General features: G+C 33.4%; 15 protein-coding genes, 2 long non-coding RNA genes and 2 pseudogenes across 25 annotated transcripts; 8 read left to right on the forward strand and 11 right to left on the reverse strand.

The window, feature by feature from the left end:
• The first annotated feature begins 10407 nt into the window (after positions 1-10407).
• LOC129291124 (short-chain dehydrogenase TIC 32 B, chloroplastic-like) lies at positions 10408-14946 on the forward strand. The gene is made up of 8 exons (XM_054928310.1): positions 10408-10971; positions 11838-12069; positions 12156-12235; positions 12310-12463; positions 13389-13467; positions 14118-14202; positions 14278-14324; positions 14435-14946. The coding sequence occupies exons 1-8, from the start codon at positions 10851-10853 to the stop codon at positions 14606-14608; spliced, it is 972 nt and encodes a 323-aa protein (XP_054784285.1). The 5' UTR covers positions 10408-10850; the 3' UTR covers positions 14609-14946.
• A 275-nt stretch (positions 14947-15221) lies between these two features.
• Positions 15222-15969, reverse strand: LOC129291129 (uncharacterized). Its single transcript, XM_054928323.1, has one exon. The coding sequence runs from the start codon at positions 15850-15852 to the stop codon at positions 15490-15492; it is 363 nt and encodes a 120-aa protein (XP_054784298.1). The 5' UTR covers positions 15853-15969; the 3' UTR covers positions 15222-15489.
• Positions 15970-17657: 1688 nt separating this feature from the next.
• On the reverse strand, positions 17658-21646 carry LOC129306431 (UNC93-like protein 3). Its single transcript, XM_054947046.1, is given in 11 exon segments — positions 17658-18015; positions 18107-18230; positions 18356-18468; positions 18738-18828; positions 18912-19168; positions 19923-19967; positions 20080-20193; positions 20287-20350; positions 20913-21076; positions 21211-21314; positions 21317-21646. Coding segments are annotated over 11 exon segments (1359 nt in total). The 5' UTR covers positions 21417-21646; the 3' UTR covers positions 17658-17832.
• A 105-nt stretch (positions 21647-21751) lies between these two features.
• Positions 21752-22673, forward strand: LOC129306440 (uncharacterized). Its single transcript, XM_054947057.1, has 2 exons — positions 21752-22237; positions 22397-22673. Exons 1-2 carry the CDS (start codon positions 21931-21933, stop codon positions 22621-22623), a joined length of 534 nt encoding a protein of 177 aa, XP_054803032.1. The 5' UTR covers positions 21752-21930; the 3' UTR covers positions 22624-22673.
• Positions 22674-26879: 4206 nt separating this feature from the next.
• Positions 26880-29342, reverse strand: LOC129290761 (actin-depolymerizing factor 2-like). Its single transcript, XM_054927720.1, has 3 exons — positions 29197-29342; positions 28032-28297; positions 26880-27390 (listed from the first exon to the last, which is right to left on the reverse strand). The coding sequence occupies exons 1-3, from the start codon at positions 29197-29199 to the stop codon at positions 27240-27242; spliced, it is 420 nt and encodes a 139-aa protein (XP_054783695.1). The 5' UTR covers positions 29200-29342; the 3' UTR covers positions 26880-27239.
• Positions 29343-35277: 5935 nt separating this feature from the next.
• Positions 35278-38301, forward strand: LOC129290767 (organelle RRM domain-containing protein 2, mitochondrial). Its single transcript, XM_054927735.1, has 3 exons — positions 35278-35554; positions 37700-37768; positions 37906-38301. Exons 1-3 carry the CDS (start codon positions 35428-35430, stop codon positions 38136-38138), a joined length of 429 nt encoding a protein of 142 aa, XP_054783710.1. The 5' UTR covers positions 35278-35427; the 3' UTR covers positions 38139-38301.
• A 1896-nt stretch (positions 38302-40197) lies between these two features.
• Positions 40198-42543, reverse strand: LOC129290774 (actin-depolymerizing factor 2). Its single transcript, XM_054927749.1, has 3 exons — positions 42390-42543; positions 41259-41524; positions 40198-40686 (listed from the first exon to the last, which is right to left on the reverse strand). Exons 1-3 carry the CDS (start codon positions 42390-42392, stop codon positions 40536-40538), a joined length of 420 nt encoding a protein of 139 aa, XP_054783724.1. The 5' UTR covers positions 42393-42543; the 3' UTR covers positions 40198-40535.
• Positions 42544-50386: 7843 nt separating this feature from the next.
• On the forward strand, positions 50387-59950 carry LOC129288163 (arginine biosynthesis bifunctional protein ArgJ, chloroplastic). Its single transcript, XM_054924589.1, has 18 exons — positions 50387-51054; positions 51221-51346; positions 51870-51993; positions 52173-52246; positions 52446-52490; positions 52664-52714; positions 52804-52872; positions 53076-53134; positions 53374-53443; positions 53942-54022; positions 54101-54187; positions 56148-56270; positions 56744-56806; positions 57107-57184; positions 57260-57405; positions 58779-58849; positions 59422-59530; positions 59675-59950. The coding sequence occupies exons 1-17, from the start codon at positions 51001-51003 to the stop codon at positions 59502-59504; spliced, it is 1404 nt and encodes a 467-aa protein (XP_054780564.1). The 5' UTR covers positions 50387-51000; the 3' UTR covers positions 59505-59530; positions 59675-59950.
• A 308-nt stretch (positions 59951-60258) lies between these two features.
• LOC129307754 (uncharacterized) lies at positions 60259-62995 on the reverse strand. Of its 2 annotated transcripts, XM_054948633.1 has the most exons (3): positions 62387-62995; positions 61349-61654; positions 60259-61233 (listed from the first exon to the last, which is right to left on the reverse strand). In XM_054948633.1, the coding sequence occupies exons 2-3, from the start codon at positions 61631-61633 to the stop codon at positions 60820-60822; spliced, it is 699 nt and encodes a 232-aa protein (XP_054804608.1). In that variant the 5' UTR covers positions 61634-61654; positions 62387-62995; the 3' UTR covers positions 60259-60819. The 2 variants fall into 2 exon arrangements, with proteins under 2 accessions (XP_054804608.1, XP_054804616.1); XM_054948641.1 differs by having other exon boundaries at positions 61349-62995.
• A 3585-nt stretch (positions 62996-66580) lies between these two features.
• Positions 66581-67475, forward strand: LOC129312104 (histone H2A-like). The gene is made up of 2 exons (XM_054954690.1): positions 66581-66861; positions 67065-67475. The coding sequence occupies exons 1-2, from the start codon at positions 66652-66654 to the stop codon at positions 67302-67304; spliced, it is 450 nt and encodes a 149-aa protein (XP_054810665.1). The 5' UTR covers positions 66581-66651; the 3' UTR covers positions 67305-67475.
• A 4961-nt stretch (positions 67476-72436) lies between these two features.
• LOC129312110 (probable histone H2B.3) lies at positions 72437-73143 on the reverse strand. Its single transcript, XM_054954704.1, has one exon. It carries the CDS (start codon positions 73040-73042, stop codon positions 72629-72631), a length of 414 nt encoding a protein of 137 aa, XP_054810679.1. The 5' UTR covers positions 73043-73143; the 3' UTR covers positions 72437-72628.
• Positions 73144-81952: 8809 nt separating this feature from the next.
• Positions 81953-83462, reverse strand: LOC129307986 (uncharacterized). Its single transcript, XR_008592521.1, has 3 exons — positions 83343-83462; positions 82615-82680; positions 81953-82064 (listed from the first exon to the last, which is right to left on the reverse strand). It is a non-coding gene; the product is annotated as an uncharacterized LOC129307986 (long non-coding RNA).
• A 1057-nt stretch (positions 83463-84519) lies between these two features.
• Positions 84520-86714, forward strand: LOC129316406 (40S ribosomal protein S15a-like). Its single transcript, XM_054960816.1, has 4 exons — positions 84520-84596; positions 85994-86141; positions 86216-86376; positions 86468-86714. The coding sequence occupies exons 2-4, from the start codon at positions 86009-86011 to the stop codon at positions 86564-86566; spliced, it is 393 nt and encodes a 130-aa protein (XP_054816791.1). The 5' UTR covers positions 84520-84596; positions 85994-86008; the 3' UTR covers positions 86567-86714.
• A 1025-nt stretch (positions 86715-87739) lies between these two features.
• Positions 87740-91312, reverse strand: LOC129316373 (soluble inorganic pyrophosphatase 4). Of its 6 annotated transcripts, none has more exons than XM_054960784.1 (11): positions 91094-91312; positions 90593-90725; positions 90425-90478; positions 89993-90137; positions 89860-89888; positions 89347-89412; positions 89163-89270; positions 88753-88818; positions 88540-88660; positions 88323-88404; positions 87740-88017 (listed from the first exon to the last, which is right to left on the reverse strand). In XM_054960784.1, exons 2-11 carry the CDS (start codon positions 90665-90667, stop codon positions 87975-87977), a joined length of 789 nt encoding a protein of 262 aa, XP_054816759.1. In that variant the 5' UTR covers positions 90668-90725; positions 91094-91312; the 3' UTR covers positions 87740-87974. The 6 variants fall into 6 exon arrangements, with proteins under 6 accessions (XP_054816759.1, XP_054816751.1, XP_054816743.1 ...); XM_054960776.1 differs by having other exon boundaries at positions 90425-90481; XM_054960768.1 differs by having other exon boundaries at positions 90425-90481; positions 90587-90725.
• Positions 91313-101608: 10296 nt separating this feature from the next.
• Positions 101609-105064, forward strand: LOC129306422 (ras-related protein RABE1a-like; annotated as a pseudogene).
• Positions 105065-108550: 3486 nt separating this feature from the next.
• On the reverse strand, positions 108551-117504 carry LOC129309857 (uncharacterized). 3 transcript variants are annotated; one of them, XR_008592967.1, is made up of 7 exons: positions 117233-117503; positions 116697-116857; positions 114218-115494; positions 114070-114135; positions 113788-113986; positions 112322-113655; positions 108551-108857 (listed from the first exon to the last, which is right to left on the reverse strand). XR_008592967.1 is itself a non-coding variant. In XM_054951618.1 (7 exons), the coding sequence occupies exons 3-6, from the start codon at positions 115277-115279 to the stop codon at positions 113585-113587; spliced, it is 1398 nt and encodes a 465-aa protein (XP_054807593.1). In that variant the 5' UTR covers positions 115280-115494; positions 116697-116857; positions 117233-117504; the 3' UTR covers positions 108551-108857; positions 113583-113584. The 3 variants fall into 3 exon arrangements, 2 of the variants coding, with proteins under 2 accessions (XP_054807593.1, XP_054807586.1); XM_054951618.1 differs by having other exon boundaries at positions 113583-113655; positions 117233-117504; XM_054951611.1 differs by lacking the exons at positions 108551-108857; positions 117233-117503 and adding an exon at positions 117054-117225 and having other exon boundaries at positions 113151-113655.
• LOC129309884 (WAT1-related protein At2g37460-like) lies at positions 110367-112888 on the forward strand (annotated as a pseudogene).
• Positions 117505-118637: 1133 nt separating the features above from the next.
• Positions 118638-121939, reverse strand: LOC129309873 (type I inositol polyphosphate 5-phosphatase 8). The gene is given in 9 exon segments (XM_054951626.1): positions 118638-119359; positions 119361-119498; positions 120013-120161; positions 120249-120357; positions 120463-120538; positions 120541-120658; positions 120741-121243; positions 121647-121751; positions 121855-121939. Coding segments are annotated over 7 exon segments (1155 nt in total). The 5' UTR covers positions 121221-121243; positions 121647-121751; positions 121855-121939; the 3' UTR covers positions 118638-119274.
• Positions 121940-136261: 14322 nt separating this feature from the next.
• LOC129305173 (uncharacterized) lies at positions 136262-140189 on the reverse strand. Its single transcript, XR_008591910.1, has 3 exons — positions 140022-140189; positions 139292-139357; positions 136262-136500 (listed from the first exon to the last, which is right to left on the reverse strand). It is a non-coding gene; the product is annotated as an uncharacterized LOC129305173 (long non-coding RNA).
• Between the last annotated feature and the right edge of the window lie 3990 nt (positions 140190-144179).

The following is a 144179-nucleotide window of genomic DNA, read 5'->3' on the forward strand; positions in this document are numbered from 1 at the left end:
ATTAACACAGGTTTGGATAAAATATTTTTCTTAAAGATTGGCTAATGTGATCATGGCTGTGACAAATTTTATATGTATATATGTTGTAGAAGGGATGGGTGAAATTTGGTTTAATTTTATATGGGCATGTATTAAATAAATGTTTGTTTTGACTTGGTACTTAATGCATGTTTAAATTCATTTAAGAAGATGGATTAGCAATCTAGTTCTTCAAAATTCTGATTTCATAATCTTACTGCTTGCATTATGAGAGCTATCCAAATTTAAGTGTTTGATGATATATTAGTAAATATGATAGTATGTTCTCAAATTTTAAAGCATCAGTTAAAAGTTATAGGTTTGAATCACATTCTTTATTTCAAGTTTTCATGGATCATTGTCCAACTAAAATGATTCTATATCGTGAAGATCAATAAGATTTTGTAAGTATGAGGATCAATTTTATATATAATAATATGGATTCTAAAGACTCATCAGTAAAATTAATTCTGTTTTTATAATTAATAAAATATTTAAATCTCATAAGAGATTTTAAGAATCTTCATAGAGAATTAAATTAAGTGTATTATCGTGTGGGATAATAAATCCTCGTAGAATTGCGCAATTATTAATTTATATAGTAAATAAATGATTTTTTGTAAATAAAATTATAAATGTTTTTAATAAAATTAATTAATCAAATTAATGTATTAAATCTTTTGGTCATGTGAGATTTTTGAATATTTATAAACCTCTAAAATAATCATCTTACCGTGAAAGTCAATAAGACTTCACAGGTATAGCGATTAAAATTTCTATATTTAAAATGAAAATTATATAATTATGTATTAAAATGTATTTAAAATATATATTATTTAATCCTTTATTGTGTGAGAATTTTGAATCTTCGCAAATATTTAAAATAATTGTATTATCATAAAAGTTAATAAGGCTCTGCAAGTATGATGATTAAGAGTCTTTTCAAAAAAGGTATATATGTAGAACGTACTAAAAAATAATGATATTATTAATATTTAAATATTTAAGCAAATAAACTAAGTTAGTAAACTCTTTTATCGTGTGAGAGTTTGAATCTCTGCAGATATATAGAATAATTATACTACTGTATGAGCCAATAAGGCTCTGCAGGTATAGCAATTAAATTTTTAATCATAAAATATAAAAAAATAATTTAAACCCTTTACCTTTTTTTATTCCAAAAATTTAAAAATAGAGAAAATAATTGAAATTAAATCACTTTTTACAATTTAAAACACACACATCAAAATTTTAAAAAATTATTTTATTTACAAAATGGTGAATTATTTCTTATTAATTTCTCTTCAAAAAAAAATTTCACCAGTAAACTTATAAGCCCGAACTATGTGGACTTTGATCCCCATCACAGGATACATAGGCCTCAGAGTCAGATTCTGAGTCAAGTCCTCCCTCATGAATAAATAAATATTTCTCACTTAATTCTTATCATTTTTAAATACATGAATAAGAAAGGGATAATTAAAATAACTTTAAAACCATATTAATTTAGCACAATAAAGTTTAGGTAACTGTTTTTATGAACGGGTGTTGTAGGGTGCCTAACACCTTCCTCACACTCAATCGACTCTTAATTTATTTTTTGATTTCATAGACCATGCTCATTCTCCTTTAATCAGTTTCCCAAGATGTACCTCAAAATCTTGGTGACGACTTCTCGTTCCATCCGGTTCCCGCTGCGAAGGTCCGAACCTCTGCTCATGCTCTATCCACGTCGCATTTTCGGGTACGACAATGACTTTCAGGTAAAAATATATGAACATTGTATTATGCATAGTGGATATTGTGTTGTGCATTATTTGCCTAACTTGAGCATTTTGTTAAGTATAGCCTACTGATAAAGTAGAATCGCATGAATTTTAAGTTGAGAATGTATGAATATTGTGTTGTGTATAATGGATGTTATTATATATTGTTTGTCTACTTGTGTATTTTGTTAAGCTTAACCTACTGATGTAAACTAAAGGTTGCTAAACCATTTAGTTGACCGTGAAAGTTTTAGAGTGGATTAATTATTGTACAATAATGATGATTGACTTGTTCATATTAGACTTTGACATGTGAATTGAATAAAAATATATCTCCTAATGTAAAGAAAATCTGATTTCAAAGATGTTGGAATATCTATTATACAAAAATAAACTTTGAGTTGTTTATGTTTAACTTTGAGTTGTGTAAAATAAAAGTTGGGCTTCTATATGTGGACATTTATCTAGATTAATTTGTTCATTGTAGATTAAAATAAAAGAAGATTTATCATTGTTCAAGATATAGAGAGGCTGGACACAATGACAAGACATGCAAAAATCTTAATCTAGTATGAGAAGTAGTCACATTGTTCATTTTTTATGTACATAGGCAACTATAATTATGTATATAAAAGCATTTTCAAGTAATATTTTTTATGTAATTGAGAATCACAGATTTTTTTGTTTTCATATAAAGAAGCAATTGTTAGATATTTTGGATATAGTGACTAGCTTTTTGTACATATCAGACTTGAAATATCATGTGGGTACTTGTTTTAATGCCTAGGCTAATACCAACATGAAATTTTACATATCTTCTATAATTTTTCTTCTTAATATTGAAAATGTATAGACTTTTTATTGAGCATGCATGGACATTGTCTTGTACATAGTGAATATTGTGTCATGCATGCTTTGCCTAATTTATCATTTCTATTGAGTCTTGGCTTGTGAAATACTAAAAATGTATGGAATTTTTGTTGAATATACGTGGACATCGTCTTGTGTATAGTGGATGTTGTGTCGTGCATGGTCTGCCAAAGTAGTCATTTTGTTGAGCTTAGGCTAGTAAAATATTCAAAATGCATGGACTTTCTGTTGAGCATGCATGGACATAGTCTGGTACATAATAGATATTGTGTTATGCGTGGTCTGCCTAATATTTTTGTTAAAGCCCAGGCTAATGAAATACTAAAAATGCATAAACTTTCTGTTGAATATGTGTAAATATCGTCTTGTGCATAATGAATATTATGTCGTGCATGATCTATTTTGTTGCTTCGAGGATTTGTGTAGGTTTTAAATTCAAATCAAACTAAGGACAAAATTATATTTTTGATGTGAAAAGAATATGGCAATTGGGGCTCCAAGGTCTGCAGAGTAATTTTAAATTGATTTAAACCCTAGATATAATAAACTTTGTTTTTAAAATCCTTAACATCATTTCCCCTTCTTTTTATCGACTTCAGCTAGAGCAGTTATTGTTATTAATGTGATGTGAAGGATGTTTGGACTTAGGAGCAGTTAGAGATTAGTTATTCAAGTGTAATTGCTAAGAACCATGTACAGGGACAGTAGCAATCTCCAAAATTTAACGAACAAACACTGCACGCACCTCATGTCATCAATAGCTCCCAATTCGGACATGAGTGCTGCGACGGTGGTGTCATTAGAGGTTGAGACGATTGATTGAGCGCGGATGGTGGCTGGAAAGAGAGTGCCACTGTCATGAGGATGCCAATTAGATGAGACTAAAATTGCCGATAGATAAGAATCCGTGGTATTAGTGAAGAAAGGTGAGATGATTTTATTTAGCCATTGATAAGATGGACAAGTGAATTCGTTTCTTCATGCCAAGTGGGTATTCTACTATTCTTTGGTCAAAACATTTTTGACTCTGACCTTCATTAACAGGGAATAGCTGGCAAGATACCCAATGCTAACTTTCAAAAAATTAATAATTTATTTTACATCAATGCATAATATAAAATACTTGATTCTCATCGTAAAATAATTTACAGTTAAATTTATAATTTTATTTAAATTTAAATATTTGAATTTAATCTGAGCAAAATAAATTTAAAAATTTTAATATTAAAATTTTCAATAAAATCTTTAATGACCGTCTGAACGTAGAGTTTAGAAAAAATATTTTTATTTAGATTTTTCATTTTCTAAAAAATATATATATATATATATATATATTATATAATAGCAATCTCATCACCAAGCAATGAGTATCAAAAATAATTTTCCAAGTTCTGTCAAGTTGTCAGAGTCTAATTTATATAAAATTTTATTTCTAAGGTTTTATCAAAAAAAGACTTAATGGTCCTTTCCTTTTCATATTTTGTTAGCTCACAGTGGCTCGCTGCTAGAGTTGATAAGGCCATCATCTTTGATTTTTGAGAGAATTATAATCAGCCGCTCTCAAAAAAATTAATAATAAATAAAAATTAATAACAATTCTCATTTAAAAATAATAAATTATGTTTTATATTTTAATAATAATTTATTTTACATTGATCTTTATTTATAATTAATTCTCTTGAGGGAGGCTGGCTATAATTCTTTGAGTTTTCACCCAATTTCCTAATGCTTTGTTTTTTTAATAGACGGGTTTAATCCGTATGAGCTTAGATGAGTTGTCCTGAATAAATTTGAACTTGTGAAAAACCTCATATAGCCTACCCAAAACACTTTAAGTTTTTGAGTTTATTTAAGCCGGCCTGAATATTTGAATTATCACTTTTTTAAAAAATTAATTTTTATTTTAAAATTAATTGTTCATTATTATAAAAAATATAAAATATACTTTTTATATTTTTTTTAAAAATAAAGTGTTATTCCAGTAAATAGGCCCAGCCTAATCCACCACGGATTTTGCCAAAATTTTTTATCATATTATCACGCATGGCCCCTAAATTTTTTCGAGCTTATCACTGGCTCTATGGGAGAGTAGCAGGAGAAATATGAATCTCTATTACGCACGTTTGGCAGGGCAAGCCAATTCTCCGAGTAACCCAATTTTTTTTCTTTTAATAAGTACAAGGAATGAGCTTTGCCGACAGAATATTTTCCTTGAGATATTAAGAACTGTGGATAAATTTCTGCCAACTAAATTAGTATGCACATAAAAAGCTAAAATTCCAATCCACAACCACTTTCTCAAATAACGAAAGCCTCACTCACAACAATTTTAGTTGTTTGGATAACCCAATTCGCTCTTACAATGATAGTTAGAATTTGATAAAAAAAACATTTTTATTTGCATTTTATATTTGTTGAGATGAAATATTAAAAACATAAAAATATATAACAATGCTCATCACCAAGTAACGAGCATCGAAAGTCATTTTTCAAGCTCTATCACTGAGCTTTCAAAACGAGAAAATATCACTTGTCTGAATTTTTTAAAAAAATTAATCATTTAATCTCTACAATTTTAACTTAATTGTAGCTCAGTTTTTAAATTTTAATTCAGCCTTTGAAAATTTAACTTGGTTGTAAATTAATCCTTAAATTTTGCCTCTTACAATTTAATCCCTGAAATTTCAACTTTTTAAATATTGATCCTTTCATTTTAAAAAATAAAATTATAAAAATTAGAAATATTTTAAAATTTTAATATTTATAAATATTAAAAGGGTTTAGTAATTTAAAATATTAGTAATAAATTTTAAAATATTTTTAATCTTTATAACTTTATTTTTTAAATATAGGGACCAACATCTAAGAAGTTAAAACTTTAATGACTAAATTATAAGAAATAAAGTTTAAGGACTGATTTATAATTGAATCAAAATTTCAAGAATTGAGTTACAATTGGGTCAACACTAAAAAAACTAAATGATTAATTTTTCAAATTTTTATCTTAAGAGACCTATCAAACCTGTCCTTTTCACTTTTCCCTGGCTCATGCTCATAGTCTCTTGCTTCTTAGGCCATGGTTTTTGAGTTCTAATTTGACAACGAATTGTGCATTATCAGCAATTTGGAATGAATGAAATAATTACAATGGAACAGGCTAAAGTATGAGCTAAGGTTAACCTAAAAAACGTAGAAAACTAGGGAAAGACGAAACCCTGGATCAATTAAGCAAATTATATCTAATATATATAATAACATACGCTAATATCTAAATCAAGATAGCTCCGTAATTTTGGCGGTTCCTTTTGGAAAGAGCACAGGAATTATTAGAAGCGCTTGTATTTCTAGTCATTGACTTTAATTTACAAGTGGTTCTGACGTGAACAATTGAAAACGAAGGCGATGGTTAATGGTTATGATGTTTATATTTACTGTATGGGAGCTGCAAGTGGGAAAAGGATGGGGCGAGGGAGAAAGACAGCGAAATTAAACTGAAGACGACAGCTTCTATATTTAAGGTTAAGCCATTTCTGTATCTTTGTTCAATGCTTAGCTGAATATAGTTAATAATACCGACAAAAAATAACAGCATTTTAAACTTTTCATTTCGTTAATTTCATCTTCTTCGACTAGCCTATCTATGATGTGGACGTGACGGCTTTTAACCCTACCATCAGATTTACTGAGCACCGCTTGGTCAGGAGATTTCCACTATTTGTATGCTCTAAATGTAATGATTTTAACTCAGTTTTTATGAGTCATGCTTTCAATTTTTAATGAGAAGCTAATATGATGAGAAATTAAAGTCTGCACATTCATATATTCATGCAATTAAAGTATAAAAAGTATGACCATACGTAAGATTCATGGGCCAGTTTCATATCCATGTTTTTACTGTTACACAAATATACTATAAATAATGATTTTTGTAAACCTAAAAATTTAATGGTCAGTGTGAACGTGTGATACAAAAATTTAAAACGCTAGATGTAAAGCCTTGACCGGGTTCAGTTTCTCTGCGTTCCTTCTGTGTACTCTGGTCGCTGGGCGCCCTTCTTTTTCTTTTCTTTGTATCACGTTGGGCTTCTATTTGGAGAGTCTCTCTTTATGTTTTCTTCCGATCTTTACAATGTGTTGCTTATTTAAAAGGGATTCTGTCATAATCTATGATTATATGTAATGCTTAATTATGAAGCTGAGGAATGGGCAATACTGAAATGCCTTCGACTGGTCTGGGATATTGGCTTTAGGAAGGTTCTTCTTGAATCTGATTGTGAAAACCTCCTTCAGCAGATTAATAGGGGAAAAGAATACAGCAACATGGGCAGCATAGTTCTTTTGGAAATTCATAATATGCTGCAATGGAAATGGGAAATTAAAATACAGCATGTGTTGAGGAATCAAAATCAAGTGGCAGACAAATTAGCAAAGGAAGGAATGTCTTGCTCTTCTTTATTTGAAGTTGCTCCAGAATTTTTAAGGAGCTTAGTATCTTCTATTAGATTGAGATTTCAATCCCCTTCGTACAGTTTCTTTTTAATGTAAGCCCTCTTCTTTATTAAAAAAAAAAAAACACACACACACACACTATCGAAAGGATATGATATAAATGATAGCAGTTGGATCTTCATCAATATTATTTTTTAGTTCAATCTTTGAAAATGTGTATGAAAAAAATTATTTAAAAGAAGATAATCTTTTAAATAACACTCAAATTCTTCAAGAGATTAATTGAACTCAAAAATAATCAACACATCATAAGGTATAGATGTGGCATACTTGAAATTTACTACTATATATCCTAGTTTTAAACAAATACAACTTTTCTTTGACTTACTTGACGCTATCAATCTTCTATTCAGGGTTGATATAGCTAATCATCCTTTTGAGGATGTTATTAGAACAACCAAGGAATTGATATATTAAAACTGAGATTTGGAAATTCAGTTTTGCAGCAAAAATGGCATGAAATGTGCAGATTACATGGCTAAAATAACTCATCATTCTAATAGGGATATCACGGTGATCACTGAACCGCCTTAGGGATGTCAGCGGCTACTTTTGGAAGGCCTTAAGTCTAGTAATTTACTGTTTGTAGTTTGTTTTGTTATTGTTTGTGTATCCCAAGCTCAGCTTGTGGTTTCAATTCTATATATATATATATATATATATATATGTATGTATGTATGTATTAAGATAAGATCCGCAAAAATGTTTGTGCTGACTGCAATGCACGCTTGCCAAAATTCAAGTAAATCCTCACAGTGCGGGCCTTCGCCGCTCCAAAGCGTTCAAAGTCACAGCTTCTTGTGCGTGGCGTGACTCGTAAAAAACTCAGAATGGAACTCATCGTGGGTGTGGTTATATAAATTATTTTTATTATTAATAAAGAATACTCCCTCCTATCTTATTTCCAAGAGAGGGTGTGTGATTTTTTTAAATTAAAATATATTTTCAGTCATTTAATTTTATATAAAATTTTACTTTAATCCTTTAATTTTGTTCATAATGTATCTTTTCAATTCTTCAATTCTAACATTATTAGTCTTAATAATTATTTTTTGTGTCAATCATTATTTTTTTAAAAAATAAACTTAATATGTAATATTTAAGAATGTTTTGTCAATAATTAAAAGTTTAATATAAAGATTTGTTGGGATAAAACTAATAATGTTAGAGTTAAAGAATTAAAAATAAACTTTATAAAGTTAAAAAACTAAAATAAAATATTACATAAGATTAAAAGATTAAGTGTAAACTTTAGCCATTTTTTAATTCTTTCTATATAATAATATTATTGAATTGTTATCATAATTTTTTATCCTTATTAAATATCTGTGTGATGGAGAGTATATGTCACTAACGCATATAGATTTAATAGGAGTTTTAAGTTTTTTTTAATTATAATAAAATATATTAAAAGTCACTTATATCATGTATGTATTATTTGCTTTTTAATTAACTTATACTTCTTTCAATTTTTATTATAGAATACTTTTAACTTTTTCATGCATATCAAGAAAAAAAAACTTCTTGATATTATAAAAAAGTGAGACGTGCTTTCATTTTTATCCTTAATTTTAAATAATAACACAACTATATTAAATATATTCACGCTAATTAAAAAGAGGTAAAATTAAAAAAAATAATTCTATTATTATAAAGTGGGTTATATTTTAAATTAAAAATTACTTTTAAAAAATATTTTATAAATAAAATCGGAAGGAATATATATCAATGACTAATGTAATGAGCAATTCATATTCCTAAAAAATCAGTACAAACTTTTTAAACATACGCCATTCGTTAGATGCAATCGACTTTCGTAGTTGTCGTCATAACCAAATTACTCCCTTTAATTTTAAATAAATATAGGAAAACTTCCACAGGTAATGATAGGCCCAGATTGTTGGTGATCTTACAACATCAACTTCGAGTACTTTTTTTCCCCCCGGCCAAGTGAGCACTTTATTTTTTATTTTGGTCAAAGTGATTTACACGTTGAATATTGAGAATTCGTCCATTTAATATTGACAAAAATTAAATTGAAAACAATTTGCATTGTTTTTGTAAAGATTAAGAATAAAGATAGATTTTGTTTTTTCATTTATGAATTACTATCTTCATTCCAATTTATGAATCATTTTATAAGAGATTTGATATTTCAAAATATATAATATTTTAATAAAAAAAGGATCATTAATGATATTATTTTAATGCTATTCTTCACATGTATTCTCTCTCTTAAATACTCTTTCATAGTTTCACCAATGGAGCTTTAAATAAAAAGTATTTTTATAAATTTATATTTTTATTTTAAATATTAAAGTTGTAAAGTATATTTAATGAGTTTTATTATTATTTAAAATATTTTTTTATTTTTAAAATAATATTTAATTTTATATCTTTAAAACACCTTTTTTATACAATTATCTTTAAAATACTATTTAAAAACACATTATCAAATAGATTTTTTTAAAAAAATAGAAAACTATTTTCAAAATATATTACTAAATAAGTCCTTGGGGCTATTTAAAATTATTTTTATTTTATTATTTTAAAAACTAGTGTTTTGTAAAAACATATTTTGAGAATAAAAAATAATAAAAATATGTCTTTTTTCATTCTTTCTTATTCTCCAGAACAATAATTTCATAAAATTTAAAAGTTATTTTTACTTCTCTATTCTCTAGCACAATATTTTAATTTTTTTTATTTTTTAAAATACTTTTTTAAAACACGTTATTAAATAAATTTTTTTATTTTTTTATTTTAAAGAATAGATAATTGTTCTCGAAATAAATTGCCAAACACGCACCTATTTCTCAATTTTCATGCTGATTTTCACTATGTTGTTTTGATTTTATTAGATGCCCTTGAAGGGACCAGGACAATTTATCAAATCATCATACATGTATGGTGTGGAGAGGGTCTATGACCATCCACGCGCGCCACATATGTGTTGAAAAAATGGCATGATGAAGTAAAAAAATAGTATAATGATATGTGAGGAAAGTGTGAATGAACGAAAGAGGCATGTCAATATGTGACTGGGGATGGGGGATGGAACATGAAAGAAGATAGAGATATTAGCCAAAAAAAAAACAAAGAAAAAAAAGAAAGAAGATAACGATAAGTGACGTGGGTTCCGTGCCCCACTGTCGCCGAGAGACCCCAACATGGTCGCTGAGAATAATAAAGAAGTCCACCGGCTCCGATTTAATGACCCCATTTTCTGATGCTAAAATGCTCACCACTATTGCTACCTACATCTTCTCCAACTTCCCCCTTCTTTCTGGTTTCTCACGCTTTTCCCCTCACTCTCGCTCTCTCTCTCTCTCTCTCATGTCCACTTCAATTCAATTCCGTAGGCCCCATCCCCTTCTCTCCTCGCCTCCTGTTCTCTTCTATATACAATTACAAAGACCTTCTTCTTCTCTTCCCTCACCTTCGCTCCCCCTTACCCCTTCCTGTTTCTTCGACTCTTCCTATTTCGCTCAACCTCATTTGCATTTTTATGTGCTCCTGTCTTGTTGAACGGTGCTCTCTGGGTATGATAAGCCTCTAATTCAGGAAGCGAAACAGCTCTGAGCTGCTGTTTTCTGTGTCGCGACAGGGAAAAGCTCTGAGGCTTTCTTATAAATAGCGTGTGCGGATCATTCTCATTTTGTTTGCTTAGGATTAAATAAATCAATAATGGTGGGTATCTTCTCCTTGGTCACGGGGATGCCTGGTCCCAGTGGGTTTGGATCTGCTTCCACTGCAGAGCAGGTCACTGAAGGAATTGACGCCACCAACCTCACTGCCATTGTTACAGGTAACAATTTCTTCTCCACACCTGTTGTCAGACTCAGACTCGGCATTTTGTTATGATTCACCGCACAACCGGTGACCTATAATACGATTAGCTACTAGACTTCCCCCCCCCCCCCTCGTATTACTCTAAAAGCACTAGTTACCCGCAAGACCTTTTTTGGTTTTTCTGGAAATTAAATCCTCAAAACTTGGTTTCTAGACGGGATTAGAACTGATTGATATCCTTTCTTCCAGCAAAACTTTTGGAACCCCCCCCCCCCTCCTGTTTTTGCGTCGCTCGCCTTGAAATTTCACATGATCTGCCTTTATTTCGTGTCTTCCTTTATTTTGCCTTCATCACATCCTACGGCAGACGCCTTGCAGAATCTTTGGCTGAGTTTTAGAAAAGGAAAATAAGAAAACAAAAAACTATCAGAAGGCTTATTAGGGATAAAAGGGATAAAGGAGTACAAATCTAATATTTAAAAGATGGATTAAAAATATATAAAATTTAAGATGACTCCCAAATATATTTAATATAAAAAATTTAATATGATATTAGAGTTAGTTGTTACGAGACAAAAAAGCAAAGTGAGAAAAAATAAAAGAATAAGCGAATGATAAAAAAACAAGAGATTTAAAAAGAAAAAGAGAAGAAGTAGAAACAAGAAATAATTAAATAGAACTGATATGAGGAATTTAGTGTTTAGTCAAATCACTTAAGCTTATCTTCAAAGAATACTATTTATATAAAGAGTTTAACACAATTTACTATTTCTTTACTGTAACTTTTCGTGACATGACGATCTTATTCTTTCCCCGAGCTCAAAATCTAAACAATTTCTGTTCTCCTAAACGCTCCCAAAATTTTTTAAAAAAAAAATGCAGGAGGAGCAAGTGGTATAGGGTTGGAGACAGCAAGAGTCTTGGCTCTTCGAAAGGCCCACGTCATCATTGGTGCGAGGAACATGGAGGCTGCAAAGGAAACCAAGCAGCTTATTCTGCAAGAAAATGAGTCCGCTCGAGTGGACATTCTCAAGCTTGACCTCTGTTCAATCAAATCTATCAGATCATTTGTTGACAATTTTATCGCTCTTGATCTTCCTCTCAACATCTTAATGTCTTTTCTTTGATCCTCTGTCTTAATTTTTTTGAGTTACAAATCTGAACCAACGCATAGAATTGAGATTGGCCTTTCTGTTTCAGAAACAATGCAGGTGTCATGTTCTGTCCCTTCCAACTCTCAGAGGATGGGGTTGAGATGCAGTTTGCAACTAATCATCTTGGTAATGACAGGTTTGATAGGTGTTATAACATAAGTGACCATCTCTTGGCTTGCTAATTCTTATTATTTTCTCAGGTCATTTCCTATTGACGAACCTTCTTCTTGACAAAATGAAGCGAACTGCAAAAGCAACTGGAATTGAGGGCAGGATTGTGAATTTGTCATCAATTGCCCATACCTACACTTACGAAGAGGGTATTCGCTTTGATAAGATCAATGATCAAATTGGGTATTGTTTTATTTACATTAACCCTTAGTTGTGTGGCTTCATTGATGAGTTGGTTATGTTGGCATTTCAATTCAGTAAGAGGTGGACCCAGTCCATTCCAACCATCGCTGCTTAATCGAACGGACTCTCTAAAGACAAGTCAAAATCATTAATTTTTCTGAGCTGTGAACCTATGGTTGAAATGGACTTTTATGCCCTGTTTGATTGGGAAGAAAATATAAAAGAAAAGGAAAGGAAACAGAGAGGAAAGTAGAATTTTTTCCATTTGGGTAGGGAAGGAAAAAATGAGAGAGAAAAAAAAAAAGAGGAAAAATAAAATGTGAAATTCACTGTTTTTTTCTTTCAACTTTTCTTTTTAAAAGTTCTATCGTTTACCCTCTCTTTCTTATTTATTTTACACTCTGACTTTTAGGAGATTATTTAATTACATTAATTTAATTTTAATTAAATAATTTGATTTATAATTTTTAATTTTTATAGTTATGAATCACATTAATTTAACTATTTACTTAAATAATTTAGCCATTGATTAAGTCAAGTGTTCAGAATACATTTATTTAATTTTAATTATTTGAATTTAAAATATAATAAAATAGGCATTTTTAACTAATAATCTAATTATGTTAATTTTAATATAATTTTTTTAATTTATTTTTACAAATATAATTACATGAAATATTTTGATATAAGAGCATTATAATTATTATAATATTTTTTTTTCAGCTAAATAAGAGGTGTGATAATTTTTGTTTTCAGTTTTTTTTTTATTTTTTTCTTTTAACTTTTTTTCCATCCAAGGATTACTGTCTCTCATTAAATATGCTTCGTGTTGAATTCAAATCCAATAATGCAGGACGGTGAAATTTGTCCTTTTTTTTTTTTTGCATAACGTGTAATTTGGTATTTTGCTATGTTAATGTTTCAGTTACTCTGACAAAAAAGCATATGGGCAGTCCAAGCTGGCCAACATACTGCACGCCAATGAGCTTTCTCGTCGCCTGCAGGTGATGCTCCGAAAATTCTTCTGATCAACAGTTGCTATAGAAATAAATTACGGCTAGAAATACATGTAGGACTAGGACCACCCAGTTTCTTCTGTGTAATCACTAGAATGCGGTTCTCTTTCAATTTCTTTTCTTTTTTTTTTTAAATTGCATATAACCCACGTACAGAATTACATTTGATTTTCCAGAAACTTAAAGCAAGGCCCGTTATAAATGCTATAAACAATACGATTTATTTCTCGAGCATTGTACAACACATGGGGCCCAATCTAGTTTAACTTCTGAGTTCAAGTACAAAATTGGATGGGAATATGCTCATGGCAATAACATTCAAATCCTAAAATATTGAATTAACAATATTTAGTTTCTAAATTGGAAAGTTTTATAAATAGTAATTTAAACAATTATAAATTGAGAGTACTTATTTACATTACTCCTAAATTCACAGTTAGTTGAATCAATATTTATAACTTAATTTTTTTAAAAAAATATTAGGGATCTAATTATTATTAATTCATTCTTTTAATATCTGACGTACTGCATACATATAATTTATTTTGGTGATTGTCACAAGGGAAACTGCTTTATAGTTAATAGTATATTTTGATTATCGGTATTGATTTACTCGGGGTTTCTGACAATGTGTCCAGGAGGAGGGTGTGAACATTACGGTCAACTCGGTCCACCCTGGAGTTATAATGACTCCTCTTATGAGACACTCTTCCTTCCTTATGAGTATGATATGTCTCCCAAGTACCTTCTTCCACTGGTTATTACTTGCTTTCTTCTGACGCAATTTCATTGAAGCAGATTTTCTGAAGATATTCACCTTCTACATATGGAAGAACGTCCCGCAGGTAGGGAACCCATTGCTCTTGAAAATTCAAATGAAGGCATTGATGAACAAAGAACTTGAGAATTGGGATTGTAACAAAAATGTCTGTCACTTTTTGATCGAATCTTGCAGGGAGCAGCCACTACATGTTACGTTGCTCTGCACCCAAGCGTGAAAGGTGTGAGCGGGAAGTACTTTCTGGATTGCAATGAGTTTCAACCAAGTGTTCTGGCCACAGACGAACTGTTAGGGAGGAAACTATGGGATTTTAGCAACAAGTTGATAGAGTCTATTTCCAAAGATTGAGTCCCGTTGTTCTTCGTCACACAAAGCCTCTTGCCTCAAAAGTTTATTCAGACTTGTCATGCATAAGATAGCAGTTTATACTTACATTCATGATTTCTGGCGCTCCGGGTTTTTTTACAGACACTTGTATGCATATTTGTCTTTTGACTTTGCAAGTAATATGAACCACGAATTCAGTCCTACAAGTGGTCCTCCCCAATCCCTTCAGCAGAAGAGAGGGAGAGATAGCAACTTCTGCGAGGCGGGTGACAGCTAGTGTTCTGAATGACATTCTTCACGTATTAGAATGAAATTGGTAGATTACTTTATTTATTCAAGACATTCTAATGTTTCTATTATATTCTTATTGATTAAATAGCATATTATCACGTTTTGTTTAAGTGAAAAAACTATTAAAATTAATTATAAGAATAAAAATAGAAAAATAATTTGATAGTATAAACGGACAATTTATAATTCAGACCAGTTTTTATTTTTAGAAGTTACTTATAGAAGGGACCGTTATGTATCATTAATTCAACTCTAGCTTACTGAGGTAAAGGTGATGGGAGCAATCAATATAATCGTAGAACAGGATCTTCGTCTCATGTATTTAACTAAACATCGCCCAATAGGGAAAAATGTAAATTTCTGCCATTGGGTGTTTTATTAAAGGACTTGGTAATCGATATCAGTAAACCGTGTGCCTTAAATCTATCTAATCTAATTCTGAACGAGTAATCTGATACATATTACAGCTGGGAAAGGGACAATCAGATCAATCTAGTATTTTATTGCACTAACGGGGGCAAACGATGTAATTATAACGAAGAATATGTACAGCACCTTAATCTGATATACCTAAAAAGTAATTCAGAAGGAAGAGTCAAGTGATACAGAAGTCAAGGGGTTGGATCATGCTGCCACAGCCCCAGGGCCCGAACAAGACAAGCAGAAGCAGCGACAATGACGGCGGCAAACACGGGCGGGACAAGGAAATCAATCTTGGACTTAGTAAAGAGGTGAGGAGGAAAACAGAGGATGTCTCCCGGAACATCCAAGGGCACTCTAATGGAGGACTCAATCTTGCACTTGCTGGAGAAGGAGGAAGAGGGGGAAATGGCCAAAACGAAAGCAGCCTCCGGCGAGAATGAGGCGACGGCCACCGTGAAAGTGAGAAGCATGGTCCAAGTGGTGGCAAAGATGACGAGAGGCCACTGGGCTGTGAGACGGAAACGGAGGAGGGGGGAGAGCCAGAGAGCCATTGTGGTATAACAGACAAAACAAAGAAGGATTGGGGTTATGTCTTATAAAGAGAGTGACTGGTGGGGATGTTGAATTATTGGTGGAGGGAGATAGACATGCGTAAGGATGCAGTGTTGGAAACAATGATGGTTGAGTTGACCAAACTATGGGGTTTGCAGAATGAGGCATATGCTTTGTGGGTGCGTTTTTGTTAAAGACGGGACACCCACTCCTCCGCATTACATTCTTCCACTCGTGGTAGTCGGCAGGTACAGCAACCTCTCTGTCTCCCTCTTGTCTATTTATAATTATATTTATGTATTTCAGGTAAAATCACACATATTATTCAAACTTATTAAATATACTTTATAATTTTATATTTTTAACAAAAATTTAAATTTTAAAAAAATTTTATTTAATATTTCATTCATAAAAAAAATATTAAAGAGAGATAGTATAACAACAAATATGGTATTAGAAAAGTATAATTAATTAAATTTTATTTTTATCAAAGTATTTTATATATTAAAATATTAAATCTTTCTCAAAAGTATTTTATAAATTGAGATGGAGGTAGTATTTAAAAAAAATACAAATAAGGGCATTTGAATATCATAAATGACCAATTTGGATCACGAAATTATGACATTTAGTTTTTAAAGAATGACAAAGAGGTCTCAAAAGGATCAATTAATTTAAGTTATATCTCAAGTGTTAAATTTTATGAATTTGTAACTTAATTTTTTAATATTGTAATTCCGTTGTGATGAATTTATAACTTGTATTTTAAATTTTAACAAAAAAATAATTTTTTTATTTTTCAACCATATTAAAATTTAAAAAAATAAATTGTAAATTCTTCACAATGCAGTTTCGAAATTAAAAGATTCAGTTATAAATTTTAAAGTTTGACATTTAAAATCTAACTTAAATTAATTAATTCTTTTAGGACCACTTTGTCATTCTCTCTTTAGTTTTAAAACCATGGTCTTTTTTTTTTTTTGTAATTTTAAAGATAATAATTTAACTAAAGCGTTCCTCATGACCAAGTTTGCAAGTCTGGGTGTAAAATTTTTACAACTCAAGTAAATTAATTTTTTAATCCCCTTGAACTAAATTTTCAACCTAATTAAAATAATTTCAGCAATAACAAATTTTATATTGACTAATTGCAAGCATAGAGTAAAAAAATTTTCAATTCAAATAAAATGATTTCATACATTTTCAATAAAATTTTTAATTTAATTAAAGTGATTTTTCTGGTAACTTTTTTTAAATTAAAGTGATTTTAGCACTAATAAATTTTAAATTAACATTTCAGCTGGAAACACTTTAGCCAAAGCATTACTTTTAAAACTAGAAAAAAAAAATCCATGCTCCTAAAATGTAACTTCATAATTTCATAATCCTAAGTAGTCATTTGTAATATTTGCAAGTCTTGTAATTTTCCCAAAATAAAAAGTTAAAAATTAACATCTTAAGTTTTTTCTCATCCTCAATCCTTCATGAAAGTCACCTTTAGGATTTTCTTTTCAAAAAACATTAAGCTCATTTAACTCTATATAAAAAGTAAAAAAATTCAAAATTTGTCCTTGTTAAATACCATCTTTTGAAAAGTCAACAAACTAAGTTTGAAAAACATAAAACAATGTTTAATAAGGACACCGTGAAAATAATATAATAAGCACAATTCCATACAATGCTTCGTAAAAAAAGACTAAAAGTCTCTCCTCGAGGTATCTTAGACACCGGAGGAGAATCAATCCATCTAATAAAACCTAAAGCATGCTGTTAATGCGGCTCATTTCTCGTTCTTAATGCAACGTAAAAAAAAGGTGTAATTCTATAGCGAATATAGTTGTCACGTTATGTAGCTTTTCAGCAACAAGGAATGTCACCCGAAGGGAAAATCCACTTGAGATTGTGATACATTTTTCAGGCACGCAGATACAAGAATATGCAAGGATCAATTATGGTAGGAATTGTTGCAAACATTTTATTCACTGTGTGGGAGAAGATATCTTCGCAACTTTGAGAGTCAGCAATAGAAAACAGCCAAATGAGAAGAATAGTAAAGCAAGCATAATCACAAGCATCGCCAGGAAGGAGACGTAAGGGCTCAAAAAGAACATCACAGCAATAGTAGCACTTTGCCATATCTTTAGCTGCGCAAATGCTCCTTCCTGCTCAGCGGGAAAATTAGATTGCAGGCCGTTTATTTAGTTACAAGTGAGAAAAATAATATAATGGCAGAATAGTTCTAAAAATGTTTACCGTGTCATGCTCAAATAGCATTCCAAGCAATGCACTGAGCTGCGTATTAAACACTCCATCACCAATGCCCAACAAAGCAGCCAAGAAAAGTGGATACAGAGTACTGAGAAACCCGCTACTTATGCTGCGTTATCGGTGTTGAGTGAAATTGATGAGATAAAATCATATACACACGTCAACGATACATAAACAAGCACACAAATATATATACATGTCAAACTTCAGAACAGAGGAGTGTTTACTGCTGACCTCAAATTTAGCAGAAGCAGGACAACCGCACCTGCCTGAACAAAAGCTCCAACGGAAACTATTGATGTAATAGATGTAAGACCAGAGGTAAGTCGACCAGCAGCCAGAGAACACTGAACACATTTAAGAAATAAATGTAAAAGAAATCAAATCAATCCACAATGACATATTTACATGGCAGGGACCCCAATAAATTCAAAGGGACAGACTCCGTTTCACAACTCCCTACCCATAAAACCCTGCTCCAAGTATGTAAGATATAAAGATGCTCACTGTTAGCATGATCATGATGCGCACAAATAGAGCAATAAACATCAAGTTGCCTTATTAAACAACCAACCACCAAAGGCACGGTATTACAGTTCAACATTCCCATACTTACTATTCCATCAAAAGCCCCGTATACTGCCATTGCACTACCCACACCAGAAATGCCAAGCGTTGGAGTTACAACATACTTGGTGAATTCAGCCCTATGATAAGACCACATTTCATTTATAAACAAGAGATAATGGAAGCGGAATGAAGCCAAAAGTGGAAAATCAATAGAACTTACCACACAAACGCTTGTTGTAGTCCTGAATATGCAATGAGGGGAATGATCAACAACATTCTTACATCAGAAAACGAATTGGCAAGTGATTTAAATAGAGACTTTAAGGATGAATAGACATCAACATCAGCATCTGATAGTTTCCCTTCCTCCTTATTATTACCAGTCCTTCTACTCAATAAGCACATAAGTACTACACCTATGGCCATAATGCAAAGGAACACAACGAATAATAAAGTTGTGCCTTTGGTACTTCCTTCCTGCAGTGATGAAAAACAAAATTAAATCCCAAGATTGTACAAATTTTTACATCCAAGCCTGTTAGATTTTGAGAAAAGCAGTTATTATTAACCAGTGAAAGGAAAAACCCAACTCACATGTACGTTTCCTTGATAGATTTCTCATATTATACAGATTAACATGTTTCCAAGGAGTATAAATTCAATCTTCAAAGATAAAATAAACATGATAATTGGAAGAAAAAAAAATCGGAAGTAGACTTATGCTACAACAAAGGTTTGACACCATAAGCCCGAATGCCCAACCATTAAAAGTACACAATTTCAAGAATTAAAGCATAGATTATCAGATAAAAAGGTATCCATCGCAAAATTCAGACCAAGTATTCTGCCTATCATGTAGTTAGTTTCTATGCACACCAGTCAAAAGCAGCAATTCTTCATCTTCAAAGCTATGTTTGGTTAGGTATGGAAATAGAAAGGGAACAAAGATACCAATGGCAAATTACACTTCTTTCCCAAAAAAAGCAGAAATACAAGGACAAGTTCTATTAACTAATAATAATAAGAACATAAAAGACATTGCATAAAGAAGAGATCTCATTTTCATGCTTTCCTTTATCCTTTTCCATCCAAAACTCGAACTTAACATGCCCTAATAGTTGAGAAGGAAGGAGTAGTTTTGGAAAACCAACGGATCACGAGCTGATCATAATAAAGACAAACAAAAGGAACACTAGAAAATTTGCAACCGAAGCTCCAAGAAACCACATACCTGTCCATCTCTTAGTAAAGTAAATGTAAGGAGATTCCCAACAAACTGGAAAAAATAAATAAATAAAATTATACCAAGTTGAAATTCATCAACAAGATATTTTTTTTTTATTTTTCTCAGAAACATATCAAGCTTTAGTAGTAGAATTAATGATCACCTGGTGGAGGGCAAACATTGCCCAGAATTCCCCATTGAAGTCACCAATCACTGCTCCCTCATGCAAGTTGTAAGCTTTGGCATGACTACGTGCAGCTAAAGTGAGATATGTTCCCTGTCAAGTCATATTAAAACTAGTAAAGATATTTAAAACTCCATGAAGAGTTCAAGGTGCTTTTGATTCTCGACAGGTTAATGTTACTTGTACCTCTCCAACCCATATAATTGAAGCACTAAATCCAAGATACAAAGAGGCTGGAATCATTGTATACCTGAAACAAGAATGTATCAGCGGTAAAGAATTCATAGAATTAGTTAATATCTTTTCAGTATACAGTCATAAAGTACAATAAAAGTGATGCTCGGATATAAAAGAGCCAATATCAACTGCTATAAACAACCACAAATAATGCAATGCAAAGCAATCAAATTCCAAAAATCTCGAAAATAACTAATAGAAGAGGCATCAATGTGTGAAATGTTGAGAATTTTCATGGGCATAATCAGTTCAAATAGCCAGCGAATTTTCCTTTCATCCAACCAGACAGTACTCAAAATGTTAATGTTAATCCTTAATTGTTAATCTGGAGGCATATTAAAACGTAAACTAGCAAATCTACTTACCACAAATAACTATTAATTTCAACTAACTGTATGAGGAGCCCTAAAAACTTGGACTTTCCCGTTGTTTATCCCAAACTTCGCCTTGCCCAGTTGCCCCCCCCCCCCCTTCCCGCACTCTAATTTACATATGTTTACTCGTAATTGTAATTGCACTTGTTAAGAGAAATGATAGACGAATTATAATATAAGAAAGGAATGGCCAGTAATTACCAATTTGGCTTCAAGTTCGCAGCTACGAACAAAACATAACCGGTTGTCCCAATAACCAAAGCGTTCTTTGACCCGAGTATCCGAACCACCAAAGAAGCAATCAGACTGAACAAGGTGAAAGACGTATATAATATCGCAAGCGAAGTTGTACCCAAGTCCTGCTCCTGTAATGGAAAATTCAAAACCCCAAAAAGGGTCACAGGTGTTCGGATCACATTTGCAAACACCATATTTCAATTCAACCAGGACAGGAAAATCGAAGTGTAAATCACGGAAGAAAAATTCGGCCGAGGCTCACAGTGTTCAGAGTACTCTGTAGATTCTGAGCAGCCCCATAGGCGAGAAAGATCAACAGAAAAGCCACGCTCAAGATATGAATATCCCTCGTATGGTTCTGGGAGTTTGTATAGGCGAATTACCAGCATCAGCAACCAGGGGCACCTCTTCGTCGCGGGGAATCACAGATGCCATGGCTCCCAAATCTCGGTCCAAATGATCGCCCATTAGCTATTAAAACCTAGAGATAATTTGGAGGGGCGTATTGCCGGCGAGAACCTTGCACGGTAGAGGACGCAGAGAAAAGTCAAAATAGCTGACCAATCCAGTTAATGACAATGAGATTATGAAACTCCATCCATGGCCGCCGGAGAGAAAGCAGACAAAATTGATATTATCTCGGAGATTCGGAATCTCCAGCTCTTCGGGCGCGCTCCTTCGGTTTTTAGGTAGGATTGAGCAGATTGAAAAGGAAAAAAAGTAAATATTTTGGTAAATAACTAAAAATTAACGGAATAAAATAAAAAAATGAAAATTGTGACTCACACAAAGAGAGACGGTACTTGTCATTCAAAATAACCGAGGAACCAATACAGCCCTTTCTCCATCACGACGCAGCTTGAGGGAATGACTGGGATGGGACACATCGTCGTGGTGGATAAGATGCTGTCAAACTTGGGTGCTCCGTCGAAACCGGTGACGGAGGGGAGAACAAAATTCCTACCTCCATTGACGGCGAGCTATGCAGCTTTCTAATGCCACGATGATGCTAGCTAGCAATAGAGGGAAAGAACAAGCTCTGACCTCTGCCAACGACGAGCTACGACGATGTTGGCGACAGAGGAGAAGAACAAACCAGACCATCACCAATGATTTTGTGCGGGGCTTTGGTTGGTTGGGCTGCAATCCTGCAAATTGTTCGTCGTCGTACAGTATCATAAGAAGATCTTGTCCTCGTGGCGTTGCTGCATGGGAGCTTCATGAATGGCCTAATTCAACACGGAATTGGATCATTGGCATCGTTCATTGTTGTTATCTGTGGATGACTAGTAAGTATCTCCGAGCCAGTTGTGAAATTAACTTGCTATAGAAGTAATTTCATAATTTATAAGTATTATATTGCTGAAAATATCCCAACAGATATTACATTAATTAGTAGTATGCCGTAAAATATTGAGTAATTAATCATAAATAGTGTGATTTGCTAGAACCTTGCATGGCAGTGAACGCAAAGAGAAGTGTAGTCAATGACGTGGAAGTGGACAGAAATATTGAAGATACATATGTCGGAGATTCGATCCGTATCTTCTTCAGCAATCAAAATCGTTGGTTCTTGGCTCATGTCACTTGTTGTCCTCAAATGATAATGCATCCACTCACGTCACCGCTTCCCCAATGCAGATATCACAATGCAAAAAGACGAACCACTACTTGATCCTTTCATAGTAAACTCACTGAACTCCTTTTTATTAGATGCGGTGGGAATCTGTGGTGTGAAAATGTTTTTAATTAATTTGAGTTCGTAAGATGAGTGAAAACGTTTTTTGGGTTGTGCACATTGAGAAGCTTTTCACCAAAAGCTTCACGTAAACTCGGTGCATTGGGTGCCTGCGCCGCCACCGACAAACCCAACCCACTCTACGCACGTACGTATATATATTGAATAGAAACCGATGACACATCGATAAATTATAGATAACCAAAATTGCAAACACAGATTGGGGAAAAAACTACTCTAATCTTCCTCCATCAACCCCACATCTTGAGGAAAAAGTGGACGTACGTGGATAAAAATGCAAAAAGCTCTATCTAAGATGTGATAATGTCTGGAGCTCATATATTAGAATATTTGTTAGTTTCTCTATACATAGAGTGCAAACAAAGGGTTCAGTTCTTCTGGAAGGAGGATCTAGTTTTATCAATGATGTCATGAAGCAGAAGAATACTCTAGATATGTTGGGGGGGGGGATTTCGGTCAGCTTGATTCAACTTAATTTCAGTCAAATTTTAGGCACTTTAAAATTTCACTACACATATGAAAGATTAAAATAAAATTAAAGAGATGATTTAAATAATTTTATTGTAATATTGTTCTTGGTGAAACTAAAAACAAGAATAATTGATGTAGGGAAAATGAACGATTGACATTTGAAAATTGAGCAACTGATATATAAAAAATGAATAAGTGATATGAGTAAAATTTATAATTACCATTCCGTCTATGTTAAATGTTTTATTTTTCATACATTAATTATTTATTTTTTTTACATAAATTGTTTATACACGTAACTTTATTTATTTATATTTATAGTAATGTCATACTGTTAATAAGAGTTAAAAATTTTACCTATATTAGTTGTTCATTTTTTATACATTATTTTCTTATTTTTTATATATCAATTATTCATTTGAATCAGCTTTTTTATTTCATTTTAATCCTTCACATGCACATTAAGATTTCAAAATTTTAAGAGAGTTGATTGGAATTAAGTTGGATTAAGGAAATTGATTATATATAGAGCTTCCACTAGATATCAAATTTATAGCTTCAGTACTGTCCAAATTAAATTAGCTTGGACGACAGCAATGTCAAGCTTGGAAAGAAAGAAAGAAAATACTCATCAGGAATCAGCCAAATTTGGCTCTCGAACTGGTGGCATTCGGGTAGCCCACTCTATATCTCATATGTGATATAACAATATAACATATTCACCCAGGCAGGGGTCTTTTATGTGTAAGCTTCATGAAATGTGTAGACTGCCATTGTCATATAAATTATAAAGCGAGTCTTTTTGGGTGTCTACTTTCGTTATCTGGTGCAGACTTCAGAATGAAACCTAAAATATGAAAATGAGTTGGCGTTATTTATCATATATAGGTATTACATGATATATTGAAATTCCCATAACCGACTAATTAAAATAGGAAATACGGGCAGCATAGTAGGAGTCAGCACATTTTTTTATAAAAACTTTTTCGCGTTCACTTACGAATACGATCGAAATATTTTTGATATATTTATTTAATAGAATTATGTATTTAAAAATTTAAAATCGAGATTTTGAAATAAATCAATTCACCTCCAATGACCAATCAAACCAAGAATCTCTCTATCCATTTATCTTATATTTGATTAGGAGCAGGCCTTCGTCTTCAATGATCCATTCTAAAATAATATATGGAATTTTTGAGTTCAAAGTCAATTTGTTTTTCCTTTTTAATATTAAATATATATTTTTAAGAATAACATTAATTTATGGTATAAGTTTGTAATGTAATTTTTTATGTATGTTTGATGTTCTTTAATACGTGTATTTTTTATATAACTATGTTTCCTTTAATTTTTTACATAAGGTGGGCGGATAATAAATTTAAAATACCCACATTTTTCAAGATATTAGGTGAAAAATAAAAAAAAAATCATCTTTAGTACTAAAAAAAAGTTTTATTTTATTATACATAATTTAATACTTCATTGCAATTCTCCTCTTTTCAGGCCACAAAACAAAAAGGTCACTTGGCAAATTATTGCAGACAACTTTTGCTAACAATTTTCCTTCATTTTTTCCGCTCCAAATTTCATTATCTATCTCAAAATATAAAAGATACTTTTCAAAAAAAGATATTGATATTTTAAATATAAGACATTTTAAAAAAATAAAATTTTATTAATAATATTTTTTTAATATTATACTTTTCATATATTTTTTTAAAATACAATATTAAATGAATGACATTTTTAAAATTTTATATTTTTATTTTAAAAAAGTAATAATATAAAATATATTTAATAAACTTTATTATTAAGTATAATTTTATTTAAAAATATTTTATAATTTGAGATGAAGGAAATGATATCTCAATCTCTATTTCTTTTCCCTGACCATTGATCATTCTAATATTCTGAAGTGTGGCATCTCATTCTAATATAGTTATATTCCACACGCTATCTTCCATTGCCATGATCATGTGGCACAATTTTCATCACTTAAGTCATCAATAATCACAAGTTTAAATCACATAAGTACCGCTTTTAACCTTGGGGCATGTTCCATCACAGCAGCAGAGCTAGGAGAAATAAAAAACAAAAAAACAAAATGGGTCGAGACGTGCGAACGAGGTTATGTCCTCACTCCTCAATGTGCTGTATGAAATATAAGAGTTATAATTAGTCACACACAGTGTATATAACATTGTGGGTTATAAACAATAAAACATTCTTCTAAAATTTCATAGGGACTCACCTGGCTTGTTACGATAAACCTAGATTCGCTAACAGCACCAAGGTTCACGTCTCAGGATGTGAGCAACAATGCATTATCATCGTCCGGCAAATCTTCACTCTATTCGTTGTTGTTTTTGTTTTTTTGGATCAATCAATTAGGATGCAAGGCGACTTTCAACAACAAAAGCTGGATCAAATTACAAACTGTCTAAATAAAATATTAATTAATATTTTATTTTTATCCCTATATCTTTCATAGTTTTTTTATAGTCTGAGCAGACATGACATGACAAGCTTTCCTTTCAATTAATGGGGATATATTAGAATATTTTTGAACAAATAAAACGATCTCAACTTTTCTCCATCTACTTGGAAAATATCTGAAACACTTTATGTAAGGGGTCAGAAAGCAAATGATATCAGACACGCTTTCTCCATCCCATTTATAAGATTTTTTTTTTTATTGAAATGATTTGATGTTTTATAATATAAAATATTTTGGGAGAAAAAATGATTCATTAATGAACTTTTTTTAAAATTACCCCTTGCTATTTCATTTTTTTAAATACACTTCTTTTTTGTCCTTGTTAAATAAAATGTACTTTTGATAGTTTATTTTTTTTGGACAAATTAAAACCCCAAACTATATTTAATTAATTTTTTTAATATATGTTTGCAATTTTATTTTAAAATGTATTATAAAATGGAAGGGAGGGAGATTATGAGCGGCACCTGGGTGTTGAGTTAGCCATGAATATGATGATTGTCCTGACATAATCTTTTACATCAAAGCACCCAACGGGGGTTTGGTAGGTGCGTTTCTTTTGACAAACAACAGGTTACACTCCCTGTTTTGTATGGGCAAGATTTTCAGTATATTAATAATGAACACCCTTTTGACTGAACCAAAAAAATCTCAAATACTGTACTTTTTGGGTACGACACATTCCCAAATATAGGATACAGACGGACAGAATTTTCATTTGCATCCATTCTAGTACGTTTCGTTAAGAAATTTGCAGGCAGCATGCTCGACCAAAACGATCTTTAGCCAAGACTTGCGATGCTCGTGTTCCCCGCATATCTTAGCTAGCCTCTCAATTTTACCACGCCTACTACCAAGGCCAAAGGAAAATGCTTCATAAAATGTGCACCTTGCAAACTGAGTGGAGACGCACGAAGATAAACTTTGAAAGTATCGATTTTCTTTTATTTGCTTACCCCCTAAAGAGGAGCGGGGACATTAAACGGCTTCATGCATAACACTTTAGGCAAATACTGTTCGAATGCATATAGCTTAATAGAAACGCCAGCCAAACCAACTTTGGTTAAAATATTTCAGTTCACTGACAAATATACCACCAATACAAGTTTTCCCCGGGTGTAACATGCTCGCCAATACAATATGATATTGGTTAAAGCTAACCAATGAAGTTGCATGACTCCGTTCGCCAGGCATGTCAAGGTTACGAAAATAAAACTATATTAACAAATCGAAAGTAATCAAAGCATGCCACAATATGGCTGGTCTCAATATTCAAAAGACACAAGAAACTAGTTTTTTGTCTAATCACACAACACTTGCACAATCAAAGAACATGAACACCACTCAAACCCCACATGGGCTCGGTATTTCACAGATCATATTTATACTGGCAAGCATAAAAGCTAGTTTAAGGTAAATGGTAAATGACAACGCCAAGCCAAAAATTTTGATACCATGATGAGCCAAGTTTAGCATCTGACTCTGACAACCTATAAGCACTCCAATTTAAATAACTAAAGCTTCAGGGATGTGGTGCCCATCCCAGTGTCTATTATGCATATTAGTTGGCACGACTTTTGAAGACATCAAGACCCATCTCAGTTGGATCTGTTGCTTGCAACTCTACTTGAATTCCATCCAGCTCTCTCTTGAATCTGTCCTTTGAGCTGGCGTAAATCATCTTGCTTCTGACTCTTGATGTATCCGGGGACCTTCACAGAAAAAACAACCAGATGTAGTTAAATAATCGTTCAAGACATGATCATTGTGTTCGGAACATTTTTCAAGTTCCAAATCATGGAGAGATAAAGTTTGAATCTCAAACTAGAGATGTCTCAGATTTTGGGTGTGCATATCATTTGTCATAATAATTCTCATCCTAATCTTACACAGATTGAGTTAAAAAGAAGATACATAGAGCATTGAATGAATAAAATTTATTTAAATAATAGATATCCTAATCCTAAATCAAAATCAAATGAGTCTAAGCGAAGGGGTGGGGTTTCCTATAAATGATTCTAAGTGGTTTTGGTATCCGACTAATCCAATAATGGAATTACCAAGAGGAAGTAATCAAGACATTGGTTAGTTGTAATCAAGTGGGTTGAACATCACAACCAAGCATAAAACCATGTACAGCATGGCTCACAGGTATCTTCCAGATCTTGGGATAGTTGTGATCTGAAGATTTTTAATTTGTTACTTCGAAATTGAAGGTAGGGAATGTTTTGCAATTGTTCGTTCAAAATTGCATGTAGCAGGGTTTTATAACTGTTTGTCTCCTTTCTTTTTATTGCGCAAAACTTTGGAGGTCGAGATCTAAACGCATTGCATGCCAAAGTACTGGACTCACCATGCGATAAAGAAAATTCTGCTTTTGGGAACATTCCCTTCTGTCAGAAACTCAAAATCATAAACAGCGTATCGACACTCATCAGCAGGAAGACTGGCAGTGAAATCATCATAGCCTTGGGTTGGCTCTCCAACCTTCTCCACAATAACTTGCTTTTGTTTTTCCTCAATCTTGAAAACTATGAAGCGATATGTCCTTTTTGCCTTGAGCTCCAAAAATTTCAGCTTGCACTCGTCATTGACAGCCATACCTGATGCTGCGTTAGCCTGTCATATTACAAAACAGTCCATAAATCAAATAGTTTACAAACTATTCTGAATGACTATGGATCTGCTATACATGACTCAACAAGAAAGCTTGAGAGACCCTAAATGAAAGAAAAACCAACAAACATATACATATGAATATCTATACACATGAGTATCAATCTTTTAACTACTTGGCGGAAGATCAATGTATATAATAGTACTCTCACTATTTTAGATAGCAGAGAGGTAACCATTTGAAATAATTAGGTTATATTTCAGCGGTAGCCGGTAGAAGTGTATATGATGAATACCGGTACAGTGGATAATCAGCATACCTCGGCTTGTCAACAGAAAATACACCGGGGATTTTTTATCTATCTTAAAAGAAGTCTTCGCAATCACCTATCAGTATATAAATAACCTTCAACTTACCACAACAAAGATTAGATCCAAAATATTTTCGTCCACCCAAATGGGGCAAAATTAAGATCACTTCAGAAGATCAGACCCAAGTAAGCACTAATTTATAAAACGATTATGAAAATCGAAACGACAGAAAAATCAGATCTAAAAGCAAATGATACAAGTAAAAGGAGCCCATCGGGTAAAGATGCCAGTAGATTTCTTCGATTGTACGAGTTCAAAATAACAGATCGACCACGAAACAACCACGAAATTCAAAAAATTCAGAAATCAATCAATAATCAGCACAAGAGAACGGAAGATAAAGGTGAGAAAACAGTGATCACTATCCAATTTCAATAGATTTTATGCCCAGCTGCCAATCTCACATCGCGTGTGATTCCGATATTCGAGTGTATAACCTCCGTCCATTCCAGACATCTCAGCAAAATAGGAGCAAACAGTAAAAACGAAATCAAAACCTAAGGAAGACAATAAAGAGAAGAAAGACTGACCATCTTTGCGCTTTAACAGGACAGCGATACAGAACAGCTATCGACAAAGGAGGAGGTAAGGAGAAAATATAGGAGGCCCCTGCACAACAACATTTTGTTGTGGCCCTTTTAGTCTTATATTCTTGCTGTGCAAAGATCGGGAAATATAAAAATCTTTTCTGATTTTCACCAAAACAAAAAAATCCTGATAGGCACCTCTTTTTACCTTTTTGGCCCTTCCCCTTCCCTATCACATATTTCGATCAATCACAGTAACTTAAAATCATACAATGATTTCAGTTTTTTTAATATGTTAAAAAGTATCATTAATCAAATTATTGTTCCAGTAGTACATAGGAGTGTTTTGTAATATTCTGTACTCTTATTGATTTTAGTTGCTATTGATAGTCTCAGTTTATACTTAAAAAAAAAGATGTTGTACCGTGTCTTGTATTTTTCTCCTTCATGATCTCTATTTCTTTCTTCTTGTCTTTTTTTTTTAAATGAAATGAGTAATTGAAAACGAAATATGGGGCAAAAACTTGCGTGCTCAATTTTGTACAGTTAAATTTATTTTTTGACATATATATATATATATATACACATTCATGAGTCATGACTTACTCATAAATTTTTTGTCTAATATTTTAGTTCTTTAAAAAAAATACAAAATTCACTTATTTTAATTTGATTTAAAACAATATTTAGACGTATCGTCTAAATATCACATTTCATTCAAAAATAAAAGTACCTAAATCCTTTCCTTCGACCTATAACTCGTAAAGCATCAAGCATGCAAAGAAAATTTTCATTTTCCTTTCATATTTCACTCTCAGATATAATTGAAAAAAAAAATTGACTTAAGGATTTAATGTAACAGAAACAATAAGAAATAGTTACAAAAAATTGTCAAATAATCAAAGTTAGTGTGCCTGTTTTTCAAAGTTAAGATTCATTTGTTTAGCGTGATGATCTAACTTTTTATGTTATAATAATTTGAATGGTAGAATTAATAACTCCAGAAAACATATGCTCTTTTTTGGCCATCGGCAGAAAACAAGTGTTAACATCTAAAACGAATGAATAAAACAGTTAATAATCACTGGTATTCTTTATCTTAATTTTTATAATATTTTTTAGTATCAATTGTTAAATTTTGAAAAATAATTTGGGCGTGAGATGAGAAATATATGTTTTTGTTTGTTGAACTTGAATTGATAATTTGACTAAACGGTAATCGGAAAGTAAGTAAAAAAATATATATGCAGAAAATGTTTACAAAAATAATAACATATCTAAAAAAAAGAACCAAAATCGCATTTTAATGGAGTGTAAGGTAATAGTCTCAGCAAGATTTGATTTTTTTTCCCCCTCCAACAAACAAAGACTCATTCCATTAACAAAGAAAACAAAGTACATATATTTGAATAATTTTTACACAACCATAAAAACATTACATTGTCCTAAAAATTAGCTCTAGAAAGAAAAGGTAAAAAAAAATTACTATCATATCAATGGAAGGAGAAAGCCCTGAAACAAAACAATCGTCTTAAAAAAAAAAAAAAACACACACACACACACACACACACACACGCGTCAACTAATAAAATCATTCAAGGGGAAAGTCAGCATCACATTTATTCTTGGCGTCCACATAATGAACTAGTTCCCGGATTATTCTCGCCATTCTTACGTTGAACCCTACATAATTAATTACACCACGTCTACTCCTGATGTAGGCATATATATGCTTCTCCTACCAAGAATTAAAAACTCATCATGTTGGAAGGGATAATAATCCTTTAATATAATTAAACACAAGCAGCATGTATGACATGGGATGGATAGGAGTAACACTGGCTTTTTGAGCTGATATGCTACCAATACACATATACATGCATGTAAATATTTGTCCATGTACCATTCGCCTTGTTGTTACAGTAGTACATCTCAGCCTGATGCAGATTGACTTGTGTACTTGATTATTGGAAAAATAAAATAAAATCGGAGCTCAGTCGGTCGGTCCAGCGGAGTCCAAGTTTGAAATTTATGATATATGGGTAAGTAATTTTTGAAATACGATGCTCAGAAAGCTACAAGCCGTGCGCTTGTAAAACAAGATTTCTCTACCAGCTTTTGAATGACGGTGAGTTTTCTTTAGAGGCATTTCAAGATACCTATACAGTGGGGTCCTTAGCAGCGTCTCTAATCCTCAAAAAATCAAAATATCACACACTACCCTATCCATTAACATGCCTTGGTGTATTCTAGTATTATTGCAAAAATGAATGCAGGGCTTATCAATCCTGCGCCAATGTTCTATGGTTATAGACAATATAATATCTACAATTTCAATTTTCATGTTGAAAAATAAGTTATATTGAGGTTTGAAACGTGCGTCGTATTTTTTTTTTTAATCCCATTGCAAGCTTTGAAGGTGTTAAAAATTGCACTACATGCTCAATATATTTTGTTATTGCATAGCAGGCCCAAACACTTTTGTTGCAATTTCTTAAGAGTGAAAGTACAATTTTACCTTTATGTATCCATGAATGCACAACATAATGTTTATGCTGTCTAATTGATTAATAGGTCTAATAAAATGTATAAGTAACTCACACAATATACAAGACAATGTTCATATATTTTCGAGACAATATTCATGTGTGGACACACAAGGATACTGTATTGAGAATTTATAAACATTGTGTTGTGCATTTATGAATATTGTGTTATACATGTAAGTAAATATAATTAACATTGTATTGTATATTCATGGGCATTGTGTTGTATATTTATGGACAATGTGTTGTACATTCATGGATAATGTGTTGTGTATAATCTAAGTTTTCAAATCATATAAAGGTAAAATTGTACTTTTGTTTCAAGAAAATTTGAACGAAGCTCTTGAGCCTGCAATACAAAATCAGAATTTATTGAGTCTAAAGTAATATTTTTTGCTATTTTAAGACCTATGGTGTGATTCTCCCTTCTTCTTTTCCACTTGGTGACTTACTAAATTTTTTTCAATATGTAGTATAATATAATACAATGCAATATAAATAATATCATGTTAAAAAATTATTACCAACATCAATGCACCAGTGTAATGTATAATCTATATCAAGGTAGTGGTTTGAAGTCATGACTTATCTTTTACATTGTGTGTATTACGAAATGTATCTTTGTAATATCCTTGCATATGCTTTGTATATATACACGTATGTGCGATAAATTATTATGTCACGAGCATACCCTTAGAAATTGTTTAATTTGGTTGGGCCCCTCCTTTGTTTGGCTTGAGAAAGTGGAACCCTCCCCTCCCTCCATTGTACACCCTAACCAATATGCCCATAGTGAATCAGATTATTTTGTCAATCAATCACAAAGATTAGTAAATGGTGGTTATTGGGTTCTCTCACTCCACACAAGTTCCTCACTAACAACCACCCACAGCATCCATCAAACCAAACAATATAGTAATGGAAGAAAAAAAGGTTATAATATTGGTAGCTGTTATGAGGATTGAAATCGTCTATTGCAGTTGGAGCTTTGCATAATCGAACTTCTTCCATGAATGCTTTGCAAGGATCGCTCCCAGATTAATCATTTTTAAAGGTTAAATAATCCTAATTATATATTAAAAACATTGATAATTGTATTCTATTTTGAAAAAAATCAACGTTAATAAAATAAACATAAAATTATTTGTATGTAATTACTTTTTCTCATCGAACTAAACAAAAGTTAAACCTCTCCCCTCCCCTCCATTGAACCAAATAGCCACTAATTGTTTTGGAGATTCTGTATAATATAAAAAAAAATTATCCAATCAAATTATTTATTTCATTTTTTAATTCTTAATTCAATATTTTCAGCTTTCTCGCTCATGTGCAATTTCATTTCCTTTCATTTTTCAGATTAGAATCTTCTTCCACCTTCATTTTACCTTCAATGTAGCTTTAATTAATCCACAAAGGAGATACTAATTCAATGAATATTCCTCAAGGATTCGTTGCAGTATAATTACCTTCTCATTTAACATTGAAGTGAGCTACACCGATTGATATGTTTGGTTTTATTTGTTGCACTCGATTAGTCTCTATTAGTATTTCTATCCTTCTCTCTTTCAAGTAGGGTTCCTACTCTTCTTTGTTTGGGAGTTTCCCAGCACAACATTGCGGCTTGGTCATTGGACCTCTCCTCTCAGCATTTGTTAGGTAGGCGTGATTCATTGAGTAAGGGGTTTATGGGGGTTAAGGCAATGGAGTTGCGAGAAGCAACCTGCAACAATGATGATTTGGGAATTTTAATGGTCGACAATAGTAGGATGAATGCTTAATGTTAGAAGCCAGAATTAAAGACTATTGGTTAAGGCTGGTTTAAGCGAGATAAGAGTTTGACTTGGTAATTTTTTTATGATCTGGAGATGGTACAGGATCTAAGATGGGTGCCCTTGCTTCTCTAACAAAGCAAGATAAATTGAAGTCAGGAATTCTTGAATCTATGACAAGGTTAATGAGGAATTGAAAGCATCATGGCCAAGCTACACAGGAAACATGTGAATGGTGGTTGATTATGGCTACTCATTGTTTTCAAAGCAGATGATAGGGAAGTTGTGGAGGCCACACATTGAGATGGCAAAGATGGTTGATTTTGAAGATCCTGGTGAATAGCCAAGGACCCAATACTAGAAGGATTTTGACCTCCATGTATGGTATATTCTTTTTAATTCTTTTGGTTGAAATGTCTTCTGATTTATCTGTGAGGAGTACCTTTTTGTTATGTGATCTTAGTTTAGGTAGTTCATTTAGGCTCAATGGTGGTAAAATCAAGGATGATTTGCGATATGTGCTTCCTTGGAACAAACATTTTGGTGCTTTTCATATGGAAAGGTTCGGTTGGATTATGGAGAGTAGTTCCAATCTCTTGTGCAAGATGGTATGGTGCATCTCCAAGGGGCTCTTTGTATCCTAATGATGTTGCTTTGTTTCCCTTTAGTTGATATTGCTAGCTGTGAGGCATTCTATTCTAAGTGAGATTATTTAACCTTTGTGGATTTTATTTTAAATATTGATAAACTATTAAGCATGAGTTAGTTTTTACGGATCTCACAATATCTTTGCTAGACTATATTTTAAATTGCTCACATTGGAGCTTAAAGGATGTGCTTTTTGGACAAGGTCTTAAAGCCCCCATCCTTAGTGAGTATTCTCTTATATAAGGTCCCTTTTTTATTTAGGATTTGGTATTAGAATTTTCCTTATTTGCACCCTATTTTTTATTACATGTACTATTTCCTTTCTTCTGTTTCTTTTTATGTTAACTGTTGTGTTAGAATGGCGCAGAGAGAGAGAGAGAGAGAGTAATGATATTAAGAATTTCTTTATTAGATTACCTCTATTCATGAAGAAGCTTAACCAACTAATTTAGATAATAAAGGATACAAATGTCTGGATTGAAGGAGATTATTTGCCCTTTTTTTTATCAAGAGATTCATCCCCCCCCGGGGCCATCAGAGGATAAGAAAAGGGGCATGCATGACAGTTAAAACTCAATAAGATATGTTCAGTGGTAACTAAATCTCAATTTTTTAACTAAAAATTATATTAAAATGTTGATTTAAATTAAATAATTATAAATATGAGAATATTAGTTATACGCTTATAATTAAATACCCTCTCCATTTTTAAAGGCACATGCAACTAATTTACAAATAATAAAAAAGCAAGTTAAACTTCATTACTAATATCTTATAATTTATCCTATCATTTTAAAAAACAAACCCTAATTAAATATCCATCTCTTTCCGCCCTTAGTCTATTCGATTAATCCATTTCTCTCCATGTAATTATTTATTTTCACGTTTCAGAAATATTTTTAAAATTACATTACTATTAATTACTTTATAAATCTACAAAATATCCAATTAATAATATAATTCACAAAAAGTATCACATAAATAAAAAAGATCAAATCCTTATAAATAATCTCTCACAAAAAAATAATCTACTGACTACTTGCCAAATAATTAACGATTTAGAGGCCTTTTTTTAATAATTAATCAACATTAATGTTCAGAGTCGGTGTGATTGCCCGTCGTCAAGGGGTTGATATGCCGTAGCTATACGAGGGCTAACCAGAGCGGGTCGGGTCTCGGAAGCTTCTAGTCCCTCTCTAACTCCGAAGTCGATCGTTACCTTGTAATTTCTGTCGTCGGCGTTTGTTGGGGACTACAGTTCATATTAGCAGATGGCTTTCTTCTCTGGAATCCGTCGCCTTATTCGCGATTCATCTTCTTCCTCTTCAATTCTCTATTCGCAAGGCTTCTCGATTCGTCTTTGTTCAACCCTCACGACCCCCAAGCTTTTCGTCAGTGGTGAGCTCGGCCATTCATGCTACATAATTTCAATTACTACGTATTAGTTACAGATTTTTGTGTTTCTTGTTGCTCTTGTCCTCTGCATCGTATTGAACGTTTCTATACATATTGAATGCGGTGTTCAGCATCTTCTATCTGCGTAATATGGTATATTGCTATCCTTGTAGTCTTATCCGAATGAAATGACTTTGTAATGGGTCGTTCATTTCCGTAGGCATATGCTATTCTCATGCCTTTCTGTTTAATAACTTCAATGCTGCTGCGTCACCCTTGCGGTTCTTTCTCTGAGTTTTTTTTTTTTTTTTTTAAAGCTTCATGTCCTGATAGCATATTCAGAAGCTTCGGTTTATGTTTCTTTGTATTTTTTGTATTTTGTTTCCAAATGAAATGGCTTTATGGGTTTTTACCTTTTTAGCTTCTGTAGACATACTTTATTTTCGTGGTTTGCTGTTGCTCTGCGTTGTATCACCCTTGTTGTCCTGGACTTCCTCTTTATTGCTTCGCGGCTCAGTAACATATGACTGGTTACGTCATTCTTATATCAAGTTGAAATTTAATATGATTTGAGATCAGATACGGATGGTGTACTGAGATATATTTCTGCAGCTGCGTACTTTAGAGACTTGTTCTGTGTAAAAGATGCAGCTATTTGAGGAAGTTGTTCTTCTCCCACAATCCAGTTGATAGTTACACTGAATTAGACATAAGTGGCCCAGAATGTGAAGTGCTGTTACGGAACATATGGGTGTTCCATATCCTTGGCGTTTCATAGTTTTAACATGTTATTTTATGGGTATGTAGAAGGTGAATGTGGAATATCAGTTTGTATTATTTGTGATATGATATGGTACACTTAGTAGGCTTTGGGTGTGCTTTAAATTGTATGTACCCGGTACCCATACTTTCCAATGGATTCGTTTTGGTTCCTAATCTATGTTTTTCTCTGATGTTACCGCTCAACTAGTCAAACATAGATGTCCCTCTTGCCAACACCTAACCCTCCTCACTAAAATGCAAGTGGCTGCTAACCAAGGAGTGAGAATGCATAGTTGCATGCCTGACCTGTATAAGGTGTGGTAAGGTATTTATTTAGTCACTACTCTCCACTTCCATAAAACTGAATTAAAAAGAAAAGCTGCAGGTGATTCCTCAAATACTTCCCTTGCCCTGTATTTACTCACAGACCCAACTGGAACACTAATCATCGATCACTGGAGTAGCCAATTAGGCCTATGATCAATACACTAGTGTCAGGACTGTTTTGCTTGATTACGAGCATGTGAATTTACAGATGAATATGGATTTCTGAGGAGCGATGTCATAGGTGACTTAGGTGGTACCGTGTAATTCATACATGAGTACAGATTGAAATGGAAAATGGCTCAATCTATCTGAGGAAAAGAAAAGAAACTATATCATCTGATATGCATTTTGGTATGGTTCAATCATACCTGACAAATGATGTTTAAATTCTCTCATTTCAAGGAAGTAAGAGCGGCAACTATGGGAATTGGATATGGTAGCCGTCCACTAAACTTCTATTTTGTGTGTCCATGGACATCTTTATCATATGCCACCCTCGTCAGTGAGTAGTGATGCAATGTGGAGAAGTTTACAGTTTAGAGTTGTAGTGTTATTATATGTTATGCTGATAGGTCCAACAACCTCTCAGTTGTTTTTTTTCATGCCCAACAACCTCAACAGTTAATAGTTGTTTGTGTGTCTAGTTGTCTCTTTAATTAATGTTGATCAAGCAAAGTTGCTGAGTGAGTGCTTAAATGGAAGGGTTGTTTCTCACAAGTGTGGTGACTCCCCAGTCTATCTAGTGCAAATGCTTTCCCCTTCATGCTCCTTCCCCCAGGGTAATTTTTTTTTTTTTTTTTTTTTACAGAAAATGGACTACCTTCCTATTTCTTCTGTTTTAAAAACTATCATTTGCACCATTTGATGTGTGGTGGGCTGGGGTAAACGGTGCATGGATTACATATCTTGTTTAGAATCTTATTTGTTGGATAAAAGATATTTGTATTATTTGTATCACTCTCCTTGTATGATTATTATTTAAAAAAAAAAAATTGACTGACTATAACATACTTTCTCTTGTATTTGTGAAAACGTGCATCTTCTTTTGTATTTGAACAGGTCTTTCAAGACTGACCACGGATGAAAAGCTGAAGGAAGCATTTGCTCCTTTTGGGCAACTGGTTGAAGGTGATAATTAAAAATTCTTTCCTGTCACACTAAATTCTAGTGGCCTAGTTTTTTTCTCTTCCCTATTGGGGAATTCTTGTGATCTAGCTTAGCTTGCTGTATTTTGTGAGTGACATTCAATAATGATGATTCTGCAGCTAAGGTCATAACTGATAGAATATCTGGAAGATCAAAGGGATTTGGTTTTGTAACTTACGCAAACATAGAAGATGCTGAAAAGGCCAAGGAAGGAATGAATGCTAAGTTTTTGGATGGATGGGTCATTTTTGTCGATCCTGCCAAACCAAGAGAACCTAAACCTCTGCAATCACAGACTAAGCCCTCTGAAACAGGTTTTACAGTAAACAAGACGGTTGGATGGTGTGGTTGATTGTTGAAGAAATTTTCTTCGTTTTTATTGTGTTAGGATTATTCTTGAAAGACTGTAATCATCTACACTAATCAAACAGCAATTGCTGGGGAAATTTTGAACCAGTTGGTATCTGGTGATTGGACTTGACATTTCAGGAAATTTTGATGTTAATTTGGAATTATTTTGTTAGTGTGATATGAAACTCTGCCCTCGTTGATTTATATGTTACCATTTATGGTTTCATAGAATCGATATAAAGCTTAGCTTTCTTGTGACCTTGATACCAAGTCAGCTTAAAACCACCATTAAGAATTGCCGTCAATTCCTCATCCATAGTTTTTAAACTCGTGAAGCCGCCGATTCGATTACGGTCTTTATCATGTATAACTCCTCCATTGGTAGCTTCTCCTTTTATATATACAGGTCCATCCACATCAATAGTATAACAAGGTGCAATTCTGGTTTGCCTTTGAAAGAAGAAAAGGGAGAGGAGGGTTTCGGTGTAAGCAAAAGTGGAGGAGCCTTCTTTTTCTTTTTCGCCGGCCAAAAAAGTGGATGAGCCTTGTGGGACTCGGGTGAAGGGGGAGAAAGACCAAGAGGGGTCCAGTGGGAGGGTCAATGTCGGTGAAATCTTGTGTGGACAAAATGATTAATTGACAGACACGGCGCTCAATAATCGTTTGTTTTTCCATCACTTAATTGGCAGCGATTTTTTTTCTGGCCAACCTTATTTGGCAATGTTAAGAGGGAAAGAAAAACATATTGTTGGAGGTATAACAATTTCACTAAAGAATTGAAAAAAATAAAAAAGTAAAGAAATTAACCCAAAGCATGTAAAATTGTTGGACTAAATCTATATTTTGTCTATGAAGGTTCTCTCAGTTTCTAAAAGATTTTGTGATTTGTCAAATGAAAAACGACGCAAAATTCTGGATGACACATAATGATACTTGAACACCTTAAATTTTGAAAATGGTATTCCACCATTTTTCTTTTTTCGGAAATGACAGATCCCAATAGAAAAATTTGGATGGACCAAAATGTCGTTAAATGATTTCTAAAAACAGAAATTCAATGGCATATAACAAAATTATAAACTGTATTTTTTGATCTGCAGCTTTTGAGGAGAGGAAATGAAATTTTGGGTCAATAGTACGTTCCGGCCAATTTTTTCTGAGCATAGCCGAAGGAAAATACTTCCAAAAGAGCTGCTGCTTCTAAACGAGTGAAAGCATGAACCAAGAAAGAGCTGCTGTTTCCAAACGGGGGAAAGCATAAACTAGGAAAAATATGAGGACGAGAAATCTTTCAGTATCCTCGTCGTGCATGCCCAAGGATTTTAGTTTTAATTTTACCAAAGCGATTTGTTAAACGGCTTAATTGATCTTCGCAGACAACAGCCCTCGTCGCAGGCAATGTTTGAATACCGTATAGCTTCCCTGCCAAACTGAGTTGCGACTTACTAATGGATATAAAAAAAGAAAAATATAATTGTTGATTTTTATAATTTTATTTTTTAACATTTTTAATATAAGTCAACATAATTTTTTTTTATTGTTTCATATTTCTCTAGTTTATTCACGCGTGTCCAAAAGAATAATGAGGTTGTAATAACAGTGTAAAATATGCTGAAATATTACCAACATTGCTAATATTTGTGCTAAGTTGGACTTATATTTTAACATTGAAACCAGGAACATGAAATAGGACAGGGTGAACAATGCTGTCAATAATTGAATCACAATTCCACTCAACACAAGTTAGCCGCACAAGTTACAAGTAACATTTCACACTGCTAGCCTTTCGCACATATTCAAAAGTATAAAAAAAAAAAATAATGTTGCAAGTGGAATAAGCTAAAAAAATCTGTTAACAAATAAAAAAAACTATAGAGAACTATAATTATGTTTATCCATATAAAAATAGCAAAGCCAATAGAACTACTCCGAAAAATAAATTGACAGCTTACCAACAAGCATACCCACTAAAATACAACATGATATTGGTCAAAGCTAACCAATGAAATTGCGTTACTTAGTTCCATAGGCATGTTAACTGTTGTGAAAATTAGTCAATATATCAACAAATTAAAAGTATCGAATTAATCAAAGCATGCCATATTATGGCTAGTCTCAATATTCAAAAGACATGAGAAACTAGTGTCTCGTCTAATCACACAACAGTTACACGATAACAGGACATGAATACCACTCAAACACATAGGCTCTGTATTTCACAGATTACATTTATACTGGAAAGAAAGCGTAAAAGCTAGTCGAAGGTGAATGATAAGGCCATGCCAAAAATTTGATACCATGATGAGCCAAGTTCAGCATCTGCCTCTGACAACCTATAACCACTCCAATTCAAGTAACTTCAGGGATGTGGCACCCATCCCAATGTTTAATATGCATATTAGTTGGCACGACTTTTAAAGACATCAAGACCCATCTCAGTTGGATCAGTTGCTTGCAACTCTACTTGAATTCCATCCAGCTCTCTCTTGAATCTGTCCTTCGAGCTAGCGTAAATCATCTTGCTTCTGACCCTTGATGTATCTGGGGACCTGCACAGAAAAACATAAAGATGAAAAGTCAACAATCGAGACCAATCTTCATGTTGAGAATATTTTTCAAGTTCCAAATCAAGAAGATGAGTATTTAAAATTCTGAAGACAAAGTTTGACTTTCACGCTAGTTAAGATTTTGAGCAAGTATAATCTGTTTGGGTAATAACCATCCTAATCTTACATAGATTAGAAGTTCAATGAAAGTTATTTAGATGAAAATGATTTATTTGAATAACACTTATAATAATCATGCATCAATTAAGAGTCTCAGAAAATGGATAAGAATTTCCTATAACGTCATACAGTGGCTTTGATATCCTACCAGTCCAACAATGGAACTACGAAGAGGGTGTGATCCGGGCATTGGATAATCATGATCGAGTGATTTGAACATCACAATCAAGCTCAGACAAAACGGCAAGAATTATAGAGATGTGATCAGTGCTCTGGTGGTGAATGTGAGTCTGTTTACAGAAATATTATGTGTTATTTATCTCCTTTTTTTTTCTAGTGAAATGCTTTCTGTGGTTGAGGTCTCAACACTTTGCATGCCTAAGAACTGAACTTACCATGCAATGAAGAAAATTCTGCTCTTGGGAACATTTCCTTCCGTCAGAAACTCAAAATCATAAACAGCATATCGACACTCATCAGCAGGAAGACTGGCAGTGAAATCATCATATCCTTGGGTTGGCTCTCCAAGCTTCTCAACAATAACTTGCTTCTGATTTTCCTCAATCTTGAAAACTATGAAACGATATGTCCTTTTTGCCTTGAGCTCCAAAAACTTAAGCTTGCAGTCATCATGGACAGCCATACCTGATGCCGCATTAGCCTGTCATAATGCAAAGCAGGCAACAAATCAAGTAGTTTACACTATTCTAAATGATTATGGATATGGTCTATGCCAAACAGGACACAACTCGGCAGGAAAGCTTGCAATTGGATTGGAAGACCGCATGAACACTACATATATACATAAAACTATTAACCCTTTCACTATGTAGTTAACGAGGGAAAAGAGTAGATAACAGTCAGTGACGAGTTAACCATTTGTAATAGTTAGGTCGTATTCAGTGATTAATATCAGTATAGTGGATGATCAGCTTTTCAACGCACATCAACATGAGACACTAAAGATTTTTTCTGTTTTAGAAGAGAGTCTTCGCAATCATTTATCAGTATATAAATAATCCTCAATTTACTATAACAAAGAGACAGGGTAGATCCAAATCATTTCGTCCCCCAAGTCCCCAGATGGGGCAAAATTAAATATCATTTCAGAAGATCCAACCCTAGTAAATAATAATTTATAAGACAATTCTGAACATCAAAAAGACGTAAAAGTCAGATCTGGGAGCAAATGACACGAGTAAAACGAGCTAATCGGATAAGCATGCCAGTATATTTCTTCAATTCTAAGAGTTCAAAATATCAGATCGACCTCGAAACAACCACGGACTTTAAAATACAGAAATCGATCAATAATCTGCACAAAAGAAGAGGTTATATGGGGGGAAACAATAATCACTACCCAATTTCAATAGATTTTAAACACAGCATCCAATTTCACATCGCGTGTGATTGCGGTATTCTAGTGTTTAACCTTTCGTCGAAGTTCCAGATATCCCCGCGAAGGGAGTAGCAGTAAAATGGAAATCGAAATCTAAGGAAGAGTAGAAAGAGAAGAGAAGACTGACCATCTCTGGCGCTTTGACAGGACAACGATTCGAGACAGCTATCGACTGGGGAGGAGATGGGGGAAAGAATATAGGAAAGAACTTGGTGCCCAAAATTTTGTAGACGCCGTTTGTTCTTATATTCTTGCTGCGTAAGGATTTTTTTTTTTTTTTGTTCAAGCATTAATAATAATAATAATAATAATCTCATTTTTCAAAATGTCAAAAGTCCCACGAATCGAATAAAAAGCCCTGTAAATTTTTAATCAATTAGATCTTCGACTCGAATAGTTTTACTTAAGTTTAAGCCCCTAAGGAATCCAAATCTAAAAATCTTCAATGCACACAAATGTTCACCACTTGCCTAGGAAGAGAAAGAGAGAGAGATGGTTTTTGTTTAATTTTTTATCATGTCATCGTATAAATTCATAACCTTTAAGGAGGTCATCATTTATGTTTATTTGAGAAGTGGTATTGTGCTTTTTGGGTGATATTTAGCATTTTAAATTTTATTTTCTTGCAAAAACAAGTATTAGTCTATATAAAATATAAAATAAGGTTAATGAACATTTTGAAACTAAATTATTATTTAAATAGTATCCTGAATATTGAATTTTAAAATGAACATATTAAATTTTAAATTATTATTCAAGTAGCAAATTACTTCCTGCTGTTAATTTATATATAACCACCATTATTTTTGACTTTGTGAGGAGTAATCAAAGATTGATGTGACATTAATTTTCTCTAAACGCATGACATGCCAACTAAGTTATATAACAGTCAATGTTAAACGAATAAACAATAAGGATAGTTTGTTCGAAATTTATAGGTTAAGTAGAGCTTTTACTTATTTTAAAAGTTTAAAATTTAGAATATTATTTGAGTAATAATTTAAAATTTATGATATTATTAACTGTATAAAACTTATAAAATATTATACTATTTTTTAATACAGCTGGCTTCCATCTAATTTTTATATTTTTTATTATATATAGTTGTATTTATTTTTTAAAAATTAACACAATACGTACATTGTTGCTATGTTATTATTTCTTACTTAAATCACAAAATAATAATAATAATAATAATAATAATAATAGAAGTTAAATTCATAGCTGATAAAGGATCAATGGGCCAAGAACCACCCTTTAGAATAATGATTAATAAAAAATGACCTCAATTATTAGGAGCATATGTTCTAGGCTGACAAAAAAAAAAAGAAGGAATGTGTGTGTGTGTTCTATTATTTTATTTGTTTGCATAAATTATGAGAATTTTTAGATTGAATGAGATGATTTAAATTTCAGTATTTTGAATATTATAATTGTCCATGCACTAATATTAAGGAAAATTTGAGGAAAGGGACCAACAGGCCCAAATATTTAAGCAACAATTCCAGAAATGGCCCACGTATCCAGACAAAAATCCCAGAAGTAAACTTAAACCATGACTGCGGGGAGACCGTATGCCCCTAAGAAAATGCCATGATGTCCTTCCCTTTAAATGAGTTGAAATAAACAAAAATGAGTTGATAGATGATAAAATTTGAGGATAATCTTATACTTTTATTCTAAAATGTGCCCGGACATAAATTTCATTTTCATGAACAAAAATCATTGCAAATCGGACAAAGTGTGTGAAAGGAATGTATCTACAAAGAAACTTTCATGGATTTTCAATAATTTAGAACTTTCTTCAAAATGTTTAAATCTTCACCAATTTTAAGGTCCTTTTTAAGCTCTTAAAAATGAAGTTGGATCCAGCAGAAAGAGTTGATCCCTTATAACGTGATAATACATTAAATATGATTGCTTCTAATATAAAAAAAAATACCTATTTGTGACCCAAAGAAAAATTCTTCAACCTTATTCCGTTGCATGAATTTGTTTCCTCGGTGAATATATCAACTAGCAATTACCTCCTTGAGTTCTTTCATATCAATCCTATAATTAATTACATGAATATTCTTTCTTATTTTTTATAGCACAATGAATAAGCTCCAGTGACAATGAAGATTATCCCCTAAAGAAAAAAAACAATTAATTATAGATCTCTTCTAATTAAATCATTACATACGCTAAGGCTAAAATTCGAACAACCAACTAACCATTTCCTTAAGTGAAGAGAGCATCTGCCACTTGTGCGAACTCTAGTTGGTATTTAAGTATTATTTTCTTCTCCATTTCCCTTTCTGTCGTCAGCCTTTCCTCACCATCTAATTGGTTCGTCTTTTTCCTTCCTTGCTATTCTTCCTGGTCTCTTCTCTCTCGTGCCCATCCCTCCTTGTTCTACAATCTAAGTCTCATTAATTTACTTCTAAATTCTTTTAATTACTATTGGTTAGTAATTTCGTGTTTCTGGGTTGCTGAATTGTCCTATAAATCTTACCAAAATACGTCTTCACCTACACACATCAAACGCATTTATTATGTTATGCATCTTGTTGTTGTTGATATTTTCTGTAGCTAGTCCAACTATGTTTTTGCTTTTTGATAAATTAAATGCAATATATGCTATGCTCTATCACGCTCGCAGTCCTTTTAAAATTTCTTGGTCTCTATTTTTGTTTTTTAAACTCCATGTCCTAATAATGTGTGTCTTGTTTGTATTTAATTATGTTCCTGATGAAATGATCCTTGCAATAATTTCTCGTTACGCACGCTTCAATGTTTCAATCAGTTGAATATTGCTATTTACGGTTTAATAAAAGCCATGCATCACCCTTACTGTCTCAGTCTCTCATTTTACCTCTCACTTTTGATATATACATCAATATCAATATAATCAAGAAATCAAGTAAGGTTTATAAGAAATTTCACTGTTTATACTGGCTTTGAGACTCTTTTTACAGTTTATATTTGAATTTATATCTATATATCAATATATATGATATAAAATTTACATGAAAGTGAATAGTTTCATAATTCATTGACAGTAAAACTCATTTTGTATGTCCACACAATAGTTTCATAATTTAGTTTTATATTATTAAAGACCAAACATGAGTATATTTTTGCAGTTATGTGCAACATATGTGGTTAAATATTATTCTCTTGCAATCCAACTAATAATAACACTAAATTAGGCATTAGTGGCACAGAGTATTAAGTATTTGCGTGGAATATATTGTGTGTTTGACATCTCAAGTGTTTCACAGTGGAAAATGTAAAGCTAATGATATAGGTCAACTCATGGGTTAACTTACATTACTAGCAAGGTCGAGTTGGCCTATAGTGAGTTGCAAGCTTAGTTAAGTGAGTTGGCATAGCCCATATCTTGAGGGGTTACACGCCAACATGCTAGTAAAATATATTTTTATAATTTTAAAAATTATAAATTCACTTCTTTTTATTTTTTTAGGTAGAAAAATTATATTTTTTCCTAAAAAATAATCATCTAAATAATAATAAAGATCCTTCTAAATCATCAAAAAATACAATACAAATTGAAAATACATTAATACAGTCCAAAATAAATATATATTCCATCACAACACAAACAAACATAGTGAAAGGTTGAAATTACAACACAAAGCTTAAAGATAAATTTTGTAATGGAAAAATCAACAACGCAATATGCTACATAATACTCCATGATGAAATGTCCAGATTATCAAAAAAAGAAAAAAAATGGGGGAAAGAAAAAAAAAATTATAATGAATTATATGATCAGGAGGGGGAAAATAATGATGACCCAAGAAGATATTGGATTTGGAACATAAAACCAAAGATAGCATAGTAAGCTCTTTGTCAATATGTTTTCAAATATTTTACTACCATATATGTATATCCTTTTACGGAATAAGAATTCCTTCTCAAGCTCAAGACACACGAAAAAATAAATTGTTTTCAAGTAGGATTGAAACGTTAAAAAAAAAAAATGCAAGCTAACCTACAAGTTAACCCTTGTGGGTTAAAGTAATGTGATATGATCAAACATCTTACATCTAAATGAATCTTTTTTCTCCAACACAACCCAATCCATCACTTTTTTTTTTTGGCTTGGCGGGTTAAACTTGTAAGGTTAAACCATATTATCAGCTTTAGGAAAATTGAAGCTGTGCTTCTCCACTATCTAACAAGCTGTCGTTGAATGCTTTTGTTTTCTATTACCATGAATGTAACACACCAAAAACATTGATTGAGGCTTTTTAGAAATGAATTGGCCAGTTTTGATTTAATCTAGGTAATCTGAGGTTAATCTATGGCTTTTGGGCCTATCATACCCTAATTGAAGGCATTACACAAGTTATAGGAGTGTTTGGGCCACTTTTAGGCCTAAGTTGGATGGCTAAAAGTAGGCTTCACTCACTATACCATCCGTTGTGGTGTAATGTGTCATGCATTGCGACAGATTAAGGCAAAGTTTGTTCTTTAAAATCTTTAATGTAACAGTGTTTAGGTGAAGAGGGAATGAGACAGCTTGAAGGTGAGAGTTTTTCTCTAATATGATTTGTGATTTTCAACCCTTTTGATTCCTTGGGAGATGTATAACTGTTAGGTAAGCTTCTATACTCTACCTTATATTCTTTTAGTGTTATTCTTCTTGTTTCATTAGGTGTTAGTGGCTAAGGTCTAAAAATAGTAGGACGCGTACTAAGTTTCTGACATGATTTAGACTAATAGAAGTTTAGTTGAGTATTTTAAGCTTCGAGTAAGCCACTAACAAAGGTCTTAAGTCATGAAGTGAGATTTATGGTAAATCCTGATATGGATTAGCTAATACATAATGATTAGCAAATTTAATGCTTGTTGTTGGTTATGGGGAGTTTAAATGAGTTAGTAGGGCTTAGGCAAAGGAGCACATACTGTATATAATATTGATAGAGGTTTTAAGTTTTAAACCTTGATTAAGGAAATTAATTGTGATTAGTCATAATTAGTCCCCAATGGCTGTTAATGCACTTGATTGTACATTTTGGCTACTTTGGAATACTTAAGCTTGTCAGAGGCTCCTTGAGTTGTCAAAAAATATTCTTGGTTGGTAAATTAAAGGTTGAGATAATCGAGAGTTAATTTTTGTATATTAAGTTTGGCATGCTAATGATTAAATCAATGGATGACTGTGTGGAAAGTTTAAGGTTTGAGTTGTGGATCTTTATGGTGAGTTTAAGGACTACATGGACTACTTATTGATAATGTGGCATGAAGAACTAGAAAGGTATGTTTATGTATAATTGTATATGCATGTTTGGAAATAATAGGCTAAAAAGATAATGGAGTTGTTACACACATTATAAGTTTAATGCCTTCTTTTTCATAGGGCTTGATGCGATTGATTTTTTTTGTATTGAATATGGTTATGTATATGGGCATGTCATGAATGGATAAATTGAATTTTATCAAGCATAATAAGGCGAATTCTACCATGTTAAGCATGAACAATAATATATATAGATGAAAAGGTAATAAGGGCATAACTTGTTTCACATGATCATGGATGGGTGAGAGTTCACCTAAGAGAGGGTATAGGGCAATATGATAAAATTCCACATGGTGTGACTCCATTGAGAATTGCTTGCAATGGTTGGCTTGTAATTTATAAAAAAGGCTTAGTATTGACAATTTCCTTTAGGAATTGGTATGAGTCAAGTATAATGCTTAGTTTCATCAGGTCCCATGAGAACAATGTGGGTTAAACAATTATTGATAGCCTTGAGATTCAGAGAAGGGGGAATCTATTATTCAAAAGTGAATACGGGCACCTTAGTTGGCTAACTTCTCATAACTAGAGAGTAGGGCTAACTTGGTCGCACTAGTTAGCCCTATATTTATAATTACTTATGGATTCGATTAAAAGATATAAGAAGAACAATAAGGTAAGATGCATGATCATGTACGTTGCATAGTGTTCACATAGTCATTAGTTAAACTTTAGTTTGTGTCATTTAATTGTTTGGAACTTGGCAAGGGGCCTATTAATCATCTTATATGTCCAAATTTCGCATATGATGATGGATGGTGGTGAATCTAAAGTCATTAACTAATTTATTTAATTATGTTTGAGTGGGTACTTAGATTACATTAATTAGAGATCAAGGTAGGAAATTAAGAGCTTCAAAAGTTGGGTTTAAGAGCTGATTCATCAATTGTGTTGATATGGCCGATAAGCCAAGGCGAATGGTGTCAAGTACAAGGCAATATTTCCTTGAATAATTTTTTTTAAAAGCAAAATACTCTTTTGTTGGAAACTCATCATCTTTTCCGTTATCTACTGACATGAAATAATTATGAGGCTCATGCATAGTGACAGTAAGTCATTCTAATATATTTTGACCATCATATGTGGGCAAAAAAGGTTGGAAGTGGTGGTGGTAGGAATCATACCTATTTTAGCGACAAAACAATGACAAAATGATTTAGAATACATTACTATCACTGAACATAGGCCCCACAACTATTTTGCATTAGTATATAATAAAGAAGATGACAGGCTCTAATGGAAGGAAAATTTTGCTTATAAAAAAAATTATTTAAGGAAGTATGCCTCACTCTTCAATATAAAATGCCCAATATTTTAAAAAAAAATTCAGTAAAAAAATAATATTTAACCCTTTAAGAAATTCTCATATTAACTTGGAATTAATTTGTTAGCGTCATGGTGGGAATAACTTGACCAATAGAACTCAAATTAGAGTCAATAAGTCTGAGTTTGAAATTATATCAATTAATTATTATTTTTAACCAATGCACTTCTTTTATTTTTTTCTAGGTGCATTTAATTTTTTAAAAATACTTTTCCATATATTAAATATGTAGTAAACGTTTGGTTGAGTATTACAAAATATCAATCAATGAAATTAATTTTCCAAAACGAATAATAATGTCAATAGCACATTAGTGCATGTTTGGATAGATGATATGATTAATTTTAAAATTCAGAAACATAATTTTGTAAAAATATATCCAAATGATATAATCAAATTTAGAAGTCAAAACAAACACCCATATTAAATATCAAAATCAATTATAAATTTAAAATCATAATTTTTTTAAGAAAAATTAATTTTTTAGCCCTTCAACTTTTAACTCACTTGTAATTCAGTCCCTCAATTATGACTCACTACGACTCAGTCTCTCAACTTTTAATTCACCCATAACTCTGTCCTTATTTTTTATTTTTTTAAATTTTTTTATCAAATAAGAGGGATAAAAAAATTCTCATATATTATTTTAAAATACCCTCCTCTTACTCAATGATGTGAGATATAAGCTAAAATGAAAAAAAAATTAACAAAAGTTAAAGGATTAATTTGCAAATGATTTAAAAGTTGAGGGATTGAGTCATAGGTGAATCATAGTTGAAGGATTGAGTCACAGCGAGTCATAATTGAGGGACTGAATTACAAGTGAACTAAAAATTAAAAGATTAATTTTCTTTTCTTTTTTTAATATACAATAAACGAAACTGCTGAGCTTTCATACTTGGACTGATATTTGATGGCCAGAGGCAAGGCCTTGACTGATTCGGATCACATGCAGTAGCTGATGTACAATGTCTAGCAAGTTACTTCACAATAGCCATTAAATTGATCTCAGTGGCTGAGGGGAGCACTAGTATAAAATTAATTTACTAGCTATCAACACACAAACAAAATACAGGGATTTCAAAACTTTCCCTTCCATATTCAGGGTCGATTTATATAATTCCAGTCCTTCTTATCTACTAACAAGAATGATCCTGATCTAAATCCCCACCATCCATGATCGACAAAATCAACTGAAGCATGAATAAAGTATGTTCAATTTTTATGATTTCAAAAAATTGTGACATTTCTTTCTCAAACATTGTTTCAGTTTTTTTATGAATAAAAACAAAATTGGATGAAATCATATGACTATGATTATATTGTCCTAAAATCATCTTTGAACATAAAATCAACCAGAATTCAAAATCCATATCAAAAAGATGAAAATCAACCAGCTTTGTGGGCCAAAAAAAAAAAAATCTATTGAGGACTATAACCACCATAATCGAACATTGCAAACCAATATCACCACCGCAAAGCAAGGCGGCTAAGGACCAGAACCATTTTCACTGCCCATTGTTGCCCTTCAAATACGATGTAGAACCTTCAAAACTAAAACATGCGAGATCTAGTTTCGAACCTAGAACCTTCGTCCTCTTATGTCATCGTCGCTGCTAGAGTCTACCTAAGCCATGCTGAAACCGTTGCTGCAACCTATTCAGGTCCTCCGTCAAAGAAGATGCAAGAGAAAGCTCGACATCCTCTTCTTCTAGTCTTCCATCTAAAAAAAAAACATGAAGCTGGTTGGTTCTTGTCTATGCTGCCGAAAGCTTTTGAAATCCTAGATTTTGTTTCTGTACTTTTACGGTAGTAAATTAATTTTACTCCGATACCCCTCTCAACCACACGATCAATCTAATGGATACTGTGGAGTCATTTCCTAGACACCGTACGTAAGCTGCTGCATATGATCCGAATCCGAGCTAGACAACCCATTGCTTAACTGTGTTGACTGTTGACTGCCCTTTATGTATGCACGCACTGGTTAACTGAGTACGAGAGTTGAGAGGGAAAGCCGTTGGCTTGCTGCGCACTACGTCGAAGCTTCACTGATCGATTAAAGTGTATAAAACCCTAACTCAGACGCACGCCAAGGAACAAATGTATCTCTGTAGTTCTTGCCCAGCTTTCCTTCACACAACTCCAAAGCCAAAGGTGTGTTCCTACTTCACACTATCTTAATTTCTGACTTAATTGTCTTGTTGCCGTGGATCGATACGAAATCACTTTAAGTCTTCAGACTTAACTTTTGGATAGCTCCTGGCGTAATTATTTTGTTCCGTTTCACGCGGTTTGATTCTAACTTGCATTCTCTCCAAAGATATTTAGCTCGTCCGGTTCTTGTCCAAGACATTTGAGCATCTGCGCTGAGTCTACGGCGGGGAATCTGCCCACCACTTACGTGCCAGCTGCTCCCATTTTTCTTCCTGAAGGACCTTGGAAGCAGGTCAGTCGCTAGGTGATTGTCCTTTAGTTGCTTAATTGATAAAGTGATACTATATCGACTTAAGTCCTCAAAAATCCTCTGGCAGAAAATCCCTGATATGGTATAAATTTTGCCCCATATGAATTTGTATATTGAGAAATGGTATTTTATATCGATAAATACAACAGTATTCTTAACGTACAATAAGTCTTCTGAAATGTTTATGAACTTAATCTGGTATATTTCTTTTAAAAACTGAATGGTCGGGAGTCGTGGGCGACATATGATTCGTACAATTTCTGTTTAATGCTAAAATATTCAGATATCATCTCTCCTATTATTGAATTAGTGATACGGAGGGAAAGAGATAGGTGTGCAATATATGCTTACGCATGGAACAGCTCACTGCAGTCCGGGACTGTTGTTTTTTTCCCCTGCCTGAGTACTATTGGTTTCATCTGCCAGAAAAATATGCCGACAAATCTTAAAACAGGATCTGAAAATTATATCGACTTGTCAGCTAGAATCTGGTTTCGGTTTTCAGATCCCAGGAGGAGTTACTGCTGCAGAGGGATTTAAAGCAGCAGGCCTTTATGGAGGGTTGCGTGCCAAAGGAGAAAAACCTGATCTTGCACTTGTAACATGTGATGTTGATGCCATATCTGCAGGTTAGCTTTCATAAAATTGATCCATACTGTGATTGACTTTTGGGTTTTGGCATGCACTTTATGTGATCATATTTTGGAGTATCGGACCCAAGTCTTTGAGATTTTTTTGCTTGGGACAAAGTAAGAGCAATCAGTCAAAAATCTACTCTTTTGAGTTAATTTCGTTTTTGCCCCTTCAGGCTCATTTACAACAAATGTGGTCGCTGCTGCACCAGTGTTATACTGTAAAAAGACACTAGACATTTCCAAAACAGTAAGTGTTCAGTTATTTGCTTGCCAGTTGAGATAAAACTGCACCCAAACAGAATGCAATACAAAAGATTTGCCACATTTAACTTTGCGTTGATCTCTCAGAGCAGCTATGTTTAATATTGATGCAGCAAAGCATTTCATTGTATGTGATAGTTTTTCTTTTACTTGGTTACCTGCTAATATCTTAATTTTCTTGTCAGGCACGTGCTGTGCTAATTAACGCAGGTCAAGCGAATGCAGCAACAGTAAGCCATATAATCTGGTTTTATTTAATATATTTGTCTAATATTATTTTGCCATGTGGAATTTATGGTAGCTTCATTCCAATTACTTGAGAGCATATTCATTTGATTTACTCTTGCCCTTGGCCTTTGCTGTGAGATCTAATTTTAGTGGTTATGGCCTCTTAAATCTTTAGGGAGATGCAGGTTACCAGGATGTGATAGAATGTGTAAAAAACCTTGCAGAGGTATGCATGCTTTCAGCGATTATTCTCCTTGAAATGCTCCTTTAGAAGGGTTTGTGCTTGGTGGTTACTGTCAGCGTTCACAATTACAGCTACTGAAAATGAAGCCTGAAGATGTGCTTGTTGAATCAACCGGGGTCATCGGTCACAGAATAAAGAAGGTATGACTTACATGCATAGACTCTGCTCATTTGGTTTTATGTTTCATTGGCCTGCTTCTATGTGATGTTTGTCTCTGTAATATGGATTACACGTTAACAAATTTTGGAGAAGTAATTTTACAAGTAGTCAAACAGGCTTGCTTTACTATCTATTTGATAAATGTTGTTGCTTTGGCGTTATATGCTTCTCATTTCATTTGCAGGGCGCACTTTTAAATTCACTTCCCAAACTCGTAAATTCACTCTCACCTTCAGTTGAGGGGTAACTCCTTCACACTTATGAGTTGCTATTAACATATTCATGCTGCACTTGCTTCAATGTGAAGCAACATTGCATGTCTATAGTTTCACTCTCTTTTTTTCCCGACCCTATTTTTTATATTGTGGTTTCTCTTATTCATTAGAAACTACCTAAATCTGATCCAAATTTGAAATGTATGCTTTTCTATCCTTCCTTCTTTTCTTCCTCCACCCCCCTAAATCTTATTAGCTTTCATTCAGGGCAGACTCTGCAGCAGTGGCAATCACCACAACCGATCTTGTTAGCAAGAGTGTGGCAATTGACTGTCTGGTATCACGTTCTCCCATCTTTCTCAGTTTCAATTTATGCAACCTTCACATTGTGTAACTTGTCGATAAACATATGTGATTTGGTCCTGGCTATTGCAATGACAGTGGTTTGCATGGATGAGCTGTTGATCTGAAAACATTAGTCAGCTACTGTGAAGAGGGCATTTTCTTGCCAAATCACCCACAAAAAAAAAAAAATGATAGTGTCGGCAAACTCTTAAGTAATTAAGAATGCACAATATTTGAAGCCATCAAAGGATAATTTAAGATTGACATGATCTGTACAACTTGATATATGTTCCTGAATTCTTGATATACATGATAGACTGGTAGTGTTGGTTCAATGTGAAGTAATATTTCTAAAAAGGGAAGCTTATAACTCTGAAATCTTTTTGAATTTACCAAATATGTAAGGTTCATTTTCCACAAGCCTGCACCTCTATGTTACTATTATGAGGAGGAAATTAATTTGTGCTTGTATGTATTGGCTATTGGTCAGGTTGGAGGGATCAAGGTTAAAGTAGGGGGGATGGCAAAAGGTTCTGGAATGATCCATCCAAATATGGCTACTATGCTTGGGGTACGTCTTTCTTACTAACTGCTCTTTTGTTATTTAGACATATGATTTTCTTACCTCAGGTAAACCCTCTGCATTTAGGTAATCACAACTGATGCCAACGTTGCCAGTGATGTTTGGAGAAAAATGGTGCAGGTGGCTGTGAACCGAAGTTTCAACCAGATTACTGTATGTGATTTATCTTTATACTAAATTTCTTGCAGACTTGTTAGAGTACTCAACTTGAGCAAGATCCTTATTCTTAATTATTATTTTTGAAATAATAAAATGCAATTTTTTAAAATTGGTCTGAATTTAAAAAAAAAAAAAGGGTCGGATCATCGGCTAATGGAGGTACTTATTCATGGTTCAATAATATGAACAGTAGCAGTAGAGATCTTTTAGTATACTGTGGAGAGAGGGGATGCTCTCTGCCTTTTCTTGCTCAAATTGCGGTCAAACCAGTAATAATTGAATACATATATCATTTTTTTTTTAATCTTACATATTAAAATTATATAATAGATAATAAAAAGGTCTTTTATCTGTCCTTTTCTTATTTTATAATAACAAGATATGATATACATAACACTCACATTTTTATAAGCAAAGATGCATCACCCCACCCCCAAAAAAAAAAAAAGCTGGTCTAATGCCTTATTATTGAGTTGATTTAAATAAATCTGCAATGGACCTGTAGTAAGGCTTCATACATGGGTAACTAAAGTATTTCTGTTTTTCTGAAAGAAGATCAAATAGATACAATTCTATTTGGCTATTTGTTGGTGGAACGTTTGTCTAGAATTTGATTTACAAGAGTGCAATGCCCTCTTCGTCTACAATGCTATTTGGGAAGATCTTCCCAATCAAACAGTAGTTCTTATAGATACAGTTCTGTTTGGCAATTTGCTGCTGGAAAGCTTGTCTACAATTTAAATTAGATGGGTGCACGATGTGAAATTTGGGAAAACCTATTCTAGGTGTAGGAAGTGTTAATTTAGTGACATTGTAGTTTTACGCGTTTTCATATTTTCTGACCCTGTTCATTTTCTTCTGTTATATTTTGGACGTACTATAAATAGCTCCCCTGCCCCAGGGACCAGGGTAGTGTAAATTTGTTAGACAAGCTTGACATTTTGAAATTGCACACCAGTTATCATCATTTGCTTCTCTCCCAAGCCCCCTTTTCCAACTTTTTCTCTGCTTATTCCATTTTCTCTCTTTTTGCGGCCTTCATTGCTGTTTTACATCAGCAGAGCATTGTCTCAATCCAATTCTCTGACATTAAAACCCCTTGAGATTCATCATAACCATCTTGATTTCTACCCATCTTGGGGTGTTAAGCTCATGAGAGATTATACTGCTTGGGAAGAACGTAGATTGATGCACGGCCATTCATATGATGCATCTGTCCTGGCCCATGAACACCATGATGGCCTTGACATCATGCCAAAGGAAGGAATGCAATGGGAGTCTGCTGCAGTTCAAACTAGTGTGGAGGTGCCCCTGTGAATAATTACTGGAAGAAACAGTGCCTGACTTCGGAAAAGTCCAATGGAATAACAATATAAATTCTGTGAATAGGAAACCAAATTACTATTTTAATGCACCGTTGCTGGACTGGGTTTAGACTCAAGAAGGTCCATGATCTAAGTTTCTTTAATTTTTTCCCCTTGAAAAATGGTACCCCATTGGCTTATCTGGTTGTGGCCTGATGGGTATCTAAGTGAGATGGGAAATCCTACTCCAAAAGCTAGCTGTTGAAGTAGAAAAACCAACCCACTTAGATAACCCATTGAGCATCCCATACTACTCAATGTGGGACTTGGTATCCCATACTACCAAGTCTCCATTAGGATCATTCTTATTAATTAAAAGTCGGGGTCTTGGAAGGCTAGTTTTGTCTTTTGAGGGTCAATTGGACTGGGCTTATAATCAGTTTTTCAGTCTGATTGGCTCATCCAGCTTGATTTTTGAAACATTGAAAAAAAGCTTAAAATCATTCTTACAATTAATATCAGGCGGCTCACATGCATTCAAGTTCATCTACTTGAATTGCTAGTTTAACAATCACATGCTTTTGCTTGTATGATCAGTCCAGTTCTGGGACTTTCATCGGTTTCTGACTTTCTTGATCTTTTTGCTGCAGGTAGATGGAGATACTAGCACAAATGATACTGTCATTGCCCTCGCTAGTGGATCGTCTGGGTTAAGCTGCATATCTTCTTTATATAGTGATGAAGCTTCTCAACTTCAGGCATGCCTTGATGCTGTAAGTTTGACCACTGAACACTTCTTACCGATATGTTATCATATATTTTTAACTTTCATGATAAACAAAATGATATGATGGTTATCTTAGTCTTAGACTCTTCACTGGAAGCTTGACTGCTCTAGTAAAATTGGACCATGCCGTTTTTGGAGGGTATTGCAATAATGCATTTTGATTTATCTTATGTATTGTGCAATCTTGTAGAAATTAGTTTTTTGTGTATGCGTTATCTCAATTCCTCTTTCTTTGGGATCTTTAAAATACCTTTCTGTGTGTGGACATATTCACAATTTTCATATTGATGTAATTAGAACTCAGCTAATTTGTATTTTAGGTGCTTAGGACCTCCCGCCCAAAAAAATGTTAACATTATAATATACATGAGTTCCTATTCCTGCCACTTTGACACGTTGCTGTGGCCAGAGATTTATGGTTCAAAATGCACAAAGCGGTTAAATCTTTTTTCTTTCCAGGTAATGCAAGGTCTTGCCAAATCAATTGCTTGGGATGGAGAGGGAGCAACATGTCTCATTGAGGTCTACTTCTCATTTCAAGGATCTGCATGCTTGATTAGCCATACTTATTCCCCTCTTTTCTACAGCATCAAGTGTTAACCCTCCAAGTTCATTTTCACCGGGTTATGATTAGAAATATGATTTTAGTCAGCAATCGGTGATAGCATTTCATTGACAAACAATTTACTCTGGTGCATTTCTCTGTGATTTAATGAATGTGTAATTGGACTTCGAAGTATTTTTGGTTGATTGTCATAAAATTTTGATTCAATCCTACTCATTATTGATATTTATTATCAAATTTCATTTTTGGTTTTGTAGGTCCATGTAACTGGTGCAAACAGTGAGGCTGAGGCTGCAAAAATTGCACGTTCAGTGGCCTCTTCTTCACTCGTGAAGGCATGAGAATTGAGATTAAGCATTCTTTAAATATTTCAATTCAGCTAATGTTGACACACAAATAATGTTATGCAGGCTGCTGTATACGGCAGAGATCCCAATTGGGGACGCATTGCTGCTGCAGCTGGCTACTCAGGAGTTTATTTCCACCAAAACTCACTTAGGGTACAGCTGGGCGATATTTTACTGATGGATGCTGGCGAACCTCAATTATTTGATCAGTAAAAGCTACTTTCCTTATTTAGTTTTTTGAGGTTTCATCTTCGGCGTGTGTTTCTCATAAATTCCTCTAAAATGACTCAAACTTATTAATAACTTTTGTCTTACCTCTCCTTGGACATACATAGTACTCACCTCTCCTTGGACATACATAGCTTCTTCTGGCCAAAAACATGCTTCTTCAGATGCTAGGGAAGCGTATAGTTCTAGCATTTCTGTATCATGAATGGAACAGTTTACTTACTGAACAATCAACCATGAATAGTTCCAAGAAAATGACCAAAAGTGAAAAGAAAGTAAAATTACTTTTCTCCTCGGACAATGTGTTCATGTTTCTTCTAGCATTTCTTGCATGCATCATGATCGTCAGGAATCTGAGTTCCAGTCATGAGTGCGTGTTTGCTATTCTACTAAAATTTTGGCTGTTGCGTTCCATTAATTTAAACATGTTCTCCATTTCGGCCTAAACAACACCTTCCTCCCTACACACACACAGAGAGGCACACAGTTAAAATTAAATTAAATCTGCATATAATATAGATGTACCAAGGGGTGGGGATAAGTATGGTGTTGATAAAGACACTTCGTCTGAATCTCTATCTTTCTCTTTTCTCTATTATCTCTTTCTTTTTTATCTCCGGATCTTTTTTTTCCAATTATGAGATATGCTGGTGTCTTTAATTATCTTGTACATTATTTCCAGAAATTATATGTAACATGTAATGCAGTTCAGGGGAAAATAACATTTATTTTATTTTATCAATTTATGTAGTGTTTATATATTGGAATTGGTTGTAATTTAGGATTGATTTATCATTAATTAGATATTATTATATGAAACAAGTGATAGGCCATAGCATTCTCATTAGTGTCTTAATGGTATCAGAATTCTATTGGAAATTTTATAGCTAGTGGAAAATTATCCTTTTCTTGTAATGCAGTGATATTGAATTAAATTATAATCTATGAAGCATGGACTCCCAAAAAAAAAAAAAAGGATTGCCTTCTAAGATACATGTATTAGACACTATATGATATGCACCTTAAATTACATGCAAAATAATGTCACCATTATCTATGTTGGTAGGTATGTGTCTTGTGTCCGTGCTTCTTAGGTTACAGTGGATCCAATTGTATCAGTTTCTTTTCTGATTCTTTTTCTCTTTCCGCCTGGAAATTTTTTTCCGGTTCTGATTCTTTGGTTCCTATCCTACATCAACACAACTTTATGTGGATAAAATTAGATTCTACATGCGTACGGTTTTTTCTTGCAGTTTGCACGTGTCTTTTTAAAGCTTGTTATTTAGCGGTTTGTCTATCATCGTTTAAGATCAGTCTATCTACATTTTGCAAACTCATGAAGCTACTTTCCCAGGGTTGCTGCTTGTAATTATCTGAGAAAGGCTGGAGATACGCATGGTACGGTTGAAATTCAGATATCAGTTGGTAAGTGCGTATCCTGACAATGAAACCCACCAAACTTAAGACATCTTTCGCGCTTATGCGATTTAAAATTATGGGCTAGCTACTCACTTGTGTTTCTATATAATGATTTGAAGCCAATGTAATGCCACCCAGATTTAACTGGGATTAGAATTCAGTAATCAACAAGAGTATAATAACAATAAGAGAGAATAGTAGCAGAGAAGTAGCAAAATCATATATTATCCAAGTCACTGCACAAAACAATCAAAATGTTTGATGTTTAGCTTTGTAGTCGGATTTTTTTAATTTTAAAAGAAACTTCATGGTTAGATTTTCCCCCCGCATGAAAGTATGTCTTGAACAAGTTTGTTTGTAATTTCGAAAGTTCAGTTTTGCATAACTTTGTCTCAATATTTTTTTTTATTTTTATGTTATTTAGATTACTACTTATGACTAGCTAATCAAGGATCATTCACATGCTGTGAAGTTACAAAATGAAATTATTTTCTAGTGGCCAGAAGTTATGAGCAAGGGAAGTGTCTATTTAGATACAATGCTAACGTGCTTAGTAATTGGCCTTCATTTCCTACCAGGTAATGGCCCTGGTCGTGGACAAGCATGGGGCTGCGATTTAAGCTACGATTATATTAAAATCAATGCTGAGTACACAACATAGTCCAATGTGAAGGTCTTCGTAACGAGGTCTTTGGCACAGTTTTTGATTCATGAATCATTACTGAGTTGTTTTCACTCCTTTTTCTTCTGTATTTTTATCCTTTTTTTCCCCTTTCCGTTTTGGCGACTTGACTAGTAGCTAAGCAAAGCATCAATGCCTCTGGATTATAGGACATGCTCCCTGCCACTTCGAGGACCCTAGCGCTGAAAGATCCAATCCTGCACTGTTTAAGGTTTTCCTTTTAATGCAGGGCTATGGCCTTTGTTTGCCAAAAAAAATAAAGACTAGCAGCTAATGGTCACCAATGCAACCGCATTATTTAACGGGGCATGAACGTGTCAGACCTTGAGATGTTCAATTAGTGGAAATTGATTAGTGTCAGAAACATACATTGGAAATCTGCTGGCCCTGGCTGCGCTGCTTATTGGATTATATTTCTGTGATAATATTTATAAGCTATTTTCAATATATTTTGCATAAATTAAAGAAAATTTTAAAATTTGTTAACTTTATTTAAAAATTTAATAAGTTTTTAATTTTATTTCTATTAAATATACAATTTTTCAGGTAAAATATAAAATTTATAATAAAAAATTAATAGTATGACTCATAAATAGGATAAACAATTCCTTCTCTCTAGATGGGGGTTTTTTTTCTATTATCTCTTCATTGTAAATTTAAACCGATTAAATTAAATTTATATTTTTTAAAAATTAGTAAATTTAATTTTTTAAATTTAATTTAACATTTCAGATTTGAATTGGTCTCTCCTTTACTCTTCTTTGTTGAGAAGAAAATCTAACTTCCTCTATATCCTGTAAATAAGAGTATTCTCTTATTTTCACACAAGCCATCAAAATATAGACCAGTCGCTACTTGACGAAAATTTTGGGGAGGAGCAAATGCTCACAAGTTCTAAACCTTCGCGGAAACTCACTTCGAAAACTAGCGTCACACACTCACACCTTTGCCGCTAGACGGTATCGACTATAATCATGCCTTTGTACTATGGCGACTCGTTCTTCCCCAGATCAGCATTCTAGAATGTAACCAAGCCATGCAGAAGTTCATGGACTAGAACGCCCATTAACGCGAGACACTTGATTCCTATCATGATGCCGTGATCAACAAAGCTCGTCATCCAAACGCATATAACCATGCTGCGCTTTACACAGCATAATATGTTTTGGGAGCTCGAGCCTTAAGAAAACAGTCATGTTCTGCGTTCAGTGGCCAGAGCCACATTATGTCGTGCAATCCAGAAGTTTTATAAAGTGCCAGATGAAAGGAGCAAAAAGTATTAAGAACACCCTCATTAGGCTTCTGCAAATGAGTAATGCGCTAGCGTAACTGATTGTTTGATGAAGCTAGTTCCACAGAAAGAATCTTCGTGGGAATCTAAAGCATCTAATTCGGTAGACGATTCAAGCAATCCATTACGAGAATCCAGCAGCTTACAACACTTATCAGACGTCCCAATTGACTCGCAATACTGCTTCTTACCTTTGCCACTAACTCTCCGATTGTAAGTGTTCTTCTGAACCATTCCATTCTTCTTCTCACTCTTCTTGCCCTTGGATTTATATTGTCGCTTGCTTTTGTAAGAGTGCGATAATGATCTTGTTAGTGGATCATACACATCAGGGGCCCATTTCACGGTCAATTTCGTTCTGCATCCTCCTTGTTTCCCACGGCTACCTTTCATTGCAGAAACAGGCTTCAAATGGGTCTGTGACGTCAGACGTCAAGAAAAAATAAGTCAGTACGCAGTAAGCAACAAATAGCAAAGGCAAGAGCAATAATAATCATAATAACTACATTTTATTGCAGGAGATTCTTTCAACCTTTGCTATATTGGCTTGAATCACATGATTCATGACCAAGTCATCATCTGAAGAGCAAAGTGGTAGCAACGGATTAAAATAGCTCGTGTCTGCAGACCCTCTCAGGCACATATCATCTGTTGTCGTTTCTTGCTGTATAAGACTTCCCTGCCCCGTATCACAATAGTCATCTCCCACAGATGAATTTTCTGATCTCTCAGCATCTTCAATATGAAATGATTTGCTAAAAGTACTTTCTAGATTACTTATTAAATTGTCATGGCGGGTATTAGCGAGAGAGTACATCTCCACCGATTGGATCAGGTACTAAAAGACAAGAGTAGACAAATATTATCAAGATAGATAAATAAATCAAACTTCTATAAACGTACGTTAAGAAAAATGAACAAGACAGGAGGCATAACATAAATAATATATTCAGCATTAAGCAAATTATATCTTGCTTTGTGATGAGGAAATGATTAAAGAGCTTAAGGGGAGGAAAGTAAATAAAATGTTATTTGACATATGGTGACATAGAAAAGACGCCTACCAGCATCATGGCAGTTGAATATGAACAACATAACAGTTATAGGCTACGCACTTCAAATATCAATTTCTCCATGACTAATGAAAGTAACAGCAGAACCGACACTACCACCAACCAGCATGTCGGTGGTAATTTGAGTTGGAACGAATAACTTAAAGCGTAAAAATGAGGAAAGCGATATCCATTTTTTTAAAATTATAGGCTGAGTTTGGTAAGGGAATCTTGTACTCGTTTTATTATATGGAGAACGGAGCATACAAAAGTGTTACGTATATGACAAATCATACAGCCCTATGCACGAAAATTTTTTGAAATAGGATAGACAAAAAGGTCTCAGCTGTTAGACTAAGGGTGTAGGCGTCTAGGCGATATGCGGTTGTGTTCTGGTTGTCTTCCCTGTATAGTTTGAACCGATCGAGGCTCAGGTTCAATGTGATAGCATAGATTTATTGTTTTAAAGAGGAGTGTCATGAATTAGAATGACACATAAATTTTGGAAGATTACTTACTGCGTAATCCAAAATACGTTCAGCGACGACTTTCGGTGCAACAACGCTCTTAGAACATTAATTAACAGAGGCAAATTTCCACAGCTTTTGAAGCTAGCAGCCTAACACGGTTCCAGGGTGATCACCAAGTCTTTCTTATACTAGCAAGCGTTGAGACGAGATAAGACCGAAACAGATATCTCTTAAAGAGAACCTTGAAAGAAATTAAAAGGAATGACAAGAGCTTCCTACTGATAACCAAGATTAGCACGCTGGTCAACTTTTTCGAGATGTTTCAGACGGTGAGAGGAGGATCCACCATGGAAAATGGTCAAACAAAGCATCCACGGGCGTATCAAGAAATCAATGGGCACCGAAGGCATTATTCTATGCTCTTCACAACCCTAACTCGTTTATCAACGAAACTCCAACCTCGGGACGCCGGCAGCGAGCAAACCAACAGTCTATTTAAAATCGCTGAATGAGAATAAACAATCAGTCAGTTCGAAGGAAAAATCGAAATCAAGAGCCTCTGAAGAAGCGAAATCTAGAAATGTCATGTTGGGATTATGATGACGATGGGATAAGGAAGAAAACGCGTTGCAGAAGAAGGTGATCAAGGACGCACGAGCCTAGAGGTAAAGGGCGGTCAACGGTCCAATTTTATACGTTTCATTTTTTAAAATTAGGCGGTGTGTGGTCTTTCTGAAGGCCGATTCTCGGCCCATTTTCTTCTGGTTGAGCCCAATCGGATTCGCCTGGAGTTGGATGTGTTGTCAGACTCAAAACACAATTTTATTTTTATAAAAAAAGATTTAAATCCGCTGAGGTCTGTTAAAAAAAATTGTGAATTTTATCTTTTTTAAAAAATAGAAAAAACTTAATATTTTATAAAAATAATAAAATGAAAAAAAATACTTAAAAATATTTACAAAAATTCATGAATATTAACTTTAGAATATTTAAATCCTATAAATAACATGACAATTATAGCCACAAAATTGCCCCTTTGTTAGTGGCCAATTCATTCACAACACTTCCACAGTTTCACTTGCCCCCTTACATTAGAAGACTCATTTGAGTACTTCCCAATTTTTTTTTTTACTAAAGCCTATTTTGTATTACAGAATTTTGTTTTTATGAAAGTGAAATTAGATATGAATATGGATATGGAATTTAAAAAATATTTGGTATAACTGTGGAAATCATATGTAGTTTTTAATTATTATATATATTTAATAAATAAAATGACCAATAAACCCCATAACAAAAAAAAAGTCATCAGCAAACTCAGTGCAAAAGAATCATCAGTGAATCATGGAACCCAAAACCAAGTGCAAAAGATCAAGCGGGAAAAGGCTTTTTACCAACTGACCAGTTATCCTTCTCATCGGCCTTGGAACCACCACCAAGTGAACCATGTCATTTTGCCCCCCTATATTGAATGACACGAGAGATTTTTCATTTTTTAACCAACGCCAAATTAGCAACCCCGTCTATCCTGGATGGCTAATCGAAGTTTGAAACTCTGTAAGGAAAATGTAATACCCGCCTTAACATTATTGAAAACACACCACACATAATACACTGTTATGGTAATTAGGATTAGACAAATCTCTAGCTTAGATTATCATGGTAAAAAAAAAAATTAGACTCAAATCATTTTTATAAAACATTTTAAAAAGGTTGGGATCCCATAGAACTTTTTTTAAAATGTGTTTGAGCTCAAAAATTGATTGAAAAATCAGAGTATTTAAATAATACGAAGCATGTAAATCAAACAAGATAAGATAACAAATCAAATTATGGTCAAAAGATCCAAGATAATAGTTTTAGCTCATTACGCTATAGGATGTGGTACAATAAGCACACTTCAACATTTTTAATATTACACCGTGGCATGCACATTTTATCCCATAGCACCATGGGACATTCAATGTAGCAAATTATATCGACTAACATCATAGGACATTCGGTGCAATACTATATTGGGACTGTTACTATAGGACATTTAGACAATCTAGCAACTCTCTTGTGCCTATAAGAGTGTGGTTAAGAGTTAACAACACCCTTATTATGAGTATGAGCGAAGGAAAAAATTATAGTTCAGAAGTATGATAGAATGCCTTTGGCCGGATATCTTTATCATTGAATGTGTGCTTGGTTCAATATGTGATTAATTCATTAAATCCTGTGGTTTTAAGTTTGGGAGCTTTGAATGATGGTAGATAAATGATCATGTTAGAGGTTGTGATTGTGTGAAAAGAATTATAAAGAGAAAAACTATGTTTATAATTGATATATATACTCTTATTTAGTTTTATTTACTTATATGTGATTATTTGTATTCATAAACATTCAATGAACTATTTTAGTTATTGAAATTTTGATTTCACCTATGGTTATTTATATTTTCATAGGTTTTGACATTAGCGGTGCTGAAAGAGAAGATTTAGGCCAGGATTAGGGATTTATTGTCGAAGCACATTGTAAGAGTTTGTTATAATAAACTTGTGTTATATAAGTTGTATACTTGTGTATAAGTTGTCACAGGAGTACATAAATGCGCGTAAGCATTTTGATTGTGAATGAATGCATGATATTGTATCCAAAGCTATGTGGTGTATGTGTATGTATGACTTGTAAATACTAGCTTGATGTGATGTATACATGTGTTTTGACGTAATTGTGATAATCTGGGCTAGTGATTAAGTATCTGTGCGTATGAAAAAAAAAATATAGTTTGATAAATGTGTTAACTTGGCCATCAATGTAAATTTTAAATGAGAAATTGTGAAAATGTTCAAGTGCACGCACGCGTGATAGACAGTTAATCAGCCAAAAGGGTATATATGTGTAATATCATGAATATAAATAATCAATCAGGTGTAAATTATCCCATTAGACATAGTCAAGACCTTAAAAGTAGTCAATGACTTAAGATTTCCAAGCGTGATGTTCAAGTGGAGGATTTTGACTTAAATTGATCAAAATACACTTAAGTGATTAACTTTTAAATGAAATGTTAGATTTAAATGAAACCAGTGTCATTGATTAGATTTTACAACAAGCTTTGTGTGAACGCTTAAATCACCTCAATTAAATATCAATTGTGAAAATAGTGCATGCCAAAAGTTTGCACCAACGATTGCTATTTTGACAATAAAATCTAATATATATGCCACAACATATGTGTCAACATATCACAGCACATGACACAGAACAAACGCTAGTGCCTATTTTTGTGGGTGTTGCAAGATTAAATCTGGACCGTCCACTAAGGCAAAGTAAATTTTGGAACCTCCAGTTAAATATTTTAAATTTATATTTTTAAAATAAAAATTATAAAATTTTTTAATAAATATACTTATCAATTTAATAGTTTAAATTAATATGAATAGTCCAAATTTAATATTAAAAATTAAATTAACTTTTAAATATATTTTGAACAAATTTGTAAACTTATTAAAAAATTTTAATATTAAATTTAAATCATTCATATTAAATTTGAATTGTCAGATTGATATAAATATTCATTAAAATTTCTTACAATTTTTATATATTTTTTATTTTAAAAAATTTAAATAGTCTAAATTAAATTTTAACAGTTTATTTGTTTATTTATTTATTTTTGCTCAAGTGGAGTGGAAAGGAGGCCTCCTCCAGAGGAAGAGGAAGAAAAAAGTTAGAGAAAAACTCTAACTTTGCCTCTTTCAGAGAAAAAGTCTTTTTTTTTTTTAATTCAAAGTGACATTTAAATGTTAAAGTCAGCTTAAGTTAACAGTAGAATAATATTGTCTAATAAAAAATTAAGAATCCTAGGCATACTTAATGAAAAAAATTCTGAGACAGATTTGCTCATTAATCTTTAATTTTTTAAAAAAAATTAAACAAAGTTTTTGTTTGGTAGAAAATTTTAAATAAACTTGTGAAAATAAGGAAAGAGGGGGGAAAAAGTTAAAGAAGAACGAAGGCACTGGGCCAATGGTCCCCAGCCTTGCCTAATCTGCCGCAGCTATTCGAGTTTCAATATAGGAGCCATCTGTCAGCGCCATATGGCTTAATATTATTGGATGCCGCTACAATACACGGATCGCTATCACCATCACTTTAGAACCGTAGATGTTTTGAAGCAAACGGCTTTGATATCCTATCACAAAACGATCGAGCTCCTCACGGCTACCAGACCTTGTATAAATGTTGCAACCAAACGTTTCCCGCTCCCTCATCCAAAGCTCCCATAATTTTCCGTTTGTTTCTGGAGAAGTGTCAAGTTATCTTCATTAATGGATACCGGAGGAAAGTTGAAGAAAGGTGCCGGAGGAAGGAGGGGAGGTGGCCCCAAGAAGAAGCCGGTGTCTCGCTCCGTCAAAGCCGGTCTCCAGTTCCCCGTCGGAAGGATCGGTCGCTACTTAAAGAAGGGAAGGTATTCCCAACGTGTTGGCACCGGAGCTCCGGTTTACCTCGCCGCCGTGCTCGAATATCTTGCCGCTGAGGTAAAGATCATCGCATCAATATTCTAGGGCTTCTTTTTCGATGATTTCCCCCAAATATTGTAGGGCTATCTGAGTTGGAAGTTGAAACTACTGTTTCTCTCCCACTTTATTCGATGTTTTCTTGAATCGCTGTTTATACATTACTGGTAAATGTTTGGATTAAGGGCTGACGCTGATCTATTTAAATCAATTGTGCTTCTTAGGTGTTGGAGTTGGCTGGAAATGCTGCTAGAGATAACAAGAAAAACAGAATCATCCCAAGACATGTTTTGTTGGCGGTGAGGAACGACGAAGAGCTGGGAAAACTGTTAGCTGGCGTGACCATTGCTCATGGTGGTGTGTTGCCAAATATCAATCCCGTTCTGCTGCCTAAGAAGTCTGAAAAGGCCACCACAGAATCTAAGTCCCCATCCAAAGCCACAAAGTCCCCTAAGAAGTCTTGAATTGCCTTAACAGTGACTTGAACGTTCATCTCTGTGTACGTAGTTGTGTCTGTAGTGTAACTTGTATGGAGATCTATTCGATAAAATTGTAGGCACATGGCAATTACTGTTTTATTATCCGTGTAGAACTCTTGTTGCATTCTAATGAAATGACAAGGGCTTAATCCTCTATTTCTTCGTATTTGTTTTAAATCTTAAATTTATTTATTATTTTTTTGGAATTTAAATTTAAGTTTAAATTGCGGCGCACCACCACATCTAATTGCTGATTTTGCATCAAAGTCTGACCCAATTCAATAATGACCGTATGTTATATGATGCTTAAAGACAAGGGGGCTGCGGATCTTCGACGTCTGCAAAGTACTTGGACGAAATATTGGTAAGAAATGCCTCTAGCGTTTAAAATAATGATAACGATAATAACAATATTAATATTAATCAAAATATAAGATTGGTGATATGGGGAAAGTATTCTATAAATGAAGAAATAGACGATCAAGTCGCAGATTTTGGCAAACATGCTCCAAAATTGTTAGCTTAAAGGCGATTATCAATCTATGATTCTTTTTATTTTATTTTTTGGGAAATTTGATTATCCTCCAGTCACTTGCAATTAAAATTTCTGTTACAGTATTGAATCAGGAATAAACTTCTAAGATTATTGTGTATACAAATGAAGATTTAACCCTTAAGTAACTACTTTGCTAAAAAGAGAAAAATTGTATACACAATAATCTTAGAAAAGAGATGCGTCCAAGGGAAACCGGAAAGACCTAGTGAAACCATTCATTTGCTTCATTTCTTTTCTAGTGTATAAATTGTCCATTCTTCCAAAAAAATTCTCAAGATCACATCTTGCCCTCGTTAAAAAGTGTGGAAGGTTGGTTTTCAGCCTTGTGGCATTCCATGATCGGTTCCATAACACTTCGGGTACAAACTGTCTTGAAGATTGGATCCAACAAAACTGAAGCAGACACCTTAGAGATGGGCAACGAGGTTTTTGGTCCGTATTATTGCCACTCAACTGCAAATAGCCCAAAAGAACTGAATTGTTGTTACTGCGAATTCTTGATCCTGCGGCTGAGTGCGCTGTCGGTTGACCGACATAAGACCTACACTTACAAAACATTTTTTTTAAAAAAAAATGGTATTATATGGTTGAATCCTGGACTAATGTCCCAATCAAGAAAACAACTTATCAACCAAGAGTAAGCGAGCCAAATTCACCTGTTTATCCCGTTACAAGAGAAATTAGGAGCTACAGAACATCGGCTGTGGAGATGATCATTGGAGAGAATAGCATGTTAAAGCGTTGGTCAATGACTTCTTTCATTAACGTCATTTTCGACCATTAATGGCCCGACATCTCACAAAATTACTAATTTAATGTTTAAATACTTAAAACAGCTCCTATTAACTCTATTTAAATTAAAGAGTTAATATTCATAGCTTATATAAATCAAAATTTATCATTCTAATTCAAATTCTAACTTTTCAATTATAGAAAATAGAAGAAAAAGGAAGCAGGGAGCTAAATATACTTTGAGTAATTAAAAGCTTCAAAATATTCTCAATGATCCTTAAACTTATGTCCCAAGTGACATGCTCTCGTTTTCTCCTTTTCTTTTTCTTAGTTCTCTATCTGGTTTGCGGGTGCTTACAAAAAATTATGACTACACTCCATAGCACACACCACGATGCATAACACAAAAAAATCCATCCTCCCTTGCTCGTCCTCTGTGCATTGTAGTGAACATGTTACATGCCATGACATATTGCACAAAAATTTTACTTTAGCTTTTCTCATGTTTTTATGTCAATGTGACCTGACTACACCTGAAGCCTACATTTAAAGCTAAAATCACTAGCAAAAACACTTATTAAACCTTTCTAACCATACATGACGGTAATTCACTTAATTACCTTCTTTTACTTAATACTGATTAATTTTTTAGGATGTTACATTGGAGTAATAGAGTAAAATGAAATATTTACATTGTAGTTTTAATAATAAATAGTTAATAGTAATTTGAAAGTGAGCTTAAAACATCAGATTATACATCAAATGAAAAAAATTTAGCTATTTGAAAACTATCATTCAACATAATAAGGAAATTGATGAAGATGTTGTACCTAAAATGCAAATTGAATGGTTTAATTAAAAAAAAGTTAAAAAGTAATTTGTGATTGAAAAATACCTAATAATCATAAAAAAAATTTTATCAAATTGTTATAAAACCCGCCATGTTATATGATATTAAATGTTGAGCTTAAAATAGATATCAGAGGCATAAAGTTAAAGTAACAGAAATAATAATGTTGAAATGAATGTGCGAGCATAAATAAAAAAATAAAATCCAAAATAATTATATACAAGAAAAGGTAGGCGTGACATCTATTGAGAAAAAAATAATAAAAAATCATTTAAGATAATTAAGACATGTATAAAAAAAATAATGGCAAGAACCAATGAGCAAAATGAAACGAATAATCTTTAACCTAATAAAAAAAAGATAGAGGAAACCTAAAAAAAACATTCGCAAAAATTGTTGAACAAAAACTTAGTTAACAATACTCCTAAGAACTTAATTAACAATAAAACACAATGATGTTACACAACTTATATAAGTTACTCTACTGAGTGAAATAAGACTTAATTGTTGCTGTAAGTTACAATATATACTAATATTTTGGAGACTAATGAAAAATAAAATTCCATTCTGACCTTTTCTTAAAATCAGAAACCGCATACATAATTCGTGAGAGGAAAAAATTACCTATCAATGTACACACGTTAGCGCGCACTTGCATGCTTGCTTTCCCATTACATTGATAGGTAGTTTGTCAAAAGAGTGTTAAATTTTTCAAGGAAGGTTGGGCAATCAGGAGAAAAATTCAGACCCACACATTGTGGTGGTAAATTAAGAACAATGGCTGAAAATATGAACAATGTGTCTAATGTGAAATTCTTTTCTAAACGAATCAAATTGTGATCTCTCCACTTGCAACGGAAAAGGTGAAAGGGCAAGCCGGCAAGGGAAACCAAAGAACTCTAAAGATATACTGAACTACAGATATACTAAGGCCGACGTTGCAACTGAAGAAGTTGGGCAATGGGTTCTTGCCTTGCGGTGGAGAATGCAAATGAAGTGTGGTCCTCAGCAGCATGGGACAAAAACTGCCAAGGAATTCTCGATTCTTTCTAACATACAAAGGAAATTAGGAATATCTTTCCTATCGAACACAGTAATTCGCAGTCCCTTAAGAACAAAACACAAGTCAACCAAACAGTTTTTATCTATATTCCTTACTCTCTTTTTCCTTGCTTGGTTTTTTTACCTCCACAGCCAGGGTCTGACAAATTCTCCCTATCTTCGGGGACATGAACCATGGTTTACAAATTCAATTGTGAACTCAAATGAGATAAGTAACACAGCAACACCAAGTTAAATACCTACACAACTTAATCGATAATTCAAGTCACATGTGACAGATTTTATAGAATCTTTTATCCCCTAACCAAAAAAGAAAAGTGAAATAACCATTTGACTTTACATTCTCTTCTCTCTATTGTAACATTTTTCTTCATCCCACTCCCCCCGGGAGAATATTATAAAAAGCACAATTGTATTATGAGAATTAAGAGAATGTCAAGAATGGTTTAGCTTCCAAACCACAAAACATCATAGATGCTAAAGACACAGACGACAATATACTCGGTAAATGTATGCAAAATTACTCCAACATCTTGATCCTTACAGGTGAAGTCCATTCGGTTATCCAAATGGCATGCTTCGCAATTGTATTCACAGCCCCTTACGAATTGATGCTTCTTAGTAATGAGCGGAAGTATTCCTGAAATTTAACAATCCACTGATCATGTGTTTCATGGATAAACATATTTTTCAGGGTGACTGACTAGTTTGATGAACTTTAACATCCTAAAAGAGTTTGGTTTAACGAAACAGTTGTCATCTGTGATAATCAAAGTTTAATAATGGCTCATTTTTACCACAAATTGTCAACCAGACAGCATGAGGCTAGGGTGAAATTAGAACAGCAAAGAGTAATATGCAATAATTAAGAGAACAGCAAAAGTCAATCTTTTAAATAATGAGTAGAAGATCAGATTTGACGCGATAGTACATTGTTGACCGTAGATGAGACTTCATAGAATACACTGTTGTTGATAAGGGGCTTTTCGCTTACATTTGTTAGCTGAGATTGGTGTGCTTCGCATAACCAGTCCAGTCTTCACAAGACACCACTAATAACAGAATTGTTAAGGGAAAAATATTGCAACTTTGCTTTGATCACCTGCCCTCTCACTCAAACAGTCAAAAAAAGGGGAAACCAGCTGGTAAGCAAAAACTTAATAATCCTTCAAAATAATCAAACATAAAATCACTGCAATCAGAATAGGTGAAGTACCTCTTGAATGGAGGCTCCTGTGTTTTGAATAAAGCACCCTTGGCTAAACGGGCACGGAGAACAACAGTTTCCATGTAGCTACTCCAAAATACTGGCATAGTTTCTCAATGCTGGGTATTGCTTATTCATGCCTGATTATGGCAAAGTTCCGTGGGACGAGAATCAAGTGCTGATTCCAAAAAATAATTTCAATTGTTCACAACTTCAGTGAATGAAAGATAAGCAAGGAACAATAAACTTCGCGATGCCAAATGCAAACTACTATAATTCAAAATTCCGTTTAGCATCATAATACTCTTCCAGGTTGATAATACAGGACTCACATCACAGCATACGTTTCGGGCATGTTGAGGAACTATACTCACTATCAGTAGCGAGCCATCAAACCTCTTCCCTCCCAATGAAACGTGATACTGAAATACGGATTGAAACTAGAAACTGGAAACTCGGAAATCTGTCACAATGGAAATTAGGCCAAAGTTAATGGTATATAAAGTATCTGCAAGGCTGAATCGCATAAGTTACGGTCTCACAAAAGGAATTCAGTCAACTGATGATACCAATGACAAAGATATCGTCTTTATATCATCCACGCATCTCCAGAATCAATAGATAGCATCAAGAAGCTCGCTTAAGCAGAATTCGATCGCAAATCAGTTAAGCTACGGAGATGTCAAGATTCAGACCGTAAAGCTCGCGCATATTCTGAACAAATATTTAATTAAGAACTGTTCATAGCATTACATATGCAGCACCAGAAATCGAGAAAGGAAAATAAAGATAAACCCTAATCAGACAGGAACCGATTGGGCTAGACAGAAAACCCTAGATCCCCAAAATAAAAGGACGAACCGCCACATCTCAAACTAATCGCAGGACAGATCCTATCCAAATTACGAGCTCGTAAACTTTGTCACGGCCTTGGTTCCCTCGGAAACAGCATGCTTAGCCAATTCTCCAGGCAGCACCAATCGCACAGCGGTCTGGATCTCCCGAGAAGTAATAGTCGGCTTCTTGTTATACCTAGCCAGTCGAGATGCCTCCTGTGCAAGCTTCTCGAATATATCATTGATAAAACTGTTCATAATACCCATGGCCTTGCTGGAAATACCGATATCAGGGTGGACCTGCTTCAAGACTTTGAAAATGTAAATTTTATAAGTCTCGACGCTCTTCTTGGCCTTCTTTTTCTTCTTGTCGCCTCCCTCCTTTGAGATCTTCTTCTCCGCCTTGGGCTTCTTCTCCGCTGGTGCCTTCTCGGCCGGCTTCTTTTCCGCTGGCTTCTTCTCTGCCTTTGCCGGAGCCATCTGTTCAAAAGAGACCTCTACTTTTCTGAGTGGTTAGCAAGAAGGCACAAGGAAAGGGCGCGTCGCTTAGGCAAGGGGCTCAGAGAATGATATGATACGAGGAAGTGAGATGCTAGTGATATATATAGGGAGTATAGATGCGTTCTAATTGGAAGAGAGGGCTCAGGGCGGATCAATGACGTGTTATATTATACAATCGTTGATTAAGTTTAAATTTTGACGGATGAGATTTCACCTTATCGTATTCGTGCCGAATCCCTACCCTGGCTGGGTTCCTTGAAATTCGCGTAGTATGTGCACTGAGTTGTGACAAGGCTCGAAGCCCGCCTAGCACTTGTTATGATAATGATAATGATAGTAATATTTAAATCGGTCCAGTCCATTGCGTGTGACCGTGTGCGAATGTGTGTGAACTGTACAAAGGGGTTCATTTTTTATGCATAAAAAAAATACATTATGAGTAAATAACATTATTTGTAATTTATCAATAGTATAGCTTTTAATTTTTTCTTAATATGCTCATTCTGATATATTTTCCTTTGATGATGCGCATAATAAGTAATATGAAAAGTTAAATCAAAGGTCTTTGCAATCTATCTCAATTTTGTGGTTTTTTTCATAGTTTAAAAGTTTTTAAATCCCCATCTCCATTTGACGAATGATGAGTTAAAAAATATAAACTATGCTGTTTTAATGTAAATTTTTCTTGTTTTGGATATTTGAATGAAGAGTTTAAATTGTATTTTTTTGGGAAAAAATGTTTTGAAGTCCCTTTCTATGCGTCTGAATGGTTGCCTAATATCCTCACATTTTTTGCAAAAATAATTCTTATTATAAATCAAATATATATTTTTACAAAAAAAGCTTACTACAAAAAATAAGGATTAACTAGTTTTAAATTTGAAGCAAATCAAACCATGACTTTGCAAATTTTGATTATTATATTGGCTAAATGTATAAACCTATCTTTAAAGTTTTCATGCAAACTTAATTGATATCTTAAAAGATTTTTTGACGCAATGTTACTTTGATATTTCTCAAAACAATACAATTTCACATTGACTTGACTGACAAGCCCAGATGGTTGATCGTTGGTTAGCATAAGCACGTTTTGGTGGCATGCCAATGTGGCATATATTTCATCAATTTTTTTAGTTAATTAAAACTTTGTTTGGCTAAAAGTATTCTTCAACCCTGTCACCTTCTTCATTGTTCATCTCATTCCTTTTGTTAGACACCTCCCTTGAACAAGCATCCTCCAGCGAGAAATGAACAGCAGCTTCAATGTTAGGGTGACGAATGTCTTTAGAACATCAACCAACAACTTCATGTGTATTTGAGTTTCAGTTTGATAAAAATACATTTGACAAAAGTCAGTTATTATAATAAAATTTATGTTTGAATATATTTTTTTTTAAATTAGTTTAATAAATCGAAAGTTGTTTAAATTAATGATGTTTTGTACTTTTAAAGTGTGTGTTTAAATATGTAATGACAAAAAAAATATTAATTTATGATAATTTATAATTTTTAGTATAAAAATATAATTTTTAAAAATGTGAAAAAAAATTAAAATAACATAAAATTTAAGATGTTGAACAATAAAAATAAAAAAATATATAGTTTAATGTTAGAAAACATTATGTAATAATAGTTCAACATTTATTAATATTGAATAGTTACATGATTAATGGTTCGATATATAATATACAATCTGATCTCTAATAGAATCATGATTAATAGCCATATTTAAAATTGTACTTAAAATTAATGATGAAAATACATGCTCGTCATTACCATCATGAGTGTTAATGATATTTTCATTCTCAAAATATCTGAAGTTAAAATCAGTTGCAGATTTTTTTGTAATAAAATTATGTATAGCCATTATTGCACCAACTTTACAAACTTATGTCACAGATGGATAGTTATTTGTCATAAAATTGGGAATCTATTTTTTCAAACCCTAAAAGTCCTTTCAATCGTGGTCCTTAAACTTGAATGATAATAATTAAAAATCTCATTATTATTTGTAAATCTAGATGAATGCCTAAAATTTAGGAGGCGATACTTACGAGATCTATAAGGACTTAAATATCCCTATGGCATTGGATAGCCAACATCCATTAAATAATATTTACCCATCGATAAAAACATAAAAATTATAGAAATTAATTAAATATTATAATAGATTATTTTAAAACATATAAATATAAAATATACTTAAGGGTATCATAGTCATTTAAACAATTAGGTACATAATTACTTTCCTCATAATTGCTCCCAGCTCTCGTTTGAAATCCACCAAAAAGTAAAGTTTCAAAATTCACATTTCAACTCATTTTAAAAAAGTTATTATGCTCTCTAAAACATTATCCAAATAAATCTTAACATTCTAAAAGTTTAAAAGTCCATTTCTAAATGCACCCTTCATCAATCCTACCTTCTCCATCTTCTTCGTTAACAATGTTCTAGAGATTAAGCAATAAAAAATTTCAAAAAACAACAACACTCTAAAAATTACAAATTCTTGAAATTGAGAAATGAAAAAATAACAAGATTTTTGGGACTAAATGTTAGTAGGATAAAAAAAAACCACAATCAAGGAAGAAAATCAAAAAAATCAAAAAATAACAAGGAAGATAATAACAATGAAGGAGAACACAAAATCATGGAACAGACGCTTCTTCACACACAAATAAAAAGATCCAAAGTGGTTACTGGGTATAGAAATGATGCTATCGTATATGCCAAGGAAACTCCTTCCTGTGTCAAGGCAAGCCTTGCTCGTATGCTCAAATAGGCAATGACAATTCTTATCATGACAAAGGCCTGTATTGGGCACTTTATGGGAGCTCAAATCCTTAAAGTGAGTGGGATCAATTACATAGATGAGAGTGAGGTCACCATGGTCATTGATGTTGATAACTACACCAACATAAAAACTTTTGCATTCAATTTGTTTGCTATTATTGAAATCTCGAGGAAGCTCTCTAGCAAATTCACGAAGGTGCGGCCATGATTCATGCCAAAAGGGAGATTTTAAGCAAAAGGAAGGGTACATTATTGTGATATGGTAGGATTTGAAGTTTGAAGGGAGGGAGGAGGGGTAGACAACAACAATAGAGATGGCAATGAGGGGAGAGAGAAGGGAAGTGGTAAAGAAAGGAGGGTAAGGGTTTGGATCAAAAGTAATGAAAAAGAGGAAGATGATGCTTACATGATATTAATGTGTAAGTCTATTTGGCATGCCACCTTAGCAGTCCACAATCAAACCAATGATCAACAAGGTCAAATTATTATATAGGGCAAATTTGTATTGTTTTGAAAAATGTTAAGGCAATATTTTGCCAAAACATGCTTTAAGACACTAATTGAACATATGTGAAAATTTTGGGGGTAGATCTGTATGTTATGCTTATTATATTTTACTATCGTGTTTAAAGCTTGGTCAAAATGTTTTTTAATATGTACTCTCTCTGGACCATAATACAAAGCATGTTCTAAAAGAATTGCTTAATCCAAAATATAAGACATTAGGCAGCTTTTATAATTATTTTTTCAACTAGGCCCTTCTTTATTTATCATTCATTTTGAAAAAAATGACACATTAGAATTTTAATTATCATTATCAAGACACTTATACATGATATTTAATGAGGATAAGACCGGAAAGATGTAAATTTTTTTTAAGAAATCAAAATTTCAACTAACATATTTTGATAACTGTGAATTAATTACTAATGCCTTACATTCTGGTTCAAAGAGAGTATAACTACCCTTAGCATTTAGAAATAGTTTATTTTAATGGTGATTTATTTTTGTTAAGCTAGTGGCTTAATGACATATAAATCTACCAACAACATAGTTTGATTTGCAACCTATAAATAAGAGTGCACTAGTGCATGCACGAACCCAATGTATAACCTTTGAGTTCTCAGGCATTATCTCACTTCACTATAAAATTTTGAGTTGTATCCCCATATTTGTTTTTTTTGTTGCTTGTTTCATTCCCTTTTTGTTTACAAAAAAAGTTTGTTTAACCTTGAAGAGCTGCCACATTACTTGTGCAATGAAGTAGCTCTTAAAAACAATGTTATCAAGCACAACTTAAATCGAATTTTACACTATAGCGACCAACATGCTAGAACGTAAACTTTTTTTCTTTTCCAAGCAAGCGGCAAAATATTTCCAACATTCTTCTCAATCTTTAATGGGTAAGAAATTATACCAAGGCAGGTTTGCAGCAAGTTCATTTTCAATTTGTTTGTCTTGTATTTTTAAGTGAGCTGCGAAATATTTTAAACTTAGAGACAGTATTTTAAAAGTTAGATTGGATATTGAATTGGAAATACCAGCAGGTTATGAATTTAATAGTTTAACTTGTCAGATCGATGGGTGAATCGGTGATATAATAATTTTAAAAAAATGTAATGTATACAATATATGTAAGAAATTTGAAATAAAAAATAAACAAATAATTTTAACTTTATTCATAACAAATAATAGTAAAATTTAATTCACTGGCAACCATAAATTTAAATAGTTAAAAGGAGATACTATTTCTTTTAAGGGGAAAAAAAAAGCATGCTGCTCATTAGCTAAAGAGTTAAAATTAATAAATAATAATTAAAATACGTATATATATATATATATATATTTTTGCAATGGATTAAATACAAATACAGTCTACATAAATCTACATATACTCACCCCATTTTCTACAGAGCAAAGTGACCTCCAAAGAAATGACAACATAACCACCCACCACATTCACACCTACCCAACTTTTACCCACATAAAAATAGAACCCGCAAACTCTCTCTTCCAAAAGAGGCAGCGCTATCAAGCCAAGAAGTTGTTGACATAATGGGGAGATGTGGGACGTGATGACATGTTTCGCTGGTACTGTTGAAATATTTGAAAATGATAAATTTTCTGTATTTTTTTTTTTAAACTCAAGTAAGGATTCAGACATTCAGTTTTATTCTGGCCCAAAAAATAAAAAACGCATTCAGTTTCATATTAAAAGAAATTAAAAAGATTTAAGAATTCAAATTTAAATGGGAGAATTTTAATAAAGGACTTCAACCATATTTAATTATATTCAAAACTTCTTAATTTTTAAAATTTCACTACAGTTTAGAAATATAATTTGATATTAAATTCTTTAAAAAAATAAAAAACCCTTCATTTAATTTAAATTAATATTAAGACTTTAATACTTCACCTGTTAATTATCTTATTTCACTTATTCGTTTATTTATTGAATTTTGTTTATTGTCCTATTTCATTAGTTTACTTTCCTGGAATAAAATCAAGTGAAAGTTTAATAATGAACAAGTAAATTAGAGTAATAAACAAATGAAGTAAGACAATTAACAATAGTTCATAAATAAATGAATAATGCATAATATAGAAAACAACAAGCTATCTTAAGATGATCTAAAATGAAAACAAGTTAAGTAAGAAAGTTATAGTAATTCTTTTGTTAAGAAATGTAAGGCATTTTTAATCGAATATCACTCCTCAATAAAATAGTTATCTATTTCTCAATTAACTCTATATTTTTATATTTACCTCTATTAAACACTCTATGATAAATATAAAGTCATTATCAATAGGGATACTTTTTAAAAATAATGATTACACATCGAAAGATTAAAAATGCCTTATATTTTTAAACAAATTTTTCAAAAAATACTTTATATTATTAAATGAAGAGAGTATTTATTTAAAGGAGAAAAAATTTGTCACTTCCCTTAAAAATTTAATATGAAATAAATACTTTTAAGTTGTAGTCTAATTTTAAAATTTAAAAGTTTTAAATGTTAATAAATTTAGTCAAGGATTTTTTATTGAAATTTTTTCAATTTAAAATTTCACCCTGCTAATCCTTGGCCCAAGCTGTCTGCCCTAGTTCTGAATTCCTATGACCTCCAATCCTAGCTTGGAAAAGTCGTGCTGGGACATATAATTTTTATCTAATCTCTTTGACATAGGAAATTAGGTTGGGGATATTTGCAGCCCATTTGGAATTACAAGCCAAACTCATGGGTGTGAACATTTCTATAAAAACTTTTTGTTAGCTATTGTAATAATATATTATCATCGTTATTTGAAAGCTTGATGTCTGACCGAGCCTGGGTCTCATAACAAGTTTATTTTCAAGCATGTTTTCGCTTTTAAAGTTTCAAGCACGTTGTCAGATATTTCCAACCTATCACAACACTTAAATATTGCATTTATCTAAATATTTGTCCCTAGCTGTTTAAATTTGGAAGTTGATCTCTTTATACTCTCTCTGGTCTTATTGATAAAACGTGTATGTTTGTTTGTTTTTTTTTTTTTTTTTTTGGTCTGGATTGTAAAGCATGTGGTTAACTTCTACTGTGACTTTTTTCTTTATCCCATTAAATGTTGACTTATGTTATTAGACATTCACTCCATCCTTGAAGCCCAGGCAGCAAGCAGGTCAAGGGGCAAATGGTTTTTGAAGAAGCATGGCCTGCTTATTATTATTCTGCCATCCAAGTCTAGGGCTTAGGCCGCAAGCCCAATTCGCTTCCGCTTAAATTATTTCCGTAACTCACTGTGGGACCTGCACTAAAAAACCGAATAGGTTTGGCGACAACAAAAATAAAAAATCAAAACTAAAATTTTATTCTCGACTGCTCGTCAATGAAATTGATCAATTTCGTCACTCAGAATTACAAAAAATAACTACGGCAGTGAAAGTAGGGAAATTTCAGGATAATGTCCAACTTCAAAATTACCAGAGCAAATCTAAAGAGAAATATGAAGACGGGACAAGATGGAGAGGATGATCAATCAAACTTTAGCTTTTTTGTCAATATACTATAAACACAAAAAGAAATTGCCTAAATGCTACAGTGTAAAAAATATTTATCAAAATACTACATACAAAATTGTTCAAGTAAATAATGAGTTTGAAATTGTGAATAAATTTAAAGTCAATAATTATTTTTTTATTCAATACAAAATAAATTTGTTCGTTAAGTGAACAATTTTAACTTTTTGTTATTGATGTAACAAAATCTTTACTTTTTTCTTGTGTGAATGATTTGTCAAATCCCTTCTTCACTTGTTAAATTTCTCTTCTAACTTTTGATTTCAGGCGTGACATTATAAAATTCACATGCATGTGCTTTGAATTGACTATATAAGGAATTGAAAACATATGTTCTTGCTTGCTTCTCATTCTTGCTTGCTCCATTTCTTGCATGCTTCATTCCCTGTGGTTTCTCATTTATCTCTTATTCAAATTTTAAAGCTCTATTTTTTATTCAATTTCTTTACTCCAATTGATGGTGTTGGTGTTTTGATCAGAGTTTAAAGTACATTTTTTTCATTTTTATTTACTTAAAACTTGACGTTCCATCTAATTAAAGTATATTTTTTTAATTTTTTTTAACTTTTATATCAAAGTTATTTTTTCAAGTCATAAGTAAAAGATTAATATTCAATCATTAATGTTTTGTAAGAAAATCTTAACATACAAAATATCAATGATTAAATATTATAGAATAATCATTTTCTTAAGATGCACGTGTAGTTAATTTTTTTATAAAATAATTAGGGGTAGAATCAACAAAAATATAGGGGTCAAATTTTTAAAATTGATACACGATCTTCTGTATTTTTTATTTTTAATATTTATACTAATTAATTGTTTGTGTAAGTTTATTACTTTAAAAATCTTAGAGAATAAATTACATATAATATTAATCACAACAAATATATCTATAAATTATATATGGAATTATATATCTATAATATTAATCATAACAAATACAAATAATATAGGAAAAAATTATCCAATAAATAATATAGAAAAATTTAAAAAGTGAAATTATATATCTCTAACATTAACCATAACAAATATAAGTAGTATAGTAAAAACTTATCAAATAAATAATATAGAAAAAAATATATATTTGACATATTAAAAACTTAATTTATACAAATTCTTGATTTTTTATAATACTTTATATGGGAAAAATGCGTATGTTACAAACATGGCATGTCCTCATACAATTTTGGCCTAGGAAAAAAGGTCAGACAACAAACAAACGCATACATATGCATAAATTATATAAATTATGCAGAAGGCAAAAGCTGTTGGGATTTTGAATTGTATCCAAAAAATTATGAGTAAAAATATCCAAAGGGTCCTAATAATATTGAGTGGTGGAACTTGGCCTCCTTAAGGGTGACATGGTTCCACCTCGGAGAATAATTATAATTAATTTATTAATAAAAAGATTAAATACACATAAAAAATTATTACATGTATGTAATACTTCATTCAGTCTTAAATATAAAAGTTAGATAAATAATTTATAAATATTTAAGAAATTGATTAAGTTAATTATTTTTATAATTTAATTTCTTTGGGGTGTTAATTGTATAATATAATATTTAGGAAATAAAATAGATCATAGAAAATAGTTTGTATGTATATTTACAAATGGACAGATTTTTCATCGTATAGCCAGTCTAACATTTGAGTCAAATACTATAAAAATAATAAAACTTAACCCAAATATTAACTTGGACATATTGAAGCAACTTATTGGGCAAAAGATGTAACACCCTCAAATTTACAGACCGATTTTTCGCAAATCATTAATTCAACAAATCATTTTTTTTTTCATTGAACCCTTATCATGGTAGAAAAATTTCTACCACGATACATCCAAGACAATATACCACAGGTCTTAAAATATCTCAAAAAAAAACAATTAGAACCATAAGGGACAGACATGATCCTTATAGCATGTTATTCAAATCAGATCATGAATCAAGAGGGACAGACATAATCCTCTTGGTCATGTAAATACTTTTAATAAAAAAGATTAGAGTTTACATGCTTCACAAAGAAGATATGTCCTAAGTTGGCACAAGATACATTGTATAATCTAAAATAAGAGGCAGCGTAAAAGATGGTGTCTCATACACCACAGTTACACCTCTGGTGCTTTCTCGGCCGGACTCGCTCCTGTAAAAATATTAACCACGGGGAATGAGACTTAAAAGTTCCAGTAACCAGAAATTAATATGTAATGATGCATGCGGATGTAACTAATCATGTGATTGCTAAGTGGGCACACAAAACATTTAACCGAACAATACTTTCAAACAAACCGAACAAGTATTTAATTTGCATGACTGCACTTTATATCCTCCTTTCGCCATGCTCGGACGCCAAATCACCCGGCCAAAGGTGAGTTGGACCAAGCGACACGCCACTCATTGGGTCCAATGAGGGCTTACCATGTGGTAATAATTAACCGAACAGAAATTTCCATTAACACCATACATTAAAATACCCTGACAAGTCATGCATTATTCAAATATCCAAACAGGAATATATCCGAACAATAATATCTCATCATGATAAATAAAAAATAAATTTTTAACCCACTTGGCAATAATTTCAAACAAGTATATACAGTATTTATTTTCAATAATTCATAATTTTTCCAAACAACAAAACAACACATAACCATTCACAAACACACTCATCACAACACATTAATAATGGTTACCTTGTGTCTTGAATAACAAGTTCCCCTTCACAACTCCTTTTTCACCACTATCTTTGTCAATATAATCTACATAATTATTTCACAATACTATATATTAATTTTACATTAAAATAAATAACTCTAATTTAAAGAATTAGAAAGTCTTAGATCTATAGTCCATATTAACACTAATTTAAGATTTATGCCTCATTTAACTTTCCAAATTCTTTTCTAAAATTCTCGTACCCTAATGAACTATTTTTTTTATCCTCAATTCACTTCTAGTATCACAATTTCATCCTTCTATATTCTAAAAATTCATCCAAAAATAAATTAAATTTTAAAATTATCCTGAAACCTTAAATCACCTTTCTATAACCTCAAAAATACCTATTCATACTTAAATAAATATTTAATAATCATAGGTTTATCCCTACATCTCAGATTCCACATAAATTCAACCATATAGATCTAGATTTTAACTCAAAAAATTTTAAACATGAGTTTCAACCTCAAGAAAATATTCTATAATATTTATTATATCCCTAAGAATTTTAACCTATATTTTTAATCCATCATATCATCAGATTAACTATTCTATAGAAAAATCCTAATCAAAATATTTACTCTATCCTACAAAATAATCATATCACTAAAAAGCTAATATTATTTAGAAAATAACTATAAAATTAATTTTGTAATTAAATAAATTTTTAAATGCTAATCTAAACAAGAAAGTTAGAACATACCTGAAGAAAAAGAAAATAATCCCCCTTGCGAGAAAACGCCGAGCAACGTGAGAGGAAGAGAGAAAAATAATATAAAAATGGGATTGTGAGTCCCAAAATTATATTAAAAAAAAACTATAGATTTGAATTTAATTATTCAAACCTTTGGGCCAAAAGTTGCAATTTTCTCTAAATTGCATCTTAGCCTCTCATGCTTCCTAATGCACACACCCCCTCCTTTTTATACATGAAGGCACCTCTTCTCTTCCCTCATCTAACCAATGTGGGACTTAGAAACAACAATCTTCCACCCCCTTTTTTTTGTTCCTTTTACCTTCTCTCTTTTTTTTTCAACGCATACATAAAAAAAATTATTTATGTATTATATCTTAACTAAATATTGTTTATGTGGTTTTAAATTTAAATTTTTTAATTCATAATTAAATACCTAACCATAATATTATTTCTAAATAACCTCAAATAATATAAATTCCTATTATTATCATTTTTTTTTCTCAAAACCTAAATTCCACAATTTCTTTATTATATAAAAAATCAGGATGTTACAAAAGACATGACTTCCTCCTGATAAATTTATTCATTATTAATAATTTTTAATTTAATACACCATATAATAATTTCTTAACCTTATTAGTAACAATTATTTACCCATCATCTTCACTCAAATAATTACTAAATTATTACACAAATCATTTGATGTGGTAGATGAAGTTGACAAGTCGTTCCTACTAAGAACAAGTTTTGGTATATCAAAAATAATGTATTGAAAAAATCATTCTTGATTTTATTAATTTTAAAAATCATTTTCCATTGAACGATTTTGGATGTAGTATTTTAGAAAATAATTCTTGTTGTATAGCATTTTGGTATTTTCTTTTACTGTATATAGTATATTTGTAAAAAAAAAACCATAAAGCTCCTGATTCATTTTGCCGATTTTTAATTTTTTTATGAATAACATTAAATATTAAACACCTTCCTTTTTTTCCAAGCTGATTCATGGTTAAGAAAAGATCAAAAGATTATTTCTCTTAGTTAAATTAGCTTCATAAATTAGGAACCATTTGTTTTTTGCTTTTCAAAAAAATGAAAACAGGCGAAACGGGTCCATGGGTTCTGGGCCCCGACCGCATCAAACTAACGTGTTATCGGTTTAATTAGGCTGGGGACCCCTCACGTGAAGGAGCCTTGCTGGCTGGACAACCTTTCTCTAGCTCGGGGCTACGATACGGCCGCATCCCGTTCAATCTCCAGGTCTGCATCCCCTAACCATTTTGATTTCCGCTCTCTCTTTTGGTGCAACCCTTTCCTGCTTTCTAGATCATTAATTCTTGAATCTGGTCCTATGTGTCGTCTCATAGCTCTGAATGCAGCTGGGTTTCGTTGGGGTTTTGTTATCCTGTTGCCTTGTCGTCCGCAATTTGTTATCCAATGATTTACAATATTTCAGGATTCCCACGTTGTTTGTGAATCAACAAGCAAGCTATAAACGTAACCTATATTCGATATGAAATTCTTTTCCGTGTTATTGAACATGTGCGTGTGTTGGCCAAAAGAAAGTGCGTGTATGTACTACATCTCTCTGCTTGTAGGAGTCTAGCATGTGTTTTCAGCATGATTTTCGAGAAAGAAAATTCCAAGCCATTGCAATGAGTCTTTCAACTTGTTGATTCATCATATCTATTTTATTCCCATTGGTAAGTAGCATAAGTTTAACAAACCTGGTTGCATATCCATAAGCCAAATTCCCTATTCGGAGCTCTAGGTAGGGCTTGCTTGACTTGAGCGAGCTGATATCAATAATGTCAGAATGGAATTTGTTTGATTTAGGGTTAAATCTTTTGGAATTGCCAACAAACTGCTTTCTTCCATATACTTTTTACTTTTCTGTTTTGTCTCTAAACCGCCAAAACTCATGCCGGTCGTTGTCTGTGTTTTCTTCATTTTGATTTGCTCTCTTTCCCACATGCAGATGCTTCCTGATGCACTTTCCCCTTTGTTTGTCATCACGTCAGTCGCATCGATTTTTTTTTTTTTTTTTAAATCTGAACCAGTTCCTTATTGTTTTATTTTGACTTGGAGTAAGGGCAGTGATGATTAGCGGCGCTTACAGCATGCTTCTCGGATGTATCACTCTAATTATATAATGCTTATGAATGGATATAAATTAGATGCTTGGGGGGAGAAGACTGACCCGTCCAATCCACTATGTTCCCTTTCCACTGATTTCTTCCTTCTTGTTATTGATGTGCCTTGCTACGTCATACATGCCCATTATTCTCTTGCTTAAAGTGATATATGTATTCTTCCGTTTGAATATGTAATAACCATGACTATCCTCTTTGTCATATTTAGTGGAGATGTTTTTGATAGAATGTGTGTTTGGTTTTATGCTGAGAAAACTAAGAACTTACTTTGAGCCATCCATCTAGAGACAAGCTTTCCTGTTAAGGTGTATTGGAATTCGTGATACTAATAAGACAGACGCACCCAAAACCATTTCTCCGCTGCCCAACTGAAATAGTCAGTTATGCGCTTTTTTGTTTTTAATTGTTTCCTTTTAGCACATCATCATGATTTCTTGCCTAGTTTTTCATTCATGTTGCCAACTTGCTATGCTCTAGTGTGATAAATTGTTATTCATGCAACAGCCTGCCCCTGAAAGGATGGTTAGAGTCAGCGTCTTGAATGATGCATTAAAAAGCATATACAATGCTGAAAAGCGAGGAAAGCGCCAAGTGATGATTAGACCTTCATCGAAGGTTATTATCAAGTTTCTTCTGGTCATGCAGAAGCATGGTTAGTGGTAGTTTGTGCGTAGATGATAAGTTCTCTTTTCACAATGTTGATATTGACTCTGCTCTTGCCTGCAGGATACATTGGTGAGTTTGAGTACGTAGATGATCACAGAGCTGGAAAAATAGTTGTTGAACTTAATGGAAGGTTGAACAAGTGCGGAGTTATCAGCCCTCGCTTTGACGTTGGTGTAAAGGAAATTGAGCCATGGACTGCCAGATTGCTTCCTTCTAGGCAGGTTAGAAACCGTTATATTAGTTTGAAATAATTATTTTATGGAAAATAGATTCTTAAATGCGATTACCAACTAACAACCATGGGTAACACAGTTTGGCTACATTGTTCTGACGACTTCTGCGGGCATCATGGACCACGAAGAAGCTAGGAGGAAAAATGTTGGTGGAAAGGTCCTTGGTTTCTTTTACTAGGCGCACATGCATTTCTGGATCTGTGTATTCCTCTTGTTTAGAGGTTTTTGCTAAGGACCACCTTGGCAAAAGATTTTGTTAGTTTTGAACTTATATTGTGTGTGAGATAATCCAAACCGTTCTAATTTACAATTAACTTCTTTAGATACCCTCATGTGATCTTCTGTGCGTATTCCTATTATACTGGTCGATATTGTTGCCCGCTTTTTGTTTAAAATTCAATCATGTCAAGTTCGCATGAACAAGGAGTCAGCAGTGATTGCACCATATAATTCCAACTTCTAGGGACTAGGATCTGGTTTTCAAAGTCAATTGGCTGTTTGACTCAGACCAGTAAATTCTTTAAAAATATTTCTTTATTTATTACGCTTGGTTCATCCTGTAGTTTTGAATCCTATGAGTCAGCAGTGTAAACCAGCCTTCATTTTCGTTTTTAACCCCCCGCCCCCCCTAAATTTTTCTTGCGAAAGCCTAGACACCCATTTTGGGGTCGTGACATGAACGGAAGAAGGCTACTGCAACGTGCCCATGATATGCTGTGAAAATTATTCGTTGAATTCAGTTTTCAACTTTCGATTGTAATGAACAAATTACGCTTAAGATACACACGTACACGATCATCTATAATCAGATCCAAATTTCTTGATTTTTTAATTTAGATGTCGAAGACAAATATTTTACATGCTACATTGCTCAGTAATCAAGATTTTAAATCCTATTGATCTAATAGAAGTAAGAGATTCATATATCCTAATAAAGATTTTCTTTTAGTATTATTTATTCCACAAGATTTAAGCTTCACGTTTCAAATGCACTTAAGACTTTAGAGGAATCGAATAATAATCACCCTTAGATAATCTTTCAAAAACTTCGACTCCTCATTTCGAACATTGTAATTGTATAGGGAAAAATGCATCACTTCAATTTATTGAATAGAATTTGCTCGCATTGGCAATATAATATATATATATATATATATATATATATAATTTGCTCGCTTTGCATATTCCATTATAACGGGGGTTAATCACCTCTCAGTCCAAATCCCCCCCCCACCCAAAAAAACCAAAAAAAAAAAAAAACAAATGAAACGAGCACGAGGGCAGAAAGTAGGCATTGGCCCTATAAACATACCCACAGCAGCTTTGCGGTGAGAAGAATGAGGCCGTAATGTATCATACAAAACTTTGATATTAAACTCTGGAAAAGTCGTTGAGTTTTAACAGTGGAGATCAAGCAGAAATATGTGTAAAATATGCATGAATTGAGAGCAATTTACATGCGACTAGAGGATACAGCTTTTCTTTTTCGTCATAATCGTAAAAAGGTAGCGTTTCGAAACCATTTCTTCCAAATATATATGAGGGCAATAAAACAAAATCCCGGACCTGCATCCACGGGTCTACGACTACCGCCTCAACCCCTCCACGATGTAGTCCGCGTACAGATCCCTTCATTGTTTTAAAAAGAAAAAAAGTCATATCATTCGCCCAAACACTATCTATCTATAATATAAAATCTAAAAAAAAAAAAAAGACACCATTTATAAGTCACAAATACAAGGTTATAATCTTGTCTAGCTGTAGCTGTATCTAAAATTGCATCTAAAACTAATATTAAAACATATTGGGAAAATTTGAACATTTTACAGAGACCTGGTTTAATCAAAATAGGTCTATTTCAAAGAATAAAAAATTTCAAGGTTATGATAAAGGAAAAAGACATGTAAAGTGAGCCAGACATTGCAGTTACTTACATGGAGTGCTGGATCGCTTCGAAGGCAGATGAAGCAGGCAGAAAGTCGTTCACCGCAACTTCTTTGTTCTCATTCTTCTTGTCTAGTTGCTCAATGAAGGAAACATAAAATTCATTTCATATGCCAAAATAAAAGAAAATTTCCATTTATTTCACCATGTCTCTAGATGTTTGTAATGTTAGTCAAATATTATGATTTCAATTCTGGAAAAGGATACAGTCTTCAAAGAAACGGCGGATTTCAGCTAAACGATGAGGGGGAAGATCTTTGATGTCATTGTAGTGTCGATACTCAGGATCATCAGCACAAACGGCAATTATCTTGTCATCTTTCTCACCCTGTATTCGTCAAAGTTAACAAGCCATCAATGATTAGATTAGAAGGCAAGTTCTTGCTGCGAGCAAACGGGGAATTTATTTAATCAATGTACCTGATCAATCATTGGCATGACACCGATAGCCTTGGCTCGCAGAAAGCATCCTGGAAGAACAGGCTCCTGTGGAAAAGAAGAAGAAGAGTAGTAGTTAAGCGGCTAAGACAGCACAAAAATCCAAAAGGCATCAAGTGCTATGAAGAAAGCCAAATTCTTCTAACGATTTGGTAGGACTAAGGAACAAGAACTCTTGCGCAGCAAATTAAAAATAATGATCTCGTCCGCAAGTAGATGTAGGCGATCCTACTCCCTGGAACTTTGCAAAACGCGTACATTTATTTATTTCAACTAGGAAAGAGCATTGCAATGAATTATAGATCGCTTCATTGAACCATTCTAGTTTACACAAATACTTTCAAGACACATGATGCGCACTAATTTACAAGAAAAAATGGTGACATTAGTACCTGCATGATGATCAATACATCCAAGGGATCGCTATCCTCACATATAGTGCGTGGGATAAACCCATAGTTGTGGGGGTACACAACTGAAGAGTAAAGTACCCGGTCAACCTGCACGCAGATGCATGTTCAGCAATAAATCATGTAATTAAGCCCAACTTAAAAATGGCAGAACAACTGTGATCACCTTGATTAGTCCAGTTTTTTTGTCAAGCTCGTACTTGACCTTGCTTCCTTTCCCAATTTCAACAACCTGCATGATACACAAGTATGCAAATCCAATAACCGAATAAGATAACCATTTTTAAGGCCAACTAGATATATTTGATCCTGTGCATATGCAGACAACTGGGGAAATAAACGGCCTTATTCATAGCTTTTAAATAGAGTGACTTGCTAGAAGTCTTATATCTTCACAAGTATCTGTGTCACATAAGAACTGGTCGATAGTTCTTTTGGGCAAACTAATTGTCAGCATAAAAAGCTCTACCAGACAGTGCTGGGATAGTGAGATGTTAATAGCTTCTCAGCATTATAAAATGCTCCCCAGTTCAACTCCTTAATCTTCCTACTCTTCCAAAATTTTTATGACGACAATAATATTCAGTTCTGTAAACTGCATGGCCAGTCATCAATTGAACAATTCGATGTCAATTAAGAATGATGCACTTTGTCATAAGTTTGAGTTCAGAATGCTTACACAGTTGAAGATTTTTGGAGCTTCAGGTCCTGAATCATGGTGAAAATTTGTTACAATTCTGAATCAATGAAGGAAAAGAAGTACATTTATATTGAAAGCGTTAGCGTGCAACGTTTTCAGCTGTGATGCTTACCTATCTCGAGATCATGCCAAGGGTGTGCAGCAACAGATCTCCTGGTCATGGACGAGAGAATCCTCTCATTCAGGGGTGGATGTGGGGCATGATGAGAGACGTGAACCTTGTTTGGAGTCTCAATTGGGGGAGCCATGTCAACAGCCTGGAACAACAAAAAATAATTTAAAATTTTTGTACAGATTGCAGGCGATCGCAATAACGACTGTATACTATGTATTGTTCTTTTAAAGGACTATCAATACTGATATTGATTCGTCTTCACTAGAAGGCCATGAGTTTCACCCTTGCAAAGATACTGTTATAACTTTCTATCGCGAAGCATGTGATCGCTGGAAAGCAGCAGTCAAAACTAAATATTAACATAAATATTGCGTCTTTTCTACATCATGTAAGCACAGCACAATATGAATGGCCGCGGCCCCAACTTACAATTTCAGCATCCATCACGATTTCAGTCATCGTGTTTGGCGCATAAGAAGTACCCTTCTGACAGTAAAGAAAAAAACATCAGCTCCAGAGAGCATCATCTATACCTCTTAAAGCACTGGAATAGTTGAAGGAACAATAGGAAAAAAAATCTATTCCTTTTACATCTACCGTGTCCAATACGTTCCTGTCTAAAGCCTCATCCGTTTCAAAAACATCAGAACAAAATCTATTGCTCCATTCCATCTTTAAAAGAAACAGAACATGGAAAGAAACCGCAGAAATAATCCAGGAAGCAACAGATCTGGACAAATGGAGTCCAAGAGTTATTCAGAAAATTCCAAGAACAAAATCTTCAGAGAACTGAGATTCTCTTGAGTTTGAACCGCCACCTCACAGATATTATCCCATTGGTCGTTTATAGTTTTCCCCAAAATCTAAGCCATTCTTTTTTAAAAAAGTAAGACAAAATGACGAAAATATAAATCAACAAAACAGAAACGCATGTATAGCTCAGTAGAATCCCAATCCATACATTCAATTCGCGAGGGAAAGTCATCGATCAAATTCATTTGGCATATGAGAATAAAATAAGCAAAACAGAAACCAAGGCAGACGTTAAAAACCCTAGGCACATGGTCATCTAGAAGAAAAAGCAGATTCAAAACTCACTGGCACTCGACAAGTGTGAGTTTCGGGATAAAAGCTTGAAGAGGAAACGCAGATCTCGAGAACGGGCGCAAAGTAACGAGGGAGAAGGAGAAGGAAGGAGTGAATGCCTGCGTCTGCAAGCAGCAAAGGCAGAGGACGCTTATGTAGAGGAACAGAGAAGGAGCTGTACGCGTTCCCGCTCTGTTCGTTGATTGCCACTTAGAGACACACGCCCCTCGCCTGGCGTGAAAATAGAAACTCATAAATTTTAAAAAAAAAAAGAAAAAGAAAAAGAAAAAGATAAAGAAAAATTTCCAAGAGAAAATGCTGGACGGAATTGGCATCCGTATATTCCGCATAAATGAAAAAATCGTGGCTCCAGCCGGGATTACTTTAGACGCGTCAACGTTTGATTGGGTCCTGGCGACTAAGGAGTAGGCCCACTGACGATGTAGACGGAGCTCCTAACGGTCGTCGGAGCAATTTGGCCCCACTTCATACCTCAGTATAACAGGAAGAAGCCTCTGTTACACTTGGCTTGTGCCAAAATAGAATATTCGCCTGCGTTGTGGAAGAATGAAGAAGATAAAGATCAAGTGGTTATCGCCAGGCCAGCACGGGACTACCGTGAGTTGTAACGTTTATTTTCCGCATCAAATTCCTGCAAGGTCCTTGCTGCCGATTGATTATGAAGTTAAATAGCTTTTGTTCCCCGAAATGAAGGTTAGATATTTTCTTGAAGTCAAAATTATGAACTAGATTTTACAAAAACAACATACTGTTGACCATTTTTGATCGAGAATTTGTTGGGCACCGACATGTCAGAATGGCAACATTGATTGAGGAAATGAAATCAATGCACGGAAGCGTAACTAGGAATGGGTATTCCTTTTAGTAGAGGAGCATTCAGATTTAAACAGTAAATAAAATATTTCATGTATTAAATTATATACATCAATTCATCATGCAATGGGTTGTTATACACTTCGGGGCGTGTGAATATTTAAAAAAAACTATAATTTTAACTTCATAATTAATTAATTTTGACAAATATAATGAGTGCTTGAATAATTTTTTGAAAACATGGTTTAAAATTCACAACTAATTTTAATATGTAATACAAGTGTTTAGGTATACTTTTATAAAATCATGATTTTATTTTATTTTTAATTTTTCTTTTCAATTCTGATTAAATCTTATTAATCAATTTTATAAATTAGATATATACCACATAACATAATTAATTATATTTCAAATCAATCATAGTAATCAATTTTTTTATAATCAACTATACTCAACTGAAATCCAAATATACCCTTCCTTTATCATAAATTATAAAACAACTTTGTAAGTATTTTGTGTTGTCTCAAAATATAAAATAATTTGATAAAAACAGAGTTTCATTAATGATATTTTTCTAATACTACACTTCAAATAGATGGAGAATTAAAATAATTATAATGTAATGATTTAATGTGTAGATTTAAAATTATATTAAATGAAAGTATTTTTAAAAATTAATATTTTTATTTAAAAAAAAATTGTAAAGCTTTATTATTAAACTGTATTATATTATAATTTAAAATGAAGATAATACATGCATGCACTTGGTGCATGTTCGTCTGTTTTATTCGTTACGCGGGAACGAGATCAGAGGGCCCTTTATTATGATGAAGATATTATTAGTGGTGGGTCTGTAAGATTGCGATGAAGAAGACGTTAACATTTAGGACATTTGTGCCGTGACACCGAACCGACAATGAAATGGGGGGTTTAGAAGAAGAGGTGGTGGGGGCGTGCGCAGCGGATCGAGCCTTCAGGCATATTCTTTTAATTATTTTTACAAACCATTTCTATCAATTTTATTAATATTAACATAAAAAAATATAATGAATAAAAATATATAAAAATTTAAATTTATTTTTATATAAAAAATTTAAAAAGTAATTTATATTTTTTTTTTAAAAAAGCATAATTTTAAAAATATTTTTTAAATGTTATTTAAAAAATTACATTAAAATTGATAAATAAAATTAAATAAATTTTTTAAAATGTGACTTAGAAATGAAGCTTGAGGGAATATACTCTAAACGGTAGAAGAAGTGGCGTGGAAGCAATGAAAAAAAAAAGTGTGAACCAGCAACAGCGTATCCGCATTCTTCCACCGCAGCATGACATGGCAACTCACGCGCGAATAGCAACGGAATGCCTGCCATTTATTACTCCATTTAATTTGATAAAATATACTTCGTAATAAAAATTAAAAAAGGCACTATTATTTTATCACGAGAATAGTCACGAGTTAATTTACGTACCAGTTAAAGGTCAAATCTCTCCTCAGTCCTCATACAGCATTTTAACACGCTCTCGCTTTAACGTAGTGCTTTATAAAATTCCAAGCATTAACCCCAGAGAATTGTTGGTCAAAAAAACCCCAAAAACTTAAATCTAATTACCGAAAATTTGAGAAAAATACCTATCTAATTACTATAAGGCAGAAATTGCCATATAAAGCTGTTTTAAAATTAAATAATTTTACGAAGACAGCGACAATTATAATACACATTACACACACACACACGATGTTCGGACGAGGAAAAGTGGAGCGAGGTCGGCCACGTTTCCCTCCATTCGTCAGGGATATATCCTCATCTGAGTCTGAGATGCTCGTTTTTGGTTAGTGTTGTATTTTCATTCCTGAAATCCCAACCCATTTCATCTAATTTCAGTTGGGATGTCCATTGCCCAATGTCTGATAATTGATACTTCGAGGTGGCAACTTTAAACAATATTAAACTCACCAAATGAACGTTTTATGAATTTCTTTCACACGTTCCTTTTCTCTGCCCTTCGGACGTTCACGTCAACGGGGATAAGAACGGAAGCTTTGTTTGGGGTAAAAAGGGCACATGTCACGATCCCCCCCCCCCCCAATGCCACGAAATGATCGTGCTTCAGTCTCTCTCTCGTTGCTATGTGAAATGGATTTCGAACTCTGAATTAGAGGTTTCACTTTTCAGAGCAAACGTTTAAGCAGGGCAATCCCAGCCGGTGAGATCAGGAGAAATACTTTTTCTACTTTTCTTTTCTTTTCTTTTTTTAAGGAAAGAAGGGTAAATGCACAGAAGGGGGATATTATAATATTACTTCGACGGAAATGTTGATCTTATCTTCTTTAGGTTTGGCCCCTTAGGTTAGGCATTAGGCTTTTCCACGAGATCAGTTATCCAGCATTATTTAACAGGTTAAGGTATATTTTATTTTTAAAATAAATTTTGAAAAGTACATAATACTTTAATATTTTTTTTAAGTTATTTTATTTTAAAGTTATTAAAATAAAATATTTTTTTTCTTTGCATCAAAATTTCAAAGATGATTGTTAAAAAATTTAATGAAAAGAATAAAAATATTTCATTTTAATAATTTTAAAAGCAAAATTACTCTAATAAAAATATTAGAATGTTAGGTGCAATTGTAAAAATACTTCAAGGCAAAAATACAACTTTATCTTATTTGAGTCGCACTCCTTCATTACATAGTTATTAAACTCTACTTAATATATAATTACATCATTGTACTTTACATTATGAACATTCATAGAACTCCCATAAAACACGATTTTATTGAACCTTTTACTTTTTAAGTTATTGAACTTCTCATGACAACAATCATTAAAATTCATTTGCGATTCACATAATCAAACTTTAAACAAAAACACTATTGAATTTCACAAGTTTATTATAATGAATTTTCAAATAAGTTAGTGGATCATTCACAAGTCACGGCACGTGACACAGAAACTTACCTTTTAAATTTTCTTCCTCTTTCAAGTTTAAGTGACCTAACTTCACTTCAAACCCGCATTTAAGATTAAAATTATAACCAAACATGACCGTTAAACCTCTCTGGCCACACATTTCACTAATAAATTTGATTATTCTAATTAGGCTTCGTTAATCAAATTTTAATTTTGAGGATGTTACAAGTTCCACCCCTGCATAGAGTTCGAAATAGAGTATATTGCTTAGGGTTTATTAAATTGAATCATACCGGTATAGCCAATGTATTAATATTAATGCCTTCTTTTCATGTGTAGATATACATACATAAATTAATGCCCATTACTTATGGAGTTGCTAGGCCATGGACAAGTAATGCTTAGCACTTAGATGTATATAAGGGTATTCACAAGTTCAATTTGGTCCAATTTTGAGGAAAATCAAACTAAACCAAACAATAGGTTTATTAAAGCTTGGGACTTATTCAATTTTTTTTTTCACTAATTGATTTGGCTGAGGTTTAGATGAAGTTTGAACATTTCTTATGAGATATTTTTCACAATCACCCATATATATTCACACTCATTTACATTTTTTTAACTATTGATTATTATTTGTAATAAAAAATCTCCTAAGAATAAAAGAATATTTTTAAAAATTAACTATAATATTTAACAATTAAAAATCATTATATTATCTTTAAACGCTATACTAGAAAAATTAAAAAAACATCATAAACAATCATAGATAATATTTAGATAATTGTAATATTTTTTATTAATGATTTACAAATAACTAAATTCAGAAAAGAGAAAAAAGCTTAAGTAAATTTATAAAACATATATAATAAATGTAATAAGGTTTGGTTTGGTTTAGGTTTCTTGAGACAAAAACCCACCAATCAATTTTGTTAAAAAAAAAACCAAATCAAATTTTATTTATAATCAGTTTTGATTGACTTATATCAATTTAGTTCAATTTAGCTTAATATAATTTATTTGGATTGATTTTGAATACCCTTAAATATTGCTATGAGTTTATGATAAAAAAACTAAATATGTGAGTTAGCATTTAAGGAGATGAATTAAATACAAAAGGCGGGGTTAAAGTAGTCCACAACATGGGTAAGTCAGCACATGGGCATTGGTTGCTACCAGGTTGACCCAGTGGCAGATTCTTAATGGAAAGCCATAGTCCATGGCATTGTTGTCAAACTTTTAAAACAATATTGTAAGTTTATCATTTTTATATTTCTAACTTATAAAATTATATTAACTCGCTCATAAGCTCGAACTAAATAAAACTTACAAGTTGACTTTTTGAATTTATTATTTTTACATTTATAGCTTATAAAATCGTGCCAATCTATTTATAAACTCGTTGAGAAAAAAATATATATACTATATAGAATTTGATTTATAGAAGTGGTAGGATTCGATTCAATAAAAAATACAACTAAAAAAAAGAAATTAATATTATTAAAAAACACCACAAATAAATTTTCCTATTTGAAATTTATATATTGAGTATAATAATTTATGAATATAGATAGTTTAATTTCAATAATTTATATTTAAAATTTATTTAAATTAAATTATGGTCATATTTTATATTTTAATTATTTAATCATGTACTTTTAAAATTATCTATTAATAGAAGTAAATTTTTACAAGTTTATGGTATGAATCTATGTTTCAAATTTATATTCTTATCATGAGTTTATTTGAACATGTGGGTTTAACAATCTTGATCCATAAACACAGTGAGAGAGACAGGTGACAATACGAGAATTTTATTAAAGGATCAAGATGTGATATTAATTATTAATTATTAATTATTAACTATTTAAAGTCTAAATAATTTTGAAATTTCATTACAATAATTTGAATTTGAACTAAACTTAAAATGAATAAAATTTATTAAATAATGTTAAAAAATTAACATGTAAATTAAAATTTTTAACAAATAACAATAAAAACTCAATGTATATCAAGCTAAGAAAGTTACTTTGTCTTACATTTTAATTGCAGCGGAGGAAATTCCTGCTGTCAAATTTCAGATTTATTTGAACACCCCCCCTCTTTTTTTTTTTTTTGGTAAACATATTTGAACTTATTTTTACTAACGTCATATCCACGGCGCTTTAATAAAATTCTGCGCATAATATTTCCCGCATCCACGCGGTCAAGTCCTCCCAATTTTGTGGAACGCTGAATATTTCAAAGGGATAAAACATAATTACCCTGTCTGTTCCGCCCGCGACACCCAATTCTATCATTCTATGTAGACCGTGCCAGATTCTTTCAATTGTACATAAAAAACTGGTAATTAATTTTAAATGTTTTAAAAACATCAAATAAAAATTGCCACTCATCAGCAGTGAACTAATTGTTCAGATTTTGTGCATTAAACAATCTTTGAGCCTATAGTTTTATGTTTTTTGCCAACGTACTGTACGTATTTAAATTTATATATCCATATATATATCATAACATCCAAAAAAAAAAATATCACTCATAATGCATGAACAGTATAATTTATTTCAGAATTTCTGCAAAGCATATGTCTGCTATGTACTTTAAATAAAAGACATGAAACGTGAAACCAATATCAAAATTTAAAGTATAATTATATATGATTAAAATATACTCCCTCCGTTAAAAAATATAAGACATTTTTTTAGAAGTTGAATGTTAAAAAAATAAAACATTTTTACTTTTTTAAAATGTAATCATTGCTTTTTTTTAAAGTGTCTCTATTGATAAATAACTTTATATTTACTGTAGGGTGTTTGATAGAAGTAAATATATAAAGTAAATAAATACTTTATTGGGGTAAAATTCTGTTAAAAATGCCTTATATTTTTAAATAGAGGGAGTATAAAATTCTCCTAAACTTTGAAATAGTTGTATATGACCTCTTCACATTTAAAAATTTAAAATTAACCTCCCTAACTTTTAATTTTATTTTTTAAAATCTTTACTGTTAATTACATTATTTTCTCATAGGAGTTAAAATATCATTTAACTAAAAAAATATTATTAAACAAAAATACTATACTGTAGAACTATTTATAATCAATTTTTTATTTTTTTAGATAGTTGAGACATTGATAGCTTAAAAGTATTATTATTATGATGCAAAGTTTTGAATATTTATGTTTTTTATTCACATTTTTTTGTTATTGATGGTAATTTTATTATTTTAAAGGATAATTTTTTATTTTTATTTTTATGTTAGATTAATGTAATATACATGGCTAAAATATTTAAAATTTTAAATATTGTCATGTTAAATTAATTTATCCTTTAACACAAAAAAAACTATACACCATTGATAACAAAAAAGGATAAAACTAATATAAAAATAAATATTTAAAATTTTGTACAGTAATAATAGCATTTTTTTTGGCTATCAATGCCTCAACTCTCCAAGAAAAATAAAAATTGATTAGTCATGTTTTTAATCAAATGACATTGTAACCCTTATGAAAAAAAAAAAATCAATAGTAAGAGCTTTGGAAAACAAAACTAAAGATCAGAGGGATTAATTTTAAACTTTCACAAGTGAAAAGATCATATATAATTATCTTAAAATTTATGAAAGTTTTATGCATTTTAATCATTATCGGAGATCACTTGACCCAAATTTTTTAGAGATGTAATGCAGACACAACTTTTCATACTAATGCTATCAAGGGAAGCTCTAGCATCATTTTTAGGGATAATATGGGCTCTGTAATCTCCTTACACAGTGAAACTTTCTCAACTACTTCCTCTTTCATGGTAGAAATGCCTGTTGTCCTCAAAGCTTTACAACTTGCTGCTACTAAGGGTATTGTTAATCTGATTGTTGAAATTGACTGCAAACTTCTAGCTGATGCAATCAATTTGGCCGCCAATGCCCATAATGGAGCTGCACTGTCTTTGTTATTGAAATCATTGTCTTTTTATCGAATGATAAGACTTCATCCATGCCATGGATCTCTAGATATGTTAATTTGGCTAGTGACTGGGTAACAAATCTTGTTATAAGGGGGTGTGCCCTATGGGTTGGGATGTCAATCCCACTCCTCCTTTGCTTATTTTATTGTTAGCTGACTTTGAACACTCATCTTCTGATGTAATTACTTAACTAGTGAGTAATGAATTTCTTTTTGTCCAAAAAAAAAGTCATATTATTTGCAACATGAAGTTAATTGAAGTGATGAGAGTAAGATGAGATATGGCTCAATATCAATGAAAAACACACATTATAAAGTTATATATATATATATATATATGGTTATAAAAAATCTATGTAATACAGACATACATATCTGGTTTAAGTGACGTTATTTAACAAAACAAACTCAATGAATTGATGAAATTATTTCTGATCGAACAGTTCGACTTTTTAAAGGCAGATTTAAATGGTTATGTGCATATATATTAAGTTACGTCTCTCACAAGTCAGTATTTCTAAAATTCTCCTCAAACGAATTCAACCCAAACAGTAAAATGAGATATCGTGTGCCCATGGTAATTGAACTAATGTTTATAAATGACGCGTCTTGAATTAATGGACATGTAGTTGGCGAAAGAATAAAATAAAGGATACGGACGTGGTCAACCTTGGAGGCAATGAAGACCGAACGAAAATTCAGCCTTCAAAGCACAATCCTCGGAACATTGGAAACTTCTAAAATGTTTGCGATTGAAAAATTAGAAAAACTTGCTGGATCCAAAAAAAAAAAAAAAGCCAATTAGAAAAACTTTCCGCCAAGCTGTCTCTGTCTGTATTAAAGCAGAGAACCAAGTAGGTCCGAAATCACCGGGACAAAAAAAAAAAAAAAAAGAACAGAGAGAAAGACGAAAGACCAGAAGAGGACACAATGCGATACGTGGAATTCTGACTATTAAGATATTTTTTCTTTCTTTTTTTTTTAATCAAAATTATAAGGTATTCTATTCAATTCTAGAGTGGTAATTGAATTGATCGTGTCATCAGTTTTTCTACCCATATATTATTAACGTGGACTGTAAAGAAAATTGAAATTCAATTTTGGCCTTCTAACTTCACTTGTTCCAAGTTTATTGGCCCTCACTTGTTCATTCTTAGATCTGTCACCGTAGCGGCGCACTGGAGCGATGGAATAATTCGGTTAACGTGCTTTTACTTATATGCCAATACCAATTATTTTAAATAAGAACAAGTGATAGCGAAGATATTAAAAATTGATTTGAAATAAAGAAACAGTCGTAAAATTTTTAGAAAGAGCCAACAAAGATAGGTAAAAACATTAAGAAGGCAATCGATATTATGTAACTTAAAAAAAAAATAAAGGTAAAATAATTATGAGTTCAATATAAAACAAGAAGTGAGGCAGGGAGGCGTGTGTATCATTCATTATATGCATTTCCAAATTCTGGAAGTCTGCAACTTCTTATTTATTTGTGTTTTGGGGGCTGACCTTTAGTTTAAAAGTCCAACACTGAACAAAGTAGACACAGACAAACTTATTTACCCAGCCCTACCATTAAGAAAAGGGAAAACTCGGCTTGCTGAGTTCCCGACCCTGACCAGAAGAAAGGAGAACTAAGAACACACACACACACACACACACACACAAATGGATGCTGCTCCAATGTCAACAGACAATTAATCATTAATTAATAATTACTCAGAAGTCTTGCCTAATGAATACTTTAACACTCACTTCATCCTTGCCGCCGCACTCAAGTTGGCTGGCATTGAACCTTTTTTTGCCTAGTAGAATGATTTTGTTGTGTATATTAGAATGAGAATGCTTGTTAAGATTGGGAATACGTGGCCAATGGCAACAGTACGATGATATACGTGTTGAGTTTTGTTGCGAGGTGGGATGCTAAACAAGGGAAAAACCAGAAACTGAATAAAGGGAAACATATAAGCAGCGGGGGCGGTGGCCTTACCCCTTACTCAAACTATTCTTTCCTTCTTCAGCAGAGCTCAGAAACTTTGGATTGTATGTTATGTTGGCGGCGTAAAGCTTGATTGCTCAGCTTCTGCCTCCATTTTACGTGCATCTCAAGTCACATCCATTTCTTCCCCAGCTACCCTACCTCTTTACGCTCTCCTTTCTTTGCTCACGTCCTGGGCCCTGCGTAACCAACAGCGCTACTTTATTTTCTATTTATGTTTTTTTTTTATACGTTATAAAATGAATTTGGATCCCATGCGTGTCCCAACTACAAACATGGGATGAGTGGCGATATATGACAAAATCTCTTGTCCCCAGTAAAATCAATGGCTTATAGAATTAAATATGTGATTCGCTCAATTTTTCTCTCCTGATTTTTTTCCCTGCCAGTGTTTTGTGTACCCTTTATTTATCTCTTTGGTTAAGAATATCAAGCAGATTGTTAATTGTTGAAAATACGACGGAAAAGAAGGGTCCTGATTATTACGTGATTGCAGCAGATATGCATCAGCAGAAAAAAAAAAAATTAGAGAGAGAAGAAGATTGGATGATTCACGTATTTAATTTCATAAAACTTTTATGATTGTTGATTCTACTGGGGGCAAGAGATTTTGCCACGTGTCGGCACTCATCCCACATGCTTGTAGTTGGGACACGCATGAGATCCAAATCCTCATAAAGTGAAAGAATCCACCGAGTCAGATGGAAGAAAACAGTTTCAACGGCTTTTGGCGGTTCTTATCATATGAATTGATGAATCCACAAATGTGCGTTTCAATTGGGTTTGTTTCACTCGGGTCTCGGGATCATTCTTTGCACGGTATACGACCTCTCGCTCCCTCAACTTGATGATGAGGATTGACCCATTGTTGTTTCACTGAGAAGATACGTCAGACGGGAGCGAGGATGTTGTTTGGGTGGGGGGGGGGGATGATTGAGAATTAAGCAATCTAACGCCTAGCGGTCCCGAGAGGGAGTGGGAAAAGTCATAAAAATGAAGAAGGGAAGCCTGATAAATACTATTACCCTTGCTTCAACGCCCTGCCGCTGCTGAGCGCTGACGTACCAGCGACGCTTTCCGTCCCTCTCTTCTCGATCTCCTCGTCCTCATCTGCTATTTTCTATTTCTTTTTGTTTTTTAATCTAACCCCCGCGAATTTTGAACTTGATCTAATTTCACTTCACTTCCCAATTTCAAATGCCGCGTCCGTTGCTAGGGTGCTTTTAGTCCTCATCACTTCACTTTGCTCCCGTCTTCATGGCTTCTCCTCCCGCCAGAGCCAGAGCTGATCATGATTATCTTATAAAGCTCCTTCTAATGACAGCGGTACTTTCTTCCTTTCCTCTCTCTCTTTTTGTTCAGTGTCTCAGTTGCCCTGGTACTGGGATTTGATTTAGCCTCTGTTCGCTATGCCTCCATTTTAGTTTCTTACTAATTTTCTCTTACCCGCGATGCTTCTACCCTAAATGTACTGCGGTTCTGCATTTGAGAACCATCGGGCCGTCATTTGCTTTCTTATTTGTCCATTTGTTGCGCGTTAACTCTTCTTTTGTGATTTTCGGACATTTATGCGTCATTAGTACTCCATCCATGTAAATGCAAAATATTTATGTTCCCCTAGTACTTCTTGCTTCTTCTAACGTGTTCTAATTTTGGTTTTGAGTTCGAATTTTCTGGCATTGCTGGTTATGACAGACGGTTTGATGTTTTCAGTGCAGGTAGTTATTGAAATCCAAACTGTTACGTCCGGTTCCTATCTTTTTAGTCAATATAATCTTGCCCTTTCTCCACCTACACCTTGACGGTGGTCAAAAGTTTTTTTTTTCCCCATAATGTAATGTCTTGAGTTACTATTATTTGGAATGGAATGTCTCGAGTTATTATGAAGTTAGACGCAGTAGTCTATTTACTAGTTTGAAAGCTAAAAAGACATCGAGAACCTTTCTTTTCTTCTATTTTTCCCTTCTTGCTGGTTTTGTTATGAATTACGGGAATACGTATTGTAGAGTAGTCTCTGCCTCTGATAACTTGTTTGTATTGACAGGTGTAGGAAAGAGTTGCCTTCTATTGCGTTTCTCAGATGGGTCTTTTACAACAAGTTTTATTACAACCATTGGGTAAGCCCCCCTTTTTTTCAAGTCGTCTGATAGTTTTTTTCTTCCCCAATTTTCTCTTCTGCAGAGATGCCGTCTTTCTCATTAGAAGGGATCGTTTTTCTTCAGCGTTGACTTTAAACTTAGGACCATAGAGCTGGATGGCAAGCGAATTAAATTGCAAATATGGGATACTGCTGGTCAAGAGCGGTTTCGAACAATTACTACCGGTTAGTGTTTGAGATTGAAAGTTCAGTATAGCTAGAACGTATCAATGTGAGCCCATTTGTTTTTCGCCATATATATATTTTGTTATTGTTGATACGCTTTAAAGATTATGTGCTTAATTTTGTTTCCAATTGCTCTCCTAATTGGATAGGAAATAATATAAATTCTTTGTTTTATGTTACTTCATCCTCAGAATGAATTCAGTGTAAATATATTCAAGTATTGAGTGCTTTTACCTGTGTGCTATTAGTAGCAGGACGCGTTCCAAATATTTGGAGGAGCTTTATTTTTGTTGATATCAATCACTTTATGTTGGCTATTAATGATTGAGAAGACAAGACAAATATATAAAGGATCTAATATTGTACAGAGTCCCACCTTTTTTCCCAAAATGACTATACCATTTTTTACTAGTCTGCTAATTGATTCTGTTACGTAAGCTCTTAGGCCTCAACTGCAGATTAAATGCCTGTTATTCTTTAAGATTATGTTTTTCTCTTAAAGTGTATCTTGTCACTTGTTTTTCTTTTCTTTCCTTGTGAAGCTTGCTTTGTAGGATGTATGTTCACTTGTTCAGGACTTATCTAGCTTCTTGGTTTCTGGATCTGCTTGTTATCAAATTTTCGTATGATCCTTAGCACCTATTTGGTCTGCAAGTGTTCCCCCCATTGTTTCTCTGCTTCCCAAGCATAAAATCCATTTCGCATTTGTTGGTGTTAAACTAGCACTAGGTTCCCTTTAAGGGATATTACTGTATAAATGGATATGTTGCTTTGTCTGTCAGTTTTACATGTTCATTGACTTGACCGATCCTTTGTATACATTGTTAAACCTCTGTCATGAGTGCATTCATTCATTTTTCTTTCTTTTGCCCCCTCTTTGCAGCTTATTATCGTGGAGCCATGGGTATTTTGCTTGTGTATGACGTGACTGACGAGTCATCTTTTAACAGTAATGTCTTCTTCCTCCCTTAGTTTTCAGGTTACACCCTGCATGTACTGTTTCTACACATACCATGTCTCTTGAACTGTGTTATTCCCTTAAGTGTGCACGCGCGATTTTTTTTTTGCCCCAGTTATCTTCAATGCTTCAATTTGATGTTGTGGGAAGGCTCTTGTGCCTGGAAAACGTTTTAATTTCATTTGCAGGACAATTTGACCGACTCCATCTTATGTTCAGACATAAGGAATTGGGTTCGTAACATTGAGCAGCATGCTTCAGACAATGTCAACAAGATACTGGTGGGTAACAAGGCTGACATGGATGAAAGCAAAAGGGTCCGTCCTTCCTTCCTCCCACTCTGTCCATCTTTTTGAGTTTCATGTGTAAACGTTGCATTCACATATATTATTATGTGTGCTCAACTTAATGCCCAACAATATTCTCCTTAGGCCGTTCCAACCTCAAAGGGTCAAGCTCTAGCTGATGAATATGGCATCAAATTCTTTGAGACTGTAATTAGAAGTCATTGCCTAATTCGATATTGGATCATCGGATTCATCTGTTTGTGACTGTGAGAGTATGTTCTTACAGAGAGCAAAGACAAATTTGAATGTTGAGGAGGTTTTCTTTTCAATAGCTCGGGACATCAAGCAGAGACTAGCAAATAATGATTCAAGGACTGAGGTTTTATTCTTTAAACTCTATTTTCTGGTCTTGATGTCAATTTCTCCACTGTGTTCATACGTGGTTGCTTGCAGCCTCAGACAATCAGTATCAACCAAACAGGGCGAATACTCAAGCGGCCCAAAAATCAGCCTGCTGTGGTTCTTAATGGACATACATACTCGAGGCTGCCAATAGGACTGAGGAAGTTAATTTCTGTCACCAGCGTTGTCGTCAGTGCTTGATTATCTTCATTATTTTACAGATGCTACTCATTGGATGTCAATTGTGGATGCTTGTATTGAGGAATCAAACTACAATACACTAATTTATTGTTACAACTAATTTCTTGTGCGCAGGCTTTTACAAGCCACCGATCCGCCCCTTCCTTAATCTTGAGCAATATTTTCAAAATTTAAAAAGAAAAATTAATTTGCTATGAGTGATGCCAATATCACCATCTGATTGATTCTTGAGCTGCAGTGATTATTCTCATCGCCCGCTCTTCGAATCAAGAGTTTTGTTTGCTGCTAGTTGGGCTTATAAATAGGTAGTGGGCTGAAACATATAAGCCTTGGGCTGATCCCGAACAGTGTCCAAACGCCTAGTTTATTGTATGATGAAATTGAAAGACATTATTGAAAAAAAGAAAGAAAAGAAATTGACATTGATTGGGATTCGGAATTTAAAAGAATAGCCAATTAATCACACCACCAACCAATGGATTGAGGATTTAAAGATGGAATGAAGGTAGCGTCCTACTACTCCAAACGCAATATCTTGTTTACGCGCGTGGTGGGAGGACGAATTGGGGTTCAAGGACGAAAAATAAAGAGGTGGCGGATCGTCATCCTCGCCGTGATTCATGATTGTAATGCTATGGATAATGAATTCAAAAGGAATTGGAAAATCTCCCAAAAATCCTTTCTTTATTCATGCACCACCGTCATCGTTAAAACATCAAATCTAACACGAAGCAGACGCACACTGCTTTTTTTTCCATTTTTCTTTCTTTTGGAGGTCATCATCTTAGAAAATGCCAAAATCATGGAGATAAGATGTGGGTTATCAATTTTGTAAGTTGAGCTAAACAACTATCACTCCTTTAAATAATTTGGAAATTGTTAAAAAACTTTTTTAAAAAAATAATGGCAACGAATTATTCTTCAACTTTTGACGGGGAATCGGTTGTTGATGAGAGCAATATTATAATTGGAAGTTTTTTATTTTCAAAAAAAAAAATAGCAGTAGCCTGAAAACAAATTCAAACTCTCTCACTCTATCTATCTACCTCTTTGAGTGCGTCTTTTGTTTTTGTTTTTGTTTTTTCTTTTTTTTTTCTTTTTATAAAGCCGGGAGCACATTTAATGGGGTTACCCCTGAGCCAATATGGACCATCTCAATTTAACTACATTTTTTTTATTTTTTAAAATAAAAATTTATGAATTTTTAAACAAATATATTTTATTGTTAACATGTACCATTTATATTTAATTAGATTAATCTAAATTAATATTAATTATTTATAATTTTTATAAATTGATAATATAAGTTTACTCTAAATTGTTTTGAATTTGATAGTATAACAAGTTAAAAATTTTAAATCTAAATAATATAGGTTAAATTTGTATGGTCAATTTATAAAAAATTATATTAAATTTGAACTCATCTAATTAAATATGAATAATACATGTTAATAATAAATATATTTATTTAAAATTATATACATTTTTATTTTAAAAATTTAAAAAAATTAAAAAAGATAGTTAAATCTGAATTCAGAGGTGATGAATACGCGTCTGATGAGCATCGAATGTGCTCAGCTGCAAAGCCTTCTAATTGGCCAACTGAAAGCCACACGTTGCCTTTTAACTTTTTCAATACGTGATTGTACTTTGGGGGAGGGGGGTTAAATTAGATTTTTTTTAATATTTTTATTATAGGAATTATGATAAAATTGTAACCTGCGTAGAAATATACTTTTTTTTTTAAAAAAATTTAATTTTAAATTTTATATATTTTTATGAAGTTATTCTAAAATAATATACTTATCACTTTTATTGGAAAACAAATTATTCATTATTTTTTAAATTTAAACATTTAAGAAAGTTACTTAAATCACTAACTTGTTCTATTTAATAAAATTTATGGTATACAAAATTTTAATTAGAAGAAGATGTAAATTAAAAGAGGGAAAAAATGAATTAAAATTTTTTAACCACACTTCTGCATTTATTAAAATCAAACTTATTAAAATTTCATCTCCTCCAACCAACCAGATCTTTAGAATTCCAAAGGCTGTTATATTTTACTTATAATAAAAAAATTTAGAAAATTGATAATAACCATAAATAAATGAATTTTTTATTTTTCTTAGCGGATTTTTTTAAGTAAGAAAAGGAACGAACAATATTAATTATACTCGCACCGCGTAATACAATAACAAAGCTTCTCCAATTACCCAGGACCCTGGCCTGTACGGTGATTGCTTTGGGCAAAACGATGAAGTTGGGTCGTTACCTTTCAGGCCCAAAACAAAAATACTAATTTGCTCCCCCATCTCAAATTATAAAATACTTTTAAATAAAATTTTACATATCAATAAATCTCATTAAATATACTTAACAACCTTATCTTTTTAAAAAATATAAACTTATAAAAATACATATCATTTAATACATTAAAAGAAAAGGGACGAAAATTAATTCTGAAGAGAGAAAGGGTAATATTAAAATTAGTACATTTAATAAAATCTTACTCTACTTAAAATGCCTTATATTTTAGGACGAAAAAATTTCTTCAATGTCTTATAATTTGGGACGGAGGGAATATAAATATACACCTAACATTTTTTTCAAGGGCAAGAACAAGATTAAATATGTTCAAATTTCTGAAAAAATATGTTGAAAGAGATTAGTTTTCATTTAAAATTCAACATAATTCAAATTGAAAATAATTAATAACATCAGATACCTTACAAAAAAAATATGAAAAGAAAAAAAGCAACATAAAATAGAAGAAATTTTCACATGAATACACTAAATGTTGAGTAAGAGGACAAATGCTCCATCAGCAAATTTGATTGATGCTAATTGCTGGCCACATGCTCATCACAACATCTCAGGTTTGTGATATCTGTTCTCACCGCCGCCACGCTTTTTGATATTTATCATTCCTCTTTCCCTCCTTTTTTTTGTCCTTGGCCAAAATGATACCTATCATTCTCAGCCATATATACGTCTCAATTACAAATCAAAACGAGAAAGTCCTTAAAATACGGTTCAGTCACTTCAGTGTCCGCCAATAATTTGGAAACGAGAACTTCATTCAATGAATCCTTGCCAGTATTGAAATAATAAATCTAATTATCTAAGTCATTTTTATATTACTACAATTATGTAGTATTTGAGCGAGAGACCTCACACATTCGTCTTCATGCACTTGGAAAAAGCTTTGTGCTTATTTTGAGAAGGCAGGGTTTTCATAGTTGTAGCAAATTCAAACCTATAACAAAGAACTTCAAAAGGCCAGACACTGTATAAATTGGGGTTTCTTTTGGGACTTAAATTTTTCAGTCCCCAGCTGAAAATCTTCTGGTCTCAGCTGTTTGTTTTTGGTCAAAGGTCTTGGCTTCAACTTGAAATACAGAGATTCCGTCTTGTTTGCTAAAATGTCGAAAATGTTGTCTGTCTTTATAACGGGGTGGTGTTTTTTTTTTTTTTAATGGGGTGATCATCTGGATGATTCTTAATTTTCCAAGAATGGGATAAAAAAATTGAAATATTCGAAGATATGAGCCTGAAACTGAAGTTGCTTTTCACTGCACCTAGATTGATTATAAAAGTTTCATTCACCCTGAAGGTGGCAACAATTCGATCTTGCTCGAGCGAGCATACAACATGAAATAACAACTCACAAGGTGAGACACCGTGTGCGTGTGTGAGAGAGTGGCTTACTCGCCCAGTGTGTGCAGCCAAATTGGTGTCCGTTTTCATTCGCGCCGTCATGGCCACCGCTTATAAAATGGAAAAGCAAACCCCAGCATCCCCATCCTTTTTCCTCATCTTCCTCATCTTAACTGATTACTCTAAATTTATAATGTTAATGCATAAGATTAGAAGCAATCATGCCTGATTTCCTGTTCCAAAAAATTAATAAACTAATTAAAGACCGAAATTTCTAAAACTCATCCAAAAGGAAATGAAATTAGTGTTTGGCTTGGGTACTTGCTTTCATCCGTTCATTTATCATTCGTTTTCCACTTCTCAACTTGTCGGAAACAAGTAGTAATAGGGACATGCATTTAAATAAGACTCCATTGAATATACCAACAAAAGTTAAGTCTAATAGAAAAAACTAATTTCTCATAACATGACAAACGTAAATTCAAATTCCTGGTGAAAGAGGTGTCTATATTTAATACCTCACCATATCTTAAATTAAATTGTTTCAAATAGGAAAATACTTATAAGCTAAAAAAAAAACATTGAATATTGCTGGAATACGAGGGGCCATATAAATACAGTCACAGCACAATTTTTTTTTACTGTAATAGAAGGGGCACAAGCGCACTCGCAATTTTAATACTTTTGGGACGTCTTAGTATTTTTAAGGCTTTGAATGGGGTCTGGATAGGAGATAGTGCCTATACATATCAAAAGCACAAAGAAAGCAAACGTCTGAAAAGGGTTGAAGCCACCAACTACTAAGTGGGACTTCTTTCTTTATTTTGGATAGAACAGAAGGAATGCAAAAACAGCAAATGCAACAAATATACACACACAAAAGCCAAAACACTACTACTAAGTGGAGCTTGTGCTTAACATACTTTGGAGTCTTGATCACTGACCGAAGCACTAGCGCCTTGGGAGATTAATTATGAAATGATAGCATTCATGCGTGTGCTAATTATCCTTCATGGGTAACAATGAGGCTCATTGGACAACGACTCAATAATGCACCTGAATTATTTCCAAATCCTTCTTTCTTATCCAGATCCTCCTCCCAATATTTTATCTTCTGCTTTTAACTTGTCAGACGAGAAAAAGTAATATAGGGAGAACGCAGAAATAATTACGACACAGAATTTTATGTGCAATTTGGGGCTATCACGTAGTCGCGCTCAATCATTAACAATCACTCCTCCTTGCAAGCATCATCTCGATGCTTCTCCTCATTCAATGAGCAACCAAAATGCCTCCGTAGAAAATCTCTTGTGATGCTCAAAACCATGGAAACAAGCCACAAAAGAATCCAAGACACCGATATGACAAAAGCTACTCCACCATGAGTAGCATTCTACTATACAAAAGAAGGTAATAATTGACAGTAGACATGGCCTTTTAAATAATTCTCAAGATGGATACTTTGGCAACTACTTTTCACACCGTTTGATTTAGTAAAACAATGAAGTTTCTACTTTCTAATGCTTAATTCATTCGGCAAAGGAACTGTACCATCTTGACTAACAGTCTTGAGTTCAAGCTTGGAATTGTCATCGAAGTAAATACTTTGGTGGTATAGCTTGCCATCCAAAAGAGTTTTACTCAACTTGATTCGGATTAGTCTGGGCCCCAATAAATTCTTTGGTTGAAATGGGTTAAGTTTAAGATACGGGGTGCACATGCTGGGGGGAAAAAAACCCTTAGGCAATGATGGATAGTATATGGTATATGCGTTTGCAGCCTATATAACATGAGCCTACCAAGGCATGCTACTTCATTCTTGGGACTAGAGAAACATTTTAAAGTTAGAGAGCACAGGGACATACACGATGAGGCTCCTGGGAAAACGTGAGTTTGAAAGAGTGAAGCCATTCATGGCCGTACTGTTCTTGCAGTTTGGATTTGCAGGTATGGATGTTCTATCTAAGGCTGCACTGAACAAGGGGATGAGCAACTACGTATTTGTTGTCTACCGACATGCTATTGCCTTTGCCATCATGACCCCTTTTGCAGTCATTCTGGACAAGTCTCTCTCTCTCTCTCTCTCTCTCTCTCTGTGTCTGTGTGTGTGAGTGTGTGGGTGGGCGTGTGGGAACGAGATTAAAGTGGTGATATGCTTCGTTGTCTTAACAGGGAAGTCAGGCCTAAGATGACAATTCCAATCTTCACGAAGATTGTGGCGCTAAGCATTCTAGAGTAATTACCTGCATAGCTAAACACATTCTCCATTGCACGGAAAACAGTGACAAAACAGTAGTCTAATTTTGTTATTGGCAGGCCTGTGATTGACCAGAATTTATATTTTTGGGAATGAAGTACACAACAGCAACTTTTGCCTCAGCAATGAGCAACATGGTTCCCGCCATTACCTTCCTGATGGCTTGGATTTTAAGGTAACTAAACACGTTCTCACTGTCACCTCTCTGTCAGGAGTATCTTTCAGATTTGGCAAATTCAATCAGGTATACATCTACGCCTAAATGATTCATGCTATTTTCCCAATGATTTCTCTACTTGCCAGGCTTGAGAAGATAAAATTAAGAAGCATACGCAGCCATGCAAAGGTGGCAGGGACTGTAGCAACAGCTACTGGAGCCATGCTCATGACATTGTTGAAAGGCCCGGTGCTTGAAATTTTTGGGGCACCTGGTACCAATATCCACGACCAGCAAAGTGGCGGGCCATATCTTCAACATATTAAAGGATCCGTGATGATCACCATGGGTTGCTTTAGTTGGTCTTGTTTCATGATCCTCCAAGTGAGTTAATCTCCAGAATTTATGTAAAAGTATTCCAAATAATAGTTTTGATTCCTCAGACCATTCTGTTTCTCTGTAGGTCATTACCCTTGAAACCTACCCTGCCGAACTCTCTCTCACTGCATGGATATGCTTGTTGGGAACAGTTGAAGGCGCCACAGTGGCCCTGATTATGGAAAGAAGAAATCCTTCAGTTTGGTCTCTGCATTGGGATACGAAATTGCTGGCTGCTGTCTACAGTGTAAGGCCTCATAACTAGACTTATGAGAATACAAGAGAAACACATCACCATGTGTTCATTACATTCAAAGTTTCACACACTCCACCCCATAGCCTAAAGAAAATTCCTATTCGGGTAGACATCATAACCACCTGTGCTGACTGTCAAATTTCTTGTCACCTCGCACCCAAGGCTATGTTTGATTGAAGGGAGGGGAGGGACTTTAACAGGAGGAGGGGGAGGGGGAGGAATCCCTCCAAATCCCCCCAATTTGGAGGGGAGGGAAAATTCCTCTCCATTATGTTTTTGTCAAAAAAGGGGAGGGAAAATTTCCTACACAGTGAAAAGGAAGTTCCTTTCTGGAAAGGCATCAAAACCATCTCTGTACTGACATGTAAGAAAATATAAGTCAACTGGCAAAACTAATACTGGCATCCAAATAATTTAGCTGCCCTACCTTGGAGCCACCTGGATATTTCCACCTTATGTCTTCCTCTCCTAAGTTTCATGGCTACATAGCTGTGTTAAATAGTAAGAAAGCTTAGGCTTTACAGCCATAATATTTTGAGAAAGTACAAGTAGAATTGTAGGAAAACGTATAACGAAATTTCATGACTCTACTCTCAGAATATAAATGCATGCATGCATGCAGGGCATCGTCTGCTCAGGACTGACTTACTATATCCAAGGAGTAGTAATGAAAGCAAGAGGTCCTGTCTTTGTGACAGCGTTTAGTCCCCTGTGCATGGTAATTGTAGCTGTCATGGGCTCATTCATTCTGTTTGAGCAAATGTACCTTGGAAGGTAATTATGAAAATCATATGCCAAGCTAATCACATGCTTAGCAAGAAAAATATATAACCTAAAGAAATTTAATCAATTTTACAGGGTGATAGGTGCAGTTGTCATTGTTTTGGGCCTGTACCTTGTGGTGTGGGGTAAAAGCAATGATTATGATCCATCAACACCAATATCACCAACTAGGCTAATTACAGATGAAAGCAGTATCAGAAAGGACAATTCCAATAACGAGGTTGTTATTATCACTAATTGTGGGCAAGGCATCATAGCTCAAGATGAACAAGTATGAAGAAAGCATAGCAATAACTATCTCAATTTCAACTATCCCAGAGCATTAAGCCACAATGTCCCCTCCAAATGCTTATGACACAATAACAGTATGTGGACGTCCAATTATTTAATCCTTCAGAGGTTTATAATGTAACAAGTTACAATAATAATGCAGGAAGATAAATGGCAAAGAAAATGTCTCCTCTTTGAATATTACAATATACAAAGATGCAGGAATTGGATGTCAATTATTTCTTAATAGCAGCATGAAATTTCAAAAGCAGGTTGGACTTGTGAGGTAAGGGACTCCTTGATCATCATTAAACATTCAGTTGGCACCATACAATTTACTAATGCAAATTTTCCTATTATTTTCTTCATTCCTTTAAGCATCAGAAAAATGAGAAAATGTTAACAAGGTTTATCCAGCACCAAGAAACTCACAAACTTACATCTATCAGATAATAAATGGGGTTTAGATCAAGAATGCTGCTTACTTAAGTCGAGAACACCACTTCCAAAAAGAACTATCTATATAATGACAGACAGAATGTAAGAACTTTGAGAAAAATACAACAAACTCCGTTTGATACAAGAGTGCAAGCATTTAGTGAATCTGTTGCTCCACCAGTAAGACAAAAAGATATTGAGTCAGCTTCTCTTCATAAAATTTACCAACTCAATATCAATGATACATTAATCAAAGATAAATATGCTTTCATGTATATCACCAAAGATAGCTTGTCCTCAAAACGGAGATTCAAACAGTTGGGGTTAGGCTTTGATAATCAGTTAACAAAAATATATCCAAATGATTACTCCTATGCACGAAATAATGATCCTCCTATCTCGCAGGTCAAATGGCGCACCTTTATGACAATTGCTTCATTTCATCTTTTCCATATATGCGTTGTAGTTCCCGTGTTGCAGCTAAAAAGGATTCTGCAGATGAGAAAGAAAGATCCAAGTGAGGAGTTAGAAGATAAAGATGAGTCATTTCACACAACCAAAAATGATAAAGATCAGATTAAAACTCAATCAGCATCACTACAATAAGTAACAGAGAAATTACACCTTTCCAAATGCGGAAGGATTTCTGATTGATTGGTGAACCAGTTATTGTCTGAATCACATCAAACAGCATATTTTGTGGAGTGCTCCTGAGCTCCTGAACAACCCCATATATAGTTTTCCCATTTTCAAAGTAAATGTGATTATTGGGGTGCTTGGTCTTACGACCAGCATGACGCTCAAACTCATATGCATTAATAACCTGGGGAAACATAAGATAGGTGTGAGGTGGAAATTTGGCTCAAAGAGGGTTGCCCCTCTATGATGTTTAGTTAACAAGCTTACCTTGGAATAATTACATGACTGGCAGCTGCATAAATACCCAGACCCTTTTATGATACCACGAAGTTCCTTTTAACAAGCATAGGAAGAACCCGAAATGAATCATAGATAAGCTATTGTGAAAGATGAACTCATGAGTACTAAAATTTACCTCCCGTGACCAGGCCATATACTTCACAGGGACTCCATCCAGCATACCAGTGGACAGCAAACTTCTGACATTAGAAGGGAAGTTATTTGAAGGAAATTTCTTAGACATTTTTGATTCCTCTTTTGTCTGGGAAACATTTCCAGTTCCAGAAACAGATGTCAGGGAGGCACTAAGAAATGAGCCAGAATTAGAAAGAACCAACTCTTTCTCATTCACAGCTTCCAATCTCTGTGTAGGTGGTTGACCCATCATCAGTTCATAGTTGGATATGAGTCTGCCAGAGGGAGTTATACTAACATGACCATCATCATCATCACAGCCACCAAAGGATATAATTGTGCTTTCTCCATTGTTATAAGAATAAGCAATTGATAACTTGTTATTTCTATCCTGGTGGTATGCATGATTCACTGAAATGGTGCCATCCTCCCCCTTATTAAATATGTTATGCCTTGAAATAGAATTATCCTCTGCCTTGTCATAAGCTTGAGAAATAGACATATTACTATCCTCCTTACTGAATGCCTGGCCCATTGATATCGAATTAGAAGGCTCTTTGTAGGTTTGACCTATAGATAAGCCATCGTCTCCCTTGCTATGCGATTGACATATTGAAATCAAATTGTTGTATGCCCTGCCATAATCATCATCCACGGACACAATATTCTCATCCCCTTTGTTGCAAGTGAGACTTGTTGATGTAGGATAATCACCCCCCCTGTGCACATGGGGATTTGACAAAGGGTTGTTGAATCTCATATCATAGGTATGAACTGGAGGAACTGACATGACATTCTCAGAATCCTTCACCTCACTAATTTTAACCTTTTTAATTCCACCGTAGTTTAGACCTGATCCTTGATCGTCAATTGCATGGGTCATAAATGAGGAATAGCTTCCAAAGTGATCCATGTTATCCTTTTGTCCTACAGTCAATTTATCTGCACTAAGAGGGGAAATATTCCTGTTTTCACAACTCAAAGCCCTAGCTGAAGCATCTGGGTCGTATAATTGTTCAAAAAATGACCACTGAATGAGTGCAAACTTGAGGAATTTCCACATGAATGGTTATTGGTGCTATACATTCCTGATAACAAATTATTGCTTGAAACTTCTACTGCTTGTTTCTTTCGTGGAAACAGATCCACTTCAGGGTTATCCATGAACCACTGATGAAAACGCTTGGACCCCACTCTAGAAGAATTGTTATAAGTCATGTCACCATCATTTAGACTCCCAGCAGTTTTTGCCATCCAAGATTCCTGATTATGAAAAGACTGCCAAAAGAAAAGTCATTATTAGAGAGACACATTCACCAAATAATTTCGAAGAGGAAAATTGTGAATGATATATGCACACTTGAAAAAAAAAAAAAGCATATAAATGCATATCATAATAACCATACAATAAAAGTGGTCCAGTGGAGTTAAAACCATGGAGAAGAACAAGTATTGCATGAAACCTCATCATTAATGATAGCAATGACCCTTAATATAAAATTTTACAATGATAATAAATCTGAGCCCAAAACCTGTCTGGAGATTTGGGATGGAACCACGGTGAACTAATCTAAGTAGGATCAGAAACTCTTAGTGTATATGCCTAATTATGGAAACTGTTTAAGGGATATCCTTGAATTAGAAAACATTAATACGTCAGCTACTAGTTCAAGAGGTCGTCGTTAGGTATTAATCCTCTACTGCAACTTTATACAACTTCATATAATAACAGACAAATTGAGGATCCCATCTCTCCTCCTTACAACAAATCCAAAAAACACCTCGAGTAAGATACTTGTTCTCAAAAATCGCTTCTCTCTGATTCTACTTTTTACTTTACCTCAGCTAATTCAGAGAGCGCTATAAAGATTTTTAAACACAGTTCAGCACCTGATACTATATCTACAGAGATCTCTCTTCTCTAAAAAGGGGGTGTACTGTTAATTCTTTTCTTTTCTTTTGTTTTTTTTTTTGAATAACGGGAATACTGTTAATTCTTGCAAGGAAGACTTTTTGAAAATTTCTTAACCACTGCAATACTTTGTAATTTCTCCTTTACCTTAACATGAATTAAAAAGGAATACTGAGAACTCTTGACATCTCTCTCTGTGTGTGAAAAAAAAATACGTAACAACGGCTATGGATAGAGATGTTTTAAATAAACCATCACCAGTGAATTACAACTAAAAATTAAGATGAACCACACGTTGTCCCAGGCAAATCTAAATCTCCATCACAGATTTTCCGTACCCTACTGTGTCCCTTGTGCTCTTGAATAACGAAAAATGCATTTACATAAGTATGCCTATGGTAAGTATATTATCCTTGTTACATTTTCCTCTCACAAAAATTCCGATTGTAGCTGAAAGTGGACTGGACCAAAAAATATGCAACAGAAAATTTGAACATCTCAAATTTCAGACCTTAAAATAGATGCATTTCAAAACGTTAACTTGAAATCACAAGTTCCGTAAACATACCATCTCCCTTCTCCTCCGCAAGTTTATTGCTAATGAGACAACTCTTGATATATAAGTCTCTCTTTAACAAGCTTGTCATCAACGAACTTCTCACTGAGTTGCAAGCAGCAGTTTAAGTCACTGAGAACCAATGTCCCCTCCCCTTCAACTCAACAACTTGCCTGCCGATGAGCGGACCCAAAAAAAAAAATGTTACTTTGAAGTGAACTAAAAGGCAAAAACTTTATATAGTTGCATGTGCTGTTTTTTTCCCCCTCAAAGCAATCAAAGTGTGAAATATAAAATTTCATATATGTGGAATCAAATATTTTCAGTCAGGTCAGGCAAAAGGAAATCACAACCCACAGTGGAACTGACATGTTTTTGCTTTGAATGAAGAGGCAAAAAAACAACAACATTGCAATGGCCCTTGGATGCCTATTTTATTTGTCACCCCTCATTTGCTAGGAAACAATGAGCAGCAGCGGCAGTCATTGAAGTTGGAAACCCTAGCTAGGCCACCAAGGACAAGAAACGAAGGATCTCTAGATACATACCCTCACAGCCACACGATCAACGCGTAAACACACCCAACAATATGGCCATCGGAGAATGACCAGAAAAAGCGCCGGAAAAAGCACGGACGCGGTTAGCGGCGAGATCTAGCAAGTTCGGGGAGGTCAGATGGGGAGGAATATGTCGACGAGGGGAAAGTGAGAAGATGGTGGAGCGCACGATGGCATGGAGGGAGGCGCCATCGGAACCGTACACGTGGTACGATGAAATACTTAACGCCGGGCGGTAACGGTTGAGGTGGGAATCAGGGCGTGATCACCATGTGCGGCTGCTTCATCTAACCAGCTTCCATGCTACGAAACCATGCTCATGCCGTCCACGTGGTAAAACATCATTGGTGGAGAAGGGCGGCTAACGGTCTTACCAGCTCCATGTGCCCTGCCTTTAACTAATGCTTCCTGCAAATCATTCCTATAATTTTATCAATACTAATATAATAAAAATAAATAAAATTTTAAACATAATTTTTAAGTAAAAAAAATTAATTATATAATATTATTTTTTTATTTTTCTCTCTTTTATTTTTTAAAAATAATTTAAAAATTTTAATTTAAAATAAAATAATTTTATTAATAAATGACTTATAAAATGGACCAGATTATATTTTTAAAAATGACTTATATATTGAATTGAAGAACTTTTAAAAAAATTAAATTTTTTTAATTTTAAAAAAATTATTTTGGACTGTATTAAATAACTTTTAAAAAATGTCCTGCCTTCTTACATGAACAATAAATAGAGGTGAAAAAAATTATAATAAATAATCATCATATTGTCTTATAAAAAAAAGCTCAAAATCTCTCTTTCAAAAATATATAAATAGGATTGAACGGATTAAATTTATTTGGGGGAAAAAAACACAATCAGAAAGTCTACGCAGAGGGTGAAAAAATAAGAGTTGAAACATGTGAATACATGAATGTTCATAAAATTTATTATCTTTTTTTACCAACCATAAAATTTATTATCTTTAAATGAAATACTTTCTGTTGGGGAAAGAACAAAATTGGCTCAGCATTTAACGAATAAAGCAACACGCAATCCAACTGCCTACCTGTGGAATGTGGATTGCTATTAGCCAAACTTATTTTAAATTGCTACTTGTCATTTTTTATGCTGATTTAATAAACCGTCGATTACTTCGTTCGACAACTACAGCATTGCAAACGCGAAACATCCACAGCGCAGCATAAATTAGGGTCCATCTTGTTCATCTTCGAATTATTATCGTCATATTTATCATCTGAAAATGAAAGGACAACAACTAGAGTTGAGATTAGTTGGCGATTCACTTATCTCATTTGATCAAACGCCGATTGTTTATATTGAGACCGACATACTCGAACCAAATAAACAATCACAAATGTTAAGCTTGCTCGCCTCAGATTCGTCACAGAAGAAAAATTTCGTGCGTTGAAATTTGAATGATGATCACAAAGACACAAACCAGACAAAATGCCTCAATATGTCATCAGTTTTTATATACCCTTGCCTATTTCTTTCAGCCTTGAATCAGAAAGAATGGAAATCATCATTCCTCGAAGCAAAAGCTGAGCTAAATCCTAAAATCTAATCAGCTTTTACAACAGCCAAGCTTTTGCATAATACTATATAATATCCATACCCAATATTATTTAAGAAAAGAAAATATTTATATAAAAAAAAAAAGAACACGCATGACAAGAAATGCCCGCAGAAGCAGGCGCCTCTTTCTCCGATTCTTCACTGTCCTGTCTTCTTGTCTTGCTTCTGAGTTACTCCTTTGCTGCTCCCAACACCTTCTAATCATTGTCACCTCAAATCTCTAGACTATGTACAAAATGATGCTACTACTCACTTGTGAAAATTTTCATTGGTGGGATGCTACAAAGTTGTCACGCCGAGGCTCGCATGTTCCAAGTAAAACTGAGGAACACACCCATGCCCATCGCTGAAACCCTTGGCCTTGCCAAGCTTAGTGTTATATATAACCTTGTCAGGTGTCATCAATCAAGTCAGAACCAGGGCTCCTCCGCACACCTATTCAACTATTTGCCCGTGTTAGCAACATGAGCTGTTCCTCTACTTGAACCTTGGCTGGGCAAGTCGATGACAAGGCTGAAGCAGCAGGGAATTATCTTCTTGCTCGTTAAGTCCACTTTAATTGAGAAGAGTGAATACACTGGCCTGTGGTCTGAGAATTTTGACTCTCCTCGCACGTACCACATCTGCTTCAGGCCTTCTCCTTTCCATAGGATTCTATCGCACCTGAAATAAAAAAAAAAAAAATTGTTTTTTTTTTTTTGAGATATGGGGGTTGCATTGCATGTGATTTTTTATTGAAAACAATGAGGGGCTTCGGGTTTTTAATCTTCAAGCTGGCAGGCGATGCACCGTCTTAAACCACATTGGATAATACGAGGAATCGTTGCTAATGATAACATTGACACGGTACTTTGTTTATTGATGATCACGCTTGTGGTTGACTAATTGGGAATTAAACACAGGCAGACAAATTATATCAATCATCACTTTTTAAACAAATGCAAATTGCTCTATTTTCAAAATCACGACCACAATATTAATCAAGACGCTTGCTTCTACTGGCACGGTTCAGGCCCCCTGGCAACTTGCGATAAATTAAATAAGCAATCATTTAGAAGACAGAACCACGCAAGAGAAACAGCAATACAGTATGAACTATGGATATAATACAGTGGCCAGCAAAAAGAAAAAGGTGAAAGAATAGACTTATTATGATGAGGGAGTGATGTAATCTTACCAAGCAGGAGTGCGACGTTTTTCCTTGGATTTGGAAGTATGGACGACATAGCGATCTGAATTGGCCAGGTATTTGTAAGTAGGAGCGAAAGATATCGTTCCTTCATTCCACCCTTCAAATACACGACCAGCTCTCTGCTCTATCCTTAGCTGCCAATCAAAGCCAATCCAACATCAGAGAAGAACTAAAATATGTTATTCCACGAAAGGGCTGAGTAACAATACTCAGCTAGTTACCTGATCCTTCTCTAAAAGTGCCAGCCAATCGCTCTTCTCCAATAGCTCACATGTATAGTCATAACCAGAAGCTAACCGATAATTCAAATCCCCAAGCCAAACAATATTGCTGCACATGCCAAAAATGAAAGGAAAGGGCCAATCAGAAATTATAACCATGATCAACAGACTGTTCCAATGTATGAATAACAAAAAGAAAGAAAGAAGGACTTACTCGTGTTGCAAGATGGTCTCAGGAGGGAGTCGAAGATCCCTATAATTCGAAGGGTGGGAAAATTTAGTTCTCTTCAAATTTCGGAGACATCGAAGTTTCTTCGCACCTCATCGCCGTCTCTCTCTCCCGAAGTTAAGTGGGTGCATACGAAACAGAAGGATGTGTGGTACAATGTCATGCTAATTGATATAGAGCCCTGTAATTAAGGAAAGTTAAGTGTGATTAATCACACTGCAGCTCTAGACAAGTAGGAGACAACATAGGTCCAAATAATTAACCTTATTCCCAAGATAGCCCATGATGCCCCTACCGACGCAGGACACCTTCAAATTGGAAAGGTGTCCGTAGAGGTCGGAACGAACCCACACGCACAGGAAGATACCGACCATTTGTTTGCTTGCTGCTAGGCAATAGCGTCGTTTAAGATGTGGGCTACTGCTACAATGTCTGCCACTCGTAGAAGGCGAAGGAGAGTTTTCAGTTTCACCGCCACAACTGGCATTTGATTTGTCACGAGACAATTCAGCAAATTCTTCAGCGCCCAGCTGGTCCTCTGAAGAAAGAAAGTCCGAGAAACTGAACCTCGGCTTCGTTCTTCCTAGTTGATCGGCGCCCTTGTCGTTGCAATTCCGAGAATGAGGGCGAGAATTCTCGTGATGGAGGTCTTGGTCAAACCTCTCAGTGTCCAAGGCTTGACGAATAATGGAAAGCCATTTGCCGCGGGGCCACTGTCCTCCGGGCAAGCACGTTCCCTGCATTCAGAGGCACGATTTCTTGGAACCTGTAAAACAGACATTACCTTGTGACCACTACAGAACCCAGCCGGAGGAAGAAAACTACATAATTTTATTCATCAAATTGGACTCTTTTTTTATCGTTTAATGACTAGCACGCATGTTATACAACAGCACATAAATCTTCATACATGGAACTAGGCCCTATTCGGGGGATCATATAAGCTAGGGCACGTTGATGTTGTGTGTGACAGTGCCACAGTGCGGTTAACGGCAGTGAATGTACAGTGTACTACTCCTGTCTTCTTAACGGAGAAGATAAAAATAAAAGGAAGTAAATAAGAGGGTAAGACAATGCTCTCCGAGTGGGTCTCAGTCATTCAATAACACACTATCAATTGAAGTTGAAAGTGAAAGCGATAGCTTGGAGTCTTGAGAACTGAGATATACCCAATAACGAAGATGTCTGCTGGTGAAGGAGACTTGAGCCATTCCGTTAAGCTGAGGTTGTCGTTCGGTGACTTCCCTCCAAGGTTCCATGTCCCCACGAACACCCTACATGGTTTTCCATTTTTCCTATAAGTCAACATTAACAGTCTTCTTGAATAGTTCTATATATTCTTAACTATCCGGTTTCGAAGGGATGCTCAGTGTTTACTTGAGGTCAAGAGTATGCTCGACAGGTGTTGCCTCCTCATACATGGAAGGTCTCGGTCCGCAGGGAGATCCCACCAACAATCTCCTATCAAAATAAAACTCGAATCATTACAAAAAAAAAAAAAAAAAGAATAAACCAGGAAACTTTTTCAGAAAAAATAAAAATAAGGCAAGAATATCTTAGTGTAGCTAAACCTACACCCTAAAGACTCTCGTGTGGGTTGCTGATTGCTGGAACTAAAAACAGGGATCACCGGAAAATGACCGTCCACGTGGCAAGCCCCTTGGGGGCCGTGGGAATTTCATTTTCAGGCATCGACTCACCCAGCCCTCCCCCTAAAGTCACCAACTTGTGTTCCATATCTTATCATATCAGCCAGGCCGTCCATCCAACCCACCACGCTCAGACTTGAAATATGTAAACGTAACGAAGTGTTGGTCGGTAAATCACCTGAGAAAGAGAAACCGTTCCTGACGACGTCGTAGCAATCTTGGTCTGAGCAGCTTTTCCTTCTCTCGCTCTTGGTTCCTACGGCCACCAGCAGCAGCACCAACAACTTTCAAGTTCTATCTCTCAATAATCCCAAGAGAGAAAATACAATTTCAAAATCAGAAGCCAAACTGTAACTACCTAACGCAGAGAAATCTGGGCGAAACTTGGGAGCTCCGTTTCTTCGATTCAGCCACTTTCTCTCCAATAATTTCGTCCAAGAAGACTGAAATGGAACGCAAACGGAAAATGAATAAAATATCGTCATCAGAGAGAGAGCCCAGATCGCTGAAATGATAATACTCCGACGAGTAATATATTATGGGGTGCATACCTTGGATATTTTTCTCGGCTCTGTTCTCATTGTTGATGTCCTCCCGATCACTAAAGAGGAAACCATAACAAACAACAATCGCCGATTAGAAAATGCCATTTCAAGCGAAGGCGATTCGAATAATTAATTTTAATATCATCTGCAGAAAGTCTCCACGAAAATTAAAAAATTCTTTCGGGGCATGACAAGTTATTGTTAGAAATGGTTTGAATAGTGCTGAGCTGTTTTCAATGGCAATATAAAAGGCCCAATTGTAGGGGAAATGGAGACAGCTTCTGAGTCCAGAAGTAGGCGAAGAAAAAATAAAGAGAAAGGAAACGTTGGGATATAATATAGAAGAGAGAGAACTAAAGAAAAGGCCAGGTTCATCCTTTTCTTCCAAGAATAGTTGTTTGGAAACTCAAGTATATGGTGCTTTACAGAGGGGACGACAGAGTGGAGGGATGAAGAGTTAAACAAGTAAAAAGATTTGGATTCTTTATTTGTGTTCATGCTTCGTAATCATCTCAAAGTGAATGGGAGATCTCCATCACATCTTTTCTAAAGGTGTGCCTTTTCTGACTATTCTGTTTTTCAGAGAAACAGCATCAAACAAAACAACAATATGCAGGTTAACTGGTTTGAGGACGGCCAGACACAAAAAGAAGCGAGTTTGCAGAAATTAATGAAAACAAATCAATCTAACTGGACACAGAATCAGATTCCTCAAATATGGTTCACTGTCTTGCGAGTATTGAAAGTAAAACAAAAACCGTTAATCCGAGAGATTCGACGACACGGGAAGAATAGGAAAAAAAACATGACAGACAAAGCAGGGCTTGATGAATAAGCAAGGCAGGAATACCGAACAAAACAGCAAAGAAACATTCTGGTACCGTGGGTCAACGGCATTGCTATTCAGAGGGAGATGCCGGAGAGTTTGAAGAAGGAAAACGATGGGTAAATAATGAAGGAGCAATAGTCAGCCACAGGAATTGAAAAATATGATAGATCAAGCAAATTAAGAAGTAAGTGGTTGCGGAGAAGAAGGCACTTACAAGAACGAAGACTGAGTTTTGAGTTTTGCAGAGAATGATGATCAGAATTGAGTCTTTAGAATGGAATCCCAGGTTTCATGCTTTTTTATGGTTTTCTGGTCGAGAAGGAGGAAGGAGGGATAGGTGATCCAGTCCAATAGCTTAGTTTTGCATTACTTGATTGGAGAAGGTGAAGAGAAAGAGGTGGTTTGGACTTGGAAGCGTGGCGTTCCTCGGAAAAGCAAAAAGGGTCACTTGGTTATCAAATTTATATTGTGGGTAAGGTGGGAGGAGATGGAGACTTGAGGAAGAAAGATTATTTAAAAAGAAAAAAGAAAAAGAAGAAAATGTTAAGAAAACCTTGAAATTTGAAGTCCAGAGTTTCCATAAACGCATTATTCTCGGAGTGGGTATTTTTGTAATTTCGAGACTGTGGAAAGCAAGAAACAAAGAACCGTGGCAAAATTGGCTCAGCATTTAACGAATAAAGCAACACTCAATCCAGCTACGTACTTGTGGAATGTGGATTGCTATTAGCCAAACTTATTTTAAATTGCTGCTTGTCATTTTTATAATGATTTAGCATTTAGTTTTCAGTTTGCCAAAAGTTTATTTGGTGAAAGTTCATTTGATGAAAGTCAGTTTAATAAAGTCAATTGTTATAACGAAATTTGTATTTGGATATATTTTTTAAAAGTCAGTTTGATATATTGAAAGTTGTTGGTTTGTAATAGTGAGATATGCTTTTGAATGTGCAATTACCAAAAAGAACATTGATTTATAATGATTTATAATTTTTATTATACAAATGTAATATATTCAAAATATTTAAAAAATGTAATAAAGATTATAAATAACATAAATTTTGATCTATAATGCTAAAAATTTGATCTCTAATTATTTATATTTTTTAATTTATAATTTTAAAAGATGTAATAAAGATTTGTAATTTTTATTATACATTAATGCTAAAAATTAACATGATTAATTACTCAATTTATAATACTAAAAAAATTGATACCTAATTATTATTATTAAAATGATAATTTATTTTTTATGAATTAACTATTTTTTAAATAAAAAAATAAGAGATTAAACTTAGGGTAGTATGGTCAAATAACATCCTACTTTTCAAATCCGCTTTTCAAAAGCTTCAAATAGTTACGTTTCAGAAATACACTTTCAGCTACTGTTTGAATGTACTTTCAGGATATGCTTTTCTGTCAAATATTCTACCCAAACAACTTTCAACTTTTTGAAAATGAAATTTTGCTTTTTGAACGTGAAACGGAAGAAAACCAAACGGACCCTTAATAAACCGTAATTACTTCATTCGACAACTACAGCATTGTAAAGTGAAACATCCACAGCGCAGCATAAATTAGGGTCCATCTAAAAATTATTTATTTTTTAATATTAATCAAATGAGCTCATAATCACTAGAAAGTGCATGTGTTGGATGCTAGTGAAATTTGATAGGTTAAAAAAAAATAAATGATATGCATTGCGATCTGCTGAATAGAAATGCTTGAATATTATAAAATCTTAATATGTCAAACAATGTATAATTCATGTTATGTTGATAGAATTTTAAATAAAAACTAGTATATCAAATAAAAAAATTGGTCAGTCTGAAGACCTGGAGTCTCTGCCCATTTGATTCCTTGACATCCGTATTTCTTCGCTGCTGGGCGACTTGTGGCGTGAGGGTGGGAGAAAACTAAAAGGGGAATATAATTAAATTAAAGGGGTAATATGGGGACTAAATTTTCATATATCGGTTCACCAGATGCCAAAAGCAGCTGAGTTTGAGACCCGTTTTATTTTATAAACGCCCATCTGAAATTCAGGGAAGTTTTGTGAAAACTGAGAAGTCCATTTTAGATACCGTTTTATTAACCAAACATCAATTGATATAATGTCTAATTCAAAACAATTATTAATTGTTATATTGGAATTTTGTCTTGTTCATTTACAATTTCAATGAGTTACTAACAAGTAATTAATTATTTTAAAACTAACATCATCTTTCCATATCTACCCTAATTTAATAAGGAGTCTCACTTAAAAGCAAAGTTAGGTGGTAGATTGAATCATTTATTTATTAAATGTATTTTTGTGAGAGAGAAAAAATTATCAATTATGTATTGAAAAACTAAAAATATTTTATATTTTTGACATTCAACGAAAAAATGTCTTACTAAATTTTTGAATGAAGGCGTACTAGTAATCATATGTGAGCCATTTTTCTCTTTATCCATAAAAATAATGACAAGCATAGGAAGTGTTCAATTATTTGATAAATAAAACAAAATAAAGTTTTCTACAGAATTAATCAGAGTGTATGTATCTTCAGACAACAGACATTTTTGAAACAGAGAACACATATAGAATGTACGTACAGAATGAAAATAAATGCGCAGAACCGATCCTTTAATCGTGATAGAATCATAACAATAATTAATGGAAATAAATTATAAACACGATGAGCCAGCGAGACAGACAACGACTAACATATACAGAAGGAAATAACTCGATGCAAAAGGTAACGAACGCGTTGATAGCGACGAGAATGCGGCATTTTAATGGCCATAGCTGTGGATGTTGTTGTGAATTAATCTTCGCTGTGCAATCTATCGTCGTGTGTAAAATGGTCAGTATGATTGACATAAAAGTAAAATTAATAATCAGATTGAAAAAACCAATTTCATAGATAAAAATAATATCCACAGCTCAATAGAAATAAAAAAATAACGAGGATTAAAAGGTAGAGAAGGGTAGAGGAAGGTGGATAAATGAGTTGAACTCCTAAGACGAGCGAAATGAGTCAAATAACATGTGAGGAACTTGGGTGAAGAAAGAATGTGGGGATATTGATAAGAGAGTCGGATAATTAATTAAGGACGAGGGTTGGGTCTGAGGAAGAAGTAGGAGGCCATGTGTACGAAAATGGAGAACACTACGATTACTATTGGATGGACGCACACCAGATTGGAGTCTCTGAAACTCGCGACACCTGTGCGTTCCCTCTTCTTGAATATCTCAATAATTCTAATTACGCACATCTCCACCCTCCACCCTCTCTACCTGCTTCTTATAGCCCGACAACTTGTTCCTTCTTATCGTTCACATTTCTCCACCCCCACAACACCAACCAAACCAACAACCAGTCTTCCCATTTTTAGCCCACGCATCTTTTTTTCCTGTTCTATTCAATGAACATGAGGTCTTTTTTGTCCTAAGTAGAAAACATTATATCTTAATAGGAACATTAATTTTTTAACCCTTATAATTTTAACTTATCAATCTCTTAAATATGACTCGTACACACGTAGTCTTTATACTCTTGATTCACTTAAAACTTAATCCCAATCTTTTTATCATTTATACTTCACCATAACTCATCCCACGTAGCAGTGGCCACAAGGACCAGGGCGGCTGAGTAAATCGTCCACCATTCTTTCCCTATGTCTTTTTTGTTTGTATTACATTCAAATATTAAAATCCAAACGAGCTAATTATAAAATCTGCGAATAAGCAGATAAACTTGATGTCTAGTTCTCTTTCATGAAGGAAACAGTGCGACTGAGTGAATCGTCGACCGCAGAACATCCTTCCAAGGCCCTTCGTTGTTCCTGAAATGTGAAGCGACCCATTTCGCAGCAGTCCATGAATCTTCATGGCTAGTCGGACTGGGTGCTCAAGCAGAAACGCTGATAACATTCACCAAATAGACAGTAGCTAAAGCAAATAACATCCAGAACTTCAGCGACAAAGGATGTCTCCATCATACCGTGAGAGGCCATCGGTCGATGGAGACTGCCCGAGCCAGATAAGAAGCAAGCAATGAACTTTGAAGACACGAGTCACTATCTCGATTTTTTTCTTTGGGAGAATACTGAACCCGCTCGATTTCCTTCTACAATTTTGTTATCTTCTTCTTCTCCTTCTCCTTCTCCTTCTGTTCGATTTCCTCTTCTGCGATTTATTTTTCTTTTATTTCTTTTTGGTATGTTTTTTGCCACCTGCTGCTGATTCATGATCTGATGTGGATGCTAATTCATAGTTTTTCTGCCATGCAAGGTGAATCATCAATGACTCGGAGATGAGTCATGGATGACAAGGACAAAAATAAACACAATGCAAAGATTAGGGATTAAGTTTTAAGTAAGTTAAAAATTTAATAAATTACATTTAAGAGACTGAGTTTTAAACAATTTGTAACTCTAGTAACCAACCAATTAGTTTTCCCTATCTTAATTCAAAATTTAAAAACACGGGCTTGTAAGTCTTTTATTTTATTATTTATATAAGTATTAACCCTAATTTTATCTCATGCAAAATTTTCTTTAATTAAACAGGTTCACTTGCACTTGCATTTTAAAACAATGGATACCGTAAGAGTTGTACTTGTCGTGCATCTTTTTGCGTGCATCTGGTTACCATTACTCAACAATATTTTGTGCATTTTCTTCTTCTTTTCTATTTGAGGACATAGATTAACGATCTTGATATTTAAAAAATTTACAAGCTAAGAGCTGAGACGCTAACAACTAGACGCCGGGACCTAATTAAGAGTATAACATGCAAACTAAGAATCATAAGAAAACAAGATAAGTGATATATAATATTAACATAGTTAATAATAACAAATAAAAAAACCACCTCAAAATAAATTAAAAGGAATAGCAGAAGCGAACCCGCCAAACCAAAACCTACTACTTTTCATCGTGGGAGGACACGTCATGCCTCTCTTGATGAGTCTTCAGATTATAACGGAGTATATTGACGTCAACAATATATGTATCACAGCGAGGGACATCAACACGCATTAACGGGGCATATAGTTATATATATATATATATATATAAAATTTATTCCGTAGCTTTTCAAAAGCATCTCTTAAAAGTATCTAGAACAAGCAAATCCAAATATCAACATAAACAAATGAAATTGTTCATAATACAGTGGATGAGGAATGCCTTTCTCGCAGCTCCTGACTCGTCAAATACCAACAAAGCTAATTCCAATTCTCTGGCATACGAACATGTGTATATTGCTTACGTGCTTTTCAATTTTTCATTTTTTTCTGCTTTTAAAAAAACAAATACGTATCCATTATTGTCAAGATTAATCGCCAGTAGAGGTAGTGTTGGATTCATCACACGTGCCAAGTCCTGATTTGGTTGCCAAGTATGGTCAAAGTCATAGCACATTCGAAATTAGAAAATACGACATTGCAAAGAAGAGACATGAATCAACAGCACTAACAGTGTTCCAATCATATCCATTACAAAGGCGCCTATATATCATCGAAGAGCGATAGCTAGTGCTAGTAAGTGCTTCAATCATGCGACCAATTAGTTGAACAATCTAAGATAAGCCTGGGATATTTGAAAGATAATATATTGTTTTATATTTTCAGGCCTGGAATATAGTAAAAGAAGTGGACCAATGCTTAGGAACAATCTGTCAACCCTACAACAAAGCTTTGCCTTTCGAGCTCTCAGTAGCTTAGAAGATCCAAAAGATCATGCCTATAACCTAACCCCGACGAAAAGCCACCAGGTTACAGGCTAAAATATTCATTAAACTAATCGAAATTCACACTATAAAGCGAGTAAAAAAGTTCGCTAAATTCGTGCTTTCCAGGTTATATATAGCGCATAGGCCGGGGCGGCTACTAGATAGGTAGAATCCATTGTACTTCAAATCTTACGGACAAGTTTAATGACTTGAACATGGCTACAATTTTCCTTTTCCATTGCGATTTGGCACAGCTCAATTATTATGATTACTTTACTACCTCAATTTCATATATCTGTAATGATATATTTTAAAATAAAAAACAGGATCAGAACTTTATTTTTGTTGAATTATTAGTATCCATTTGGAGTAAGGGGCTCGTACGTTGTATTTTATAACCATGTTTAAAGGGGGCAGTATAAAAACGGGTTAAGTGGAACCAGCGAGAATTGAATCTTTATATTAAATGGAAACTGAAAACAAATTAAGTCAAATAAACTCAAGAATTATTCATGATATTTATTTTTTTATTGACACACATTGAGGCATAAACACAGCCGTACCTATCCATACTATTTTGTCAGAAACAATAAATTATCAGATATGCCAAAAACACTAAATCTCAATTTATAACACAGGGTTTCCAGGCTCATTTACTACAGTTTACCTAAATATAAAAGATATGTAAAACTTGATAGAAAAGTGTTTGATTACTACTAAAACGTTACAAAATGTAAATGGTTACAAGTCTGCAATAAAAATAAAAACTAACTGTTAAACTTGAGAATTATGAGTACAAAGTGCGAGTCTTTAAGTGTCGTCCGTGTCCTCTCTTGTGAATTGGTGCTCTATTTATAGTGACAGAGTGATGGTAGCTTCTTCTTTAGAATCTAGAATGTTTTTACGAATAATAAGCAATTCTACAAAACTCATGGCACGGTCTTTAATCACTATTTTTCATTTTTAGTAACTAGCCCATTTTGCCAAGATATTTGGGCATAATGATGCTGTTCTTGTGAGATTCGAAATCATTTGAGATCATGTCTTAATGCATCAATGGTTCACAGAGTGGGTTTGTAACTCGCAGGATTTCGACATGCTTATCTGGCCATGGCTTTCCACTGAGATCGAGGCTAGCCTCTTTGTTTAGATTGTCAATTGGGCCTCTCTCTTCAGTCACTTAGCTCATATGGCTTTATAACCCACTCAAATGTTTTGGCAAGTGATGTTTTATATTTAGCTCAAATAATACCTTGTATTAAAAAAACATAAAAAAATGATATGTATAATATAATGCCATTTATATAGTAATTAATTTTCATCATAAACATTAGTTTTAATTAATTAAATAAAATGAACGTGTAACTGCAATTATATATTATATAAATAAAGTAACCAATATGATTTTATTATAACTTGTAATGCAAATACGACGACCTTAATTCATAAACTGTACAGCCATATAGAAACATTTTCTCAATGTTGGATTGCATATCAATATATGTCTATATATAAAAATTATGGTAAATTGTATTATTCATGAACTGTGAAAATTACATAACCTCCGTTTTAGGGGAAAATGTCCCTTTAGATCTTTTTTCAAACAATTGTCACCTTAAAATTTCGAGAAGTATTAATTATCTTTATACAAATTTATCCTTTAATAATAATTAATCATGAATCAGACCATCTTAAGCCTGCTCTCTTTTCTTTATAAATTAAGGATGTTCTAGATAAATAACATCAAAATTTACTCCAGTAATTTTCTGAAACTATGCACATAAACTTAAATGACATATTTTGAAACCAAAATAATAGTTTATCTCTTTTAACATGTAAACGGACAAGCCTTGCTCTAATTTAATCTATAATTAATTATAGCCAAAATCCTAAGGTAGATTTGCATGTGATATCAGAATGCACCTCGTTATTCTTGACAATGAAAGGGATCGGAACGCATCGCCAATATATAAGTATATAACCTTCCTTATTGGAAATTGAAGTCATCGCTCTAATCCAATTTCTCACCGTACCAGATTTTCTTTGACCGTGCCTTCTAATTTCACATGCATTTTTAAATGTTGCCATTATCTAACCAAATAAATAATCCTCTGTGCCCCACGGATCAAGCGCAACGTGGTACAAAAATATACATTCCAGTCAACTAGAAAGGCTTTACCTGGGGAGATACGTAAGCGGATTTGTCTTAATTACATTTTCTCTTGCAACTTTTTAGACGGTCGCATTTGTTATAAATTTTCGCTTTTGATGGCTAAAGAACCCAAAAGTAGATAAAATTAATTGATCATGGCCGATGTAGATAACTTTCTTCAAATTTCTTAATATCTACCAAGCCGGGAGCAAAGGAGACAAATTGGCACTACTTATCTGTAATATTTAAATTATAATAAACCGAATCTAAGCACTTGGAATTTCAAGACACGTTTGCAGACACTGTTAAAATATGAACTGTCCAAGAGTTTTGAAACAGAGAGTGACGCAAGTGATGGATTGTCTCTTGTGGAGCTGGAAGGTAATGATTCATGCAGTATCGAGGCTAGCTAGTTAGTTCTCTTCCATCGTTATCCTATGTTACGATAGGATTTTTGACGTTTTTCTCTCTTGAAGACTTTGCTTATATGACCCTTCGTGTCGCTACTCCTTCAGCTTAACGTGCCATGATGCAGTAAAAGAACTTATTAGTTAATCTGCTGGTATTATAATATAAGCTAAAAAAACTGGTTAATACATTAAAAATGACATTGTTAAATTATGTGAAAGTAGTTGAAAGAATTGGATAATCGCTGACTTTTGAGAAGCGAGAGGACATTTTTCCAAAGACAATTCATCTGCACGATAAGTGTTAATTAATTTGAATGATCTACTGAAATGGCATCGTTATTTTATTAATTCTCTCCTTTTGAAGGACTCGCACCCATCTGGATTGGCAATTTGGAATATATTCCTTTAGTCTTATTTATAAGGTAGAGAGAGAAAAAAAAATTTGATTTTATTTATAAGACATTTACCAATTCTCAATGCTCCTCTTCACATTTTTTTCTCATTAATACTTTAAATAAAAATATTAATAATGAAATTTAAGAATATTTATTAGGTGTATAGATTAAAAATTATTAAATTTTAAGACAAAGTTAATGAAATTTAAATTTTCTTTAATTTGATAAAACATACTAAAAATAACTTATAAATAAAATTAGAAGAAATACACACACACAGAGTTATATACACTCCCCTGGTTCTATTTATAGGACATTTGTCAATTTTTAATGTTAGTCATTACATTTTTGCCTTTATAAAATACTAGTAATGAGATTTAAAAATATTTATTAGTGATAAAGGTAAAAATTTATTAAATTTTAAGATAAAGTTAATGAGTTTTAAGATTTTTTTTAATTCTAATAAAATATATTAAAAATAACTTATAAATAAGACCAAAGATAGTATAACTAAAAATATGGAAATATTGGAGTTGGACATGCATCAATACACATGCAAGAGAAAATTTAAGTACTTAATTTTCTATATTTAATATATTTTAATTTGTTCAAGCAAGATAAATAGATTATAATGTGTTGATAATAATAAGAGTTTGTTATCAAATGAATAATATATAGAATATTCACCTGTCTTGAAATCAATCACCTAAGATGTATATGAAAATGAGAATATAAGGTTTTAACCATATGCGTGTGTATTTGCGCCATTTAGGTGAGACTCGTACTACGTTATGAGGAAGCATTGGCCTTTATTGGTGCGTACGAACAATATTAATTGTACGATCATGTCACGAAGCAGTCTGAGGTGCAATAAAAACTACATTTACTCTCATATCATTTATGCTGGCTAGCAAGCTAATAATTGATGAACTTGAAAAAGAGATGACAATGCTTCTTGTGTGCATATATATGATCGCAATAATTTACTTTCTCCCTCACATGTCCCCACTCATAATGATTATCGTCCATGGTGAAGTCTCTGTCACGCACGCACGCACATTAATTAAGAACCATTTTATTTTTCCAGAATGATAAGATTAGCAGGTACTATTTTTCCTTTCGACAGATAATTATTCACCATCTCCATCGTCCATAGTGCATTCATTTTACAATATTTTTATTCCATTCAATGGGAGAGACAGAGTAATATATGAACAAATAGCTACTGCATAAATATATAGTGGATTTAGATTGGGACTACTTCCTAACTTGGCACGCAGATATTTAATTTCGAGTTGTGGGAAGATAAGTTTTTGTAAAAAATTAAACTAAAAACGCATGACACAGCATTAATTGTGTCATCATCGTCACCTCTTACTTGCGACCCATGATGGTGGATTAATTTGGTTAGGGTTGGCATACATAAGAAGATAACACGGTACAATTTCAACGACCGTCTTTATTGTAGGTCCATGAATTAATCAATGTTAGCACGCGAAGGGAGTTTATTTATATATGAAGGGTTAGATGAAGAGTGTTGCATATAGCAATCAAAAGCTTTACCAATTATTAGGTAAGTACTGGCATGATTAGGGATTAAGCGTCCTAATCATGACAACCATTGTGTTTAAAAATATTTCGATTATTCATACTTAGATCTTCCTCATCCTCACTCCATAGATATCTTTTCTCTTTTTCAATATATTAGAATTGAAGTTCAGGGAGCTTTTGCTTTTCCAGTAATCATTTGAAGCTTTTGTAGTGAAGCTTTGTTGTTTTTGATGAGCTTTTCAACAAATCTCGTGTTAAGCAAGTGCTTATACCTAATCCCGTGTATGCCCATGTTAATATGCAGGGACGGCTTTAGAGTGTTATGTATGAGGGGGCAAAATTTTGAATTTTATAAAATATGGGGCATCTATAGCTAGAAGTTGTGTTACCATTTTTAATAAGGAAAATTTTAACTAAATACAAAGGCAGTGAAAAACATGGAAGGCAAGCACCCCTGCATGCCCCCTTAAATTTGTTTTTGCTAATATATTTTTTTCGATGACAAAAAAAAAACGACACAAGGTCCTAGACCCTTAAATCAAAAATCAAAGACTCAGTAATACAATCTAGAGAATTCAAGAAGAAAATGATGCCTTGCACTTGCTTGACAGCTTCCGTGGCAAGTATATTTACAACCACATTCGCATCTTTGCTACACTAGACAATATCCACATTTCAATCTCTATTCAGCATGCTTTTGATCTTATCAATGAGGCCACGATCAGGATGATGATCCAACACTTCATCATTAAGCACTTCCACAGCCTTTATACAATTTGTCTCAATTTCAACCTTCCTCCAAATCAAATCCCAAGCTCTCTTAAGCGCCTAAAGCATTTCCTAAAATTCTATGTATAGACTGCCTCTCTACCTAATACGATAAAGGAACCCTTCCAACATGCTTCTAATGTGATCACAGGCAATTCCACCACAACTTGAGAAACTACTATCACCACCATAGGCTCCGTCAATATTAAACTTTATAATCCCCATCTTAGGTGCTTTCCACCTACTCTTACTCATATTTTGATCTTCAAGCAACCATTTTGAATTTGACCATTGTATCATAGCATGCACTTCAGCAAGTGTAGTCTACACCTCGATAGCCTTACCCTAAAACATTGTCATGTTTCTGCTTATCCATATTTGTCTAGAGAGCATAGCAAACCAAATATCCCATCAAAAACCATTAACTATCAATTTTTGAGAGAGATTCCAACCTATCCACTCTGTTAAATTATCACACATCCAAAAAAAACTATTCAACTCAGGAGGAATTATTCTATTCTAACAACCCATGGCAAGGGAGCAATCTCTCAGTACATGAAAATTATATTTATTTTTCTAAGGACATATCAAACATGAACCATTGACTTGAAGGCCACAAGCAACTCGAGAAAAGTTGGTCATGAGTCTCCCTCTCACACAAAGCCAAAGAAATGATTTATTTCCTTGAGAAATTGGAGCTTTCCACAATTTGCACCATAGATGTCTACCTGTGTTCCCTGTCCTCAATTTTAAGCTTTTATATGTTTGAACTAGTAGTGAATTTTTGCTAATATATTTAATCACAGTAAAAAATCATTTATGTCTTCTTTTGTTTTGAAAAAATAAAATAAAATACAAAGAAAAGTATCGCATCTTCTAGGCTTAGTAATTAATTTAATTTGCTATACCATATACATTTTTACTAACTTCTTTTAATGTTCGGGGACTTCGTGCCTGTTTAGACATGAGTTCATAATCAATTACATGAACGAAAATATGGTTTTAGTTAAAAAAAATATCAAAACACCTCCCTTTTTCTATAATATATAGTCTATAAGATAAAGGAAGTACCTTATCCTAATCGATTTTACAGTGCTCATTTACTGCTTATCAAAAAAATTTTAGCTACCAGACATATTTTCCAGCTGTCCAGCAAGTTTCAATAAGCTATAGTATTATCTATTCTGTTTACGAGGATGAATTTCAATAGATATTGTGTCACATGCGTTAAAAAAAATTATTATTATTATTATTATCATTATTATATAATTTTTTATAATTAAAATCATGTATGTATGTTAAATAATTATATAAATATTAAATGAATTATTATTATATATAATTTATTTATTATTATTGTATGTTTGGATTATTTAATAATAATATATATAACTTTATATTTACATTTTAAAAAGCATTGTCTTTTATGTAATTGCACATCTATAATTGATTTGACTAAATAATCTAAATATTTTTAATTTTGTTAAAATTAATTTTATTTTATAATATAATCAATTATAATAATTAATTTTTTTATAATCAATTGCATTCAACTGCAATATAAACAGGCCTCCCTTGTTGCCTGTAACACCCTCAAATTTACAAACCGATTTTTCGTAAATTATTAATTCAAGAAATTATTTTTTTTTTCATTGAACCCTTATCATACCCTTATCATGGTAGAAAAATTTCTACCATGATACATCCAAGACAATATACCACAGGTCTTAAAATATCTCAAAAAGCAATTAGAATCATGAGGGACAGACATGATCCTCATAGCATGTTATTTAAATTAGGTCATGAATCAAAAGAGACAGACATAATCCTCTTGGACATATAAATGCATTTAATAAAAAGGATTAGAGTTTACATGCTCCATAGACAAGATATGTCCTAAGTTGGCACAAGATACATTGTATAATCCAAAATAAGAGGCAACGTAAAAGATAGTGTCTCATACACCATAATTACACCTCTGGTGCTTTCTCGGCCGGATTCGCTCCTGTAAAAATATTAACCACGGGGAATGAGACTTAAAAGTCCCAGTAACCAAAAATTAATATGTAATGATGCATGCGGATGTAACTAATCATGCGATTGCTAAGTGGGCACACAAAACATTTAACCAAACAATATTTTCAAACAAACCGAACAAGTATTTAATTGCATGACTGCACCTTATCTCCTCCTTTCACCATGCTCGGACGCCAAATCACCCGGCCAAAGGTGAGTTGGACCAAGCGACACGCCACTCATTGGGTCCAATGAGGGCTTACCATGTGGTAATTGTAACATCTTGATTTTTATATAATAAAGAAATTGTGGAATTTAGGTTTTGAGGAAAAAAATGATAATAATAGGAATTTATATTATTTGAGGTTATTTAGAAATAATATTATGATTAGGTATTTAATTATGAATTTAAAAATTTAAATTTAAAACCACATAAGCAATATTTAGCTAAGATATAATACATAAATAATTTTTTTTATGTGTGTTAAAAAAAAGAGAGAGAAGGTAGAAGGAACAAATAAAAGGGGGGTGGAAGGTTGTTGTTTCTAAGTCCCACATTGTTTAGATGAGGGAAGAGAAGAGGTGCCTTCATGTATAAAAAGGAGGGGGTGTGTGCATTAGGAAGTATGAGAGGCTAAGATGCAATTTAGAGAAAATTGCAACTTTTGGCCCAAAGGTTTGAATAATTAAATTCAAACCTATAGTTTTTTTTAATATAATTTTGGGACTCACAATCCCATTTTTATATTATTTTTCTCTCTTCCTCTCACGTTGCTCGGCGTTTTCTCGCAAGGGGGGATTATTTTCTTTTTCTTCAGGTATGTTCTAACTTTCCTGTTTAGATTAGCATTTTAAAAATTTATTTAATTACAAAATTAATTTTATAGTTATTTTCTAAATAATATTAGCTTTCTAGTGATATGATTATTTTGTAGGATAGAGTAAATATTTTAATTAGGATTTTTCTATAGGGTAGTTAATCTGATGATATGATGGATTAAAAATATAGGTTAAAACTCTTAGGGATATAATAAATATTATAGAATATTTTCTTGAGGTTGAAACTCATGTTTAAGAATTTTTGAGTTAAAATCTAGATCTATATGGTTGAATTTATGTGGAATCTAAGATATAGGGATAAACCTATGATTATTAAATATTTATTTAAGTATGAATAGGTATTTTTGAGGTTATAGAAAGGTGATTTGAGGCTTCAGGATAATTTTAAAATTTAATTTATTTTTGAACGAATTTTTAGAATATAGAAAGATGAAATTGTGATACTAGAAGTGATTTGAGGATAAAAAAAATAGTTTATTAGGGTACGAGAATTTTAGAAAAGAATTTGGGAAGTTAAATGAGGCATAAATCTTAAATTAGTGTTAATATGGATTATAGATCTAAGACTTTCTAACTATTTAAATTAGAGTTATTTATTTTAATGTAAAATTAATATATAGTATTATGAAATAATTATGTAGATTATATTGACAAAGATAGTGGTGAAAAAGGAGTTGTGAAGGGGAACTTGTTATTCAAGACACAAGGTAACCATTATTAATGTGTTGTGATGGGTGTGTTTGTGAATGGTTATGTGTTGTTTTGTTGTTTGAAAAAATTATGAATTATTGAAAATAAATACTGTTATATACTTCCGTGAAATCATTGCCAAGTGGGTTAAAAATTTATTTTTTGTTTATCATGATGAGATATTATTGTTCGGATATATTTCTGTTTGGATATTTGAATGATGCATGACTTGTCAGGGTATTTTAATGTATGGTGTTAATGGGAATTTCTGTTCGGTTAATTATTACCACGTGGTAAGCCCTCATTGGACCCAATGAGTGGCGTGTTGCTTGGTCCAACTCACCTTTGGCCGAGTGATTTGGCGTCCGAGCATGGCGAAAGGAGGATATAAGGTGCAGTCATGCAAATTAAATACTTGTTCGGTTTGTTTGAAAGTATTGTTCGGTTAAATGTTTTGTGTGCCCACTTAGCAATCACATGATTAGTTACATCCGCATGCATCATTACATATTAATTTCTGGTTACTGGGACTTTTAAGTCTCATTCCCCGTGGTTAATATTTTTACAGGAGTGAGTCCGGCCGAGAAAGCACCAGAGGTGTAATTATGGTGTATGAGACACTATCTTTTACGTTGCCTCTTATTTTGGATTATACAATGTATCTTGTGCCAACTTAGGACATATCTTGTCTATGGAGCATGTAAACTCTAAACCTTTTTATTAAATGCATTTATATGTCCAAGAGGATTATGTCTGTCCCTTTTGATTCATGACCTAATTTAAATAACATGCTATGAGAATCATGTCTGTCCCTCATGGTTCTAATTGCTTTTTGAGATATTTTAAGACTTGTGGTATATTGTCTTGGATGTATCATGGTAGAAATTTTTCTACCATGATAAGGGTATGATAAGGGTTCAATGAAAAAAAAAATGATTTCTTGAATTAATAATTTGCGAAAAATCGGTTTGTAAATTTGAGGGTGTTACAGTAATAATTAACCGAACAGAAATTCCCATTAACACCATATATTAAAATACCCTGACAAGTCATGCATCATTCAAATATCCAAACAGGAATATATCCGAACAATAATATCTCATCATGATAAATAAAAAAATAAATTTTTAACCCACTTGGCAATAATTTCAAACAAGTATATACAGTATTTATTTTCAATAATTCATAATTTTTCCAAACAACAAAACAACACATAACCATTCACAAAACAACACATTAATAATGGTTACCTTGTGTCTTGAATAACAAGTTCCCCTTCACAACTCCTTTTTCACCACTATCTTTGTCAATATAATCTACATAATTATTTCACAATACTATATATTAATTTTACATTAAAATAAATAACTCTAATTTAAAGAGTTAGAAAGTCTTAAATCTATAATCCATATTAACACTAATTTAAGATTTATGCCTCATTTAACTTCTCAAATTCTTTTCTAAAATTCTCGTACCCTAATGAACTATTTTTTTTATCCTCAATTCACTTCTAGTATCACAATTTCATCCTTCTACATTCTAAAAATTCATCCAAAAATAAATTAAAAATTTTAGAATTATTCTGAAGCCTCAAATCACCTTTCTATAACCTCAAAAATACCTATTCATACTTAAATAAATATTTAATAATCATAGGTTTATCCCTACGTCTCAGATTCCACTTAAATTCAACCATATAGATCTAGATTTTAACTCAAAAATTCTTAAACATGAGTTTCAACCTCAAGAAAATATTCTATAATATTTATTATATCCCTAAGAATTTTAACCTATATTTTTAATCCATCATATCATCAGATTAACTATCCTATAGAAAAATCCTAATCAAAATATTTACTCTATCCTACAAAATAATCATATCACTAGAAAGCTAATATTATTTAGAAAATAACTATAAAATTAATTTTGTAATTAAATAAATTTTTAAATACTAATCCAAACAGGAAAGTTAGAACATACCTGAAGAAAAAGAAAATAATCCCCCCTTGCGAGAAAACGCCGAGCAACGTGAGAGGAAGAGAGAAAAATAATATAAAAATGGGATTGTAAGTCCCAAAATTATATTAAAAAAAACTATAGGTTTGAATTTAATTATTCAAACCTTTAGGCCAAAAGTTGCAATTTTCTCTAAATTGCATCTTAGCCTCTCATGCTTCCTAATGCACACACCCCCTCCTTTTTAGACATGAAGGCACCTCTTCTCTTCCCTCATCTAACCAATGTGGGACTTAGAAACAACAACCTTCCACCCCCTTTTTTTTGTTCCTTCTACCTTTTCTCTCTTTTTTTTTCAACACATACATAAAAAAAATTATTTATGTATTATATCTTAACTAAATATTGCTTATGTGGTTTTAAATTTAAATTTTTAAATTCATAATTAAATACCTAACCATAATATTATTTCTAAATAACCTCAAATAATATAAATTCCTATTATTATCATTTTTTTTTCTCAAAACCTAAATTCCACAATTTCTTTATTATATAAAAAATCAGGATGTTACATTGCCAAATGCAGAAGTTTACTCCTTAAGCTCCATACCACTCCAAAGTCATCTCTCGAGTCACAGTGGGGAAATGTAATTTAAGTGAGGTTTTTATAACACAATACTGCCTGTTTAAATTAAAGGCCGAAACTAATAGAGACATTAATTAACAGAATGGGAAATTATAGTTTTAATTATATTGATCAATTAATAATCAATTCGCTTCAATGGTTAACAACGTAAAAAGTGCGATAACTTTTCAAATAAATTAGACACGCGGGGCTTTCACGCTCCAATAGTTGGCCATTAATTCAGACAAACACACACACACACACTAAATATAACAAGTAGAATCAATTTATAAAAACGAATCCTCGAATTAATATAGAAATATATTGTCTGGTCAAATTAAGATATTACTTCCATTTGTACTAATCACATAGCTTCAGGGTCTTAAAGGTAATGAACATATCATTGAGGCATAATAATATAAATAGTAGTAAAAATAATAGTAGTGATCGTAGCAGTAATGATAATAATAATGATAACACTAACTGGCATGTGTTTGAAGCTTCAAACAGACTGATCTAGTATTTCCTTCTGTCCAGCACAATAGTACGTGGACGAGTCAATGAAATTCATAACAAAACGTATTTTTAATATTGGGCCATAGGCTCTAGACAAATCTCCTAAACCTAGCTCGTTGACCACCAAATGATCACAGTAAGTCAGTTGTAATAATTGTCCAACATTGTATGCATGGCATTGCTTCGAGCAATCAATGAGTTTTATAATCTGAATACCAAGACTGGAGACGAATAATTCATAATAGCTATCACTACTAAATAAGCCGAGCACTAACCAATAAAAAATAAACTTTGATTATTCTACAAATATGATTCTTACACACGTAAGAAAATTTTACCACCCATGAATTTAAAACGTTAATGAAATTGCAAAACTCAGCATATTTATACTCTGCAGAAAATCCAAAAGCATAGAATCCAGAGAACTTGATGATATCATTATGTACAACAGTTTCAGTGGTTGGATTGTTCCAGAGAACTTGGATGACCGGAACATTTGCCACTTGCATGCGTGGATATCAATTCTTAGAGCATGCCAGCTTAACATCACCATTAATTTATGGTACAATTATATAAAGACTAACTGCCATTAGATTAGATTTCTATATACATATAGCCCATACAAACGTCCGGGAGTAAAACATGGAAATTGCAGGACATAGAAGTATATAATTGTAGGTGTGGGTACTGTTGTAAAGGTTGACTTATAGAGAGATTTAATTTGGGGAAATTATCATGTGGTCCATAACTGTATATGCGGCACGATCGATTATTCAATGATGTCTCTGCGGAGGAATACATGACATAATTAGGGGGGGAAAACAAAATAAAGCATTCACAAAGGAAACATTTACAGGCATCACTCTGCCATACAGTCTTTAATTTCTGTTGAATATATACCATGAGCATTTTGGTATCGATGCGTTTAATGCAACGTGAAATCGAAACGTCTTTATCTTCTGGATGTATTCGCTTGAACGTTTCTGAGGGTTTGTAAAACTGATAAAGACCAACCAATGTTTATTTATTTCCCCTGTATTATAGACAATAACATTGACTTCATGCATGACTTAAGTTATTGTGATTATGGCCGTATATTATTTGGTTCAGCATGTCAACACATTCAATCGATCAGCTTCCTCGCCACTTGCTAATTTTTAAAAAGAAGCACTAATTATGATCACCATTTTATTTCCAAGCTGCTGCGTGCGGGTCCGCTATCAGTTAAGGCAATTATTTGGGTTTCATCATCTCACCTGATTACTTATACATGTGAATATAATATACATACATACATACATATATATATATATATATATCAGATTAAACTCGCTTCCAATCTTCGCTTAGAATTAAAAAAAAATAAATCCTTTTATAAAAGTCGTGTGATGGAGTGAAATGCCTGTCTATAGATTAAATGTTAATTAGGGTCGATGGTCATGATGGAAAAGCTCATGGATTGCGTCTATGCATGATAACTATTCTAAATATTTAAACTCATAAGAAATCAAACCTCTGTATGATCATTAATGGTCTTGATAGACATGAAGTTGAGCTCAGTGTCATAATCATATACGCCAAACGAACGTTTCGACGTTATGATGATGGAACCTTTTGTCAAGAAAAAAGAACCAAAAACAAAGAAAGAAATAGCAACTGTGTTATGAAATATGATATTAGGTTCCAATGGACCACGCATGTCTTATCATAGTTAAAGCTTTCATGTTCTGAGAACCGCCATGAATATTGCCAGGACACATGATCTGTTTCCGTTCCGTTCATCTGAGGGGGAAACATATGCTCAAAAGACCAAGCCTGCATGCACATATACGTGATAAAGCACCCTTGTATCAGAAAGTTGATTGTAAGATTATTCGTGCCTGATAATTGAACTTTCTTGAAGGCCTACTTGCACGTGACAAAGATTAATACCTTAATTATTATTGCACGCGTCACCGTAGATGCTCAAGTTGTATTATATAAATACTGTACATATGTAACTGTTGACCAATCAGCCCTTTCATAACTCAACAAGCATCTTTCCATTTTTAATTAATAAAATTATAAATATGAAGCAACTACACTAACACAGTTATCAGTGACGCATTTTCCCCTTTTTTAAACTACAATTATTAATGTTGGTGGAATCTATTCATGTTGTAGCACTGACATATATACGTGCTTGTTGCCGTTGGGAATTAAGGTGCTCCAGTCGTATACACTGAAGCAATATTGCGTCAGGGACAAGAATTTGAATTGCAATTTTTTTGTCCTCGATGACGGTGTAACTAATTATTTTGACAATGACATGGTTCTCTTTTTGCTTCCATCCTTCATGGATCTTTCCATTTTTAGTTGCTGCTGAGGAATTACAGGGCTTTCTGTTTTTATAAACAAAGCCAGCCCAATTTAAAGCCTTGTTTGTACAAAAGAGGGCAGAAGCCCAATTTAATGCATTTTATTTGGACCCAGTAAAAGATAGCCCAAGTAAAAGCAGGCCGGACGCCCATAACACATACCCTGTATGACGCGCAGAATCGAAAAAAGTACGCCCAAAACGCGTATTAAGGTTTAGCCCCGAGGAAACGCGTATATACGTAACTATTGGATCTTGTGCGCGTATAAATGTCAATGGCCGAAAGTCGAAAGGAAGATGAGCACCGAAGCGGACCTGTTCTTGACATGTCAATGAAATAACACTCCTGTTCAATATTGCCAGTGTTCTGTTGGTCCAAAAAAAAAAAAATTGTTGCCAGTGTTCTGTTCCCACGGAATTAACCACGTTAAGAACTGCACGAATAACAATTGAACTCGTTCTCTTTCAAAATTTCAACCATTCTATCATCTTTGTTTCATGAAAACGCACGCTGGCGGCAAGTTACCTACAATTGAATTGAACGTTCCCGTTCATACATATTGACCATAGAGTTACTGTATATAGAAGCCACTGAGCCTAAATATAATCGGCCTCTTTAATGTTAATGTGATAGAAAACGAAAAGAACGAAGAATTATAGTACAGAAAATTATCAACAAATTAAA

Source organism: Prosopis cineraria, unplaced genomic scaffold, assembly GCF_029017545.1.
Source record: "Prosopis cineraria cultivar Desert tree isolate PC_DT_omini unplaced genomic scaffold, ASM2901754v1 PC1, whole genome shotgun sequence".
Lineage (NCBI taxonomy): Eukaryota > Viridiplantae > Streptophyta > Magnoliopsida > Fabales > Fabaceae > Prosopis > Prosopis cineraria.

Bases quoted from the DNA above. Each gene is read 5' to 3' on its own strand.
- LOC129291124 (XM_054928310.1), top strand. From the start codon at position 10,851: ATGGTGGGTATCTTCTCCTTGGTCACGGGGATGCCTGGTCCCAGTGGG. The intron at 12,070-12,155 runs GTCTTTTCTTTG...TTTCTGTTTCAG, and splicing joins CTTCCTCTCAACATCTTAAT to AAACAATGCAGGTGTCATGT. The intron at 14,325-14,434 runs GTAGGGAACCCA...CGAATCTTGCAG, and splicing joins TATGGAAGAACGTCCCGCAG to GGAGCAGCCACTACATGTTA.
- LOC129291129 (XM_054928323.1), bottom strand. From the start codon at position 15,852: ATGGCTCTCTGGCTCTCCCCCCTCCTCCGTTTCCGTCTCACAGCCCAG.
- LOC129306440 (XM_054947057.1), top strand. From the start codon at position 21,931: ATGCAGCTTTCTAATGCCACGATGATGCTAGCTAGCAATAGAGGGAAA. The intron at 22,238-22,396 runs GTAAGTATCTCC...GTGATTTGCTAG, and splicing joins TTGTTATCTGTGGATGACTA to AACCTTGCATGGCAGTGAAC.
- LOC129290761 (XM_054927720.1), bottom strand. The intron at 27,391-28,031 runs GTGAGTCCAGTA...TTTTCTGTGAAG, and splicing joins AGAATTTTCTTTATCGCATG to GTCCCCGGATACATCAAGAG.
- LOC129290767 (XM_054927735.1), top strand. From the start codon at position 35,428: ATGGCTTTCTTCTCTGGAATCCGTCGCCTTATTCGCGATTCATCTTCT. The intron at 35,555-37,699 runs GTGAGCTCGGCC...GTATTTGAACAG, and splicing joins CCCCAAGCTTTTCGTCAGTG to GTCTTTCAAGACTGACCACG. The intron at 37,769-37,905 runs GTGATAATTAAA...ATGATTCTGCAG, and splicing joins TTTTGGGCAACTGGTTGAAG to CTAAGGTCATAACTGATAGA.
- LOC129290774 (XM_054927749.1), bottom strand. The intron at 40,687-41,258 runs GTAAGTTCAGTT...TTTTCTGTGCAG, and splicing joins AGAATTTTCTTCATTGCATG to GTCCCCAGATACATCAAGGG.
- LOC129288163 (XM_054924589.1), top strand. From the start codon at position 51,001: ATGTATCTCTGTAGTTCTTGCCCAGCTTTCCTTCACACAACTCCAAAG. The intron at 52,715-52,803 runs GTATGCATGCTT...TCACAATTACAG, and splicing joins GTGTAAAAAACCTTGCAGAG to CTACTGAAAATGAAGCCTGA. The intron at 53,444-53,941 runs GTATCACGTTCT...GCTATTGGTCAG, and splicing joins GTGTGGCAATTGACTGTCTG to GTTGGAGGGATCAAGGTTAA.
- LOC129307754 (XM_054948633.1), bottom strand. From the start codon at position 61,633: ATGTACTCTCTCGCTAATACCCGCCATGACAATTTAATAAGTAATCTA. The intron at 61,234-61,348 runs GTTGAAAGAATC...CTGACGTCACAG, and splicing joins TTCAAGCCAATATAGCAAAG to ACCCATTTGAAGCCTGTTTC.
- LOC129312104 (XM_054954690.1), top strand. From the start codon at position 66,652: ATGGATACCGGAGGAAAGTTGAAGAAAGGTGCCGGAGGAAGGAGGGGA. The intron at 66,862-67,064 runs GTAAAGATCATC...TGTGCTTCTTAG, and splicing joins TCGAATATCTTGCCGCTGAG to GTGTTGGAGTTGGCTGGAAA.
- LOC129312110 (XM_054954704.1), bottom strand. From the start codon at position 73,042: ATGGCTCCGGCAAAGGCAGAGAAGAAGCCAGCGGAAAAGAAGCCGGCC.
- LOC129316406 (XM_054960816.1), top strand. From the start codon at position 86,009: ATGGTTAGAGTCAGCGTCTTGAATGATGCATTAAAAAGCATATACAAT. The intron at 86,142-86,215 runs GTTAGTGGTAGT...TCTTGCCTGCAG, and splicing joins TCTGGTCATGCAGAAGCATG to GATACATTGGTGAGTTTGAG. The intron at 86,377-86,467 runs GTTAGAAACCGT...TGGGTAACACAG, and splicing joins GATTGCTTCCTTCTAGGCAG to TTTGGCTACATTGTTCTGAC.
- LOC129316373 (XM_054960768.1), bottom strand. From the start codon at position 90,667: ATGGAATGGAGCAATAGATTTTGTTCTGATGTTTTTGAAACGGATGAG. The intron at 89,889-89,992 runs GTAAGCATCACA...ACCATGATTCAG, and splicing joins TTGGCATGATCTCGAGATAG to GACCTGAAGCTCCAAAAATC. The intron at 88,405-88,539 runs GTATCCTTTTCC...TTGAGCAACTAG, and splicing joins CCGCCGTTTCTTTGAAGACT to ACAAGAAGAATGAGAACAAA.
- LOC129309857 (XM_054951618.1), bottom strand. From the start codon at position 115,279: ATGTGGAAATTCCTCAAGTTTGCACTCATTCAGTGGTCATTTTTTGAA. The intron at 114,136-114,217 runs GTAAATTTTAGT...GCTTGTTAAAAG, and splicing joins ATATGGCCTGGTCACGGGAG to GAACTTCGTGGTATCATAAA. The intron at 113,987-114,069 runs GTAAGCTTGTTA...ATGTTTCCCCAG, and splicing joins AGTCATGTAATTATTCCAAG to GTTATTAATGCATATGAGTT.